Source organism: Salvelinus namaycush, chromosome 29 (assembly GCF_016432855.1).
Source record: "Salvelinus namaycush isolate Seneca chromosome 29, SaNama_1.0, whole genome shotgun sequence".
NCBI lineage: Eukaryota > Metazoa > Chordata > Actinopteri > Salmoniformes > Salmonidae > Salvelinus > Salvelinus namaycush.
In genome coordinates, this window is record NC_052335.1 from 31282075 (window position 1) to 31424860 (window position 142786).

General features: G+C 43.0%; 7 protein-coding genes across 18 annotated transcripts; 1 reads left to right on the forward strand and 6 right to left on the reverse strand.

The window, feature by feature from the left end:
- Window positions 1-3552: 3552 nt before the first annotated feature.
- matn3a (matrilin 3a) lies at window positions 3553-12411 on the reverse strand. 5 transcript variants are annotated; one of them, XM_038968878.1, is made up of 7 exons: window positions 12158-12411; window positions 10697-11194; window positions 9227-9802; window positions 7287-7412; window positions 4833-4931; window positions 4394-4464; window positions 3553-4315 (listed from the first exon to the last, which is right to left on the reverse strand). In XM_038968878.1, exons 1-6 carry the CDS (start codon window positions 12321-12323, stop codon window positions 4409-4411), a joined length of 1521 nt encoding a protein of 506 aa, XP_038824806.1. In that variant the 5' UTR covers window positions 12324-12411; the 3' UTR covers window positions 3553-4315; window positions 4394-4408. The 5 variants fall into 5 exon arrangements, with proteins under 5 accessions (XP_038824806.1, XP_038824805.1, XP_038824808.1 ...); XM_038968877.1 differs by having other exon boundaries at window positions 3553-4318; XM_038968880.1 differs by lacking the exon at window positions 10697-11194 and having other exon boundaries at window positions 3553-4318.
- An 8915-nt stretch (window positions 12412-21326) lies between these two features.
- LOC120024039 (lysosomal-associated transmembrane protein 4A-like) lies at window positions 21327-35227 on the reverse strand. Of its 2 annotated transcripts, none has more exons than XM_038968138.1 (7): window positions 35015-35227; window positions 28875-29013; window positions 26290-26366; window positions 25189-25311; window positions 24358-24453; window positions 23502-23600; window positions 21327-22340 (listed from the first exon to the last, which is right to left on the reverse strand). In XM_038968138.1, exons 1-7 carry the CDS (start codon window positions 35141-35143, stop codon window positions 22266-22268), a joined length of 738 nt encoding a protein of 245 aa, XP_038824066.1. In that variant the 5' UTR covers window positions 35144-35227; the 3' UTR covers window positions 21327-22265. The 2 variants fall into 2 exon arrangements, with proteins under 2 accessions (XP_038824066.1, XP_038824067.1); XM_038968139.1 differs by lacking the exon at window positions 35015-35227 and adding an exon at window positions 34391-34417.
- Window positions 35228-42483: 7256 nt separating this feature from the next.
- Window positions 42484-46633, reverse strand: LOC120024208 (syndecan-1-like). 2 transcript variants are annotated; one of them, XM_038968398.1, is made up of 5 exons: window positions 46222-46633; window positions 43487-43568; window positions 43221-43363; window positions 42977-43091; window positions 42484-42881 (listed from the first exon to the last, which is right to left on the reverse strand). In XM_038968398.1, exons 1-5 carry the CDS (start codon window positions 46288-46290, stop codon window positions 42715-42717), a joined length of 576 nt encoding a protein of 191 aa, XP_038824326.1. In that variant the 5' UTR covers window positions 46291-46633; the 3' UTR covers window positions 42484-42714. The 2 variants fall into 2 exon arrangements, with proteins under 2 accessions (XP_038824326.1, XP_038824327.1); XM_038968399.1 differs by lacking the exon at window positions 43221-43363.
- A 104-nt stretch (window positions 46634-46737) lies between these two features.
- LOC120024205 (pumilio homolog 2-like) lies at window positions 46738-69271 on the reverse strand. 6 transcript variants are annotated; one of them, XM_038968391.1, is made up of 23 exons: window positions 69174-69271; window positions 67298-67652; window positions 66503-66571; window positions 66254-66359; window positions 61112-61299; window positions 60697-60869; window positions 60102-60414; window positions 58090-58183; window positions 57614-57721; window positions 57259-57395; window positions 56948-57068; window positions 55989-56132; window positions 55372-55662; window positions 54955-55182; window positions 54313-54580; window positions 53928-54057; window positions 53446-53580; window positions 52867-53004; window positions 52088-52213; window positions 51614-51685; window positions 50278-50399; window positions 49786-49978; window positions 46738-49257 (listed from the first exon to the last, which is right to left on the reverse strand). In XM_038968391.1, exons 2-23 carry the CDS (start codon window positions 67637-67639, stop codon window positions 49126-49128), a joined length of 3630 nt encoding a protein of 1209 aa, XP_038824319.1. In that variant the 5' UTR covers window positions 67640-67652; window positions 69174-69271; the 3' UTR covers window positions 46738-49125. The 6 variants fall into 6 exon arrangements, with proteins under 6 accessions (XP_038824319.1, XP_038824321.1, XP_038824320.1 ...); XM_038968393.1 differs by lacking the exon at window positions 69174-69271 and adding an exon at window positions 68811-69021 and having other exon boundaries at window positions 57259-57386; XM_038968392.1 differs by lacking the exon at window positions 69174-69271 and adding an exon at window positions 68811-69021 and having other exon boundaries at window positions 53452-53580.
- An 873-nt stretch (window positions 69272-70144) lies between these two features.
- LOC120024207 (rho-related GTP-binding protein RhoB-like) lies at window positions 70145-72026 on the forward strand. The gene has a single exon (XM_038968396.1). The coding sequence runs from the start codon at window positions 70330-70332 to the stop codon at window positions 70918-70920; it is 591 nt and encodes a 196-aa protein (XP_038824324.1). The 5' UTR covers window positions 70145-70329; the 3' UTR covers window positions 70921-72026.
- Window positions 72027-78679: 6653 nt separating this feature from the next.
- On the reverse strand, window positions 78680-94363 carry LOC120024204 (apolipoprotein B-100-like). The gene is made up of 26 exons (XM_038968389.1): window positions 94294-94363; window positions 93919-93963; window positions 92762-92874; window positions 92481-92626; window positions 92133-92280; window positions 91520-91672; window positions 90873-90997; window positions 90655-90740; window positions 90036-90486; window positions 89794-89911; window positions 89527-89673; window positions 89042-89283; window positions 88714-88936; window positions 88418-88591; window positions 88115-88318; window positions 87744-87911; window positions 87268-87473; window positions 86984-87166; window positions 86742-86872; window positions 86443-86644; window positions 86150-86322; window positions 85832-86007; window positions 85597-85712; window positions 85086-85459; window positions 80137-84833; window positions 78680-80007 (listed from the first exon to the last, which is right to left on the reverse strand). Exons 1-26 carry the CDS (start codon window positions 94346-94348, stop codon window positions 78916-78918), a joined length of 9948 nt encoding a protein of 3315 aa, XP_038824317.1. The 5' UTR covers window positions 94349-94363; the 3' UTR covers window positions 78680-78915.
- A 21539-nt stretch (window positions 94364-115902) lies between these two features.
- On the reverse strand, window positions 115903-132881 carry LOC120024250 (apolipoprotein B-100-like). Its single transcript, XM_038968445.1, has 27 exons — window positions 132852-132881; window positions 132366-132511; window positions 132070-132217; window positions 131493-131645; window positions 131150-131274; window positions 130966-131051; window positions 130432-130873; window positions 130218-130332; window positions 129970-130116; window positions 129661-129872; window positions 129350-129545; window positions 129052-129231; window positions 128721-128924; window positions 128410-128577; window positions 128082-128287; window positions 127812-127994; window positions 127570-127700; window positions 127235-127445; window positions 126963-127135; window positions 126630-126790; window positions 124919-125028; window positions 124427-124800; window positions 118277-124309; window positions 118083-118194; window positions 117850-117873; window positions 117309-117495; window positions 115903-117181 (listed from the first exon to the last, which is right to left on the reverse strand). Exons 1-27 carry the CDS (start codon window positions 132879-132881, stop codon window positions 116183-116185), a joined length of 11256 nt encoding a protein of 3751 aa, XP_038824373.1. The 3' UTR covers window positions 115903-116182.
- Window positions 132882-142786: the final 9905 nt, after the last annotated feature.

Consider the following 142786-nt stretch of genomic DNA (forward strand, 5'->3'; position numbering starts at 1 on the left):
AACATTTTTACGGTTGCCACTGTTAGAACAAAGACTGTGTTGTAGACCGTGTAGCCACTGAAATAGCAAGCAAACAGAAAACAGCTGGCTAGTAAAAGGTTCCAAACTAGACCTGAGGTAAATGTTTGACTGAGTACCTCACACAGACATAACAGACAGATCAACTGCATTTCTCAGGTGATTCAGACAAATGAACAAATACTCATTCCAGAGGGAAAATCTTCAGCGCCTTCTTCAGCTCTTTTAGCGAGGAGTGAGGTGTCAAAAGAACATGCGGTGACCCAGTTCCATTGAGGAGGAGCCGCAGTTCAAATACAGAGGTCACATGTGGTTGAAATAAGTTATCTGGGTGGCACTTGTGCTAAATTAGTCCATTAGAACAAGGTAATTATAAATTCCATTGTACAACCACATTTCAACCACATGTGATCTCTATTTGAACTGGGTCCTCTTCAATTGAACTGGTTCACGGCATGTTTGCACCTTGACCATTGCCAAAAACATCTGAAGGCACTCTTTGGAATGAATGTTTGTTAATTTCTCTGAATCACCTGAGAAATATGGTTATTTTTATTGTAGGTTATAGTAAAGTTGCATCTCACTGAGATTCAGCAGGAACAGAATATTGTAAACTCTTTCAAAACTCCTGCATTGTTGGATCCATGAATGACATAGTTTTAGAAATGGAAGGATCGTTCCCCTTCTTCCAATGCTATACGTTTCTGAAAGGTCTCACTGCTACCATACAGCCAGAGTACATTTTAACACAGTGTTAACATAAATATCGTTGCTGGACCTAAATATTTGCCTTCCTATACTGACACCTAAGCGTAGGGAGCTCAGGTTTATATAACAAATACCACATAGAGCTTCTTTTGTATCTACATGTACTGCACAGAATTATAGCAGTATGTATCGAAAATGTGAATACTGGTATGTACATAAGTAATGTACTTGCTACCACCAGATAGTCAGAGTGCGGGTCAAACTTGGTGTGCTGCTAAAAACACATGTGTGACTCTTTGTTTTGAATCTGAGATGTTGGTGTCTTATATATACAGTCGTATGAAAACGGTTGGGCACCCCTGACAATTTCCATGATTTCCATTTATAAATAATTGGGTGTTTGGATCAGCAATTTCATTTTGATCTATCAAATAACTGATGGACACAGTAATATTTCAGTAGTGAAATTAGGTTTATTGGATTAACAGAAAATGTGCAATATGCATCAAAACAAAATTAGACAGGTGCATAAATTTGGCCACCCCAATAGAAAAATCACAGCAATATTTAGTAGAGCCTCCTTTTGCTAAAATAACTGCCTCTAGACGCTTCCCATAGCCTCTAATGAGTGTCTGGATTCTGGATGAAGGTATTTTGGACCATTCCTCCTTACAAAACATCTCCAGTTCAGTTAGGTTTGATGGTTGCCGAGCATGGACAGCCCGCTTCAAATCATCCCACAGATTCTCAATGATATTCAGGTCTGGGGACTGGGATGGCCATTCCAGAACATTGTACTTGTTCCTCTGCATAAATGCCCGGGTAGATTTTGAGCAGTGTTTTGGGTCGTTGTCTTGTTGAAATATCCAGCGCCGGCGTAACTTCAACTTTGTGACTGATTCTTCAACATTATTCTCAAGAATCTGCTGATATTGAGTGGAATGTGAGTGGAATTGAGTGGAATGCGAACCTCAACTTTAACAAGATTCCCAGTACCGGCACTGGCCACACAGCCCCACAGCATGATGGAACCCCCACCAAATTTTACTGTGGGTAGCAAGTGTTTTTCTTGGAACGCTGTGTTCTTTTGCCACCATGCATAACATCCCTTGTTATGACCAAATAACTCAATCTTTGTTTCATCAGTCCACAGCACCTTATTCAAAAATGAAGCTGGCTTGTCCAAATGTGCGTTTGCATACCTCAAGCAACTCTGTGGCGTGTGTGCAGAAAAGGCTTCTTCCCCATCACTCTCCCATACAGCTTCTCCTTGTGCAAAGTGCGCTGAATTGTTGAACGATGCACAGTGACACCATCTGCAGCAAGATGATGTTGTAGGTCTTTGGAGGTGGTCTGTGGGCTGTTTTTGACCGTTCTCACCATCCTTCGCCTCTCCGATATTTTACTTGGCCTGCCACTTCTGGCCTTAACAAGAACTGTGCTTGTGGTCTTCCATTTCCTCACTATGTTCCTCACAGTGGACACTGACAGCTTAAATCTCTGCGATAGCTTTTTGTAGCCTTCCTCTAAACCACAGGTGTCAAACTCATTCCACGGGGGGCCGAGTGTCTGCGGGTTTTCGCTCCTCCCTTGTACTTGATTGATGAATTAACATCACTAATTAGTTAGGAACTCCCCACACCTGGTTGTCTAGGGCTTTATTGAAAGGAAAAACCAAAAACCTGCAGACACTAGGCCCTCCGTGGAATGAGTTTGACACCCCTGCTCTAAACCATAATGTTGAACAATCTTTGTTTTCAGGTCATTTGAGAGTTGTTTTGAGGCCCCCATGTTGCCACTCTTCAGAGGAGAGTCAAAGAGAAAAACAACTTGCAATTGGCCACCTTAAATACCCTTTCTCATGATTGGATGCACTTGTCTATGAAGTTCAAGGCTTAATGAGCTCACCAAACCAATTGTGTGTTCCAATTATTCAGTGCTAAGTAGTTACAGGTATTCAAATCAACAGAATGACAAGGGTGCCCACATTTTCGCATAGCCTATTGTTCACATCTGATTTAATTTCATACAACTTAATATTGCTACACTAAAAATCTTTGTCTGGACAATACCCCAGTACTCAGCTTTTATTAGAAAATGAATGGCATGCCACTGTGATCATTTTCTGTGACGACAGAGTAAATTATTATGCAGCCTCAGAGGGGTGCCCAAACGTTTTCATACAACTGTATATACACACACACTCAGTTGCCAGTTTATTAGGTACACCCATCTAGTACCGGGTCGGACCCCCCCTTGCCTCCAGAACAGCCTGAATTCTCTGGGCATGGATTCTACAAGGTGTGGCGTTCAAACTTTGTTCAATTGTGATTAAGGGACCTAACGTGTGCCAGGAAAACATTCCCCACACCATTACACCACTGCAACCAGCCTATACCGTTGACACCAGGCAGGAAGGGGCCATGGACTCCTGCTACATACACCAAATCCTAACTCAACGTGAGGCAACAGGAACCGGGATTCATCGGACCAGGCAATATTTTTCCACCCCTCAATTGTCCAGTGTTGGTGATCGCGTGCCCACTGGAGCCGCTTCTTTTTGCTTTTAGCTGATATGAGTGGAACCTGGTGTGGTTGTCTGTGTGCAATAGCCCATCCGTGACAAGGACCGGCGAGTTGTGCGTTCCAAGATGTCGTTCTGCACACCACTGTTGTACTGTGCTGTTATTTGTCTGTTTGTGTCCCGCCTGTTAACTTGCCATTTTCCTTCGACCTTAGGTGTTTAGAGGCTGTTAAGGAGACTGAACCATGGAGTACTGTTTCTTCTGGTCTAGACTACTTTCAGAGGGAGAAACAAACAACTTGTAAAATACTGAACTTCCCCTTTAATATTCATCAAGTAGTTCAATGGATAAAGGCACTGTGCAAAATAATTTTCTCTCCTGGTCTTGATTGTCACATATTCAGTACATTCCTTTTTTTATTCTGACGTACACAGCACACATGGGGGTGTACATTTTCCTCACATTATAGCGTTCAACATTTTGCACTGACACAATCTAACAAAAATACCTTAATTGGCGGGCACAAAAAACAAAAATTACATATTTCTACCAGATTGGAAATGATCAAATATTGTATAACATGTCTAAAATCTGTTAAAATAAAACAAAATCTTAAACGCAATGACCCTCACTGACTGATCCCTACTGAACATTATTTTAAAAAAAAATCAATATACTTCAAAGAAACTTCCAAAAACAAATTCCAAATGTGTTCACTGAAGCAGACTTGATGAAAATGTATTTAGCACATTTCTAAAAGGTGTATACCGTTATATACTGTAACGTTTCGTGGGAACTTGATGCTCATATATGGACAGACTGACACTGTTAGCCCCCATAATTCCCTGATACAGTCCTGACCTAAGTCCAATAGCTTGTTTAAAGAACCATGGACTGACATTGTTTCCGTCTAGCTGTTGCAGTGTTGTTTATCCAAAGTTCCACTGTCTGTTGTTGTCGATGTCCGCTGATGTGATGGAGGACAGCAGTAGTAGTACATGCCTGTGTTGCAGTGGTCCGTGACTGTGACGACTGGCTGCGGGGCCATCAGAGGTTGGCTGACCCTGCTGAGGGTAAACAAATACAGAGGTCAGGGTTGGAAGGTTTCAACCTAGTCTTCCTTATAGGGATTTGTTACTTACCGTTTCCTCCTCCCCTTAGACAGGTCCCAAAATGTTCTCAATCTGTTCCACTCTTCCTGTCATGTCAGCTAGTGAGAAGAGTAAAGGCAATTCTTTTTCATGGTAAAACATTAGGATTAAGCTAACAACTTGAATAAAAGGTTAATAAACAGTTACATCTGGAAAAACTCATTTGTAACCTTCTTTTTTCATATACATATATATATATTTTTTTACAATTGATCTACAACATCAGATTATCCAGTTGACAAAGTAGCATTTGCTTCCACAAATCTAAACCGCATAATGTCATGGTAGATCATGCAACCCAGCCCATCAATCATAAAGGCATTCAAGATAACCCATTAATTACTTTGAAGGAGGCATACCACTGAGTCTTCAGCCTATATTGAGTGTTGCGGTCAGTTATTTTCCTACTGTGAACTAACAGAAAGGATATGTCTGGCAGTGATCTCCTGGAGGGCGGCCTGTGTCTGCATCTGGAAAGCCAGTCTGGCTTCACACTTACAAGGGTCCTCCACCACCACCACCTTCATCTCTTCATGTTGGGACAGAGCAATATGTCACGTTAGTGTTAAAGATTACATCATGTATGTACATACAGTTGAAGTCGGAAGTTGACATACAGGTTGGAGTCATTAAAACTCGTTTTTCAACCACTCCACAAATTTCTTATTAATATAGTTTTGACAAGTCGGTTAGGACATCTACTTTGTACATGACACAAGTCCTTTTTCCAACAATTGTTTACAGACAGATTATTTCACTGTATCACAATTCCAGTGGGTCAGACATTTACGTACACTAAGTTGACTGTGCCTTTAAACAGCTTGGAAAATTCCAGAAAATGATGTCATGGCGTTAGAAGCTGATTGACTCAAATGATGTCAATTAGCCTATTGGAGGTTTACCTGTGGATGTATTTCAAGGCCTACCTTCAAACTCGGTGCCTCTTTGCTTGACATCATGGGAAAATCAAAAGAAAATCAGCCAAGACCTCAGAAAAAAAATTGTAGACCTCCACAAGTCTGGTTCATCCTTGGGAGCAATTTCCAAACGCCTGAAGATAACATGTTCATCTGTACAAACAATAGTTTGCAAGTATAAACACCATGGGACCACGCAGCTGTCATACCGCTCAGGAAGGAGATGCGTTCTGTCTCCTAGAGATAAACGTACTTTGGTGCGAAAAGTGCAAATCAATCCCAGAACAACAGCAAAGGACCTTGTGAAGATGCTGGAGGAAACCGGCACAAAGGTATCTATATCCACAGTAAAACAAGTTCTATATAACCTGAAAGGCCGCTCAGCAAGGAAGAAGCCACTGCTCCAAAACAGCCATAAAAAAGCCAGACTACGGTTTGCAACTGCACATGGGGACAAAGATCGTACTTTTTGGAGAAATGTCCTCTGGTCTGATGAAAGAAAAATAGAACTGTTTGGCCATAATGACCATCGTTATGTTTGGAGGAAAAAGGGGGAAGCTTGCAAGCCGAAGAACACCATCCCAACCGTGAAGCACGGGGGTGGCAGCATCATGTTGTGGTGGTGCTTTCCTGCAGGAGGGACTGGTGCACTTCACAAAATAGATGGCATCATGAAGTAGGAAAATTATATTGATATATTGAAGCAACATCTCAAGACATCAGTCAGGAAGTTAAAGCTTGGTCGCAAATGGGTCTTCCAAATGGACAATGACCTCAAGCATACTTCCAAAGTTGTGGCAAAATGGCTTAAGGACAACAAAGTCAAGGTATTGGAGTGGCCATCACAAAGCCCTGACCTCAATCCTATAGAAAATTTGTGAGCAGAACTGAAAAAATTGTGTGCGAGCAAGGAGGACTACAAACCTTACTCAGTTACACCAGCTCTGTCAAAAGGAATGGGCCAAAATTCACCCAACTTATTGTGGGAAGCTTGTGGAAGTCTACCTGAAACGTTTGACCCAAGTTAAACAATTTAAAGGCAATGCTACCAAATACTAATTGAGTGCATGTAAACATTTGACCCACTGGGAATGTGATGAAAGAAATAAGCTGAAATAAATATTTTTCTATACTATTATTCTGACATTTCAAATTCTTAAAATAAAGTGGTGATCCTAACTGACCTAAAACAGGGAATTTTTACTCATTAAATCTCAGGAATTGTGAAAAACTGAGGTTAAATGTATTTGGCTAAGGTGTATTTAAACTTCCAACTTCAACTGTACAGTAGATAACACCACACAGAAGGAGCCTCTCACTCAATACCTCCCAACTAATGTTGTTATACTGTTGAGTTCCATATACTAGTTGGGCTTGCAATTTTTCTTCTACAGACCAGGGTTGTGTTCAGTAGAGTACATCGTAGCAAAAGGTGTTTTGCACTGGAAAATAAATGTGTTCTTATTGGACTAGATCAGGTAGTGCCTGGAACATTTTCTCCCTACTAAACATGACCATGTATAAGTACTTTACCTAGGTTCAACTGATCCTCTTTAATAGCAGTAGACATAACCAAAAACTAATCCCTTACCTATCCTGGTTTTGCGCTCGTGTTCTCTAGTAGGCAAGACAGACAGCACAGAGAGTTTGGTGCCATTTGCATGGCCATGACAGGAACACAATGCTATGACAACGTTGAAGCAACCTAGCGAGTGTTACAAAGTGTTCGGCAAATGGAAAACCAACGGTGTATCAAGTAGTAATATTGATTGTGCACCAGTTGGATTTTAAAAGCTGAATGAAGACTTATCATGCATGTGCTGCTTATAAGAAAACTAACAAATTAGAGACCTTCTGTGATCACCATCCATAACGGGTCGAGCATCTGAGCATACTCAATATAAAGTTCAAATTATATAAAGGAGGCATATTTAGAATACAACCACAGTTAGCCCACTGACTCTTACGTTTCAGAGTACATGTTTTCTGGTCCAGGTTCAAGATATAGCCCTTCCGACACTTGCAGTGATGGGACGCGTTGCTGCTGACACATATGTGCTCACAGTCGTGTCCCATGGCACAGGGGTCCACACCTGGAATAAGCCGGGGTTAATGGAAGGCGCTGACAAGCTAGCAGCATGGGTAAAATTTCATAGGCTGGCATCATATTTGGAACTGTTATAGTTTGTACGCATAAGGATTCTGTCTAAGTCAAGGTGATCTGGGGTAGTACTCTGAAGCCATACTATCAAACATACTTACCTCACTGTATGTAATGATGGTCATTTATAAATCATTTATTCAATTTCATTCCTGGATGGCAATTTGATAGAAACGCTCATTTCAAAGTGAAGATACCATAACAAACTTAAGTAGGATAACATGTTTTAAGTATATATACACATTTTGCCATAGCCTGTTTGATGAAATTGTGGATGCAAAGGACACTTGTATTATCTGAGTTCCAGTGGCAATATTTACAAGCTTCAAAAAGCTGTATGGAAGTATATATTGACATAGTGCCAGCTATACACTGTAACTGGAAAGCTGTTGGACCATACACCTTCAATGCAACTCAGCCAAGGTCCTTTGCAAACATAGTGGGGAGGTTTACGTGTCTGACTCTGGGAACATGTTTTCTTGTCCGTGTTCAAGAGATACCCCTCCCGACACTCGCAGTGATAGGAGTTGTTGCTGCTGCTGCTAACACACATGTCCTCACAGTCGTGTCCCATGTCACAGGGGTCCCAACCTGGAATAAGTCGGGGTTAAGTGAAGCCGCCATCAAGCTACACATAAAGCAGCATGGGTACAATTTCATAGGCTGATAAGTTTGGAACGGTTATAGCTTGTATGCATTCAAAAGTGATCTGAAGAAGCCATATTATCAAACATACTTACCATATAGAAACACTGGTTGTTTATAAACCATTTATAATCTAATTTCTCTAAGAAAATGTCATTTCTGTATATAGTATAAATAGCATAACAAGTATAGATACCATAGCAAACTAAACTAAGACATGTTTTTGAGCATATGCATGTAAGTGCAGAAGGTATACACATTTTTCCATAGCCTGTTTGATGAAATTGTAGACGCAAAAGACTGTTTGTGGTATTGTCTGAGTTCCAAGCTTCAAAAAGGTGTATGGAAGTATATCAATAGACTATTGAAATAAGGCCAGCTATACACTGAAAGCCACCTAATGTGACTGGAAAGCTGGTGGACCATACACCAACTCAGTCAAGGTCCATTGCAAACATAGAAGGGGGAATGTTAACATAAAAAATAAATACATTTTAAAAACAATATTAAAATGTACACAACATTCAAGTTTAAATAAATATTAGAATGTTATGAAAAAAAGTAAATTTAATATTCAAAATGACTGAAGGTTTTAGAACAGTATTCTGATCATTTTAAACAAAGCAGTACGATTGACAGATTCAAAGCGATCTCTGTGTGGCATGATGCTTTGATTTCTCCTTGGTCAATCATTAATGAGCAGTTACCTCTTCGATCACCTTGCAATTGTTGAAGGACCATCCTGTCTGTTACTAAAAAAGTGAGGAACCATACCTGACTGTTCACTAGAGACCAAGATTGGCCAAAACTCTTGGGGCAGGTTTCCCAGACCCAGATTAAGCCTAGTCCTGGACTAAGAGGCACTTTCAATAGAGATTCTCCATTAAAATAGATTTTTAATCTGGGACTAGGTTTAATCTAAATGTGGGGAACCAGCCCAGAGTAGACCAAATGGCCAAACTACTTTCCAATTGAGCTGGAATCTAGTACCAGGGTATATAAACCTTTAATCCATGTGAGGTCTCCCTACACATTCTCAGACTAAAACCAAGGTTTAAGGTTTAGACTAGTCTCCTCCTCCTCCACCCTGCTCAGTCATACCACACAGGGTCTCCCTGAATTTGGAGGTGAGCTTCTCGATGACGCCGTAGGTCTCCACGTAGAACACGTGGTCTTCCAGAGGGTTGCTGGCCATCAGCCGCAAAGAGGTCATGTCGGCTCGGTCCACCCCCACCGCGTAGATCTCGATGCCGGACCCCCGGGCAGCCGCTGACACCTCCTCCACCTGGTCCTGAGGACGCCCGTCTGTCACGATGATGGCCACCTTGGCGATGTTCTTCGACTTTGGCCGGGCGCCTGACTCTTCGGTGAAGGCCTCGGTCATGGCCGACTTGATGGCCAGGCCAGTCATGGTGCCGGCGGCGAGGGGCTCGATGCGGGTGATAGCCTGCTTCATGTTGGGCTTGTTCAGGTGAGCCTTGAGCAGGAACTCGATCTTGACCGTGCTGGCATAGTTGACCACGGCCACACGGGTGGCTTCTGGTCCCACGTCCAAGGTGTCGACCATGTCGGCCAGGAAGATCTTGACCTTCTCAAACTCGCCGGGGCGCACGCTGCGGGAGCTGTCGATGATGAAGACCAGGTCCAGGGGACGGCTCCTGCACGAATTGTCGGTCGCTGGTGGCAAACCAGAAGCATTGCAGCTCTTAACAAGATGGCCATATGTTCACACTGAAAAGCCCAGTTTATGTCATACAAACTCATTCCATTGACACACACACATGTAGCCCTAGTTTGTGGATTGAAAAGCGACATACATTAATTCATATTAGTGTCCATGAACAAATGTGAAACAATTCAGCTACACAAAAAAAAGACATTTCTCATTGGTTGTTTGGGGGATGCACAACTCTGGTTTCTTGAGAGTTAAAGGATGAAAGAGGGGTTCGCAAGGCCAGTTGTGCATCATTGTTGAGTTGTGCATCATTTCAGTTAGACGATTTAGAGGTTAGTTATTACAGTATATTATGCCTTTCATCGAGCCATACTGTATCCTTTCACCTCTCTTAACTGTTCTTCTATGTCAATAGTTCAGGATTGGACTGTGAAAGGCCAAATTGAATGGCAAGGCTTCATTAAGCTTTGACATCCCAACTGATGCAGAAGTTTAATTGTTACCAGTATCCTTCTTTAATCATACTGTTGTCAAAACTGATTTGTTTTTTCCCAGAATAAGTTTTTTTTTTTTTTTATCCTTCTACTGCAGTGAAGAGTATTTAAATGTATATCCAGTTATTCATAGTTTTTTTGTTCAAAATTATAACCTACGGAGAACAAGAAAGTAATTTTTGACTTGTCCCGGAATGCTTCGCCCCAGTATTGTATTGTGTTTTGTCATTATTAGATTGCAAATAACATAAATTCTGGCTGGTTGATTATGTGATGAAATTATCAATGAGAATGGTTGATTATGTTACAGTAGTCCTGTGCTATTGTAAAATAAAAAGGCAGAGCTGACCTGGACAACTATGGATTGAATTGGTTGGGTTGGAAGGGAAACCTGGCTTCTACCTGTCTCCACACTGGTGGTGGTGATGACGACGCCGCTTTGGGTACTGACAGGTAGTGTTGGCGGCACGGGGGTGGTGGTCACCTCCAGTGGCAAGGTGGTCATCACCGGTTGCAATGTAGTCACTGATGGTAGAGTTGGAACTGTGGTGGGTAGGTACACCACAGGGGTCGTTGGCACTGTAGTAGGTTTAGGCTGTACCAGAGGTAAAATTTGTGGACATTTACCTTTGAATTTGTGGTGGTGGCTCACTGGTGGGAAAAAAACTTTAAACAGGTGGTGGTGAACTACTGGAGGTGACAGGTCTTGGTATAGGTTGTACACCACCGGTGGCGCTCGCCCTTTGAATCTGTGTTGGTAAGGTCTTAAGGGGACAGAGGGTCTGGGGTAAGCCACGGGTGGAGATAGAGGGCCAGGTTGTTGGTAAACCACGGGCAGGTGGATCCCTGGTGGCTGGTGGTGGTAGTGATAGCCTCTATGCCTGTATGCACTGGCGTGAACTAGGGGCCACCAGAGGAGGAGAGGAGGAGCGGTAGAGCAAATTAGTTAGTCAGCAAATGGGAAAGCTGTGAGTCTTTATGAATGATAGTTATGGTTTCAATGCGAGTTTGTATAAATTATAGTTATGGGTGTGTTGATGTGAGAATGAACTCCGCTTGCTTTAAGAGTTAGCATGAGAATACTGATTAGTTGTTGAAGCATGAGTGACATTTGAGCTGGTAGCCGCTTGGCTCGTTTCAAACAAGCATAGAGGAATATCGCACTTATAAAATGTTATAAATTGTAAATTACTTACATATGCATTTAGTCTTGTAGCACATATAGATTTGACAAATATGTCTGTCTTATAAATTTGGATGTCAGTGTTTAGCCAATAAAGCAAAATCAAGTATAATTTGTCAATTTTTAAATTGTAAGTAAAAAAAAAGTCGATGTAAATCTATAATGAGTTATTGCCCTGTTGAACTGCATGCACATGGAATGCATATGTCCAAGTACCTTAGTACATGTATTAGCATTTCCACATAGCAGACTAGGGTTGCAAAATTCTGGTAAATTTCCCAAAAGGAATCTCCAACCAGGATTTTTGGAAAACCAGGTTAAAAGTTACTGGAATTTTGCAAACCTATAGCAGACCGAATTATCTACAATACAAGGAGTGGCTATAATAAAACCAATTGTTCCGTGCACATTTTACGCGATTTTTACGCACGGACACTTGGTTGGTTCCCAATGAGGAGAAGCATGAAATTATCGGATTAATCTCTCGTGGACAGACTACGAGTAGTTGGCACGAGATTTTGATCGGATTAGACAAATAATTGAATTCAAGATGCGCTTTTCAATTTTGGCGGAAAATGTACTTGGCAAAACAATCAAGTGATATTCAGTGTGTATGTATCATGACACAAAACACAAATACAAATAGAAAGGTGTACCGACACCTTTCTCTGAAAACCTACCTGAAGGAGCGAGCGTCCGCAGCGGTGGAAGGGCAATATTTCTATGTTGTGCATAACTTTGAGCAGTAACCTGCTGTGGATCGAATCCATTCAAACGGTACGTTCCGTATACATCAGACACAAAGAGGAAAAGGCAGTAGACGAGACTCCCGAATAAAGACTTCATTGTACCAATGTGTTCTTCTCACGTCCGTTAAAGTTCTTGCTGGCTTACCCAGTCCGCACAAATGTCTGAAACTCAAATGTTTAGGAGAGGGACTTGGAGGGCCAATTTGAAGACCACTGACCAAAGCACGTGTGTAATTATTGTCCAATCCAGATGCAAGACGGAAAAGAGCGCATTTTCCCCCTCCCCAAACCAAACACCATTTTGGAAGGGTCAGTGATGTGCAGGATCCTTGAATGTCCCTACCCCCATTTCAATTGAATTGTTTTCAGGAGGTCAAACCAATAATCACTAAGCTATTTGATTTTTAATTTTAAGACCTCTTGAAGTATCTAAAAAATATACAGTACCAGTCAAAAGTTTGGACACACCTACTCATTCAAGGGTTTTTCTTTATTTTACTATTTTCTACATTGTAGAATAATAGTGAAGACATCAAATCTATTAAATAACACATATGGAATCACGTAGTAGCCAAAAAAGTGTTCAACAAATTAAAATATATTTTATATTCTTCAAAGTAGCCACCTTTTGCCTTGACAGCTTTGCACACTCTTGGCCATCTCTCAACCAGCTTAACCTAGAATGCTTTTCCAACAGTCTTGAAGGAGTTCCCACATATGCTGAGCACTTGTTGGCTGCTTTTCTTTCACTCTGTGGTTCAACTCATCCCAAACCATCTCAATTGGGTTGAAGTCCGGTAATTGTGGAGGCAAGGTCATCTGATGCAGTACTCCATCACTCTCCTTCTTGGTCAAATAGCCCTTACATAGCCTGGAGGTGTGTTGGATCATTGTCCTGTTGAAAAACAAATGATGGGATGGCGTATCGCTGCAGAATGCTGTGGTAGGCATGCTGGTTAAGTGTGCCTTGAATTCTAAATAAATCACAGACTGTCACCAGCAAAGCACCCCGACACCATCACACCTCTTCCTCCATGCTTCACGGTGTCAACCACACATGCGGAGATCATCCGTTCACCTACTCTGCGTTACAAAGACTCATCAGACAAAGGACAGATTTCCACCGGTCTAATGTCCATTGCTCGTGTTTCTTGGCCCAAACAAGTCTCTTCTTATTATTGGTGTCCTTTAGTAGTGGTTTCTTTGCAGCAATTCGATCACAGAGGCCTTATTCACGCAGTCTCCTCTGAACAGTTGATGTTGAGATGTGTCTGTTTCTTAAACTCTGTGAAGCATTTGGGCTGCAATTTCTGAGACTGGTATCTCTAATGAACTTATCCTCTGCAGCATAGGCAACTCTTGGTCTTCCTTTCCTGTGGTGGTCCTCATGAGAGCCAGTTTCATCAAAGCGCTTGATGGTTTTTGCAACTGCACGTTTTTTCCAGATTGTCTGACCTTCATGTTTGCCTATTTGATCTGTTCTTGCCATAATATGGACTTGGTATTTTACAAGTCAGTTAAGAACAAATTCTTATTTACAATGACGGCCTAGTAACTTGTTCAGCGGCAGAACGACAGATTTTGACCTTGGCAGCTTGGGGATTCGATCCACCAACCTTTTGGTTACTGGCCCAATGCTCTAACCACTAGGCTACCTGCCACCCCTGTATACCACCCCTACCTTGTCACAACACAACTGATTGGCTCAAATGCATTAAAATGGAAAGAAATTCCACATTGAAATGCATTCCAAGTGACTACCTCATGAAGCTGGTTGAGAGAATGCCAAGAGTGTGCAAAGCTGTCATCAAGGCAAAGGGTGGCCACTGAAGAATCTCAAATATAAAATATATTTTGATTTGTTTAACACTTTTTTGGTTACTAAAGGATTCCATATGTGTTATTTCATAGTTTGTCTTCACTACAATGTAGTAAAAATTAAGAAAAACACTAGAATTAAGAAAAACACTAGAAAATCTGTGTGTCCAAACTTTTGACTGGTACTGTATGAAAAAATGTTTTGATGAAAAATTATTTTTGGCCTTACCGCTATTAGCCATTACAAACACATTGAATAACATATTCACTACATGGACAACAGATAGTCCTCCCCCAAAAAATCAACAGGAACTTTGTTCTTTAGTGTCTGTCCTAGATCTGATCGATATAAGAAAGATTAGGAAACATTTTATACTTTATATATTTTTTTAGATGTATTTAACCCCTTATTTTTGGCACTAAACAGTGGCCATGCATTCGGAAAGTATTCAGACCCCTTGACCTTTTCCATATTTTGTTACATTACAGCATTATTCTAGGTAGCCTGAGAGCATTGGGCTAGTAACCGAAAGGGCAGAAGGTAAAGGTGAACGGTAAAAATCTGTTGTTCTGCCCCTGAGCAAGGCAGTTCACCCACTGTTCCCCGGGCGCCGAAGACGTGGATGTCCATTATCACAGCCCCCCCGCACCTCTCTGATTCAGAGGGGTTGGGTTAAATGCAGAAGACACATTTCAGTTGAATGCATTCAGTTGTACAACTAACTAGGTATCCCCTTTTCCCCTAAAATTGATTAAATTGTTATTTTTTTCATCAATCTACACACAATACCCAATAATGACAAAGCAAAAACAGTGACATTTTTACAAAATACACTGCTCAAAAAAATAAAGGGAACACTTAAACAACACAATGTAACTCCAAGTCAATCACACTTCTGTGAAATCAAACTGTCCACTTAGGAAGCAACACTGATTGACAATAAATTTCACATGCTGTTGTGCAAATGGAATAGACAAAAGGTGGAAATTATAGGCAATTAGCCAGACACCCCCAATAAAGGAGTGATTCTGCAGGTGGTGACCACAGACCACTTCTCAGTTCCTATGCTTCCTGGCTGATGTTTTGGTCACTTTTGAATGCTGGCGGTGCTCTCACTCTAGTGGTAGCACGAGACGGAGTCTACAACCCACACAAGTGGCTCAGGTAGTGCAGCTCATCCAGGATGGCACATCAATGCGAGCTGTGGCAAGAAGGTTTGCTGTGTCTGTCAGCGTAGTGTCCAGAGCATGGAGGCGCTACCAGGAGACAGGCCAGTACATCAGGAGACGTGGAGGAGGCCGTAGGAGGGCAACAACCCAGCAGCAGGACCGCTACCTCCGCCTTTGAGCAGGAGGAGCACTGCCAGAGCCCTGCAAAATGACCTCCAGCAGGCCACAAATGTGCATTTGCCTCGATCCTGACTAGTCTCTCAGTCCCCGCCTCTGAAAAACATCCCCACAGCATAATGCTGCCACCACCATGCCTCACTGTAGGGATAGTGCCAGGTTTCCTCCAGACGTGATGCTTAGAATTCACGCCAAAGAGTTCAATCTTGGTTTCATCAAACCAGATAATCTTGTTTTGCATGGTCTGAGAGTCTTTAAGTGCCTTTTGGTAAACTCGAAGCGAGCTGTCATGTGCCTTTTACTGAGGAGTGGCTTCTGTCTAGCCACTCTACCATAAAGGCCTGATTGGTGGAGTGTTGCAGAGATGGTTGTCCTTCTGGAAGGTTCCTCCATCTCCACAGAGGAACTCTGGAGCTCTGTCAGAGTGACCATCGGGTTCTTGGTCACCTCCCTGACCTAGGCCCTCCTCCCCCGATTGCTCAGCTTGGCCGGGTGGCCAGCTCTAGGAAGGGTCTTGGTTGTTACAAACTTCTTCCATTTAAGAATGATGGAGGCCACTGTTTTCTTGGGGGACTTTCAATGCAGGAAAAAGTTTTTGGTACTCTACGGACAATTCCTTCAACCTCATGGCTTGGTTTTTGATCAGACATGCACTGTGGGACCTTTAGACGAGTCTTGTGAGGCCTGTGGGTGTCCTAGAGCAAAGCAAATTACCTGTAGGTGTTCGTGAGAGTCTCACCTTTCCACAGAGTGGATATTGTGTAGCAAACTGTTCAGACACTACAGACAGAAGTTGGCAGATTGGTTATATGGACTTCAGATGAGTCTCAAGACGCAATCATATTCGTGAGTCTCATCAATCCATAATAGTTTGTAGGCCAAACCGTTTGGATGCTACAGACAATTGTGTGAGAAGACTGATTTCATGGTCTGACAAACACCACTCTAGCTCTGTCACCTTTCCCCACAGATGCAGAAGTTCTACATAGGCAGATGCATTATTAAATTAACTAATTACATCTAATAAACTGAATATTCATTGCCGTACAAAGCACGGTGTGCAATTAAAATTAAAATTTTATTTTTGTCATTTACTGACATGAGATGACGCCAAAATTCATTCTTCAGGCTAGAGAAGCTGCTTCTAAATCGATTTTAACAAATGCCGAAAGTACATTTATACTGTAGGCCAAATAGGTATTGGTTAACAATGACATCACATTGAGCTTTTGCAATTTAATAGCTGCATTGCCTGCACTTTAATTGTGTATATTTTTTTGCAAACGTTCCATTTCATAAAAATGCCACGTTCATCCACTTATATCAGTACAGTTGTAACAGCCTAAACATTACGACATTTCTATTCGATCAAACAATCCTCATAATTCTACACTCTCTCAGACCTCGATACAAAAAAATCCCCACTTGGTCTGTTTCTCACATGGACAGATTTTGGGTGGAGTAAATCTTCTCGCTTTGCCTCTTCCAATCTGGTCAGATTAAAACGCAGGAAATTGTCATACCTCTGAATTGAGAGGACTCAGGAGATAGAGGGTTTTGTTTTAGTCATTCAACCAAGTGCTGCCCTGAAACAATATGGAAATTGCCATTTAAAATAAGAGTGAAGTATCACACAGTAGACCTAGCATGGAGACAAAATTGATAGAATATGCTGTGAAATATACAGTAATAGCCAGTGGCAATTTTAGCATGCAAATCTTGGTGGGGCAACAAAAACTAAATTCTGGCAAAGCAGCCACAAATGTCAGTAAGTGTCCATGATGGATTCTTTGAATGAAGAGATTGAGATAAAATTGTTTAGTTTGAGTGTTTGTTGCAGTTCGTTCCAGTTGCTAGCTGCAGCAAACTGAAAAGGGGAGTGACCCAAGGATGTGTGTGCTTTGGGGACCTTCAACAGAATGTGACTGACAGAACGGGTGTTGTATGTGGAGGATGAGGGCTGCAGTATATATCTCAGATAGGGGGAGAATGAGGCCTAAGAGGGTTTTCTAAATAAGCATCAACCAGTGGGTCTTGCGACAGGTATACAGAGATGACCAGTTTACAGAAGAGTATAGAGTGCAGTGATGTGTCCTATAAGGAGCATTGGTGGCAAATCTGATGGCCGAATGGTAAAGGACATCTAGCCGCTCGAGAGCACCCTTACCTGCCAGTCTATAAACGCCGTCTACGGAATCTAGCATGGGTAGGATGGTCATCTGAATCAGGGTTAGTTTGCTGAGGTATGCAGCTGAGGTATGTGGTATTGTGATAAATGTTTGTATTTCTGCAGGTTAGAGAGAGCGGGCGCTCCGCCATGCACAAATAGGGACAAGAGCGGTGACTTGTTTTGTTCTCAAGAAAAGGGCACCACTGAAAGGAGTGATTACTGGGGTAGCGGTAAATGTAAAAGTGGCCAACTGAAGGGGAAGATTCCTAGTCTTTGTGATGCTCGTCGTTTGGTGCGATGCAGACAGGGTGGCGTGACTGTCGAAACGGAAGAGTCATTGTTTGTTCTTTTGAGTTTTGTTGAGTCCCTGCCCAACAAAGCGAGCTTTTGTGCCAAATCCATTACAGGTGTAACAAAACCAACACCTAGGAACCCCCCCTCCTACACACTGCTGCCACATGCCCATAAGCTTAACACCTGTAACATAATGGATTTGGCACAAAATATCGCTTTATCGGGCAGGGACTCAACAAAACTCAAAAGAACAAACAATGACTCTTCCATTTCCAACACTCACGCCACCCTGTCTGCGTCGCACCAAACGGCGAGCAGAAGGGCATGACAACAGAATGTGTAGTATTGGGGAAAGAAGTGGTATCTGTTAATTGTAGGGGTGCCCATATGACTGGGCATCAGAAGTGTCCGGAGGCGAGAGACACAGGTTGAGGTTACCTGGGTTAAAGTAGTGCTGACGTTGTCGTAAGCAGAGGCATTGAAGAAAGTAGAGGGGTCACTTTTTAACGAGTTTAGGATTAAGATGCAGGTTTTTATTTTTATATATATATATATATATATATATACACTGCTCAAAAAAATAAAGGGAACACTTAAACAACACAATGTAACTCCAAGTCAATCACACTTCTGTGAAATCAAACTGTCCACTTAGGAAGCAACACTGATTGACAATAAATTTCACATGCTGTTGTGCAAATGGAATAGACAACAGGTGGAAATTATAGGCAATTAGCAAGACACCCCCAATAAAGGAGTGGTTCTGCAGGTGGTGACCACAGACCACTTCTCAGTTCCTATGCTTCCTGGCTGATGTTTTGGTCACTTTTGAATGCTGGCGGTGCTTTCACTCTAGTGGTAGCATGAGACGGAGTCTACAACCCACACAAGTGGCTCAGGTAGTGCAGCTCATCCAGGATGGCACATCAATGCGAGCTGTGGCAAGAAGGTTTGCTGTGTCTGTCAGCGTAGTGTCCAGAGCATGGAGGCGCTACCAGGAGACAGGCCAGTACACCAGGAGACGTGGAGGAGGCCGTAGGAGGGCAACAACTCAGCAGCAGGACCGCTACCTCCGCCTTTGTGCAAGGAGGAGCAGGAGGAGCACTGCCAGAGCCCTGCAAAATGACCTCCAGCAGGCCACAAATGTGCATGTGTCTGCTCAAACGGTCAGAAACAGACTCCATGAGGGTGGTATGAGGGCCCGACGTCCACAGGTGGGGGTTGTGCTTACAGCCCAACACCGTGCAGGACGTTTGGCATTTGCCAGAGAACACCAAGATTGGCAAATTCGCCACTGGCGCCCTGTGCTCTTCACAGATGAAAGCAGGTTCACACTGAGCATGTGACAGACGTGACAGAGTCTGGAGACGCCGTGGCGTACGTTCTGCTGCCTGCAACATCCTCCAGCATGACCGGTTTGGCGGTGGGTCAGTCATGGTGTGGGGTGGCATTTCTTTGGGGGGCCGCACAGCCCTCCATGTGCTCGCCAGAGGTAGCCTGACTGCCATTAGGTACCGAGATGAGATCCTCAGACCCCTTGTGAGACCATATGCTGGTGCGGTTGGCCCTGGGTTCCTCCTAATGCAAGACAATGCTAGACCTCATGTGGCTGGAGTGTGTCAGCAGTTCCTGCAAGAGGAAGGCATTGATGCTATGGACTGGCCCGCCTGTTCCCCAGACCTAAATCCAATTGAGCACATCTGGGACATCATGTCTCGCTCCATCCACCAACGCCACGTTGCACCACAGACTGTCCAGGAGTTGGCGGATGCTTTAGTCCAGGTCTGGGAGGAGATCCCTCAGGAGACCATCCGCCACCTCATCAGGAGCATGCCCAGGCGTTGTAGGGAGGTCATACAGGCACGTGGAGGCCACACACACTACTGAGCCTCATTTTGACTTGTTTTAAGGACATTACATCAAAGTTGGATCAGCCTGTAGTGTGGTTTTCCACTTTAATTTTATTTTTTTGAGCAGTGTATATACACACACACACACACTGCTCAAAAAAAAAGGGAACACTAAAATAACACATCCTAGATCTGAATGAATGAAATATTCTTATTAAATACTTTTTTCTTTACATAGTTGAATGTGCTGACAACAAAATCACACAAAAATTATCAATGGAAATCAAATTTATCAACCCATGGAGGTCTGGATTTGGAGTCACACTCAAAATTAAAGTGGAAAACCACACTACAGGCTGATCCAACTTTGATGTAATGTCCTTAAAACAAGTCAAAATGAGGCTCAGTAGTGTGTGTGGACTCCACGTGCCTGTATGACCTCCCTACAACGCCTGGGCATGCTCCTGATGAGGTGGCGGATGGTCTCCTGAGGGATCTCCTCCCAGACCTTGACTAAAGCATCCGCCAACTCCTGGACAGTCTGTGGTGCAACGTGGCGTTGGTGGATGGAGCGAGACATGTTGTCCCAGATGTGCTCAATTGGATTCAGGTCTGGGGAACGGGCGGGCCAGTCCATAGCATCAATGCCTTCCTCTTGCAGGAACTGCTGACACACTCCAGCCACATGAGGTCTAGCATTGTCTTGCATTAATATCTGCTTCAGTAAGGTGGGCTTTTTAGCCTTCATAGCCATGGTTGTCAATTGTACTGCAGAAATGAATGGCCTCACACTAGTACAGTACGGGGCGGTGCATGCACCTAAAAGTTGGATGTGATCCGCCAACGAAATCCAGAAGAAATTACGCCACATATGGAAACCACAAGCCTAGCTTTGCGATCTCCAAAGTTTGGGATTTTCCATAAATTGCGGCCGTGAATGCGCCATATAAATAGTTGAAGCTCCCGTAAAATGGATAGCTATTGAAAAGATAGCTGATATGCATTTCTCTACATTGTAAAAGACAGTGGGGCGACGGGGAGCGGCTTTGCAAAATGCTATCGCACAATTATATCATTTATAAAATGGCAAGATATTTTTAGACTAGCACAAAAATAAGTGAATTTACAAATTATCAAATTATGATAATTCACCCCCCCCCCCAAAAAAATGGAGGTGCAAAAACACAAGTTTCCCCCCTATTTTAATTAGCTCCATGTCTCAGGTGGCCAAGTAGACACAAGGCTGTTTGGCTTATCTCTGTCACAAAGAGGAATAACTTTGCAGCTTTTTCTGTTAATAAACAATGCTATGCTGGCAGATGGTAACATTGAAATAAAATAATTGTATATCATAGGAAAAGACACATTCACATGGATTTTAACACAGAGGGCAGTTTGGATTTGTCACTTTAAGCGCAAATATATAATAATTTGACTAAGTCAAGTTTTTGACTTAAATTTTTGACTTAAATCATTGTGCAACATCACACACCTCTTTGGGGGGGGGGGGGGGGATTTCGACTGGTATGAGCATTTAACCTAAGTACAGAACCAAATAGGTTCTCAACAAAAAGGACGTTTCTTTGCTCACATCAGGTAAAAATTAATGTACTCAGTCGGGTAATGGATACAAAATGTTTTTGAATGGTTTATTGAAGTCATTTGTTTCCCACAAGGATCAAAACACAATGTAAAGAAAAAGGCAGAAAGAAAGAGTAGCATGGATCCACTACTGTTCACACTAGCCGTTCGTTCCCTCCAGGTGAACCTTACGCTCTCCTTAAAGGGACAGTCCACTTCAAAACCAAAGTTTGTCTGATGTTTTCAGTCCTCCAAAGTGGACTTTTGTTAAGAAGTCTTATTATTTAATCTTGACATTGGACAAATTTTGAGGTTTGAAAACATCTGCCAAATGTTGGTGTACTATCCTTTTAACCAGCAGTGTCTGGACGCTTCGAACTGCAACACAATACACTAGCTTGACTAAGCTAACAACGCGAGGTCACAAAGGCGGTGGCGGAGAATGAACATGGCACACAGGTTGCGGATGGATGTCCAAGGCTAAATAAATAAAGGGATAAAGAGAAAGTGCTTCAAAACGTCCCCATCAAACTCTTAGAATAAAATCTAGATAATTTAACAAGCAAAAAACAATTAAAGGATAAAGATGAGTTATCATAAGTGGATTGTCTTAAGAGTATTCCTTTTTACATTCACGCGTTATAATACCAATCTATAAGGAAAGGATATTGTTTTTCTAAAGCTGGACTGGTGAAAGGCATTGAAGCGATGGTACTTTCACAATATCCCTTTTTTTATTAAGGCATCAAAAGACGGGGCGAGACAAGGAAAGAAAAGTCGTAAAGCTTTCATCGCTTTATACACTACACGGCATCTGCCCCTCCCACTTGTTTACAATATAACGGGGGTTTGAATGTTAGCAAGACTTTATAAAGAGTATCCCTCCTCTCTAGAAATGCATGGTGGGGTCAAAATGACGAGCTCTGGGTGGCCCACACATACATATAGATGGGGGTAGAGACGGGGGGGCACGGGGTCTTCAGGCAGGCATGTAGGGGGGAGGGGGCTCTTTCTCTGGCATCTTCATTGCCATCTCGTAGGTAGGCAGGATGTACTGAGGAGGGAGAATTATTTTAATTCATCAATCAATTTAGAAATATACTGCACACAGTGAGAGGACCAAAGCCATGGACATAATCATATTTGAGACATTTGATATTGTGCTAGATATTTCATCCGTCTAAAACTGGAAAGGAGGGCAGACTGGGTGTACAGTACATTCGGAAAGTATTCAGACCCCTTGACTTTTTCCACATTGTTACGTTACAGCCTTATTCTAAAAATGATTAAATACATTTTCCCCCCTCATCGATCTACACACAATACGCCATAATGACAAAGCAAAAACAGGTTTAGACATTTTTGCAAATGTATTAAAACTAAAACACATACCTTATTTACATAAGTATTCAGACCCTTTGCTATGAGACTTGAAATTGAGCTCTGGTGCATCCTGTTTCCATTGATCATCCTTGAGCTGTTTCTACAACTTGATTGGAGATCCTTGATACTTCAGAGCACTCAGGACCTCAGACTGGGGTGAAGGTTCACCTTCCAACAGGGCAATGACCCTAAGCACACAGCCAAGACAACGCAGGAGTGGCTTCGGGACAAGTCTCTGAATGTCCTTGAGTGGCCCAACCAGAGCCCGGACTTGAACCTGATCGAACATCTCTGGAGAGACCTGAAAATAGCTGTGCAGCGACACTCCCCATCCAACCCGACAGAGCTTGAGAGGATCTGCAGAGAAGAATGGGAGAAACTCCCCAAATGCAGGTGTGTCAAGCTTGTAGCGTCATACCCAAGAAAACACGAGGCTGTAATCGCTGCCAAAAGGTTCTTCAACATAGTACTGAGTAAAGGGTCTGAATACTTATGTAAATGTCATTTAAGTTTTTTTATTCTTAATAAATGTGCAAACATTTCTAAACTTGTTTTTGCTTTGTCATTATGGGGTAGTGCGTGTAGATTGATGAGGGAAAAAAACTATTAAGTCAATTTTAGAATAAGGCTGTAATGTAACAAAATGTGGAGAAAGTCAAGTGGTCTGAATACTTTCCGAACGCAATTGAAACCACCTTGCATCCTTGAACTGACTAAGGATGTGAAAGGTATGCCCTCTACTGGTTATGCCACAGTATGCTTCAGAGGTTTGATTACGTGTGCCATTGACAATTAGTTTGGGACCCGGAGAGGAGGCTTTTCAGACACAAACCTGTGGAGGGGCCATGAAGGTAGGGTAAACAGCGCTCTCCTGCACATTCCTGTTGTTGATGTACTTGTAGCAGTTCCACACACTGTTGATCAGGTAAGCCTGGGGGGGACAGCCAAAATGTTAAGTCTTTTTACCTGAGCCAGTGATGCTCAATCCTGGTCCTAGAGAGCTACAATGTGCAGGCTTGTGTTCTAGCCCAGCTCCAACACCACTGATTCATCTCCAGAAGCTCTATCAACCATCTATTGAAGACCTGTCAGTCAAGGTCTATCATCCGTCTACTGAAGACCTGTCAGTCAAGCTCTATCATCCGTCTACTGAAGACCTGTCAGTCAAGGTCTATCATCCGTCTACTGAAGACCTGTCAGTCAAGCTCTATCATCCGTCTACTGAAGACCTGTCAGTCAAGGTCTATCATCCGTCTACTGAAGACCTGTCAGTCAAGCTCTATCATCCGTCTACTGAAGACCTGTCAGTCAAGGTCTATCATCCGTCTACTGAAGACCTGTCAGTCAAGGTCTATCATCCGTCTACTGAAGACCTGTCAGTCAAGGTCTATCATCCGTCTACTGAAGACCTGTCAGTCAAGGTCTATCATCCGTCTACTGAAGACCTGTCAGTCAAGGTCTATCATCCGTCTACTGAAGACCTGTCAGTCAAGGTCTATCATCCGTCTACTGAAGACCTGTCAGTCAAGGTCTATCATCCGTCTACTGAAGTTCAGCCAATGGATGGTAAATCAGATCAAGATCTCAGTTAACACTAACAAGTGCAGTAAATCTAAATATTCTTGGGAATCTGGATGGGGGAAAATAAGTTTAGTATTCAAATCAGTCCATTTTTCAGAAACACACACCTTCGTGATGATGAGGAAGGTGAAGAACATGAGGACGAAGAGCAGCAGGCAGCTGGAGTCCATGGAGAGTAGGTTGTTCTTGTAGGGGAAGTCCGGCTGAGACGAGACACACATTCAGCACGTACAGAAACTAAACACCCCATAAAACCAGGGATTGTACTGAAATATGGGCCTACAGAGCATCTTTAGCTTCAGTTCCATTGAACATCCCAGTGCTTTTTCATTTCTCATTCAGATGTCAAATCCATCTGATATAATGGCAGCAGGTCTAATGTAAAGACAGTGGAGACGGTAGTGAGAACACATTGTTAAGCCTCCAGGGGGTATGACAGAGTAGGGCCAATGAGTTTGCCAGCTAAGTTACCTAAGCATTCTGCAATTACTTTGTTTATTCTGAATATAAAACTATATTGAACAAAAATATAAACGGCAACCATTTCAAAGATTTTACTGAGTTACAGTTCATATAAGGAAACCAGTCAATTGAAATCTAATCTAATCTATGGATTTCACATGACTGGGCAAGGGCTTACCCATGGGTGGCCTGGGAGGGCATAGGCCCACCCACTGGGGTGCCCACAAAAGGGCTTTATTACAGGCAGAAATACTTATCAGCACCTCCCAGATGATCCCGCAGGTGAAGAAGCTAGATGTGGAGGTCCTGGGCTGGCATGTTACACGTGTTCTGCGTTTAAGGCCGGTTGGACGTACTGCCAAATTCTCTAAAACAACGTTGGAGGCAGCTTATGGTAGAGAAACTAGCCGACAGGCCTGGGGGGGTGGCGGACTAGCCGACAGGCCTGGGGGCGGTGGTGGACTGGACTGACTCACCAGCTCTGTCATGTAGTCCTTGATCCGGGGTAGGTAGGTGAGGGAGCTGATGGCCACCAGACAACTCAGAGCAAAGTCAAAGAGCTGGTAGCAGAAGAACGGGATGAGCCAGCCGTCACGATGCTACATGGGGAGGAAGAGTAAACACACGTCATTGACCATACATGTAAAAGGATGGCCATTTCACAAGAGTTTGTCAGGTTGTTTGTCAAGCAGGAAGCATATCTAGCCCTAGCAAAAACCTGATCTAAATTTTGGGTTCTAAGCAATGTTGAGGATGTCACAAAATTCACAGGCATTGAATCAATCTATGTACATCTGTTCTTATGTCATCAGGACTGGGTATTTTGCCAGGGAGGCTACAGCAGCAATGGAACTACTCTGACAAACACTGAATACAGGACATCTACAAGGGTATCATAAGAGCCTGTATTCACAGCTAAGGCATAACGTTCGTTGCTCACACAAAGATCAACCAAAACCTAGACAATGCGTCATGCTTTAGCGGTGCGTCGCCATTTAAAGTAGCAGCTCTATTCAGGTCCACGTCACATATCCATCAAACCTGTCAGTGTGGATGCCCATCAGGTAGGCCTGGTGAGGTAAAGATGATAACATTAGAACAACGTTGTGTAGCAAATTTTCCGCTCACCCTGGTGGGGCTAGTTGAATGCACAAGCAAGGAGTTTGCATGCAGTGAATCTGTTATTGGTCAATGTGAATTGCTTAAAAAGCATAAAGACATTAAAAAAAACATATTGTACTTTCAGACACCAGGAAGGGACAAAGCACTGCCATCAGAGTTGCGTTCATTGGGGCACATAGATGTTTTAAAACATTTTGAAACACAAAACTCAAAATGAGTGTTTATTATTGGACAACTCCAGGTAGTTCTTCCCCGTTTCAGTCTGCTTTCTTCCATAATGAACATGACCACGGTTGAAGTTCAGGGAGAACTATCTTTTCAACTTCCTATTTCTCCCACTCCTCCAGGGGTAATTGTCATCCCCGCTGTCACAACTTACATTTGTATGCTGGGCTTAGAATATATAAGAGAACATTTGATTGACACACATACAAAATAGATGGATAGAAACTTACAGTAATGGCTCCATAGACCATCATGGCGCTGATAGTGAGCATCAACAGAGAGATTGCGAATCCCACACAGGCATTCTCTATAAGCACAGAGAGAGAGAGTCAGAGAGACTAACAGAGTTCCTTCATTAGGTTCAAATACTTGTGTATTCAACTACAAACTCAACTTGTAGTAAGTCTTGAAATTAACGTCAGTCAAAGGCGTTGGGAGAATAATTTCCTAAATCTAAAAAATATTAACCCAAATGTTGAATTATCTATAACTAACAATTGAATATAGTGGTATTGTGCACCTATCCTTGTGAGCCATCATGGCTGCCTGGTCTGGGCCCGTTGCATCCCACGATGGGGCCCCACAGAGTGCATTCATGCAACTGTCAGCGAGAGCGTTACTACAGAGGCCCAATTGATTTGTGTGTAACTGAAGCATCTCCAGGGATGCATTGCCTACTAACTCGCTCTCTTTTAGCGTTAGCGTGCTCTGGGGAGCCCTTAGCTTCTCCCACTCAGGCACTCAGTAGCATCAGTGAAGACAACGCACAACAACACAGGCTACGCTAGGCTAATTAATAGGCCTGCCATCTGCTGCACTCTGGTGCGTCGGTCAAGTGCTTCTGACAGCTCACAGCCTCGTGCTGGGCACTAAGTGAGTGAGGTGAGGCGATGCATGTGTGGTTCACTCCAGACTATCAGTCAGTCGTTCTAAAGCTGTGCAGGAAGCTGTTTCTCTTCGGAGTGTAACATATCCGATTGTCGTAACGGTAACTGATGCAATCTGCAAGCCATTCCTTCCTAGTAGGGCATTTATGAGTGTGACTGTGTGAGTGAATGAGAAGAGGAGTGTGTGAGTGAATGAGAAGAGGCGTGTGAGTGAATGAGAAGAGGCGTGTGTGAGTGAATGAGAAGAGGCGTGTGTAGTCCATGCGGAGCTCCCAAATTCAGTTCTGAAACTGTGCATTGTGTGTGTGTGTGTGTGTGTGTATCAGAAGGGTTGTCACTGATGCAATCTGTAGCCCAATCCATTACAGTAGATCGTTTAGCATTACGTCCCGTGTCTGTCTGAGGCCAGGCTATACATTCATCAGCCTCTGGCAGGCATTCTGGACCAGGGCATCTGCCAACACCAACTGGATAATTGTGTACCTTTCTATGCGCGTGTGAAATATCTGATATTACAGTGAAAGATGTCAGTGGAAAAGAACAGATGGAAATGGTCGTCAATTACAGAACTTTTTCAATTTTTTTGAGGTAATCGTAGGAGAGTATTCGGATGGGAACAACATCTCTTATTTGGGGCTTCTCCATTTGTTTTCAGCTCTGTTAGAATACTTCAGAAAGGTATCCTGCCTTCCTACCTACCTGGAGGTAATCACAGATCTGAAGTGGTTGGATTGCCGACAGTAATAGGGCGCTAACATTGTTTAATACCGATCCAATCGCTTATAGATCTGTGCTTACCACAAGGACACAAGAAAGGAAAGATGCATTTTCAAGTACTCTGACAGGGGCCCTCTTCTAACAGGGGCCCTCTTCTAACAGGGGCCCTCTTCTAACAGGGGCCCTCTTCTAACAGGGGCCCTCTTCTAACAGGGGCCCTCTTCTAACAGGGGCCCTCTTCTAACAGGGGCCCTCTTCTAACAGGGGCCCTCTTCTAACACACCTTGTACTTTGATATCAGATATCAGACTGCAGGTCACGGCGGTTCAGTCCCTCATGTTTTGTCTGTAAACAATATCCTTTATTTAGACCGTAGGTGGGAGTCCTAGAAAAGGATAGACAGCATTGAAAGTGTCCTACCGGGGATTCATACCTCTAACGCGGGGCGATGTCATACCATTGCTTGTCCGAAGTCGGCTGTGTAGGCTCCAAACTGGCTCGCAACCTTCTTAAAACACGTCAACCAAGTGGGAAGATGCTGTCTAGAAAAGGCACCCATGAAGCCACAGCAGTGCCAGGCTTTGGATTTACATAACACGTGCACCCCCTCCCTCCCCTCCCCGCCTCCCTTTCTTTTGGCACAGCCCTGCTGTGTGTGCGTGTGTTGTGGGGGTGGTTCAGTCGCTGCCCACAAGAGCCAAGCCCTTTCAGCTCTTACTGAGTCACTTTCTGGGAAATGAGGAGTCCTTGTGCAACCAAGCCAAATAAACAACGGAATCGCACCGAATAAACTAAACACAACAGCCAGCCACAGAGAGCACAGCTCAGCACTGCCCAGCTCCAGGTTACATATTAAAATCCTGCTTTTACAGGCTTTGGGCCTGTGAGAAAATAAGAGTTGTAGCTAAATCAGTCTGTATAGGGCTGAAAGGTTAAAGAAGCAGGCATTTGGCGAAAGTTATCAATGCTGGATGAGAAGGGGATTGGTGTGTGTGTGTGTGTGTGTGTGTGTGTGTGTGAAAGAGCTATGAGGTACCAGTCCAGACAAAGTACTGCAGCTTTGCTAACAAATACCAAAATCGGGAGACTATGCTAAATCATGCCAGCTACTGCCTTTTGGGAAGATAAACATAGATTATCGTGGATGCTGTCACTACTGGCCTACGTAGACAACTCAAGTTGAACCAAACATGAAGATACAACGAACTAACCCTTTAAAACATTCCCCTCCACCTGGAGGGTGTGGCTAAAGTAGTGCTCGATAACCTCATACTGCAGGTCCACAGTGGGCACGTTCTCTGGGTGGGTCACGGCCACGGTCAGCAGAATGCCCATCAACAGGTTCACCACCTGGAGAGACAGAAAGGCATTGTTATGTCCTTCAACACATAGCCTGGTCCTAGATCGGTTTGTGCTGGTTTGCCAACTCCTATAATGTGGCGTGAGTGACAATGACCATAGGAGTTGTCAAGACATTACAAACAGATCTGAAACCAGGCTAGGATACAGTCTGTTGTAGATTAGAACTTTGATATTTTGTGACATACTAGGTTTCTGTTTCCACAGATAAGCAACAAATTACACTTCATTTTATTTGAACAAACCAAGGCGCTCTCATTAGGATTAGCCTAAATAATAGTTATTATTACCAGGTGGTTTGTATGGTTGCTAGGAGTCCTTTCCCCTAATCTGTTTAATGGACTTTCCCTGTCAAAGTGTATGTTATATTTAAAATATTAAATCCCTCTCACACATTGCATAATATATTCAATGATTAGACTTGTGATATAGGCCTCTGTCATCAATGTATCCAGAGGTTTTGCCAACAACCGTTGTGAACGACGACAGATGGATCAAATGTGTCTTTTTACACTTGTCAACTGTTGGATGTTAAATCATGCACCGTTACCGATCTTCACTGAGCAAAAAAACAACAAAAACACTCCAAGAGATGTTATACACTTGTGGTTACGGTCCCTCCGTAATTCTCACTTCTTATAATACATATATCAAGTATTAAAAATGTAAAAAACACGAGACGGAGAAAGTGAACATTTATTGAAGACAATCCCGCAGGTGAAGAAGGCAGATGTGGAGGTCCTGGGCTGGAGTGGTTAAGTGTGGTCTGTGGTTGGTCTGCGACATTCAATTCTCTGGGAACAGCTCTGGTGAACATTCCTGCAGTCAGAATGCCAATTACACACTCCCTCAAAACTAGAGACATCTGTGGCATTGTGTTTTGTGACAAATCTGCACATTTTAAAAAGTGGCCTTTTATTGTTCCCAGAACCTGTGTAATGATCATGTTGTTTAATCAGCTTCTTAATATGCCACACCTGTCAGGTGGATGGATTAGCTTGGCAAAGGAGAAATAGTCAATGTGTTGTAGAGTGGTGGCCTGTTGCCAGAGAATTGAATGTTCATTTCTCTACCATAAGCCGCATCCAACGTCATTTTAGAGAATTTGGCAGTACGTCCAACTGGCCTCACAACTGCAGACCATGTGTAACCACGCCAGCCCAGGACCTCCACATCCGCCTTCTTCACCTGCGGGATCGTCAGACAGCCACCTGATGAAACTGGTTTTGCACATCCAAAGAATTTCTGCACAAACAGTCTCAGGAAAGTGCATCTGCGTGCTCATCATCCTCACCAGTCTTGACCGGACTGCAGTTTGGCGTTTTAACCCTCTTCAGTGGGAAAATGCTCACCGTTGATGACCACTGGTATGCTGGAGAAGTGTGCTCTTCACAGATGTATCCCTGTTTCAACTGTACCGGGTAGATGGCAGACAGTGTGTATGGCATCGTGTGGGTGTTTGCAGTTTGCTGATGTCGACGTTGTGTACAGAGTGCCCCATGGTGGCAGTCGGAATATGGTCAATGTTCCTAGCCTATTCCCTGGGACTGCCAGGCAGAAGAAACATCAGCCCACACAGAGAAACACGAGATTGTATTTCACTCAACTTTCTAGAGTTTTCCCCATTAGTTAACACTATCAACATTTCCCTTTACTGTGGGAATTGTGATCAAATCAACACAATAGACACTTCCAATGCTACATACTGAAACAAAACAAACTCTTCAAAACTTAGTATGCAAAACTAACAATGCAAGAGATTTTGTTGTAGGCAGAACGCATCGGAGTAGGATTCTATTGCATTGACTGGCACGACTCAGGCCCGTACTCTACACAAATCAGTGCGCCATAACAAATAAGAGCTGTCGGGCCTATATGCAAAAAGGCACTTTGCCATATATGGATCTGTGCCATTCACTTTGAACTGGACTGTGTTTACAGCATGAGCGGTTGTCAGTAGATGTGCTTGTTTTGAGAGCAAAGTGACAGCTACATGTAGCGATGTGTGCACATTTGTACATATCCTTTGCTACTTAGTGAGTTATTACATAATTTGTAGTCAGCAATGTGGGAGTGTTTGCCTCCTACAAGAGCACAAGGTGTGCATTTCCAGACATCTTTGAAGCGAGTCAGAGCTTTTTTTTGTCATAAATAGGGACAGTGTTGTATTTTGAGGCAGTCTTGAATAAGCTAAGTAGCCAATAGGCGGAGGGTAGCATAAATTTTGATGGTAGGCCACAATGGTAGGCCTACATTACGATCAAATAGCCACAGTAGCCTATTTGATCACTGTTAAAACTAACTTAAAGTGGGTACAACCTCAGTGTTCACAGTAAACGCACGCCGGAAGTTGCACAGCATTTTAAATGTTCAAGTTTGCGCTCGGCAGACCTGAATCTTGCTCAGTGATGAAAAACATTTGAGGGAACATTGGTTATGCTATGGGTAGGCATAAGCTACGGGCAAAGAACACAATTGCATTGTATCGACGGCAATTATGAATGCAGATATACCGTGACGAGATCATGAGGCCCATTGTCGTGCCATTCATCCACCGTCATCACCTCAAGTGTCAGCATTATAATGCACGTCCCCATGTCACAAGGATCTGTACACAATTCCTGGAAGCTGAAAATGTCCCAGTTCTTCTATGGCCTGCATACTCAGCAGACAAGTCACCCATTGAGCATGTTTGGGATGCTCTCGATTGACGTGTACAACAGCGCGTTCCAGTAAATATCCAGCAACTTTGCACAGCCATTGAAGAGGAGTGGGACAACATTCCACAGGCCACAATAAATAGCCTGATCAACTCTATGCAAAGGAGATGTGTCCCACTGCATGAAGTAAATGTTCACACCATACCCTGACTGGTTCTCTGATCCATACTCCTACTTTTTTTTTTAAAGGCGTTTCAAAAACAAATCTGTGACCAACAGATGCATATCTGTATTCCCAGTCATGAGAAATTGATAGATTAGGGTCTAATCAATGTATTTCAATTGACTGATGTCCTTATATGAACTGTAAATTGTTGCATGTTGCGATTATATTTTTGTTCAGTGTATACAGCTAACTAGGTACTGTTAGTTAGCTAACTAGGTACTGGTAGCTAGCTACCGCTAGCACTAGCTACAGCACCGGCACCAGATGTGCATGGGAGGGAGCTGAAAGGAGAAAGGTGTAATTGCAGACCGAAATTCAAGGTGTTCCTGCATATGCAGGAATGCCTACATCAGAGCTGCCAACTCTCACACATTGGCTGTGAGACACGCACATTTGACCCTCTTCAGACCACACCTCATATCTCACACATTGAAAACTCCTGCATTTATTTTCCTAATTTATACATTAGCGCGTTAACTGTCCTCCAAATCTTTTGGAAATCAAAGCATCTGCGCCTACAATTTAACATCATGAGCGGAACCACTATCATTGTCCTGTCTTGCCACAGCACTGTGAACCACGGCACATTGAAGCAAATGATTGGTCTAGTTATGTGAAGGATCAAGGGGATTGGATGCATGTTTTAAAGAAACGCCCCTCAAGATTAGAGTGGAGCTGAGTTTATAAAACTGTAAAAAGAACAGCATGGTAGCTGTGTTTTAGGTAAAATGTCAACAGAATTAAGTTCTTGTTACTCCCGTCCATAAATCTATTGCAGAATGCAGCCTTTTGACAGCATGTACTAAAGTCGATTTAACCCACACTTGCATTAGTTCCCTCGTTTGTTTATTGGCATTTAGGCTGAGATAACAAAAAGGGAGCAGACAGACCTACAGTATGTTTTAGCAGGGAAGTTTGGTAGGGTGACCTGATTTGGAACTATGACAATAATTGTGTAAGATTGTGAACCCAAAAGTGCACGTTTGATTCTAAAGGGGACGGAAAATAATTTGGTTAGGGTGTAGTGGTAGATTTGTCATATTTTTATTACCCATTTATTTAGTCTGATCAGTGGAACAATTCTAATTCTTAACAATGGGCTAAAATATAGGGTAATTACTGTGCTTGTCAGCAAGAACACTACTGTTATTCCCCAAACTTGTATTATTCCATTTTTGCCAGTGGAATTACCCATTTGAAATATGATATACCTGTTGTGTCTTTCAAAACGAATGATGTATTATTGTATTATTGCAGCCATTCATGGACAGTTTTGAACAAGTCATACAAATCAGCAAACGGATGTTAAATGCTCCAGGAATCAAATATAATTGTATACAGTTTAGTATTGTGCACATGCTAGGCAGAGATGGTAGGGGGACTCACCTCATAAATACATATTTTGTCTATGTAGAGTAAGATGATGTCAAGGATATTCAACTAATAGGCATAAACCACCTAAATATTGATATTCATTCAAATGTTCTTGAAGGTTGGGTGATTGAGAAATTAATTGTTATAACAAGAACATTTTCGAACACCCAGCACCTGGAAAACATAGATCAGGGGTAGCCAACCCTCCTGGAGAGCAAGCAGGGTTTTCTTTCAGACCTATTTTAAAGAGATAGCTAGTTCACCCAAATTACAAAATGTTTGTGTCCTTACCTTGAAAGCAGTCTATGGACAAGGAGACTGCAATCTATGATTTGGTTACCCCTTGCCATCAACCTTTACAGGATTGGTGGGTCCCCCACGGGACGGTTGAGCTAACGTAGGCTAATGCGATTAGCATGAGGTTGTAAGTAACAAGAACATTTCCCAGAACATAAACCTATCTTATATTGTCAGAAAGCTTAAATTCTTGTTAATCTAACTGCACTGTCCAATTTACATTGCTATTGTTTGAGGAGTGCACAGTTATGAACTTGAAAAGTTATTAATAAACCAATTAGGCACATTTGGGCAGTCTTGATACAACATTTTTAACAGAAATGCAATGGTTCATTGGATCAGTATAAAACTTTGCACATACACAGCTGCCATCTAGTGGTCAAAAATGTTTTTTCTTTGTAGTATCTTTTACCAGATCTAATGTGTTATATTCTCCTACATTCATTTAACATTTCCACAAACTTCAAAGTGTTTCCTTTCAAATGGTATCAAGAATATGCATATCCTTGCTTCAGGTCCTGAGCTACAGGCAGTTAGATTTGGGTATGTCATTCTAGGCGAATTTTTTTTTTTTTTTTAAAGGGTCCGATCCTTAAGAGGTTTAAAAAAAAAAAAAAAAAAAAGAAGAAAGAAAGAAGTAAACTCCTGTGCAGAGCACTACACACAACTTTCTACCTGAGAACAGGGATCAATCCCGGCTTCCAATCTTCCCACATTTTCTAACATTCTACCGTCTCCCTAGCTCATTTCATTACAGTCTGAATGATTCTCAAACCACGTAAACAAAATGTTAGAAAAAATATTAGCATACTTTAAATTTCATCCCCTCAAAGTGGTCGAATGTTGAGTGTTCATTTAATGTTCAAAGCATCCAGAATACACCAGACCTGTGTTTTTTATTTTTTCCACCCTGGTCATAGGTCTAAACCAATACGCAGAATTGCAGTAAATTAGCTTTAAAACAGTAACATATTCCCAGTGCCCCTTCTAGGGACTGTGTCAAGGGGCAATGAAATCCATTTAGCAAATCTCACTCCAGTTTTCTTCAAAAGTTGGCAGCCCTGCCCGAATTGCGTGCCGCAATCACACTATTGGCTGAAAGTCCCTAACGGGTAACGTTGACACGTAGCTAATTAACTAATTTAGCTAACGTTAGTTAACTATCCGATTACATTTGCTAGTTAGTTAGCTAATATAGGAACATTTACATAATCTAGCTAGCAATATGTTCCAGAGTAGGGCACGCATTCAGATATCAAAGTGACTTTCTCGACAAATACTAGCTTCGGTTTAACTTACTGGTAACAAGCTAGCTAGTTAGTTATTACAACGGCCTACTATCAGTAGTGGCAACGAGGGGGTACTGCAACATGACTGCAACGAAGCTAACGTTAGCACAATCTAAAAGCAAGGCGACCATTTGTATAGTACGTACCATGTACCAGGTGCCGAGGATGATGGTTCCCGTCCTGACATGGCAACACCCACAGCATCTCGTTGTGTAGAGCCTGTGTCGATTCGGTTTAAAATGGTGCATGTCTTCCTCTAAAGTAGGGATAAACATCGATGAAGAAAGCCTGCACCATCAACAACCGACAGAGATATGAAGCGCCCACTTTTATGACTGGCGTGGTGAAAGAAAACACAAACTATACCCTGTTTTGATTGACAGACAATTTGGCCATTAGTAGAGCTAAGATGGTGAACGTCAACAAATCAGCTGCCACAGCTCACACTGACAAATACTCAGAACTGTCCCCTGTGGCCCAGGGGTTGAGGGTGATGATGGGGAGGGAATACAACACCATCATCAGTTTCCATTCTCTCACATCAGTTTCCCATCTCTAAAAGACGATATGCTCTCCAAAAAAGAAAACAAACTGCCCTTTGTTATTCAGAACATTGTATTGTTCTACCCTTACACAGTAAACATCTCTCACCTCTGCTTTTTGGGGATTAAACGAGTTACAATATGCAGAGAATCTATAAACATGAATAGAATCCATAACTAAAGTGGATGCATAGTTGCATACAGTATTCAGGTCAATGACAGGGCAACGCAGAAGTCTTTTGGTGTGTTTGGCTATTGTTGCTGTTGTTTTTGTTTCCATTTACCTCAGTTAACGCTGCAATGATGGAATGATGGATACATGGTAAAACAACAATGAACTACAGTGCCTTCAAAAATAATTCACACGCCTTGACCTTTTCCACATTTTGTTATGTTACAGCCTGAATTTAAAATTTATTAAAATTAGATTTTGTGTTACTGGCCTATGTAACGGATGTGAAATGGCTAGCTAGTTAGCGGGTACGCGAAGTAGCGTTTCAATCAGTTACGTCACTTGCTCTGAAACCTAGATGTAGTGTTGCCCCTTGCTCTGCAAGGGCCGCGGCCTTTGTGGAGCGATGGGTAACGATGCTTCGTGGGCGACCGTTGTTGATGTGTGCAGAAGGTCCCTGGTTCGCGCCCGTGTCGGGGCGAGGGGACGGTTTAAAGTTATACTGTTACATTGGTGCCGTGACCCGGATCACTGGTTGCTGCGGAAAAGGAGGAGGTTGAAAGGGGGGTGAGTGTAACGGATGTGAAATGGCTAGCTAGTTAGCGGGTACGCGAAGTAGCGTTTCAATCAGTTACGTCACTTGCTCTGAAACCTAGATGTAGTGTTGCCCCTTGCTCTGCAAGGGCCGCGGCTTTTGTGGAGCGATGGGTAACGACGCTTCGTGGGTGACCGTTGTTGATGTGTGCAGAGGGTCCCTGGTTCGAGCCCGGGTCGGGGCGAGGGGACGCCATAAAGTTATACTGTTACACCTACACACAATACCCCATATTGTCAAAGTGGAGTGATGTTTTTAGAAATGTTTTACAAATTCATGTAAAATGACTCGCAAAGAAGGGCACCTATTGGTAGATAGGTAAACATTTAAAAAGCAGACTTTGAATATATCCCTTTGAGCATGGTGAAGTTATTAATTACACTTTGGATGGTGTATCAATACACCCAGTCACTACAAAGATACAGGCGTCCTTCCTAACTCAGTTGCCAGAGAGAAAGGAAACCGCTCAAAGATTTCACTATGGGGCCATGGGTGATGTTAAAACCGTTACAGAGGTTAATGGCTGTGATCGGAGAAAACTGAGGATAGATTAACATCATTGTAGTAACTCTACAATACTAACCTAATTGACGGAGTGAAAAGAAGGAAGCCTGTATAGAATAAACATATTCCAAAACATGCATCCTGTTTGCAACAAGGCACTAAAGCAATACTGCAAAAAATGTGGCAAAGCAATCAAGTTTTTGTCCTGAATACAATGTGCTAAGTTTTAGGCAAATCCAATACAACACATTACTGACTACCACTCTCCATATTTTCAAGCGTAGTGGTGGCTGCATCATGTTATGGGTATGCTTGTAATCATTAAGGACTGTGGAATTCTTCAGGATTAAAAATAAATGTAATGGAGCTAAGCACAGGCAAAGTCCTAGAGGAAAACCTGGTTGAGTCTGCTTTCCACCAGACACTGGGAGATGAATTCACCTTACAGCTGCACAATAACCTAAAAAAAGGCCAACTATACACTGGAATTGCTTACCAAGACATTGAATGTTCCTGAGTGGCCTAGTTACAGTTTTGACTTAAATTGGCTTGAAATTCTATGGCAAGACTTGAAAATGGCTGTCTAGCAATGATCAACAGTCAATTTGACAGAGCTTGAAGAATTTTAGACTCACAGCTGTAATCGCTGCCAAAGGTAATTCTAATAAGTATTGACTCAGGGGTGTGAATACTTATGTAAATTAGATATTTCTTTATTTCATTTTCAATACATTTGCAAACATTTCTAAAAACATGTTTTCACTTTGTCGTAATGAATTATTTTGTGTAGATGGGTGTAATAAGTCAAGGGGTATGAATACTTTCTGAAGTACAAAGACTGTATGTAGCACAAAGACCATGTATGCCAGACTAAGGGTATTACATGTGACAAATTCAACTGAGATCCAGTCAGATTATTCCTACTTTGAGCCCTAGATGGCAGGACAGCAATAGTGAGACCAAGGTTTTCAAGACAAACTGAAGTCAGAGGCAGCAATGTGCTATCAGGGCAATTTGTTCAGTGGTGAAAAGTAATTAAGTAAAAATACTTAAAACTATTTCTTAAGTATTTTTGGGTAGTATGTGTACTTTACTTTACTATTTATATTTCTGACAACTTTTACTTTTACTTCACTACATTCCTATGTACTTTTTACTCCATACATTTCTCCTGGCACCTAAAGGTACTAGTTACATTTTAGTTACATTACATTTTTTATGTTTAGCAGGACAGGAAAATTGTCAAATTCACACACCTATCAAGAAAACATCCCTGGTCATCCCTACTGCCTTTGATCTGGCGGACTCACTAAACACAAATGCTTAATTTGTAAATTATTTCTGAGTTTTGGAGTGTGCCACTGGCTATCCGTAAATTAAATTTAAAAAATACAATTATGCTGTTTGGTTTGCTTAATATAAGGAATTTGAAATTATTCATACTTTTACTTTTGATACTTAATTATATTTTTGCAATTACATTTACTTTAAATTTACATTTACAGTAAATATTTTTTTACTTTTACTCAAGTAATATTTTACTGAGTGACTTTCACCTTTACTTGAGTCATTTTCTATTAAGGTATCTTTACATTTAATCAAGTATGAAGTACTTTTTCCATCACTGCATGGACTGAATACTAATTTAGCAGACACTTGTATGCAAAACATTTTTAAATGAGTGCAGAAAACGCATTAAGATATAAGCAGAAAAACAGTTATGGTTCACATAACAATATTCCACTCACATGGACCTATAAATATACATTTAAAAATGTCTACAGTTTCTCTATGAACATGCGAAAATATCTTAGAAATTTGTTTTTGCATGGTAAAATATAGAATCTGGTTCAGAAATGTAGTAATATAGTTCTTTATGACCTCGGTGATTCAGAGTCAGAGAGATAGATGGTTATTATATGGCTCTGCTTTGTGATAAGGTGCTTCTTTCCCACTGTTGCAACACAAGGAGTGTATTGTGTTAGGGAGGTCAATTTCCGCTCCTATTTAAGCAATAAGGGATTAGACATAGGACATACAACTACAAGGTACACTTTAGTCTCAAGGCCACACTATATTAATTACATTCAACACAGTTGTATGTAAAGTGTCCATTACATCAAGGTGTATAATATCCACAGTGCACACATGTTACAGATCATAACATAATACAAATGTGGAACAGTAATACAAAATGTACTTTGATTTTAAATAAACCTGTTTCTTACTCTAAAATAAACCTTGTAATTACATATACACGTGTAGGATCTTAATGTGATCAGTTTCTCACAGCAGGAAAATAAACCTTAAGCAAAAGAAAATGTGAATTATTGTGTGGATTATAATTAAGAAATATTTGTTGAGGTTGACTCATTTTTAGTAAGGGCAAATAAACATTAAAATTGAAATTAAAACTTTAGAAGCCTTTTTGGTAACACTTTACTTGACACCCAGCGTCATAACATGTTATGACACGGTCATAACCATGTCATAAAATGTCATAACAGCTGACATAACTTGTCATAACCTGTCATAATATGGTCATAACACTGTCATGACTCATATATTTACACCTGTTGTGACATATACACTGAATATAAACAAATGCAACATGCAACAATTTCAAAGATTTTACTGAGTTACAGTTCATACAAGGAAATCAGTCGATTGAAATAAATAAATGAAGCTCTAATCTATGGATTTCACATGACCTGGGAATACAGATATTACACCTGTTGGTCACCGATACCTTAAAAAAAGGTAGGGGCGTTGATCAGAAAACCTGTCAGTATCTGGTGTGCAGCGTAACACATCTCCTTCGCATAAAGTTGATCAGGCTGTTGATTGTGGCCTGTGGAATGTTGTCCCACTCCTCTTTAATGGCTGTGCGAAGTTGCTGGGTATTGGCGGGAACTGGAACACGCTGTTGTACAAGTCGATCCAGAGCATCCCAAACATGCTCAATGGGTGACATGTCTGTTGAGTATGCAGGGAAATTTTCAGCTTTCCGGAATTGTGTACAGATCCTTCGAAGACGCCACACGTGGTCTGCGGTTGTAAGACCATTTAGACGTAATGCCAAATTCTCTAAAACGACATTGTAGGCGGTTTATGGTAAAGAAATTAACATAAAATTATCTGGCAACAGCTCTGGTGGACATTCCTGCAGTCTGCATGACAATTGCACTCTCCCTCAAAACTTGAGACATTTGTGGCATTGTGTTGTGTGACAAAACCGCACATTTTAGTGGCATTTTGTCCCCAACACAAGGTGCACCTGTGTAATGGTAATGCTGTTTAATCAGCTTCTTGATATGCCACACCTGTCAGGTGGATGGATTATCTTGACAAATGAGAACTGCTCACTAACAGGGATGTAAACAAATCTGAGCACAACATTTGCGAGAAATAAGCTTTTTGTGCGTATGGAACATTTCTAGGATCTTTTATTTTATCTCATGAAACATGGAACCAACACTTTACATGTTGCATTTATATTTTTTGTTCAGTATATTTTGTTATTTTATGGCTGGTTATGACACCTACATAAGAGCGGCAAAATCCACATTTATTGAAATGTTTTTTTTTCCTTGCAAAGAAATGTCCTTTCTTTTGAAAACGTGTTTCTTAAGTCCTTTGTTGTAATGACTTTTGTTTACAGTCATGTTTTTTAAAATCATATTTTAAATAACTTGCAGAAAATACACTTTATGACACTGTCATGCAGCATTATGACCTTCCTGTGTCACTTTACCTGTACTAAGAAAATACACCTTATGACACTGTCAAGAAGCATTATGACCATCATAATCATATAAGCCAGATAGGCCTACCACATACATGCCCTTATATCAGTCATCAGTCACAAAGAGGGTGTCTTGTCCTGCTCCTGAAATATGCTCCTGCATTCATTCCAGTCCTCAGCAATAGAGCATTGGAGTGTGCGCATGTCTGACATCAATTTTTGAGCAATTACAATGATAATTTAATATGGTCAATTTCAGAAAATGTTATATAACATAAACATACTGTCGATATGCTCAGCCCACCACACCTCTCTGATTCAGAGGGGTTGAGTTAAATGCGGAAGACACATTTTAGTTCAATACATTCAGTTGGACAACTGAGTAGGTATCCCCCCTTTCCCTTTATAAGTAGGCTATGGTGTAATGGTATGTTTTGCCTTCTGTGGTAGGTTTTGTGTGTTTTGACACTCTTATGTAGGTGTCATAACCAGCCATAAAATAACTACCGTGGTAGGTTTTGTTGGTTTTGACACTTATCTAGGTGTCATAACCAGCCATAAAATAATTCAATATATGTCACAACAGGTCTAAATATAAACCAAACAGAAAAATAACCTTCCCTTTTTCAGGACCCTGTCTTTCAAGGATAATTCGTAAAAATCCAAATAACATCACAGATCTTCATTGTAAAGGGTTCAAACACTGTTTCCCATGCTTGTTCAATGAACCATAAACAATTAATGAACATGCACCTGTGGAACGGTCGTTAAGACACTAACAGCTTACAGACAGTAGGCAATTAAGGTCACAGTTATGAAAACTTAGGACACTAAAGAGGCCTTTCTACCGACTCTGAAAAACACCAAAAGAAAGATGCCATGGGTCCCTGCTCATCTGCGTGAATGTGCCTTAGGCATGCTGCAAGGAGGCATGAGGACTGCAGATGTGGCCAGGGCAACAAATTGCAATGTCTGTACTGTGAGATGCCTAAGACAGCGCTACAGGGAGACAGGACAGACAGCTGATCGTCCTCGCAGTGGCAGACCATGTGGAACAACACCTGCACAGGATCGGTACATCCGAACATCTCACCTGCAGGACAGGTACAGGATGGCAACAACAACTGCCCGAGTTACACCAGGAACGCACAATCCCTCCATCAGTGCTCAGACTGTCCGTAATAGGCTGAGAGAGGCTGGACTGAGGGCTTGTAGGTCTGTTGTAAGGCAGGTCCTCACCAGACATCACCGGCAACAATGTCGCCTATGGGCACAAACCCACCGTCGCTGGACTAGACAGAACTGGCAAAATGTGCTCTTCTCTGACGAGTCACGGTTTTGTCTCACCAGGGGTGATGGTCGGATTCGTGTTTATCGTCGAAAAAATTTGCGTTACACCGAATCCTGTACTCTGGAGCGGGATCGATTTGGAGGTGGAGGGTTCGTCATGGTCTGGGGCAGTGCGTCACAGCATCATCGGACTGAGCTTGTTGTCATTGCAGGCAATCTCAACTCTGTGCGTTACAGGAAAGACATCCTCCTCCCTCATATGGTACCCTTCCTGCAGGCTCATCCTGACATGACCCACCAGCATGACATTGCTGCAAGACAGGAATGTCAGTGTTGCGCCATGGCCAGCGAGCACGTCTGGGACATTTTGGATCAGAGGGTGAGGGCTAGGGCCTTTCCCCCCAGAAATATCTGGGAACTTGCAGGTGCCTTGGTGGAAGAGTGCAGTAACATCTCACAGCAAGAACTGGCAAATCTGGTGCAGTTCATGAGGAGGAGATGCACTGCAGTACTTAATGCAGCTGGTGGCCACACCAGATACTGACTGTTATTTTTTATTTTGACTCCCCCCTTTGTTCAGGAACACAATATTCAATTTATGTTAGTCATATGTCTGTGGAACTTGTTCAGTTTGTGTCTCAGTTGTTGAATCTTAAGTTCATACAAATATTTACACGTTAAGTTTGCTGAAAATAAACACAGTTGACAGTGAGGACGTTTCTATTTTTGCTGTTTATGTGTCATGACAGTGTTATGACCATATGACAAGTTGTCAGCTGTTATGACATATTATGACATGGTTATGACCATGTTATGTGTTATGATGCTGGGTGTCAAGTAAAGTGTTACCGTCTTTTTAAACCTCGAATACACCACAAGTTTGCATTTTCTGCTGTGAATTTTCTCATGGCGCAAACCCAACCAACTTCTTTCTCTCAAAAATGAACTCTTCAAACAAATCTGCTGGGTTGAGACATTATTTTGTCTTTGAGGGGAAGTTATGCAATAAACTCCTCCTTGGTCTTCGGTTTCTGATATCCTCCGTTCGACTTATTTTTCTGGTTGACAGTGTAGCCTCCCTCATCTTTCTTCTTCATGTTATAGACCATGAGTGTTAACAGGGAGGCAGCCAAGGCCAGTCCCACCACTCCTCCTGCAATAATAGCTGCAAAGAGGAAGAATAAGGTTGGGCTACAAGTACCTCAGCGCATCTGTCAGTAAATATGGAGGAAATAATATACTCAATAAGTTGGACTTTACCTGCAAGCGCTTCTTTGTTTTCTAGAAGACCCCCGCTCTTTGCCACATTGCCAATGGCTGATCCGTTGTTGTCATCTAGCTTAGGCCTTTTGTCAAAGGTCAAGTCTGAGTCCTCCTAAAGACACAAAAAAAGAGGGGATACTCACACGTTGCAATTTTTTCACCTCTACCAAGAGAGAACATATTTTGCTCATAGTGAATTCTTAAAAGAATAATAAATTCTTAAAATACTAAAATGACCTACTGATATTTTATTTCTGGTGTTGTCTGTCATTATAATTGGGACGGTTTTATCCTCTTCATCAATGGCATTGAACATTAAGTCATCTTCACTCATTGTCATTGTAAATGTTGAGATTGTGGTAAACCTTACTGAGCCTTTGGACACTGAAGGGAGTGGAAGCAGAAATGTTTACTAAGAAATGTGAAACCCACAGACATAGACAGACAGCTACACACACACACATACATACACAGACACACCCTGACACACACAATGAACAGGATTACCTTCTGCCCATTCCCCTGAACCTGAGCCAGAACTTTCCAGATCATGTCCCGATCCATCCAGGTCTTCTGGAGGAATAGAATACTGAGTACAAGGAAAAACACACGTACAACTTCAGTGTGGAAATGACCCCAGAAGTCCAACATAAGGCCAGTGTCCATAGAAGCCAATAACTGTGTACCTCTATACCAGTGTTGAGGAGTAGTGAACTACATGTAGTTCAACTAGTCATTTATTTACATTTTACAGTAGCTTGGTGGTAGTTGAACTAAATTCAAATCTAGGTTGTGTTTTCATTAGTTATTTACTTTTTTTTGCCATGTAACGGTGTACAGTGCATACCGAAAGTATTCAGACCCCTTGACTTTTTCCATATTTTGTTACATTAAGGCCTTAATCTAAAATGGATTAAATTGTTATTTTCCCTCATCAATCTACACACAATACCCCGTAATGACAAAGCAAAAACAGATTTCAGAAATTTCTGCATATTTATAAAAAGAAAAACTGGAATATACATTTACATACACTACCGTTCAAAAGTTTGGGGTCACATAGAAATGTCCTTGTTTTTTAAAGAAAAGCAAATTTTTTGGCCATTAAAATAACATCAAATTGATCAGAAATACAGTGTAGACATTGTTAATTTTGTAAATGACTATTGTAGCTGGAAACGGCTGATTTTTAATGGAATATCTACATAGGCGTACAGAGGTCCATTATCAGCAACCATCACTCCTGTGCTCCAATGGCACGTTGTGTTAGCTATTCCAAGTTAATAATTTTAAAAGGCTAATTGATCATTAGAAAACCCTTTTGCAATTATGTTAGCAGAGCTGAAAACTGTCATTCTGATTAAAGAAGCAATAAAACTGGCCTTCTTTAGACTAGTTGTGTATCTGGAGCATCATCACTTGTGGGTTCGATTATAGGCTCATAATGGCCAGAAACAAAGAAATTTCTTCTGAAACTCTTCAGTCTAATCTTATTCTGAGAAATCAAGGCTATTCCATGTGAGAAATTGCCAAGAAACTGAAGATCTCATACAACGCTGTGTACTACTCCCGTCACAGAACAGAGCAAACCTCAGCAAAATGAGGTCTGAATACTTTTCGAATGCACTGTATCTAACTACTAGAACTATGCATACTTTTTTTTGCAAAAACAAAATATGTGTTTAGTAGGCAAGAATTTCCTTTATTTGTTGGTCAGATTTGCCTAATTCTCACTTGAAACATATTTTTGTGTTTAATAGGCTAAATTCCACATTATGTTAACATAAGTGATCTGTTCTTGTGATTTGTAGTCTGACATTTCAGATTTACATATACTTTTTCAGAAAGTAGTGAACTCCTTTTTCATAGTAACTTTAGTGAAGTAAACTGTGTTTCTTTAGGATAGCTTTCATGTAGCTTAACTTCTTCCAGTGTGAAGTAATTGGTAGTTTGGTAAACTATACTTTCAGAGTAGACTCCCCCTCTCTCACTGGCGAGGATTGTCACAGAAACAGAAAACAAGGAGTATTTATCACATTTTCATGGTAGTTTTAATGATTTACTGGCTGAATAGTATTTACAGGGTTAACTTTCATGCAACCCTTTGAAACCATGTCATACTAGATTAAGGACTGCAAGAGGAAAGGCTAAAACAATATTGTCTTAATAACACAGAGCTGTGAGTCAGCCAGTGAATCATGAGGTCTGAAGTCCAGTGCTACGCCAACAACTCGTCGCCACACCAGCAACACAACATGGCCGATACTTAATGACTCAGGATGAGGCACTGCCGGCAAGCTGCCACCGTCCTATAAAAACACCCCGAGGGGACAATACATAGACTGTAGGGACAACAGCAGTGGCTGGATTTTTACAATGTAAATGAGTGTCAACACACTACAGATTAACCCAGTAAGATAACAAACAGAACATTGGATCTTTTGTATGCCAGAAAATGGTTGGTAGAAGAGTGATTCACAACAGAAACACTCATGAAGTGTCAGAATCAACTGAGTGGCTAGAACTAATAGGGGCATCAATTTGGAAAATAAAATGTTCAATTTGATGTTTCTTATGACATTGTTTTACTAATTCAAAGATATAGAATGAGGCCAGGATTTTGTCAGTATCATGGTGACATCACCAGTTTCACTCCTGCAGCCCTGTGAAATGAATCTCTTCACAATAATGGTGAGTGATGTACACTCAGTTTTATCCATGACAGTATCATCACATGAACAAACATACTTTTAAAATGCAACAGTAATCCTGCATATTGAGAAGAAAAATGACACCGATGTACTTTTCAGATCGAAATCTTACAATTTTTCACCTAAAATGTGTATGTGATTGAGTGGAGTCCATACTTTGTTAGGAGGCTTGGTCAAAGGTACACAAGTTGTACTCAAAATTCCATCCCTTGAAAGCCTGTCCGAGAGCTGATCCCCTAGCCTATCATAAAATCTTAATGAAGTTCAACTGCCTGATATCTTATCATTCATTATCGGGTAATGCATAATTGGTGTTAAGTCTAATGATACAATTCCAATGGCATACATACTGTAAATACTTACTTTCTAACTTTGCATTGATGGGAATGGGATCGTAAGTACGCATTTCAAGGTAAAGTCTGCACCTGTTGTATTCGGCGTATGTGACCAATAAAATTTGATAAGATTCACAAGCAAATCGATCACAAAGTAAATGACATTGACATGAGAGAAGTATACCAGGCTACTCACCGATGTGGTTATCGCAGGTAAACATGCACCCATAGCAAACAGTAAAGTGGAAATCAGTAAAGTACTCATTGTATCTTGTCGTCTGCAGTGATTTTATTACTACTAGTGTAGGTCTTAAAATGTATTTTCCGTCTCATAGTAGTACAGGTGTACGTTAAACCTACCTGTGGCGGGATTCAAGGCTCCGCCCTCCGTTTAGAGAAGCAGATAGTGAGAATGTCAAGAGTCAGACACACAGGATCAGAGTCAGACAAATCTTGACTCAAATTAAATCTTGTGTGATCTGCAGAATGTAGACAGACATTCAGCAACCTGTTAAGAAACTACTTTAAAACAATTGACATTGAAAATTAGTCTTGAGTGTAAACTGGAGACTGGCAAGAAGCACCATCTACTGCTCAAAACAGGTGCTAAGCAGGTCAGTTAAATCCAAATTCAAGTACTATAGTTTGCACACCAACTTCCTAAAAGAAGATATAAAATAAAAAAACATTAAAAAAAAACAGAAATAAATTATCAAATGTTAGAACGGTTTAATCATAGTCACAATTCTGCTTCCAAAAAATGAGTCTTTTTTTCTTCATCTAAACGTCTGGAAATGTACATAAGGCCACCTGAAAATGTACAAGACTTTGACAGTGTGACAAAACTCATATGTTCATATTTATATAATTGACAATATCTTACATTTCTTTTGCTTACAAGGTAGTAGCTGTTCCAAAATACAGCACTCTTCTGTACAAAAATAATTCTGTCATATCCTGTGAAGTTTCCATGGCAGCAGAGGGGACCAGAAGCAGCCTCATTTTAGGTACAGAGCATTGGTGTTCCTTTAAAACTGTCACACGTCAGAAAGACAATATAAACAGGAGACGTTATAAAGCTCCGCATACAAAACGAGGCCGACCTTTCTCATAACAGATTTAAAACAAAACCATGTCAGATCGAGAAGCCATAAAAAGATTGTTTTAAAATAACGCTTGATCAAATAAAACTGTATACATTATATTTGAGGGGAAAGGAGTGATGAATATACACACACATACATCAAAATGCACATTTAGGCAATTTTTCCCCCAAAGTGTAAAAGACATCCATTTACAGCATCAACGTTTACAAATGTACAACTGTACAGACGAAATAAAAAAGCATCACTACCAATTTATCAAGGCCTGTCAAAACACCACAACTAGACTTTTGTCAATTAAACTTACACACTTATCAACTGCACATATACTACAATTATTCATATGAAGCAAAAGCCATTACTACTAGCGTCACAGAGGAGTTGTATAGCTTTTTAGATGGCCCCACTACTCTCCCCACCTAATTCACTTGAATATTCAAACCAGATTTTTTTATTTTTATAGGAATAACTAAATTAAAACAACCTCATGACGGTCGGTCTCGCATAAAACCATCCTGTTATTTTTCCTAATTTCATTCCCAATTCTACCCTCCACTTTACATACTTGGGATGAGCCACTTCAAAAAAAATATTAAATAAAAACTTACCCCAAGCCCCCTAGCCAAAAAAGCAACCATTTAATATTTACTCATACACAAAGATGCTATACATTTTTGCTAAACTATTTCTACGCAAGAGATGAATATTCAGTACATAAAGATACCGCTTCTAGGGCAGTGTTCATCTCAAAACTACAAGACAGATAGATGTTCCACAAAACATGATAAAGAAATCAGTCAAGTTATTAAAAACCTGTTACAGCATGCCTATGCTTACCCCCCCCCCCTCACACACACGCCCCGCTACGGTCATTTAATGTAAAGATTACAACCAAGTTTAACTTCCACTATACAACCCAACCTTGTGCTCTGCTTCTGAAAGAGAATAAACGTCCACGCTACCCGTGTCTGCCGTAAGCCCCCAAGCAGCCATTGAGTGATCTGCGAGGGGAAAAAATAAAATAAAAAGTAAGACCATATAGGTGGGATTTAGTGGAATCACTGCTTACGGATGCAACAGCATATGTGCACTGTTGAATAACCATGCCATTCGTCGCCCGGAGCCGACTAGTCAAATCAAGCAAACCGTGTGAGAGCGAGTAGGCCAGTCTGTGGAAAAACAGAGGCAAAAAAAATATGATATCGAGGCGATCACAAGCCGGCAAGTGGATGAAACTCCACTAAAAATGAAGCACAAAGCATTGTAGGTGTTCAAGTAGAGACCAGTGGATGACTAACTCATTGGCACGAGAGACATAGTAATCGTCAGTGGGACAGATGGGTTTCATAATCTATCCATACTATGCAGTGCAAGAAGTAGAAATGGATCCATCAGCTGCTTTGGCATTGGGATCGTTTTGTGGTAGTAGAAAGATAATTATATATATATATATATATATTTAAACACCTGGCTTTTAATTATAACAGCTGATAGTAGTAGTAAGTCTGGGTACAAAAACAAATGAAAAATTGTTTAAAAGGATCACTCAAGTTCGGCCTTATAAGTCACTTGCTGGTGTAATTGTAAGAATTGTACATTATCAGCAAATGCGTTTCTTTTTTTTTTTCTACAGAGAATTTACAAGGTAAAAAAACTAAATGTACAGGATTATATAAGAAAAACCAGTCAGTTACATCATAAACAAATTGTGGGGGGGGGGGGGGGGGGGGCTGTGCTTTACCCAAGAGGTTGCCTGCAAAACTGTCTGCTACCCTCCATGGTGGCCATGTAGGGAACAAGCGCTGAGGGTAGCATTAGAGTGGCAGGGTCAGATGTCACAGCATTTCACAGGTGACGTTTAAATCTTTTTGGTAATTCATCAGAGGGTGTCAAAGGTCAGCCCTGATGGCTCAGGAGCACCTCTTTACATAACTAGAAATAAGGTGAGGGGGGCAGCTCCTACTCTGGTCTTTAGTCAGTGGACACAGAAGGCAGGACTACATGAGGCCGTTGGTGGGCCCTCCGATTGGCCCCAGGTCAGTGCTACTCTTCATGTAGTATTTCTCTAGCTTGGCCAGGATGTGCTTGCCGTAGGTGTACTTGCGCAGGGTGGCGATGTGGGGCCGGATCTGAGGGAGCAGAGAGCAAAGATGAATTATACCATTTATGGTGGGACTGGACCAATGAGGCTTAAAAGTTGTTCTCGTTTTAATTTAAAAAACAAAGCAGTCTGCCTTCCACTTAAAAAGTTTGCCATTGAAGGATACTAAAACATAAAAAATGATGGGACAGCAGTCTGGTTAACATTCCACATAATACAGGACTTCACACAGCAAGTGATTAGGAGAGACTCCTATGGCTAACAATTAGAACAACGTCAGAGTATCCTAACCATGCTGTACCCAAAAACACCAACCTTTGGTTGTATGACAATAAATGAACCTGGCTTAAACTATTCTGATTTAAATGAACAGGCAATAGGAGACGTGGGATGTGCTCACTAGGAACCAAAGCCAAGCAAACAGGCCAAAACGGGAAAGGGACTAACCTGAACTTCTCCAATGAGATACACAAATTTTCGTAGCAAAATGTTTCCCGTTGTGAAACGTATTGCACTAATGAATTCACCTCAGAGAAGATGGTATATGGCAACCCACCTTGTGCATGATGATCTTGCGCTGGGCGGGCTCGGCCATGTCAATCATCCGCTGCACCACGTAGTTGGCATACTGGTCCTTCATCATGGTGTACAGGGCGCTGTGGGGGCCGTCCTTCTGGCAGCACACCTCGTCAATCAGCAGGGCCCGCTCGGCACGGGACGAGTGGATCACGCACTTCTCCACCACGTTACTGAAGGAGAGACGAGAGGCTACATGGGCCGGTCTCCTGGACACAGTCAGCCTAGTCCTGAACTAAAAACCAACTCACTGGAGAATCTACATTGAAAACCGCCCCTAGAAGTCTCAGAATGTGACTCGTCTCACTCAGTGGACTAGTGTCACTTTAAAAATGGCCTCATTGTAATGGCTGGAAGGAAATAAAGGGAAAGCACGTCTCCATGGATCTCACTCCCACCAGCTACGAAACTGTATATAAAATGAAGACAGCCCTGTGATTAGTAATGGGAGAACGAAAGGGTTTTGCCTTACCTTGCAAATTTGTGCTGGCTCAGGAGGAGCACTTTTCCGCGGACCTCTGCCACAATTTTGCTCTTATCTTCAGGTCTTCCGTGCTCCAGGACGTGCTGGATGACGTAGTTGCCGTACTGATCCTGCAGAGGGCGATGGAAACAGAAGACAGTGAGCGTGTGTGGGATCACGTTTCCCATTCCCCACAAAGGAAAACAATCAATTACATAATCTTGTAACAGCATTTAGTTCACCCCCACTATGGATTCAATCATTTACAGACAGTTGAGACAGATTTTCTTTTGACAGAAATCTACTATGACACCCCCGCAGAATCTTATCAATAGCACCACATCATCACCACAGATTAAGGTCCAAAGACCAGAGAGAGGCTAGTGATTCGTATGGGACACAGGCCTATACAGGTCCACGAGCAAACAGCAGCATCTTTGTCCCTTCAGGGATTGCTGATAAGACCGTTATGGTTGTGAGGGAAAATAACCCAATACACCTAAAACTGTGCAGGAAGACACTGAAACTCACCTGACCAGATAATAACATCAATAGTGCCAACATTTGACAATCTTAAATGATGACAATTCCTCATGAAAACAGATAAAGGCCAAAATGTTACAACATCAATTCATTATTTCTCAATAATGCTTTAAGATACAAATGTCAAATATAAAAGTCAACATATATATTTTTTAAAGTACATGTTTTGTCCTGGTTTCTTGGGGAATCACCCATGAGTATCATGCCCCCCACCCCCTATTTGATTTAATGCAAATTAGATTGATTTACAAACCTCCCCCATCATTTGGCATAATTGCTCTACATGGTCTGATGGACTTTACCCCTAAGTTCCAAGAACCCACAGTTGAGTTCAAAGCCTATCGGACAATCCATGTCAATGTTGGGGGGGGTCCAAATTGTGGCAAAACAAATGCTCTCGACTTAGGGAGTCTTTCTACCAAGCAGTGAGGATTAAACATCAGAGAAGGAAGAGAAGAGAGCAGGAGGGAGGGGGAAAGAGGAAGAATCAGGAGGCGCCCGTGACCTAAGAGAGGGATTATCTAAACAGAGAGAGCCGAGAAGTGGGGTGCTGTGTATCCTCTACGTGACAGAACAGATTGTTTAGAAGCGAAGGAAGGAGAAAAAAAGAGGCGAGGGAGGAAGAGGCGTGCTCTGTGAGTTTAGAGGAAAGAGGCCTGCAAAAGAGGGATAGAGAGTTTAGTGACGGTAAAAAGGCCTTTACTGTGTTAAAGCACACTGGTTGTTGAGAGAGAAAGAGAGAGAGGGGAGGGAGGTGACACGAGGACAACGTCCGCATGGGAGGGAGGCGAATTGCTCTGACCTTAAACAGTGCGTCGCTGGACACTGTATAATATGTTTTGGGTGTCATCTCCAATGAAACGCCTTGATATTTCTAGATGGAATAAGTGGGGGGAGGGGGATAAAATTAACATAGGTCAGAGGTAGAAATCATTGACAGCATTCATACACTTATCCTCATCTATCATTAACGTTAACTGACAGGGCTCACAGTCATGTTCGTTAGGCACCAAAGGGAAGAAAACCTACTGAAACAGGGAGGGACTGCCGGGACTTGTCCAAAGAGAAATCAGACATTTTTGTTTTCCGTCAACCTTTCGTGCCCTAATGAACACAACCCAGGCTACACAGCAACACTAACAATGAAAACGTCACAAGAACTACAACACACACACACAGCTCATCACATTAACAACCACAAAGCATTACATTGTTTGTATCTGGGCAACTTGGGCCTAGTTATGAGGAGACCAGGGGCTTAACTGGCTGCACTTACCTGGCCGAGCTGCTCAGAGTGCTGGTGCAGCTCCTCCAGGATGGGCAGGGTCTGCTCCTGGGTGCAGTGCTCCAGGATCCTCTGAATCACCCTGCAGCCGTAAGGGTGGGTGGACAGCACAAACACCTGCAGGGAAGAGACAGACAGCACACCTCAACAAAATGGGTGGCAGGATCCCTCGGGTCTAGATAAGTGGAAAATAAAGTAACGCTTCAGATAAATGGAATTAAGCAGAACATTGATTAAAGCGTAGAGTATGTTGTCATTAACTGGCACTCCATGTCGATATGTGAAAATTTGTTACATATAAAAAATAAAAATAAAAAATAAAAAAACACTTGAAAAGGGCCAGTCCATACATTGAATCCTAAGGAGAAAACATTTCTACTGTGTGTCTGGGTCATTTTCAATAGATTAAGATTTTTCTGAAACCGGCAGGTACTGCTATTGGAGCTGGTCCAAAAATAACAGATTTTAGTTTCCAGTTGTAAAAAGTGTTGCTGCGGAGTGCCCTGCTGAACACGAGCCTAGCTACACCCATAACTAGGGGTGCGTTTGTAAATTCACTCTGGCTATGTACTCCGATTTCAGAGCACTCTCGTCTGAGTGTGCCAGCGCACAGAATTACTAATGAATTTACAAACGCACAACACCCATTGAATATGGCCGTGTCAGTAAACGTCAGCAAAAAAAACCTATTCAATTGTTGCCAACAGAATCTCTCATTTTCTGTTACAAAACGTTTTTCCCATTGCGTGCCCTATTGAATGGGCTCTCACCTGGCCCTGGAAGGCGTCGATGATGAACTGCAGGGCCTGGGGCTGGACACACTCGATACACTTCTGCACCACATGGTTCCCGTTCTGATCCTTCACACACTTCAGCACGTGGCCGTCCAGTTCTCGTACGATGTCACTCTGAGGAAGGGGATAGAGAGGGAGAGGAGTAATCTATCCATCCCTCTCTCACATCCATCTGTCCATTTTCAACCCGTCTAGGTCATTCACATAGAAATTGAGTCATTCTACCATTCTGCTTCTACGGTACATACATCCATTCTCTTCCTTCTAACGGCTCATTGATAACAATCTAATTTCTACCATAGTCCTTAATGTCAAGGGCAATTTCAAAGAAGCTTAAGGCTTTTCAAAGTGGACTGAAAAGGTCACAGGATCATATTACACAGGTTTCTGTGCATCCACCATGCTTACCGGAGAGTCAACTTATCAGAAGACAGCAACTGATAACCCTAGGGCTACGTCATGGTCAAAAATAGTGCACAAGGGAATAGGATGCCATTTGGGATGCATCCCAGAAGCAATAAAATACATCTAATGAGAAGTGAAGATCCCACTTACAATTACCTGCTGGTCAGAGGAGATAGACTCCAGGGCCTTCTGGATGACCCGGCAGCCATACATCTGCAGGGCCAGGGGCAGCACGTGGCCGCGGATACGCGTGGCCAGAGCCAGCTTCTGATCCGCACTGCCAAACTGCAGAGACAAACAATACTTCAATTACGACGCAAAATGACAGCGACTTGAAAGTTTGTTGGTTTTGATTGTTTGCATTATATAATGTCCAGTCATTTAAGACAAATGCTCTTATCTAGATAACCGTACAAGTGTATCCAACTAAAGTAGTTAAGACACACGATTAATATTGAACCTGAAAAAAATACGCCACAATCTGCAATATTGGTGACAGTTAAAAAAAATCGAATTATCAGACACGTACTGGTTGAAAGCACACTAACAGTTGGTATGGTATGATCCAATGATATCACAAGTATCCAGAGTGGCATTGAATCTAACCCGACAACTTTGACCACAGTTCCCACCTCAAAGAACTTCTGGATGACGTAGTTGCCAAACACGTCAGTCATCAGCTGATAGGCTGCTTGCAGGATCTCCCCAAACACCATCTGTCTCTCTGCTGGGGTGGCCCTCTCCAGCTTCTGCTGGATGAACCTGGACACGGGGGGGGGGGGGAGGAGGAAGAAAAGGAGGAAGAGGAGTTAAGAACAACCGAGCATTATAGTGATAAGTGTTGTTTTTCAACAGCATGATTGGAGGGCATAATATGCAGCAGAGGATGTGTGAGTGTCTGTGTACCACTGTGTGTGCGTGCGGCGTGAGAAAATGCATGTTCAATTTATGTGAGTGAGCTTGTGTACGTGAGAGAGACTGTGTGTCCATTCAGCCGTGCATCTATTCGTCACCCACCTGGAGCCGTGCTGGTCCTGGGAGAACTCCACCATGTGGCCGGGCAGGTCACGCAGCTGCAGGTTGGGGAAGCGGTTGTTGCGGAAGTCCTCCAGCAGGCGACTGCGCCCGCTGGGCATGACGTCTGAGCGGCTGTAGCGGGGCCGAGACGGCGGGAACAGCTGGCTGCTGGAGCTGAACAGGCTGGAGGTGCCCCCCGCACTGCGGTACTTGGCCTCAGCGCCGGGTGCCGCCGAGATATAGCGCCCGCTACCGTTCGTCAGGCCGCCTGGAGGTTGGGAATACCGGGAGGGAACAAAGGATGAGGGGGTGTTGCCATAGAAATAGAATTTCGACCCTCGGTACGTAGCTTGAATGGTAATTCCCCCTCTGGTCACTATTTCTATGCGTGTCTAGCCATCGACTTAGAGTGGTGTTGAGTAAAGTGAAGTAAACAGATTATATGTGAGAGACAGATTATATGTGAGAGAGAGACATATCTCCATATGTTGCAAAACCATTTCATCTTTTGAAGAGTGACTGAATTACAATGGCAGGGTGGCGACAAAACTTCATGCAGCGATACACAAGTTTTCTATCTGCCTGCCCATCTTATGTTCATGTCTATGCTCTCTAACATATCTTTATTACACCTGGTCTTACCCAGGTGAAGGCTGGAGGAGGAGCCGTGAGAGGAGGGCAGAGAGGGTGGGGGTGTGAGGGGGGAGTGGCCCGGTGTTAGGCCAATGGGACTGGGCGAGGAGTAGCCCAGGCTGTTGTAGAAGGGCTGACCAATGGGGGTGAGGCTGCTACCACCTCCACGCTTGTACAGGTCCGAGTTGGCCAGCAGGGAGTCCCGGCGAGAGACACTGCTGCTGGTGGAGCTCGACACTATGGGAGAGAGAGATGAAGACGGGGAAATAAGGAGACGGGAGAGAAAAGAGGACAGCAGGGCATCCAAAGAGGGGGGGTACAGAATCTTTGGAAAATGTAATTAATTGTCAAGAGTGCATGACATCACATCTTATGTATGCTTTTTGCCATATGTACAATGAACCTGAAGGTTCCTTCTCCACTAACCTGAGGAGCCGAAGCCTCCGAGCGCCGAGCCCAGCCCCACTCCCAGGGAGCCGCCGGCACCGCTGAACCCTAGAGACGAGGTGGGCGGTGGAGCCTGGGAGGTGTGGGAGAACAGGGAGCTGCTCTGGGAGCTGGCCGGCACCGACCCAGAGCCGTAGAAGGAGCTGGAGGGTAGGCCCTGGTTCTGCTGCTGCTGGGGCTGCTGCTGGGGTTGGGACATGGAGCGGTACAGGCCGTTGGGCTGGGGGCCTGACATGTTGTTGCCCGAGCCGGACGCTGACGCCGCAGCCGCTATATAGAGAGAGGGGAGAAAGAGGGATGGAAAGAAAAACCAGGTCACCACGGTTCAGTGTGGTGCCTATTTGGAGAGAACATGGGGTGGGGTGAGCACTATTAAAACTGCTGGATAGCCCTGTCGTATGAGCAATTCATTCACGTCATTGTAAGATTGAGATTCGATTATAAAGCCTTGCTCAACTTTCACAAGCAAAGTACAGTAATATTGTGTTCACACTATCAACATGGCACTCATTCCACTAGCTGCTAAGCCGCCTCCAAAAACACAATTTCCCACAAACATTAGGAGAACACTGTGCCAGACAACCCGTGGTACTCACCAGCCTGCGCTGCGGCCTGTGGGTTGATGAGGAGCGGGGTTTGGACCAGGCGGACGGGCCCTCCCAGACCACCGCGGGCCCCAGGGGCCATCACCAGGGTTCCGTTCTGGTCGTAGTAAGCGGCGGGGGCCAGCATCTGGTAACCTGGGTGGGCAGGAGACAGACAAACTGAGGGGAAACACACTGTGAAAACCAGCCTGGCGAGTGTGTGTTTGGTCTATGAAGTTGCGTGTGGTCTACAAAAGGGCTGAAGAAATGGTATCTTACTGCACCAGAATCAGAAGGGAAAGGCAGTTTGAAAGAGTATGTACACAAACCTATTCCAGAGGGAATATGAGACAAGCTTTCATATCAAATTACCTCCCCCCCCCACTAAAACACTACACAGACCTGTTAAGCCTGCTGGAAGGGGCTAAAGGGAAACCACAACAAGCCTTGGAAGGCTTCAAGAGTGGCATAGATGCACATAATGCTGAGAGCCAGTATAATATATTCAAATGCTACTCTTCACCTCTCACCCCTTGGGTAAACTCCAGACGTGTACGCGACTGGCTGTTTTATACTTTTCACACTACCGCGCCGACCCAAACCTAACCCTGCCTGCTCGGATATTCTCTTTTGACATTGTCCTTTGTTCCTGCAATTATGTGGCTGCTTAACCAGGTCTGCTCAGTAGAGCTTGGTTTGGCTCAGTAGTGTTCAAATAAAATTGTATTTGCGCCGAATACACATGCGCCAAATACCTTACAGTGAAATGCTTACTTACAAGCCCTTAACCAACATTGCAATAAAGAAAAACAACAAATAAATAATGAGCAGCAGTAAAATAACAATAGCAAGGCTATATACCAGGGGGTACAGGTACAGAGTCAATGTGCGGGGGCACCGGTTAGTGGAGGTAATTTGTACATGTAGGTAAAAACCCGTGTGTGCTCAACTAACACTACTCCGTCACTGACCTGGCATACCAGCGTAGGCGAGGGCAGGGTTGGCGGCGGCAGCTGCTGCCAGGGACTCCTGCTGGCTCTGCTGGCCCTGACCAGGGGTGAGAGGGCGCTGGTTGTTCCCGGGGCGCATCACCTGGAGAGAGAGAGAGAGAGAGAGAAGATCAAGGGGTTACACCACAACCGCACTTAAAATGACTTGAGTCATCCGAGAGAGGGAAAATGTACAAGATAAATCATGGTCACTTCCAATACACCTTCGGCTATAACGCTTAACTCTTAAATTCATTTTCTAGTTAGCTGCTGTTAATTGGTGAAATGCCTACCTGTTGCTGTCCTGGCCCCGGTCCCTGATTGGATCCCTGCTGGTTAGCGTTGTGACTGGCAGCCTGTTGCTGGAAGAGGTTGGCAGGGTACACGCCCCAAGGAACACCATAGTACTGGGGAGGAACCACTGTAGGCCCTAAGGGAAGGGAGTCATCAGTTACTACTACCAAACCTGTGGTATGAACTTGCAATTCAATTGAATTTTATACAGAAGATGATATTCACGTAGCAGTAAAGCAGATTTTGATGACAGTACCCACTCAGAGTGAAAGAGGTGCTATGTATGAATACAGTTCATGTGTGTGTGTGTGTGTGTGTGTGTGTGTGTGTGTGTGTGTGTGTGTGTGTGCTAACCGGCAAGTGTAGCTGCTGCGGCCAGTCCAGCAGCGGTGTAGGGGTCGGTTCCGGGGGGTCCAGTGTTGATGATGTATGGGTTTGGCACGAACGCGGGAGCAAGGCCGGCTGAAGAAAACCTCCAGTTAGCAGTGTGTCCATATCGAATAACACATCACCCGATATCAAATTGCCGTCAAAACCACAATTAAATTAAACTTCATTTTTTAAAGTACGGCATTCGGGACATTTTTACGTACAAAACATTCAGACGTAATACTACACCAATAATACGTAATACTACCCAATATGCGTGTGTGCAGTTTGGAGCCAAATAGTGAATAATGAATAAATCCACAGTACATTACTATATATAGTAATCAAAACTACAATCATAATTTAGGGGGTGCTTGTATTGTTGCTGGGCAACAGACAGGGTAGAACATAGCAAGGTGTTGTTGCTGGGCAGCAGTCAGGGTAGAACATCTAGAACTTACCAAGGTGTTGTTGCTGGGCAGCAGCCAGGGCATACTGTTGCTGCTGGGCCGCAGTGAGCTGCTGGACAGTCAGATGGTTGGACCTCTGGAACAACTGGACAACAAACAGAACAAGTTAAACACATTAATACCCAAGCTTCCACTACTTTCAGGGACAGGGAAGAAAACTGGTAAGGACCCCAAAAGGTGACAAACTACTTGCACAGAAACATGCAAAAGTTTGCCTAATTTCAGAGAAATGGGTTTAAAGTTAGAGTATGTAACTTTTTGGGCGAGTGGACACATAGAAAAGTGAGTTATAGATCTGTCATTCTCATTAAAAGCAAGTCCAAGAAGCACTAGATATGTTCAATGTGCGCCATTTCTATTCTTCCTGTTCTTAAGTTTGAGTCTTTTACTTTGTTATGTACACCAGCTTCAAACATCTGAAAATACAAGATTTTTGGTTATTGGAAACATATTTCAGAGATTTATATGGTACAATGATTCTCTACACTATAAATTGCTTGTTTTGTAACAAATTGAAATTGGGCGAATTATAATTTTCGCAACCAGGAAAGCTTAAGATATTATTGCCAAATTCCATTTCCAGGTTTAGGATTTTCCCTGTTTCTTTTCACCCAGGTTAATTTTCACGTTCTCCTTTAATTCACCATAGCAGCACCCACCTGTTGCACGCGCTCCAGCAGGTATATTTCACTATGGCCTATTTATTGCCTACCTCCCTTATTTTACCTCAAATTCTCACACTGTGCACTTCTCTATTGGGTTATTGACTGTATGTTTGTTTATTCCATGTGTAACTCTGAGGTGTTGTTTGTGTCGCACTGGTTTGCTTTATCTTGGCCAGGTCGCAATTGCAAATGAGAACTTCTCAACTAGCCTACCTGGTTAAATAAAATAAATGTTAAAAAATATATATAAGAGAGTTGTGTTTGGCTAGCAGTGTTTCTGCAGCGGTGTTTGCAAATCGATTGATACAAATCCTTATGATATCATTCTGTAAGGTAGACCTACTTTGCAGTCAACATTTAAATTGTGATGTTTTTTTTGGGAAAGCCACTAGATTATGCAGACATTAAAGTCATGCTAACTGGCTACACAACACAGAGGTACACAGAAACAGGCCGTACTTCTTCAGAAAGTTGTAGGAAATAAGAATCACTGATGCATTATGTTTGTCGGGTTCACTAAGGGGTCATGAAAAGGATTGTACCAAAATGTTTTATGTATTAGAATAATTGATTATGCTTATGTTTTATTAATAGAAGGGGAGGGGTTATAAGACCCTTGACTACAGATTAACAATATATATATATATATTCATTATATAGTTTTAGAATTGTTCCACAGTTGTTTGCTCTCTCTCTCTCATAATGTGTGACAGACAGAACTCTGCAGGGGAGTGTGGGAGATAAGAGACGACTCAGACATTCCACAATAAATCAACTTTGGGGAGGGAACATTTATTGCCTAGCTTTTAGATAAACACTGAAACTCTATGTTTGTATAGCTATGGATGCAGGGTTTTGGTCTCAGGAGTAAAAAGGTAATGACGTAGTCAGTGACATCACTAAGGCGGGACTTTGGTTTAAAAAAACAACCTGAGACCTTTTGTTTGATGCCGAACTTACTCAGAAACATGTGTGCTATGTTCCTGTTTGTCAACTTCTGCTTTTGAATTATTTAATTAAAGATAGTCATAATGCTAATATCATCAATGAACCAATGATTGACAAGGACAAAGAAGAAACAAACCCTAACATGTTCATGAATTGTGAGAAACTACTGCAACATAACTTCTTTCCTAATAAGTTCAACACATTTAACTTTCTGTGCTCAGTCAATGATTGATAGGACACAGACCCCCACCCAAAAAACATTGTTCCTTCAGATCTCAAGGTCTATTGGAGATCAAAACGGCTCATATCACCAAAAAGTGACAGGTTTACTTCAATCTATGCACCAGAGAGAAATGTAGTCCCTCGTTACTACTTCCTGGTTCAACCCACCTGCTGCTGGGAGTTGTAGTCAAACAGGCCGACGGGGGTGCCGGAGGAGTCTACCTGGATCTGGTTGCCGGCGTAGTCGAACTGGAGTGACTCCACACCCTGCTGCTGCTCCATGTTGCCCATGTTCTGGGCCTCCTGATTCTGGAAGTCCTCCTGCTGCTGGGGCTTGCTCTGGGGCTGCATGGTCTGGTGCTGGAGGTGGTGTTGGTGCTGCTGATGCTGGTGCTGGACCATCATCTCCAGCCCGGCCTGGCCGGGGCCCATCCTCTCCACCGCCTCGGTGGGGGAGGCCTGGCGACTTCCTGGGGTGGGGCTGGAGAAGGGGGGGGGCGACGGGAGCAGTACATGTGACGATATGGTCTTTGAGGCTTTGTTCACAACTATCTCCCTGCAAAGTCTCAGACAGACTGCCTTAAAATCGGTTGCTCTTTGAAGCGAAAGGATTAAAATGTCTTTATCTGCATAATTCAAATAACTTTCATTTCCCAAAAAGGGCTCTATGTGCAGTGACAGATTGGTATATAAAATATATATCTCAATGATTATTTCATGGTCCCCCATTCACCCCCCAATAACCACTAAAAATGGCCCATACTTGAAGTCTTTGCAGTCTCTGTCCATGCCATTGAGCAGGCCTCTCCCATTGGCCTTGGCCGTGTCACTCTCCTCTCCCACTTTCATTTCTGGGCTCTTGTCCTCTTCAAACGGGGACGTCTGGTCTTGGGCGTTACCTTTCTCCCTCCCGTCCGGGTCAGCGTCCCCGCCGCCCTACAAAAGCAAAAATAAATCAAACATTCAGAAGGCTTGTTCCTCCAAACAGACGCAACGCTCCATCGGAGAACAAGAGGCTAGGCCCTAAGCAATAAGACAACTTGATGTTGCATTTCTGGAATAACTCTAGACCTGACAATTTTTGTATTACTACTGAAGCCGATGTAGATCTTCTGTTGGTTCTGAGTGGATTGGCGTAAAGGGCAGAGAGCTAAAGAGACCTTGACAGAAAGACTTACGTAGCCACCGTTCCTGTAGCGGCCATCCATCTTGTCCCCGGGGGAGGAGCTCAGGACGTACTCCACCATGCTCACGCCCAGGCCTCCGCCCTCGGAGCGAGGGGACAGCACGGAGGTGGCGTCGCCGTTCCCATGGAAACCCTGTCCGGGTCGTCGCTGCACCATGATTGGTTGGGACACCGAGTGATCTGCTCATCAGAGGAAAATAATAGACAGCCAGGAAGGAGAGACATGGAGATTGTCCTTTCTCAAAGAGAAAAGGAGTTTCAGCAGATAAAAAAAAAGAAAAAGCTATTTGCATTTGCATGGTCTTCACGGTACCAGTTCAACTATGTATTAACTCCACGCACTAAAATGTTACGCTATGCCTTTATGCATAGAAGGAAACTTTGATTTTGGGTTGAATTGGCCATTTTGTTAAATGCACCATTAATTCTGAGCAAATAGAATTTTATAAAACAAGTAACTCAAGCGTAACTAAACGTAATCCCCAAAAGTAATTATTCATCATGAGAGGGCCATAAACAATAACTAAACTCTGCAAAAAAGAAACTGAAAAAAAAAAAATGAAACGTCCCGTTTTCAGGACCCTGTCTTTCAAAGATAATTCGTAAAAATCCAAATAACTAAACAGATCTTCATTGTAAAGGGTTTAAACACTGTTTCCATGCTTGTTAAATGAACCATAAACAATTAATGAACATGCACCTGTGGAACGGCCGTTAAGACACAAACAGCTTACAGACGGTAGGCAATTAAGATCACAGTTATGAAAACTTAGGACACTAAAGAGGCCTTTCTACCGACTCTGAAAAACACCAAAAGAAAGATGCCCAGGGTCCCTGCTCATCTGCGTGAATGTGCCATAGGCATGCTGCAAGGTGCCTTAGGCATGAGGACTGCAGATGTGGCCAGGGCAATAAATTGCAATGTCCGTACTGCGAGACGCCTAAGACAGCGCTACAGGGAGATAGGACAGACAGCTGATTGTCCTCGCAGTGGCAGACCACGTGTAACAACACCTGCACAGGATCGGTACATCCGAACATCACACCTGCGGGACAGGTACAGGATGGCAACAACAACTGCCTGAGTTACCCCAGGAATGCACAATCCCTCCAGTAGTGCTCAGACTGTGCGCAATAGGCTGAGAGAGGCTGGACTGAGGGCTCGTAGGCCTGTTGTAAGGCAGGTCCTCACCAGACATCACAGGCAACAACGTCGCATTGGGGCACAAACCCACCGTCGCTGGACCAGACAGGACTGGCAAAAAGTGCTCTTCACTGGCCATGGCAGAACACTGACATTCCTGTCCTGCAGGAAATCACGCACAGAACGAGCAGTATGGCTGGTGGCATTGTCATGCTGGAGGGTCATGTCAGAATGAGCCTGCAGGAAGGGTACCACATGAGGGAGCGGGATGTCTTCCCTGTAACCACAGCGTTGTCATTGCAGGCAATCTCAACAAGCGCAGTCCGATGATGCTGTGACACACTGCCCCAGACCATGACGGACCCTCCACCTTCAAATCGATCCCGCTCCAGAGTACAGGCCTCGGTGTAACGCTCATTCCTTCGATGATAAACGCAAATCCGACTCACCGGGGGGGTGAGACAAAACCGCGACTCGTCAGAGAAGAGCACATTTTGCCAGTCCTGTCTGGTCCAGCGACGGGTGGGTTTGTGCACATAGGCGACGTTGTTGCCCGGATCTCAATCCCATTGAGCACGTCTTGGACCTGTTGGATCGGAGGGTGAGGGCTAGGGCCATTCCCCCCAGAAATGTCCGGGAACTTGCAGGTGCCTTGGTGGAAGAGTGGGGTAACATCTCACAGCAAGAACTGGCAAATCTGATGCAAGAACTGGCAAATCTGGTGCAGTTCATGAGGAGATGCACTGCAGTACTTAATGTCTTTATGTCTCAGTTGTTGAATCTTGTTATGCTCATACAAATATATACACATGTTAAGTTTGCTGAAAATAAATGCAGTTGACAGTGAGAGGACATTTCTTTTTTTGCTGAGTTTAGTAATGCTGCATACTTAAAGAAAAGAAAAAGGTTCAAATCTCACCTTTTTGGTAAAAATAGTTAGACATTGCTGAGGCGTAGTCACTTTTGAGGACAAGCTCAAGTACACAGTAAAAATACGAAATATTTAACATATTTCCTATTCCATAACTATGAATAAAGTCTGAAAATGACTAGTATGCTTTTTAAATATAAAATGCAACATGTAAACAGTTGGTCCCGAGTTTCATGACAAAAAGCTTATTCTCTCTCAAATTTTGTGCACATATTTGCTTACGTCCCTGTTAGTGAGCATTTCTCCTTTGCCAAGACAATCCATCCACCCACCACACAGGTGTGGCATATCAACATATCAAGCTGATTAAACACCATGATCATTACACAGGTGCACCAAGTGCTGGGGGAAATAAAAGGCCACTCTAAAATGTGAAGTTGTCACACAACACAATGCCAGTCTCTAGCTTTGAGGGAGTGTGCAACTGGCATGCTGATTACAGGAATGTCCACCAGAGCTGTTGCCAGATAATGTAATGTTCATTTGTCTACCATAAGCCATCTCCCATGTCGTTTTAGAGAATTTGGCAGTACATCCAACCGGCCTCACAACCGCAGACCACGTGTGACCACGCCAGCCCAGGACCTCCACATCCGGCTTATTCACCTGCAGGATCGTCTGAGACCAGTCACCCGGACAGCTGATGAAACTATGGGTTTGCACAAGTGAAGAATAGTAGGGAAGCTCATCTGCATGCTTGTCGTCCTCACCAGGGTCTTAACCTGACTGCAGAGCGGCGTCGCAACCGACAAATGCGCACCTTTGATTGCCACAATGGAGAAGTGTGCTCTTCACGGATGAAACCCGATTTCAACTGTACCGGGCAGATGCATCCTGCAGGAATGTCTACAAGAGCTGTTGCCAGAGAATTTAATGTTAATTTCTCTACTATAAGCCACCTCCAACTTAGTTTTAGAGAATTTGGAAGTACATCCAACAGGTCTCATAACCACAGACCACCTATATGGTGTCGTCTGGGCAAGTGGTTTACTGATGCCAACGTTGTGAACAGAGTGCACCATGGTGGCGGTGGGACTATGGTATGGGCAGGCATAAGCCAAGGACAATGAACACAATTGCATTTTATCAATGACAATTTGAATGCAGAGATACTGTGACGAAATCATGAGGCCCATTGTCGTGCCATTCATCCACCGCCATCACCTCATGTTTCAACATTACAACGCACAGCCCCAAGTTGCAAGGATCTGTACACAATTCCTGGAAGTTGAAAATGTCACAGTTCTTCCATGGCCTGCACTCACCAGACATGTCACCCATTAAGAATGCTTGGGATGCTCTGGATTGACGTGTTCCTACAACATCCAGTAACTTCACACAGCCATTTAAGAGAAGTGGGACAACAATCCACAGCCTGATAAACTCTATGCAAAGGAGTTGTGTCGCACTGCATGAGGCAAATGGTGGTGACACCAGATACTCACCGCTTCTGATCCACAGCCATAATTTTTTTGAAGGTATGTGACTAACGGATGCATTGTCTGTATTCCCCAGTCATGTGAAATACATAGATTAGGTCCTAATGAATTAATTTCAATTGACTGATTTCCTTATATGTAAAATCCTTGAAATTTTTGCATGTTGCATTTATATTTTTGTTCAGTGTAGGATAATCAAATAATAAAGTGACCAACTATAAGATTTCACCTTCCTTATAACTGTAAAATTCATATTTGTATGTTTAATGATAGAATTTTTTGGGGCATATATTCTAAAGGTCTTTTGATCAAAACGTCGCTGTGCACGTCTCACAGAGCTGTAGCTTGGCTACCTGAACTTGATAGGAACTAGCCTTTCATCTCATATTAATCTTATCAGTCTGACAAACAAACTATGCTCTTTTTTTACTTATATTTTTATCTATGAATTTTGAGATGAATGGCTATAAATCAATATCAATGTGCTACAGCGATGAAGCCACGCTCTCCTGCTGTGCTATGATGTAAGGATTGCAGGCATGTGCTTTGCCATTGGTTGTGACATAGGGTTCAGCCAGGAGTTGGACAGTCGGAAGAGCGAAAGAAATGGTAGGAGGGCCATCACAGCTTCAAGTGGTTTCAGATTTCACATCCTACTTCACACCAGCTCAAATATACTACGGTGTCAGTAGGAACCAGCCAATTGGATCTAGTGTCCACAAAAATGTCAGTCGGAACCAGTACCAGAACCATGCAGATCCCCTAAACAGACATTAAATCCAAGAAGTTAAAGCTGAAATGACACTTTTTGGGCGACTGACCAAATTCATATAGATATGTGTGTTATAGATCTGTCATTCTCATTGAAAGCAGGACTAAGAAGCGGTAGATCTGGTCAATGTTTTCCATTTCTATGCTTCCGCTCTTAAGTTTTGCTTTTGCGTCTTTTTCACTTGTACACCAGCTTCAAAAAATATATTTTACAGCAATTTAGATGGTACAATGATGCTCTAGACCAGGAATAATGAACTAGATTCAGCCGCAGCCCAATTTTTTTCTTGCGCAGATGGTCAGAACATAATTTCAAATCATTTGTAGACTGCAAATTGACCACAAAAAGCACAAACAGATATATTTGACTAAAACAATCTCAACCTTGCTTACATTCGTATATGATCATGTCATATCTCTTTATTATGCGTGGGAAATACTTGGGAACAGATTTCTTGATTTAAAAATCACTTGGAGCTAATTTCCTGGTGTTTTTTTGTTTTAGGATTTTATGTCCAACAATGAAAATTCCACACACACTATATATCTACCGTATATTGAGATTTTTGTTTGTGCTCAGAAAACCTGGGGGGGGATAAAACCATCCGACGACAGTTGGGGCACCCTGCTCTACACTAAAGCACACTGTTTAGGTCACATAAAAACTGAAATTATGATAACTATTAGAATTTTAGCAGCCAGGAAATGGCGGAGCGATTTCTGCATAGTGCCTCTAAGAATGTATGCATATGGGGGAGCCAAGGGGTTGATAAAATTAAAATCGGTTCTCAAAAAACCCTGAGGGTAAAACAAACAGACAAGCCAGCAGAGGCATAGAAAACCACTCACGAGAAGATCCCCAAGCGTTCTCCCTCCATTCCTCTCCAAGGAGCATCCCTTTCCTTCCATCCTTGGACAAGTCATCCGAATCCCACAGTTTTTTTGCTGGCAGGAGCTGTAAAGAGAAGGCAAAATGGCTACTTGGACATTCTCGACATTCTGGGTCACCGTGGGAAACTTCAATGGAAGATGTAGCCCAGAATCGATCCTAGTTTTAAAGGGAGGAAACGTGAGATGTTGTGGTGGATCTCAACCTACCTCACCCATGCCCCTGGACTCCAAAGCAAGGGCTTGAAAACCATAGTTCATCTCATCGACAGTTCGAACCTGATAAAAATAATAATTTGGCTTCAGTCAGTTAGAGCATATACACAATTCAACCTGGCAAAAATGGTATCCACATTCATGGTAAGCTAGTTCTGGACATCATATTGAAATTGGAGGAACACAAATTGACGCAAACTCCAGCCACATTTGCGAGGTTGTCCTATACAACAAAGACATTATGAGTCTAAATAAATTACCATGTTCACTAAAAGTAATAAAAATCCTACTACTGTATGTGTTGTTAAAGCATAGGATGAGTTACAAATCTGAATTCTATCCTTAGATAGAGATCACTGACAGAGACCCCCCCCCCCCCCCCCTCCCTCTTTACACAGACACACACACTTCCCAAGTCAGTTGTTGTTGTCAACAGGCTGGGTGTTTACTGGGAATGGAACATATCCTTAAAACTTTAGTGTGCAACTTTGAAAATTAGTTTAACAAGCCATTAGAATGAACCACTAGGATATTTGACAGGCTAATGCTTTCTACAATGAATATTTGTTGAAAGTGATTTCTATGAAACAGAAGCAAGTGTGGCTTTCTAAAGAGTGGGAAATCTTTGGCTGGTGCAATTTATGTCATGCTCTGGACTGAAACAGCAAGGGTCTCTGTTGTGGTAAAGTAGTTTCTAGAAAGTATAAGATCTGCTTCTTTCAAATATTTTACCATTATCAAACAAGAAGCTTGTAGCCAAGTAGTTTGGCTCTGGCAAAATCATTGTACCTGGTCAACGTGGTTGCCGTCTCCAGTGGGCCAACGGTGCTTGCTGGAGGTGCAACCTCCCAGCTGCTCCCCAGGCTGCCTCTGGAAGAAGTAGCCCACTGTAGCATCATCCTGAGAGCGCCCACTTAGTGGAGGCTGTGGGGTGCCTGGGATGGGGTTGGGTCCCTGCAGACGGTGTGGCCCTCCGGGACCCTGACCTGCAACCCCTATGGCGGCCAGGGATCCCCCTCCGTGAACTCTGACGCCCCCGGCTTCAGGAGCACCGTTTGTGTGCAGCATCCCGCCTCGTGTCTCCTGCCAGGCCACGTCATTCATACCTAGGATGCTGCATGGAACGCTCATTCCACGGGGAAACCTTTGGAAGGGGAAATAACAGAACATGTGTGAGTAGAGTTGCTTTCCATTGGACATGGATAGCACTTATCAAACATCATGTATATACATTAGCCTGAGTTTTCTGATATTGAATGTATTTGTATTTATTAGGGATCCCCCATGCATGCTTATTGAACCAACCACACACATATACACAGTCTTTCTTTGGTCCCTAACAGAGTTTCCTTGCTTTGTTTCATAAGTTACAATAACATTTGTAAATTGACACACTGAAAGGTCTGTAGAACTTCAGCATAAAGCACTAGCAGCTAGTGTCAACATAAGGTAACATAATCTTCTCTGGGGACGTTACCTGCCCTTCCTTTGACTTGGCTACCTAGCTTGCTAGTTAAGCTAGCTATTACATTAATAAACTTGAGCTCGTTGCTAGCTAGCTAACATAAACTAATAAATATTCAGTGTCCGAAAGTCCGTGTAATACGCAATTTGGCCTTCTTAGCCAAACTAGGTAACATCAATCGCTAACATGGCCAAATTTAACTAGCTAGCTATAGACATTGTGGAAACCAATCTCTTGATAATAATCAAAACAATGCTAGGTAACGTTAGATGGATAACGTTAACTAGCTCTCCATCTAGCCTAGCTAAATTAGCTAGCTTGCTAAATAACTTGTTAACGTAGCCAATCGAACAATGAATGTCTGCCCACTGAGTGCTCAACTCTTCGGTGTCGGGTGTTTCGAAATATTACAGGCAGCATGTAGCTAGCTAGTTAACGTACTGTAGTTCGTTGGATTAGTTCGGCTAGTTTAAAAAAAAACTTGTCTGAATGTTAGTTATCATGCGAAATGTATACATTCGCCAACTAACGTTTCCTGGCAACTTAACATAGAGATATTTAACGATTTCTCTGTTCAGGACAACGGGCCAGTTCACTGGAAAACAACCGTTCGTTAACTACGTTAGCTAGCTATCATTTGCGGTTAGCTACCTGACGTTAGTTAGCTAGCTAGCTATACTGACAGAAGCCAAGTTAGCTAGCTAGCGTTAACAGTTCACTTGCAAATCCTGCGTCAATGTTGAATTTGTTAAATGAACTAACTTAACTAGTTAGCCAGATAACTAGATTTGTTGATGCTACCATGGCTAGTTAGGCAGATTAAGGAAGGCCTCTTACCTTTTCAGTTTGATAATAAAAATAAATAAATACCCCAAAAAATTACTAGCTAGCTATTGTAGTTAAATAAGTGCATACAATAAAAGCATAGCTCTCCGTTGTTCACACGCCGCTGAACAGTTGTAATCAAACGTTTTTAACCGAGCGAACCATACAAATGCCGTCTGGTGTGCTGCATTAACAAAACACCATTGCTGCTGGGTAACTACACACTCACTAACAACATGGCCCCCCTCCAAGTTCCAGAGGGGCCTTACCCGCTAAACAAAAGGGGGAAATACTCAACGACCACAGCAATAATCCACGTTGAAAATAGTGAGAATACGTACAACATCGCATTATAGACATTTAGAAGATACTCACGCGCTGTCTTTTCGGTAGAAGAGCGATGCTTGTACAAAATGTCAGGGGTATAAATGTATATTGTTTTGTATCCGTGGAGATCGGTGTTTTAATGATTTGGGATTGAACATGCAATATACAGGAGTTTGACTATATCACGCTAGTGCCCTCCCTGCAACCTATTATGCATATTGTACGTTAACTAGACCCGCGCATAGTACGTTAATTAAACCCGCTATTTGCAATTATAATACAATATACAATAATACCCACTCATAAATGCTCAATTACTGACACGTGGTAGCATATGCATGATTTATCCGTATCAATAAAAGTATTCTAGGGAGTCCTTTCAGTAAATGCTGATCAATATTTTTCATGATGGTTAATGAATATGACAATGATTGTTATAATTCTATAGGTGTAACTAAAACCGACGAAGACACTCGTTCCAATGCTACTATCTCTATGTAAATGGGGGGGGGGGGGGGGAGTTATGGGGAGCATAGATCTGCTGTGCTAAGGCCCTGAAGAAAAAAAACGTGGCCTATGGAATTGTTATCTTGGGAGTTGATGGCCAGTTGAAATATTTTAGTATCAGTATGGTCGAAGCCTTTTCTGCCCACTGTAGGCTACAGTTTAGGACAGTCCTGTGTGTTTGACAGGAGGATAAACTAGTGGCATATGCCCAGGTCAAATGTTTTTTCATGAATTTGATTATGAATTATGAAACATTTATTGAATTTTTTTTAATGGTGTATGAAATATCCCAAAATCATATTGCCAAATTAGTTGAGCTCTGATTTTATAGAGCTGATCCCAGGTCAGTGTCTGGGCGAGACATGGCCCTCGTGGTACGACCCTCCTCTACCGACAAGGCAGGTCTGGGATCCAATCACCTCCTTCTTTCGAAATAATGATCTCACCGCCCTACTTCCGATTGGATTGCTATATTAGGAAAGCACCCATGCTCTTTATAAAGGAAGCGCTTCAGTGGCTGGACAGGGAGCAAATAGTCGAGAAATATCGAATCCAGCGGAGAAACACACTCGGCTACATTCATGGAAGTTTAACCAGGCTCGTACCAGAATCTGACTAATTGGCTAACACAGACAGTTTATACGTCGTATTTGTTTAACAGTTAGGATCACGGGAAAGTATCAGTTAAGAGCAGCAAATGGCAGAGATACGAAAAAAGCTGGTCGTAGTCGGTGACGGCGCATGTGGAAAGACCTGCTTGCTGATTGTGTTCAGCAAAGACGAGTTTCCTGAGGTCTATGTGCCAACTGTATTTGACAACTATGTGGCCGACATTGAAGTGGACACCAAGCAAGTCCAACTAGCACTGTGGGACACGGCTGGACAAGAGGACTACGATCGCCTTCGCCCGCTGTCCTATCCGGACACTGATGTCATCCTGATGTGCTTTTCCGTGGACAGTCCGGACTCCCTCGAAAACATCCCCGAGAAATGGGTGCCAGAGGTAAAGCACTTTTGTCCCAACGTGCCCATTATTTTAGTTGCCAACAAAAGAGACTTGCGCAACGACGAGAATGTTAGGAGCGAGCTGTCCAGAATGAAACAGGAACCAGTGAAAACAGAGGATGGGCGCGCCATGGCCATGCGCATTGGTGCATATGACTATTTGGAGTGTTCTGCTAAAACGAAGGATGGTATTCGGGAGGTGTTCGACACTGCGACACGTGCTTCTTTACAGAAGAGATCAAAACCGTCCAGCGGTTGTGTGAACTGCTGTCTATTGTTGTGAATGAACAGCTAACGTGAGCAATAATGTCTCTTACGTTAATGTACGGCTGCCAACACCACCAAGACCTGTTGTCATTGTGCTTGAAAAGATGCATGACCAAGTCTTTCTCCCATTAGGCTAAAGACTTCCTTTTGAACCGGTAGCCATGAGAAATGTAATAATCCTCAGATTGTGGATCATCTTGATCTATTCACCTGATCCCTTAATTGACGCGAATACATACTCTAATACAAGTAGCCAACAACTGACACTCCCTGTGATTCTAATTTACTGAATAAATTCATTTTTCAAGCATTCCGGATGCTGCCTGAAATGATGCTGTAGCCTCTGAGGATATTGTTCCAAGGTGCCTACTTGAGTGTCGTGTGCCAAGGCTTGTTGACATGCAACCATGTTAGTCACGAAACGTGGTGATGCCTTCAACGCCACGCACATTTACATAGAGAAAAACCTACACTTCCCTTGTCTGTCACGAATGTTGAGTACAATTTATATTTCAACTTAATCTGCCGATTGTGAGTGATGTTGGTCCTTCAGCTGGTCGACATTTGAGACAGAATATCCAGGGACGTATTATTAAACCAAATTCAAAACGCAGGTCTGTGTGTGGCAGTCAAGATGTTTGCTCATGAACAAAGGCATGTGCACAAGACCGAAGTACATGCACGTGATGTATGCATGATAACAGGTGTTTACATGGTTTTGTACATGTGCCAGGTGATAGAAATTTCAACTTCAGTACCAGCACACTAAAAAGTCTAGATATTTGCCTCAAATTCCAAGCAGCTGAAGGACCAACCACACAGGCAACCGGTAGAATAAATTCAAACTTAATTTATTCAACATTCTGGCTTGTAAGGAACATTTCCTTGATTGTTTGTTATGATGCTCTCCTAATGTTTTTAAAAGGCTGTACATCCTGCCGTGTGTGTCATTGCATTAACATGACAGGGATACCACTGCAGCACTGTGTAAAGCATGAGTGCTATTATTTCACATACTGTATATTGTGGGGTTTCAAAAAGATCCCCATAGTGCAATATTTTGTATTAGTTTCAAGTTTGTCAGTTTATGTTTTTAAATAATAAAGATATGATTAGAATGTGTATAGCCTACTGCCAATGGAATTATATTTGTATGGCCTGCTGCTGTGGATGTAAATGCACATGGGAAAAGCTAATTATTTGACTTTTTGCATAATTATCTGTCCCACATGGGAAATTTCATAGTGGATCATCATATACATAATTAACGCAAGTCAGGAATTTAAGGTCACCATTACAGGGACATTAAAATGTGAAAAGGATCTCTCACCCCTGACTTATGAGGCTGGTGTTGTTCACGGTCACAAAGCAATCCACTTATGTAATGCAGCTATAGCTTATTGATAGCAGCAGTTAACCCACATCCTGAATATTTTCACACTCTCACAGCCTTGTTTTGGATAAAAAGCATCACAATTCAGGACAACACAAACTACCTCTGATGCAGAAATGGGTTAGGTGGTATGGAAAGCTATTTTAACAGCTTTCAAAATAAATAATACAGTAAAATAAATATTGGAAATAGTATTACAGCACAAGGGGATGAAATGAGGATAGAAAACACAAAGGCACTGTTGTAATATGGGGGGACTGGATGAACAGGAAGACTGGGAGACTGCTTTCCATCACAACCCAACCACACACAATTGACTGGAAGCACTGGTAGGCCTACTAAATGTGACTGTGGTCAGCTTAGTGGTTTAGGACAATGACACACAATTCTATCCCCTTCTATTCTCTGTCTCCATTATTGGTTTAAACCAGGGAGATAAGATAGCAAGTGTGTGTTTCTAAAATGGATTATTTTGCGATGTTTCTATCAAGAGAACTGTCAGGATATTACACTGTTGTTTATAAGCTACTTTGTCTGAAAACCAGTGCAGTGGAGGAGGGATGAAAAAAATGATGCATGATAAACATGAGGGGGACTTTGTAGCTAACATAATTTCTTTGATGCCCAGCCAGGTTACAGAGGAAGGTGAAAGGAATTCAATTTAAAGCAACAAAAATGAGTTGCATAGTGAATGTTTGAGAAGGCGCTCAGTTAACAAGACATCTTGATATGATGTCTTTGTCAGTGTCTCAACAAACCCTGTGTTTTATTGATGTTTTTGGTGCTCTACCTTTACAGTACCATGTTAAAATTGCCTTTGAATCAACACACAGGTGATGGGTGGGACATATTTTCAGCTGTTTAATTCTCAGTAATCAAGTTTTTGAGAACTATAAGAAATATTTTTATTCACATCTTTAAAAAGTACAAATATCCACGTGTATAATGTGTGAAATGATACTTGGGGGTCAACTAGTCGTATGTCCACAGAAAACATTGTTATTCAAATTTGGTAACTACGTACAGTACCAGTCAAAAGTTTGGACACACCTACTCATTCAAAGGTTTTTCTTTATTTTTACTATTTTCTACATTGTAGAATAAAGCAGAAGACATCAAAACTATGAAATGACACATATGGAATCATGTCGTAACCAAAAAAGTGTTAAACAAATCTAAATATATTTTATATTTGAGATTCTTCAATGTAGCCACCCTTTGCCTTGAAGACAGCGTGCACACTCTTGGCATTCTCTTAACCAGCTTCATGAGGTATTCACCTGGAATGCATTTCAATTAACAGGTGTGCCTTGTTAAAAGTGAATTTGTGGAATTTCTTTCCTTCTTAATGCGTTTGAGCCAATCAGTTGTGTTGTGACAAGGTAGGGGTGGTATACAGAAGATAGCCCTATTTGTCAAAAGACAAAGTCCGTATTATGGCAACAGCTCAAACAGCAAAGAGAAACGGCAGTCCATCATTACTTTAAGTCAGTCAATCCGGAAAATGTCAAGAACTTTAAACGTTTCTACAAGTGCTGTCGCAAAAACCATCAAGCTCTATGATGAAACTGGCTCTCATGAGGACTGCCACAGGAAAGGGAGTGCCAGAGTTACCTCTGCTGCAGAGCATAAGTTCATTAGAGTTACCAGCCTCAGAAATTGCAGCCCAAATAAATGCTTCACAGAGTTCAAGTAGCAGACACATCTCAACATCAACTGTTCAGAGGGTATGAATCAGGCCTTCCTGGTCGATTTGCTGCAAAGAAATCACTACTAAAAGACACCAATAAGAAGAAGAGACTTGCTTGGGGCAAGAAACACGAGCAATGAACATTAGACTGGTGGAAATCTGTCCTTTGGTCTGATGAGTCCAAATTTGAGATTTTTGGTTCCAACCGCCGTGTCTTTGTGAGACGCAGAGTAGGTGAACGGATGATCTCCGCAAGTGTGGTTCCCACCGTGAAGCATGGAGGAGGAGGTGTGATGGTGTGGGGGTGCTTTTCTGGTGACACTGTCAGTGATTTATTTAGAATTCAAGGCACACTTAACCAGCATGGCTACCACAACATTCTGCAGCGATACGCCATCCCATCTGGTTTGTGCTTAGTGGGAATATCATTTGTTTTTCAACAGGACAATGACCCAAAACACCTCCAGGCTATGTAAGGGCTATTTGACCAAGAAGGAGAGTTATGGAGTGTTGCATCAGTTGACCTGGCCTCCACGGTCACCCGACCTCAACCCAATTGAGATGGTTTGGGATGACTTGGTCCGCAGTGCTCAGCATATGTTGGTATATCCTTCAATATATAATATAATATAATATGTTCATATATCCTTCAAGACTGTTGGAAAAGCATTCCAGGTGAAGCTGGTTGAGATAATTTCAAGAGTGTGCAAAGCTGTCATCAAGGCAAAGGGTTGCTACTTTGAAGACTCTAAAATCTATTTAGATTTGTTTAAAAAAAATTGGGTTACTACATTATTCCATATGTGTTATTTCATAGTTTTGATGTCTTCACTATTATTCTACAATGTAGAAAATAGTACAAATAAAGAAAAACCCTTGAATGAGTAGGTGTGTCCAAAATGTTGACTGGTACTGTATATCCAAGTAGTATTTCATTTTTATAGGAGACACACACTGGCCAATAAAACTTAAATGATGCTGCGTACAGATGGCTGTGACATTACTGTGCTTTATGTGGTGGGAGCCTGGGAGGGTCTCCACAGATGACAGCATTGGAACATCCATTGGAGACATTATACAATTTCCTTTCTTTCCTTTCCCCCTGACCCCCTCCAAGGACAGCGGGGGTCTTTTGTGTAACATAACGATCTTGTTGGAGTTGGGGGGGAACGTTCTCTAAGGGTTGCTTTTTTCCCCGGTTGCAATTACTTAAAAGTCACATTCTTTACTATAGAGTTCTGTTGCTGGACCCTTTGTTTACGTTCAGGATAGGACACAATGTACCCTCTCGATCTCTTTCATATACCATTTCTTTCTTCCTCCCTTTTCCATATATAATCATGTATGATTTAATTCTTCCTGAAGGATAGGCAGAAAACATGGTTTTCATGGTTAAAACAAGTTTAAAGAAAGCTATTGGGTCTGGTTCCAAATGGAGGAAGTCTGCCTTCGGATACCACAATCTTAAATGTTCCAATAATGTTTTTCCCCCCCACGTAACAGGCAAAGTAGAGGACATTTTTTTGGTAGGGACTGTACAATTTTTTTTACCTCAGTCCTTGATAAATTCATCAACAAAAGTAAATTGGTAGGAAACAAACTAAAGTATGTAACATTACGCTGCATAATCTCTGCAATAATACATAGATGAGTGCATCTGTGCATTTGCAGGTTGATTTAAACCAAAACCTAAACTCAGCAAAAAAAGAAACGTCCCTTTTTCAGGACCCTGTCTTTCAAAGATAATTCGTAAAATTCCAAATAAATAAACAGATCTTCATTGTAAAGGGTATAAACACTGTTTCCCATGCTTGTTCAATGAACCATAAACAATTAATGAACATGCACCTGTGGAACGGTCGTTAAGACACAAACCGCTTACAGACGGTAGGCAATTAAGGTCACAGTTATGAACACTTAGGACACTAAAGAGGCCTTTCTACTGACTCTGAAAAACAACAAAAGAAAGATGCCCAGGGTCCCTGCTCACCTGCGTGAACATGCCTTAGGCATAAGGCAAGGAGGCATGAGGACTGCAGATGTGGCCAGGGCAATAAATTGCAATGTCTGTACTGTGAGATGCCTAAGACAGCGCTACAGGGAGACAGGACAGACAGCTGATTGTCCTCGCAGTGGCAGACCACGTGTAACAACACCTGCACAGGATCGGTACATCCGAACATCACACCTGCGGGACAGGTACAGGATGGCAACAACAACTGCCCGAGTTACACCAGGAACGCACAATCCCTCCATCAGTGCTCAGACTGTCCCGCAATAGGCTGAGAGAGGCTGGACTGAGGGCTTGTAGGCCTGTTGTAAGGCAGGTCCTCACCAGACATCACCATCAACAACGTCGCCTATGGGCACAAACCCACCGTTGCTGGACCAGACAGGACTGGCAAAAAGTGTTCTTCTCTGACGAGTCGTGGTTTTGTCTCACCAGGGGTGATGGTCGGATTCACGTTTATCATCGAAGGAATGAGCGTTACACCGAGGCCTGTACTCTCAACACTGTGCGTTACAGGGAAGACATCCTCCTTCCTCATGTGGTACCCTTCCTGCAGGCTCATCCTGACATGACCCTCCAGCATGACAATGCCACAAGCCATATAGCTCGTTCTGTGCGTGATTTCCTGCAAGACAGGAATGGCCAGCGAAAAGCCCGGATCTCAATCCCATTGAGCATGTCTGGGACCTGTTGGATCGGAGGGTGAGGGCTAGGGCCATTCCCCCCAGAAATGTCCGGGAACTTGCAGGTGCCTTGGTGGAAGAGTGGAGTAACATCTCACAGTAAGAACTGGCAAATCTAGTGCAGTCCGCGAGGAGGAGATGCACTGCAGTACTTAATGCAGCTGGTGGCCACACCAGATACTGACTGTTACTTTTGATTTTGACCCCCCTCCTCTGTTCAGTGACACATTATTCAATTTCTGTTAGTCACATGTCTGTGGAACTTGTTCAGTTTATGTCTCAGTTGTTGAATCTTATGTTCATACAAATATTTACACATGTTAAGTTTGCTGAAAATAATTGCAGTTGACAGTGAGAGGACGTTTCTTTTTTTGCTGAGTTTAGTAACTAAACTCCACTTTGTATCTCTGAATAGTACTAAAAATTAAATGAATGGAAAGTTTTAATTGGAAAAGCAATAGAGAAATCAAGGGAACAAGTGCCAGCAGCAGGACCATCAATATCTAATCAATGGATCTCCATCCCCCTATTTGCCAACGGGTTTTCCATTTATATGACAAAGAGTATCATCAGACTGTTCTTGTAAATCACAGGGAAGTTGGGATGTTAATATCAGTCATCTTTATGGCTACTACGTATAACAGAGAATTTATAATCTTAAACAAAGACCTCTAATGACCTCATAGTCCCTCAATTGAAAGCCTAACATTGAGCTAGCTAGGCCTACACCACAGTACAGCAACTCTCCACTATTTCCATCTCCAACTACATAAAGTACACTACACTTGATACTCTGTTTAAACGCTCCAGTGAAGATGTTTAAAATTACAAATGGTTTTAAATCCAGCCCCATGAAATAGTGTGTGTACCAGGAACAGCAGTTCATGACCTTGTATGCAAGAATTGAACCCATATATCAATTACACAGACAAAATTCTACACAACTATACCGATGGATCACAGTGTGTTTCATGATCAAAATTGGTTGTCGTAATATATTTTACATTTACATTTTAGTCATTTAGCAGACACTCTTATCCAGAGCAACTTACAGGAGCAATTAGGCTTAAGTGCCTTGCTAAAGGGCACATCGACAGATTTATCACCTAGGGGATTCAAAACAGCGACCTTTCGATTAATGGCCCAATGCTCTTAACCGCGAGGCAACCTGCCACCCATAATAATAGTGAAGGATGCTGATATAGTTTTAGAAGTTCCATTAGGAGGGAGTTGAGGATTTTACCCACTGGGCATACCAGTATCATAACCAAGTACTGTGGAAATTACAGTAAAACCTCTCCAGAGACACGCTAGCAATGACGTCATTTTTGTCTGCCATAGTTTATATTTAGACCATAGGATTTCATTCAACTTAAGGGTGGGCATGTTTGTTGAAGAAAGTTACATCAGAGTGTAAATGATGGAATGCCATAAGATTATAAGGTTATTAATTACCTAATGGATACAAATCTGATGATGCTGTGAAATATCTTAATATTGTTCAGTGAAGTACTGTGAAGGACAGTATGTTTTGATAGTTAAGAGAGTGTGTTGTAAAAGTTTTTATAAATTCCTTATTGTTCTGGCTTTTGTGTCAGGCTGTATAATCCCTCATATTAAGAAATAATTCAGTTTCTTTCTCATATTTAGTGTATGACTCCTAGGCCATTGGAAACACTCAATAGGTTTTTGGCTGCAACAGCATCTCTTCAGGGCTACTGAAATATTGCACTGTGTAAAAGTAAAACATTTGAGTAAAATGTATAGTTGTTGTATTGTAGTTAATTATGTTTATAAATAGATCAAGTACATTAAATACATAACGATGTATTATCATAGTACATTTCATTTAATTAAAAAGCTTTGTTTCATAAGGTATTTGACCAAAATCAGAGAGACCCACCAAGGACCCAAGACAACATAGGCTTGATCTGTTAATGTTATTGATTGTGGCCGAGCAAGGTTATGAATGGGTGGGGAATGATATAGAAAAATGTATCTCGTCATTTGCGTCAAATGGTCTTTATTCATGTTTTTCTTTCAAATTTTTAAAAAGAACAAGACACATAGGGAGCAAAATTAAACCAGTCAAGTTGGTTGTCTTAACTTGTGAATAATAAACTAAATTAGTAACTTACAAAAAATAAATGGAAATTCATTATAATATGAATAGGCTACATGGGAATAACAGTTATGTTTGCAAGTTGAAAGCCAATGAATTGGGCGTATATGTTTTACATGTTAAGCTGAGCAATGAATGGAATAGGAATTTCAATGTCAATCTGTTTGTCACTCACTGTCACAAAAGACTCAGCATTTCTGGTAATGTCCTGAAGGAACTCAGTGACCTTGGTGTGGATGGCATTAATACTCTGAATCATGGAGTCAATCCAAGACTGGATGTCAGCGTTGAGCTGCTCAATGGACATTTCAGCAAAGAGGTCGCGATATTCTCTGATAATTCTCTTGGCTTCCTCGATCTGCTGTGCAATATCAGACATGGCATGGGAGTCGATGGCTTCGCTGAAGACGTCACTCATCCACATGGTGAGTTTCTCCACATCCTGAGATTTCAGGGAGACAATGAGCTCTTCGGTTTTCTGCACGGTTAAGCGCAGGAATGCAGACAGCCTGCTCACAATATCCTCCAGAGGGACATCTCCGACTCTCTTCACAATGATGATCACCTGCTCCTGAATCTTCTCAATGGCAGCTATCAGGTCATCCAGGATTTCTCTCCCGCTGACCAGGTTGCTGGAGCCAGGAAGAGTGAATTTGATGTTTCTGATCAGTTCAAGGAGATCTGCACTGTGGGAGGCAAAGAATTCTGGAACCTTCTTGATAGCTTCCTCAACCAATTCAGCAAAGAATCTACTCAGTTTCTGGTAGGCCTCAAGACCGGACATCTTTCCCTCAAGTCCAGGCACCTGGAACTGGGTCTCTCTCAGGAACTTGATGGCAGCATCGAGCAAAACCTGAACATTCTTCTGGTACTGCCTGAGGACGAACATGACGCTGTCGGAGAGCTTATCTGTGATGGCTGTAAGGTCCATAGCTGCAATGTTTTCTGCAGCCCTCTTGTAGATGACCTTGCCCTGATCCGTGATCTGTTCTATGCTACCCTCAAGCCTGTCGGCTATCTTCTGGGGAGCAGACAGGATATCCTCCATGCAAACTGCTGACATGATCTCAGGCACCTTCGCCTTCACTACCAGGAGAATCTCAGTGGGAACCTCGATATTCCAGGTGGTCTGAATGTTCAGCTTCTCAGAGTTGATCACAGACATTTTCAGGGCCATGATCTCCACATCAGTGGTGGGTTCAGACTGCATGAGAGAATGAAAACAGAAACAGAAATAAGTGAGTGAAACAGCATTGTAACATGCTCTACATGGCTGTCATGAACACATTGCAAACAGTACTTATCAAGCCATTGAAATGTACACAAGTCTTACCGGGTATCTGCCGTAGAGTCTTCCTTTCACTTGGGCTGGTTTCTTGGCCTGCAGCTGAAGTCCTAGGAGTCCGGCATTTGGAGAAGACACAGAGATGATGAGGCCTTCCTGGGCATTTCCAAAGACCTCCTGGTTGACTTCCAGAGTCCAGAGGGTAGGGACATTGACCTTAGCTGTATTTGTGATGGAGGCATCCATACCGTCGCTATTGAGGCTGATGGTGCTGTCATGGCTGCCCTCAACACACATCGCTTCCAAATTCAGGATAGAGGCCAGTTTCAATCCATTGTTCCTGTTCAAGGTGGCGGTACCATCAATCTTGGCCTTCAGAGCATCAAACTCAGAGGTGGAGGAAGCGTCAAATCGGACAATGATGTCATCCTGATTGAGGACAGCAGCATTTGCCTTCACTGTCAGCACAGCTGTCTTCATGGAGAACTCGTAGGTCAGGTCACCAAAAACAGGGATCATGATGTTGCTCTGCATTTTGGGCAGAGTGATTTTTGGCAGGGTCAGCTTGCTAAGAGCAGATGGAACATGCATAGTAGGCATTGTGATGAGACTGAAGTCAGGCACGGGAATGGTGAAACCAGACACTTCAATATTCAGCACTGGAACTATGTATGCCGGAACAGTGAGAGTTTTGGGTAGCTCAATGTTGTATTTCTCGTACTCTGCCTTTGCCTGGTCAAATGAGGTAGAGAGAATGGCAACAGCCTTGTCCCTTCCAACTATCATGTTCTTGTTCAGACTTCTGGTGTGCTTGTTGATGGCATTGAAGATTGGCTCCATGTCAATGTCAATGGTGATCATCTCAGGGTTCTTCTTGTATGTGAGCTTGGTGTCCATGTCAAAGGTCTGCTGAGGTGTGGTCAAGAGCACACTCAAACCGGTGTCTTCCCACAGAGAGAACTCAGTCCTACCCATGAATTCTACAGCTCTCTTGGGAATGGAGATGGGCTCCATCAATGCATCAAGGTTCACTTCTCCATTGATCTGGGCGAAGACGTGGATTTCCTGCTCACCGTTGTCCATTGTGAAGTAGTGTGAGTATTTGTACTGGTTGAATCGTGCCAGTCCAGTCCAGCTAGCCTGCTGCACTCCAGAGTTGAGGGTAAAGGCTAAGTCATTCTGAAGATCAATCTTTCCAGTCAGCTTGAAGGGAAGCGCAACCTTGGTGTTTTCCTTGTTCTTGGTGTCAAACACAAACTCATAGGGTGTAGCGATGAAGTTGATTGAGTTGGAAATAATTCCCTCAACTTTGCCTACCAGCTCTGTGTTGCAGTAGGCAGTTACCTCAATTTTCAGATCCTGCACCTTAGCCTCTGCTTTCAGCTCAGCAACACTGCTCTTGATGAAGGGAGTTTTGGTCTCAGTGTTGGCTTCAATGATGATGTGACTGAAAATGCTGGCTTCAGCATTCACATTCTGCTTCATTTTCAGGTTGTTGGTGTCGGTTGCCCCAGTGAAGATCAGTTTGACAGTGTTGAGGTTCATTACAATCTGCATGTCATACTTGTGGGTTCCTTCATCGGAGTAATCCTGGATGGCAGATTTACCGTTACCCTCATTGGTAAGAGTCAGAGTGACAATGCCACCTTCCAGGAGAGCAACTGCCTTCTGGGTAATCGCAGCCTCGCTGAAGATGTTGAGAAATGGGAGGTTCACATTGTGGTTGTAGGTAGTCTCCAGTGTGGTAGAGACTCCATTCTCCATGTCGAAGAAGGCATTGCTAACCAGCTCGGCGGTGTAGGGCTCAGTTGTGGCCTTGGCATTGGTCTTGGAGGAAGCCTGGACTGATGTGCCGTAGAAGGCAACTGTTCCTTGGTGGTCCACGGAGAACTCCGTGTGCATGATCTTGATGTTCTCAGAGACAGACAGGTGGCTCATCTTGGGCACAGCAATGTCAACTTTGGCATCCAGGGTGTAGGCGAACAGATCAAAGGTAGAAGTGGCCTGAGATTTGAGGATAGCGTAGAACTCTGGTGTCACTTCGGTAGTTGTGGCATTCCGGAACTCAGCATTGGTGCTCATACTGTAGTCAGGTGAGATGACACTGAACTCTCCGTTGAGTTTTCCGAAACAGGGGACCCTGCTCAGTTCGATGACTTTCTGTTTCAGCTCCTCGGCGAATGTGTTATAATCAAAAGACCTGATCTTCTCGGTCAGTCTATCGAAATAGACACTGATGTTGTCTACCATTTGCTTGAAGTCAAAGGCATTCAGTTCATTTACAAACTCATTCACATGTGCCATGATTTTGTTCAGCACGGCTTGGATATCAATAGACTTAAGAGCATTGCTTGCTGACTGAATGTGTTCTCTGAGCTGGTAGGACTTCATGATTTCCACAACCTCATCCATGATGTTCTCAACCATCTTTTCAACCTCGTAATTGGACAGGATCTCTTCAATTTTGGTGCAAACAGCATTCATCTTGCCAGTGATGTCATTTCTCTTGATCCACCTCATAATAGTGTCCCTGATTGACTTCAGGACATTCATGATTTCTTCAGTGGGAATCTTGGCCATCAGTGTAGGAATGTGGCTTTCAATGGAATTGAGGAAGTCCTTCAGGTTCTGAATGAACAGGTTGACGTCGAAGCTCTCAACAACTTGTTTCAGTTCACCCACTTTCCCCTGGATCTTGGCTCTAATTTCGTATTTGGTGTCAATATCCAGCAGCAGGCCTTTGCTGTTTTCCATCGTCATCATCGTGGCAATTTTGACTTGTTCAATGACTGCAGGGAGATGCTCAACAAATGGCAGCTGAATGAAATGGCTGTCAACATTCTTCTCGTACTTCAGGGAACCAGAGATGGCGTATTCCTCGTTTTCACTGGCCTTGTTCAAGATGGTGGTGAAGACCGCTCCTGTCATCTCCATTCCCATCGTTTCAGCATTGTTCAAGGCGCTAAGCTCTTGGTTGAATTCATGGTTATTCAGTTTGGATGTCATCTTCATTGAGGCATACTGCTCCTGAGGAGTCAGACGACTGGTGATCTTGTTGTCCAGGTTGGTCTTGACATAGTCTCCATTTTCCAGCTGGAGGCTGGTGGAGGCCTTCCATTCGTGGGAGTGGGAGAAAGCCAGGGGCTCTGCCTTCAACAGGAACTGGTTGAACAGCTCAATGTTCTGAATTCCAAACATATTCGGAGTTCCGTTGGAGTTGAATAGAGCAGAAATGTCAACCATGAATGGCTCAGCGACAACGTTGACAGTGCTGTCCAAGTTCAGTGCTTGAGAGTTGATGCTAGCCACGCTGTTGAACTTGGTGGACAGACCAGCAATCTCGAGGTCAGCGGTGTGTGTCATCTGAGAGAGTGCATATTTTCCATTGGTGTTGCACTTAGCAGTGGTGGTCATGTCAGCAAAACTGATCTCATAAGTGTGCTTGAAATTGGCCTCTTCGGAAGAGACTCCCTTCAGGCTGCCGGTCAGTTCCATCTTGTAATCCTCTACCTTGAACATAGCCTCGTTGACAAAGTTAATCTCTGTGATCTTGAGGTCGTTTTTCACGTTCACAGCAACACCCAAGCGCTGAATGTCAACAGAGATGTCGTGCTTGTAGGTGTTCTCCTTGTTGAAGAAGTTCTCGGTCTTGGAGCGGAGGGCCAGGGATTTAAGCGTGAGAGTCAGGCTGTGTGTGTTCTCAGTCTCCATTTGATACAGTTCAGCAACCAGCTTGTTGGTGAGGGCCAGGCCGTCTTCATTCACCTTCAGGTTCACTCTGTTCATGGTGTTGGCATCGAAGAGATTGCCCTTGAAAATGCTGTTTAGGTAGACCTCAGAGCTTGCCACTTTCCCCTCCAAGTTGAGGTCGGCGGTGGTCTCCCCAAAGGCCCCCTTGGTATTGATGGACACATGGGCCCCGGTGGTATCGACTCCACCATTGAAGACATTCTCGAAGGTTATGGGGCTGCTTTGGGCGGTGGTGGTGGCACTTGTTGCTAGACCTTCCTGGTTCAGCGTCAGAGCAGCCTTGTGGAAGGCGCGGCTGCCGAGGACATTGACGGAAGCGTCTGCATTGATCTCCAGGCTGGCGGGGTTCAGGGCTCCGGAGAGCAGGGAGTAGGCACGATTCTCGGTATCATCAGCCTGGTTTTCTACCCTGATGATGGCTTCATCCCTGGAGGCGGTGAAGTCCACTTTGCTGCGGATCATTTTCTCTTCAGCCTTGGTCACAGAGTCGGACTGGATCGTCAGCTGGGCCTCTTTGTAGCTGATGCTGAACTTGGTGGTGTGCTTAATGGGGTCGTTGTTCAGGTTGGTGTTGGACTCAATCAGAAGCTGCTCATTAGCATAGCCGGCCTTGAGCTTGTTGACAATCTCCAGGATTGGGGAGTTCACCCTCAGTGTGGACTCGGCTCTGGCTTCTTTCTTCATGTGTTCGTAAGAGAAAGACTGGGAATAGGTGGTGCTGGCGGTCACGGATCCAAGGGTTACACTACCATCCATGTTAGCATCTCCAATGAGCATGTCAGAGGCCAGGGAGGCCTGCGAAGTGATGTCCAGGGATGTCTGCAGACCCAGAGGGCTGAAGACCTGAATCTTGTGGTTGCCTGTGGCTCTCACTTTGTCTGACATACTGACGGTTTCCATTACCTCAAAGCTGGTGTCAATGAGCTTGTGGCTCAGGGAACCATTCAAAATCGCATTCAGAGAGTCTTCTGGCATGTCAGTGATGAGGGCAGTTCCTGTAATGAGACAAAACAAGGGACATGAAGTCACTATAGTACACACAAGGTAAATCAGTCAAACTGACTCAAGGTAGGTTATATTGTATGATCTAATTTGAAGTTATTTTGTAACATGTTTCTTCCTTTCCAAACATGATAATATGGCAATCTGTAAAACTACTAAACATTTCTGATTTGGAAGTTCAATGAACTTTTGTTAAGGTTATAAAAATCAAAAAGGTTAAAAAAAAGTTAAGAGAAAAGGTTTACCTTCAGATGTGAAAGCGAGGAGTTCAATGGGACTGTCAGCCACCACCTTAAACTTGGCAATGTAGCTGGGGGTCTCCACAGAGTTGTTGCCACCGGAGACCATTCCCTCCCAGTTATAGTAGTTGCTGTTCACCTTAGCAGACACTTCAACCATTCCGAAGAGTGGCACAGTGAGCTTGTAGTCGTTGGGGATGGAGAAGGTGGGGACCTGGACCTCCTTGGAGGCAAGCTCCAAACCGACCTGGGGCACGGACAGATGTGGGGTGGTCAGCATGGCAGGGATCCTCAGCTCCTCAGATGACTTTCCTCCGAATGGCATAGGGATGGTGATGGTGACACGGTCCTTGTTGAACTGGTATTTGAATGTGCTCTCACTGTTGAAGGAATGAAATAATGCAAATAGTTTGTTACTATCAGACTATGATACTGGACACTGACATCACATAGAAAATTACTAGGCTCTATAAAAAAGAGACCCCAAAAAGAGTTTACTGCTTTCAGATGTACTTACGATTTCAGGAACAGTCTTTCAGGCATTGCGGGCATCGCCAACTCTGGCATGTTGTCCTTCAGTGTCTCAACCATGGGAACATCAAAGGTGATCTTGTCCATCCAAATGTTGACGGCCTGTTAAAAAACTATTTTGTTATGCGTTGATCTGCCACCATTGGTTTGACTTCATTGGAAGAATAAAACATGGAAAGAATTGAGGAGACTGTACGAAAAGGATTTGGGTGTTGTCTTACCTCAAGAGATTTGGTGAAGATGTGACGCATTTTCATGTCGGTCTTGACCACCTGCTTGTCCAGGATGTCCTCAGAGAGCTGCTTCAGCCATGCCTGGAGGGCTTCGGTATGAGGGATGAGCTTTTGGATCTCAGAGCCCATGTCGGACACCAGCTGAACCTCAACCTTGTTCTCATCTAAAAGGAAAACATGTTGTATTATTAGTACATTCAACTTTGAACCTTATGTCCATTGCATACTAGTCAAATAATCATACCACATAAAGATAGACCTCCTCCCTACACAATGGTGTGTTATGAATTTGTAGAATAAGCGTACCGTATTTGAAGATGACTCCCTGAATGGAGGTGGTCTCAGGGAGCTTGATGTCGCTCCTGAGCTCCAGGGTGAGTTCCTCTGCACTCTTCATAGTGGCAGTGATAGCTGCGTCAGTCTTGAGGGCAGGGACAACCAGCTGGACCTGCAGCATACTGTCGCTCATGGCCTCAAGCCTGGAGGAAAGAAAACCATCAGAATCTCTTTGTGATTCAATTCATTTCCAACATGTGCTGATCTATGAAGACATGCACCAATGAATGTGGCTAAAGTGGAGGGCATTTGCGTTTACTTACTTGGCGCGGCCAATTAGAGACAGCTGAGGGATGTTCTTCTTGGTGATGTCGATGGTGATGGACTTTCCATTGGCTCTGCTGTCGGTGAGACCAATCCTGATTCCAGCCTCCACATCATAGTCGGGGATCTGGATGTTGGTGGTCAGGATGTTCCTGTTCCTGTTGTATTTCATGGTGGCGGTGGCCTCAGTGGGTTTAGCACCTAGACAAGGAGGAAGAGAGTGAGTTGATTTTAACCACTGATTCACACCAAACAGTATGAACCATGGGAAATGTAGTGCTTGGACAGATGTTCCTACCCTCCGCTCTCAGTGTCATCCTCACGGTGTCAACCTTCTGGCGTCCCTCCTTTCCCTCGCTGAGGAGGTCATAGGCGAAGGTGGCGGTGTACTCAGAGACCTCGCCAGTGGGCTCGATATCAAGAGCAAACCTAGAACAGAGAGACTGTTGTTCAGTATGATGCTAGTTTGATCTTCAAATATGGTGCATTAGCAATATCCTTCCATAAACACATCCAGACTCCCTCAAATGTTGTACTTACTTAGTCTCTCCATTGAGAGGGAAATAAGGAGCAGCAGCGTTGTCACCAGCTAAGTTGTAACGGACGGTGGTGCAGTACTTCACTCCAGAGAAGAGAGGGCTGCAGTTCACAACGTTGGTCCTGCCCTCATTCATGGGGGGGATCAGAGTAGCCTGACCAGAGGTAACTGTCAGAATTCTGTTGCTGTTGTTGAAGAAGTGCAAAATAACAAAAATTAATAACAAATCATGTGACTTTTGATACATTTACTCAATTGAAAATGAGATTTTTTTTTTTTTATGTACCTGACTCTGAAGAGCTGGGTGGAGCCCTGAGGAGCAGGGATACCCAGCTTGATCTGGTTCTGCTCCATGGTGATCTTGGCGTTGACGGCGCTTTCGTGGTACATGTTGGTGTGCATCTCCACAACGGAGCTGGTAAACTCGGGGATGTGGACTCCCATCTGGGTCACAAACTCCACTCCCACAGAGGGCATGAAGGACACTTCCTGCTGTTAAAAGATAGCAGTGAGAGGCACATTAGAAAACTCTTGTATATAAATGCCTTCATTATTATAAATGTTTCATATATTATTATTACAAATGTTTATTACAAATGCTTGAGAATTTTTATAAATTTCTACAAACAATTCGATACAAATGTATTAATAGTATGAAAACTACTGTTACTGAAAACTCAACAAAAAATGGAATTAGAATCTTGTGAAAGAATGTTGATTGAGTGCAGGAAGATAGCAGAGAACAGAGAGTGAGATATTTACCATGTTGCGGTGAAAGCGGAGGCCTCCCTTAGCTCCAGGAGCAAAGGTACCGGACAGAGAGAACTTCAGAGGGAAGCCAGAGGCAGTTGACAGGGAAAACTTGTTGTCCATGAAGATGTAATGGGCGAACACTTCATTGTCAGTGCCTGCCACCATCTTCTGCATGAACTAAACCCAGGAAGAAATGTAATCAATGTCATAACAATTAATATATATAAAATATACCATTCAGCAGATGCTGTTATCAAAAGCGACTTAAAAGTCATACATTCTTGAAAAATGTTATAAACATTAAATTGTTCTTAGCAGGAAATAAAACAAGAGGGTTCTTCACACTTGGAGGTACACATATATGTAAACATGTGAATTACCTGCATGGGCATGTCCTTGAGGAGGATCTCAGCGTACATGGCTGCGTATTGTGCAATGCCCTTCAGCTCGCTGCCCTTGATGTATCCAAGCTCAGTTCCCATGATCCTCAGATAGGCCATGGCTTCAGGGGACTCCTGAGCCTGCAGATCCTTTGCCAGCTTGTTGAAGTTGCGGATAATCTCCCTCATGATGTTCTCTGGGACCTGAAGAAAATATTTGAGAAGAGTTAACAACGACAATAGTAACACAAACTGAATGCAGGGAGTAATAACTTTTTTTTTTACAAGATGTGTGGTAATCACCTTTGTTTTCTCATTCTTCAATGGGGCAGCGAAGTTCTTCAGAACCTCGTTCACCTGGTCTGGCATCTTGTCTCCGGCCCAGTACATAGCCTTGGATACGGTGTCAGGGAAGAACCCGCTCTTTCCGAACAGAGCCTCAATGGTTGGCTCAAAGTCTTTTCCCTCCATGCCAATCTATAGACAAAAAAACAAACAACAAACAGTCAATGCAATGTAGAGTGGATATAACAAAATCACACTACAAACCTATTATTATGGGTTACTAGACATAAAAACATCTTTCTGTTATTACATACCTCCCACATGTCCATGTTATAGCCGAAAGCCTTTAGGGTAGTCTCAAGCATGATCTCCTTGGGCAGTTGGCTGGTGGGATCAAAGATCATGTTTCCTTGCATGCTGGTCTTCATGTTGTTCATGGCAGCATCCATCTTGTAGTTGCGAGACATAGTAGTGTAGTCACCATGAGTGGTTGCAATGGTAGGGTCAGCGAGGACATCAAGGATCTTTTCGCCCAGCCTGGAGATTAGGATTACAGAATATTAAAGATCAGTACTAACACTAGATACTTAACTTTTTTGTAAAATATTATGACAGTCTGTTTCAGATGATATTTATACATACTTTATAGTCTCAGGGTCATTGGAGTGGATGATGTTGTAGATGTGAGAGGTCACGAAGGCCTTGACCTGCGCATTCTGCTCCTGGACGTCTGGTTTCTGCTCCTGCATCGACGCCTTCAGTATTTTCTTCACCAACTCCAAGTCACTTGCCTCAGGTGTCCTCATCAGAATCAGGTAGGCTGCCAGTCTCTTCTGCACAGCACCCTTAGCGTATGAGCTCACCCTGTGGAGGTTAGATCGCACCTGGAAAGGAAAAACAAAATGGCAGCTAATTAGTCAATGTATTCTTGAATGGAGAATGTGTGCCACAGTATAGCAGTGCATGGCCCTTATTCATAAAGTCTCAGAGTAGGAGTGCTGATATAGGATCAGCTTGTCTATTTAGATCATAAAGAAAAACATTATATAGGGACCTGATCCTAGATCAGCACTCCTACACTCCTTTTTATTCCTTCAAGTTCATTTTGGAGTTTGTATATAGTTTACCTCATCGGTCACAGACATGCGCCTGAAGGCCTGGATGGCAGCGAGCTGGACCTGCAGGGTTGTGGTGGGCTGTCTCATGCACTTCAGCAGGGTGGTCTTCACGGTAGCGTCGGCGGCCTCCATGGCTTCTCCTATGTTTCCAATAATCTGGAGTCCATTACAAATAAAGAGAGAGTCAGATAAGCAGTCAAAGAAGTCAAGCTTTCCATGTCATGTGATTAGGTGGGAAGAAGAATCTAAATAGTTGAGCAACAGGTGACAACATACCCTCAGGGTCAGGAAGGTCAGCTCCTTTTCTCCAGCACAATCAGCACCCAAAAGGGAGGCAAGGAACTCAGACACAGCAACGATCTCGGGGGTGACTTTGCCCTCAGCCTGATAGAGCCTAGTAACACAAAACAAGAGGGTGGCAATGAACATTTGGACCATAATGTTTATGAAACTAAATTGAAACCGTCAGTCATTGTCTATCAGTCAATAACCAAGTAGAGTATACATTTTGAACTTACTTTCTGACGACATTGCCTAAAGCAAACATGATGGGCTTGCTCTGTTTGTACTGAGCCATGCTGAGCATGTCTTTGACAAGGAGGCGGGAGGGGTTGGGCAGGAGTCCCAGGGCATAGACGGCGGCGTCGACTTCCATAGCTTCAGGTTTGAAGGTCCTGAGGTGCTGGAGCATGGCACTGCTACACTCAGGGGTACCGCACTGGGCCAGGGCCTGCCAGGTCAGGGCGTCCGATACGGACACCATCTCAGGGACGGCAGGGCTCATAGTCTCACCCTTCAGTCCCCGGAGCTCAGACACGAGTCTCTGGAAGGTGCTGGCGCGCTGGTGGCCCTGGTTGGTCTCGGACAGGAAGCTCAGTTCCCTCAGGGTGGCAAGAGCAGCATCTGCTGTCTGGATGGCAGCTTTGTCCTCAGCAGCCTCCATGGGTAGACCTTTGAGGTTGGCCTCATCTTTAGAGAGTAAGATAGAAGACATTTAGTTTTAAAGGTCATTCTGTAAAGGCCATCTGGTACAGTACACATTCTGTTTATAATTTGGGTAAAAGACCAATTTTGTCCAGTTTTTTTAATTTTTTTAAAGGTTGAATAGTAAAGGGAACAAAAAAATGAAATTCTTACTGTGGTTGAAAACTCTTTCGTTGATCTTGCTAGTCTCCAGGAGAGTCAAAGTCTGTTTGACCAGTGTTGACACTCCATACTCAGTCCTGCATTTAGGAAGAGGATTGAAGAACATGTGACGAATTTTAAACTGGCCAGGATAAAATCTGGGCTAAAATCATTGCAGACTCAGTATTCTATTCATAGGATTAAACAGATTTGAAGTTGTCTGGATTTACTGGTGGGAGAAAGGCAGGAAGATGTGCTTCTCAGTACAGGATCCAGCAGTCATGTGCTTCTTCTGGTTGTCAAACTTGTAGTTGCAAGTCTGGGTGCTGCTGATCAGCTTGGACAGTGGGTATTGCTGTTGACAGGGAAGTACAATTAAACACTTTGTCAGGAACAATAATCATGATGGGTTTATGGTGTAAATCAAGGTTCCCCAACTGACGTGATTTTATTTGTCCCCCCAAGTAAAAAAATAAATAAAATAAATAAAATAAAATCTGTTATATATTTTTTAATTGTTGGACATAAAAGACTAAAAACACAAGCAAAACAGCTCCAAGTGATTTTAATTTGGGAAATCTTTCCAACAATAATAGAGAGATATATGTGAATGTATACAAATGTAAGCAATGATGATGTTTTAGTCAAATATTTGAATCTGTTTGAGCTTCTTGCGGTAAATTTGCAGTCTACAAATTATTTGCAATTATGTTCGGGCCCCGTGACCATCCGCTCAAGAAACAAATTGGCCCGCGGCTGAATCTATGATATGATATTCTATTAAAATGTAATGCTTAGTCGAAGAATGACCAAATGTTTTTTTGTAACTGATCGCCATAAAGTTCTCTTTTTGCACGTTCCCCCCCCCCCCTCTTACCATGCCAGAGATGATAGCCAGGGGGCTGGTGTGGTCCCTCTGGGCAATGAAGCGGTCGCATTTGGACAGGTCCCTGGTGACGGTCACGTCAGTGGCGATGTCTTCTTTGGAGTTGACAGCGAAGTTGGTGCCACAGACTCCATGAAGGGTGGCCTGAACGTTGAGAGTTTTTGTTAAAGTAAATGACGAACATACATCCATTTTGATTATTAAGTTAACACAATATACTTCGGTTTCTGTGATTCCTTGTCACATGACTGGTACCAAGAAGGATATTTACAGATTATAGATCTAGAATGGTCAACTCAATAAGATAGACCACAGATGGACACACAAAGTTTTGAGATGAAGCTATTAAGGACTTTGACCTGCAGCTTTATCTATGGTGCAGTCATTCTAGGTAGTCATTCTAACAACTTGTTGTTTGGTATTTATCACCCTAGATAGCGGCATCTTATCTGTTTATTATGTCATTTGTATCTTGATACATCACAAACAAAATCAAATTGCCTTGATGACCCAGACCTATATGGACCTGATGACTGTTATGTCACGTCACCGACTAATTGGCTGTGAGCTGGCAGGTGAGGAAATTGCCTTGGTCAGCTCTTACCATGTCCTTGTTCTTCTCTTCCTCCAAAGCAGGCACGATAAGGGCTGAGACAATTCCCCTCTTGATGTTTAAGATGGTGGTGGTCTCATCCTCCTCAGGGAAGAGTTTCACACCTGTCTGTCCCTCAACTATGACCTTCAGGGGGTTCCTGGACAATAAAGGAGTGATCATCTTATTACGTATACTCTTATTCTGAAATGAAAAGGAATCTCCACACATTCAGGATCAATGCACAATTGATTTTCTATTTATTTACGTTGAGCTTTCGGTAGTCAAACTTTCATCAAAGCGAACTAAGTATACTCGTATTCTATCATCAAGGGTTATCAAGCAATAGTGATAACGTACTTCGCCATGGCAGCCTGGAAAGCCTCAGCACCAGCAGCGGGCGCGAACACAGCGGAACCCTCTGTGTTGACGTGGATGACCTCGCTCAGGGAGCACTCTGGGGTGCGCAGGATGAAACTGCATGTTTGGGGCACATCAATTTCGACCTGTGAGAAGAAGGAGAAAAGGAACGGTCAGAGGACTGTCCCTTTAATGTCCCCTTCTGTAAGGGAGGAATGGAAGTTGAGTGAGAGCACGGAAGAGTTGCTGGAGGGCTCTGGGCTCAGCTGTCTGTCACGTACCTTGCAGGTTACTTTAGGGCCATTCTTGAGGTTGGTAGCTCCATTTACGCCGTTAAGGGTCTCGGCTTCATACTGGTACAGAAATCTTCTGAAGTTCTTGAACCTCTTTGCCACTAAAAATAAGGGGGCATAAATTACTAACGTTGCAATTACAGTTATTAGCAAAAGGGAGCAATACGTAGGGACATGTTATGAAAGACATCTAATCTCTAGTGAGATAAGGAGTTCTGGACTCTACCTTTCGCATGATAAAATTGATTGTGTTGACTTTTGGCAAGTCAACATGACACTGATCGATGATCTCATCATAGAGTTCAAAGTCACACATTTCAGCTAAGACCAGTGCAAATTGAGTAGACCTAGGTGAAGTAATGTTCCCGAGAACCGTTGTGAGTACTAGACTACAAGGAGTTGAAACAAAGATTTGCCTATTCCTCTATAGTGATAACTTCTCACAAAATCACTCTCCTTTTTTGTTTGATATCCTGTTTTGGGTTCTGATGACGTCAGAATTAGTGTACGTAAATTATCAGAATTTTACCAGAGAAAAAGCTAAGCATAAGTTTTGTCCCATCCTGTTCATTCACTCTTTTTAAATGTTTGCAAATTAAGTATAGTCTATAGGCTAATTCACAAAAATTCCATATCATAGATGTATTGACACAACTCGCTTAGCATCTTACTCTGGAAAACCATGTAGCTATTTTCATTGTAATCCTGGGGTGAAACTAAATAGCTACAGACAGTAGCTAGCTAGCAAAGTCAACCGATAGTGAATGGTGATATCATCATAAAAGTTCAAAGTCACACATTTCAGCTGACCAGTGCACATTCAGTAGGCCTAGGTGAATTTTAGCAATGATCCCTAGAGTTGTTGTGATTAGGCTACAAGGAGTAAACGTTATAATAAAGATTTGCTTATTCCACTATGGTTTTCGAGTGGAGTCTGGAAGAATACATATTTTCATTGTAATCCTGAGGTGAAACAAAATCCCCTGAAGCTTGATTCCTAGCTAGCTAGCAATATGGTTGTTTCTCCTCTCTTCTCGTTGACATTTTGCAACTAACTTGTTGAAAACCCATTTTTCCCTAGAGACCATTATATACTGGAAGAGTACCGTCATCTAACATTTAAATAAATAAAAATAAAAACTTACAGAGACAAGTTGGAGATTGTCCCTCAGAATTCCCAATATCTTGCTCTGTGAATAATGAAAATAAAAAAGGATTAGGAAAAAAGTTGAAATACCAGTGCACAGAACATCATCCATTACAGCAATTGCCTGTCTGTAAAATGTATTCAGAGTATCTGCATATTTTCATTATATATATAGGCCTATATGTCAATGACAATTTAAAAAAGTGTAAGTAAGCTACCCAGAATTAGTTATATTGTCTCTTGTTAAATGTAGACCTATTTCAACACAACTGGATGCTTGCCGCACAAAACTACCAAAAAGTTGTGTAGAGAATGGAAAAGCATGTATTAAAAATGGACCTCAAAAACAATGTGTAAATTGCGCTGTACTTACGGGCCAAGGCATAGGTGCCTAGCAGCAGCAGAAGGCAGAGCTTAGTATCCCCCATGATGGGTTGGAAGAAGCTCTGTAAGCCTTCGGGATAGAAGAGGAGGACTCTTCACTCTTTCAGTAAAGATTGATTCCTCTGCTTTGGCTCTCTGCTTTTATAGTTCTCACAACCCTCTTTCAGAGATCCAGTACTGCCAGAGTGCCGCCCTGGTTCCAGAGTTCAGGCAGTCCTTGTGGCAGGGCAAAGGTAGGCCTAACTCATTTCACAAACACTCCCAAGACTTGTCAGTCAGCACTGGACTTGATTGGACTCTCTGATTGTATTAGATTAGCTTTTTATTATTATCATTTTTATTTGATTTACAAACTAAGGTTTTTCATGCTTTAGAAACAAGTGATTGAAGTAAGGGGTTGTAAAATAAACCTGTGTGTTTTTTTTAAACATTGTCACTGGTGCTCAAGCACTGTAGCACATTATTTATCATTATTACATGGGATTTACTGTACACCTGTTCTGATATTTGTGTTGTATCAATTCATGTGGTCAGATGAGATTGGTTACCAGCAAGTCACTCAGAACATGCCTAATAACATGAATGATCTACTCTACCAACCAAAATAGGTTAGTTGAATGGATAAACATAATTGAAAAAAAGTTGTATTTCAGTAATTTGTTTGCTGTATGCTTAATTATACTTCCCTGAAATTCTATCTACAAGACCCTGAATGCTATTTTTCCGACTGAAAATCATATGTACACGTTTATAATGGACAGAAGTGTAAACAGAGGCCTTGTAATATGTACAACATAAGGCAACAGTAACACAACCACATTTCAGTTGATTAATATAGCGCCCCCCCTGGGCCAATCAAAGGTATTTTGTAAATGCCGGATCTTTATGGCAAGATGAATCATTTACCCAAGTTTAGTTAAAATCAGGCCAGTGGTGTCTGACATATCGTGTGTGACTAACGTATGGATGGACGGAGACGGATCCATAGTTCCCCCTTTCGCCTCCATAAAGAAATCTATGAACCTCTTTGATCAGGATTCCCACAGAAGTGCACTCAGTCAGCGGGATGATATTGGCTAGAGTGAGAAGATAACTTCATCAGGCAGACGAACATAATGTGAAGTTGCATAAGTCCTTAAAAGAGTAACCTCAGGACTGCAGAACACTATTATGTACAGAAAATGTTTTGAGTGAACATTTAAGGCTTCATAGATAGCAGTCATAATTCTAAAAAGCAGGTTAAGAGAAAAAGTAGTCAAAGAAAACTGACTCTCAGTGCTTCAGTGTGCACACTTATTTACCTTCAATGGCTAAATCAACTTGGATAGAAATCATTTGAATTAAATCTAAAAATGTAAAGAAATACACAGTAAATCAATGTTTATTAACTTACTTCACAGTTGATTTATTGGCAAATTGAAAACTAGAGGCGATCAAGTTTGTGCTGATACAAAGCTGTTTTATTTACTGGTACTCCTTTAGGCATGAACAATGATTACATGACTGATTAGGCGACATTAACAATAGGTTTATGCCTACCTTAAGCGTTTAAAATAGACCAGGGAGCTCAGAAAGGGGGACACAGAAGGGACATACTGTTGGTCCCATACAGACTAGGGTTGAACATGGGTTGTAGGCCTCATTTTGAATTCAAATGTTTTATGCCGTTCATTTGTGTTGGCATGAACACTTTGCACAACTGCTGTTGTGGTAACACTTGAAAAATGTTCCTCCCCCCTCCTAGCACCCCTCCTCCCAAAAACCCCCACCAACAACAAATAAACAAACAAACAAAACAACATCAGAACAAACACACAACAACACAACTACCAACACAGTGGTGTAAAGTACTTAAGTAAAAATACTTTAAAGTATTACTTAAGTGGTTTTTTGGGGTATCTGTACTTTACTATTTATATTTTTGACAACTTTTACTTTTACATTTATTTTCTTTAGCAATGTACTTTTTACTTCATACATTTTCCCTGACACCCAAAAGTAATCGTTACATTTTGAATGCATTGTAGGACAGGAAAATGGTCCATTCACACACTTATCAAGAGAACATCCCTGGTCATCCCTACTGCCTCTGATCTGATGGACTCACTGAACATACATGCTTCGTTTGTAAATTATGTCTGAGTGTTGGAGTGTGCCCCTGAATATACGTACATTTAAAAAACAAGAAAATAGTGCTGTCCAGTTTGCTTAATATAAGGAATTGGAAATATTTTAGATTTTTACTTTTGATACTTAAGTATATTTAAAAACAAATACTTTTAGACTTTTACCCAAGTAGTATTTTTCTGGGTGACTTTACTTTTACTCAAGTATGACTTTTGGGTACTTTTTTCACCACTGTATCTACATGCATTTTTGCAAGGACGTAGCATTGGGCTCAATCACTTTCTTAAAACCACAAACTCTGACGACCCCTGGTGGCATTTTCTAAATGACCCATAATATTGTATGCTGCCTGTTATATCTAGCTTAGCTGTAGAAGAACGCACATCTGCACGGTTTCACATTATACAGTGGCTTGTGAAAGGATTCACCCCCTTGGCATTTTTCCTATTTCCTATTTTCCTTACAACCTGGAATTAAAATGTATTTTTGGGGGGTTTGTGTCATTTGATTTACACAACATGCCTACCACTTTGAAGATGCAAAATATTTTTTCTTGTGAAACAAACAAGAAATAATACCAAAAAACCCCGAAAACTTGAGCTTGCATTACTATTCACCCCCCCCCAAAAGTAAATACTTTGTAGAGCCACCTTTTGCAGCAATTACAACTGCAAGTCTCTTGGGGTATGTCTCTATACGCTTGGCACATCTAGCCACTGGGATGTTTGCCCATTCTTCAAGGCAAAACTGCTCCAGCTCCTTCAAGTTGGATGGGTTCCGCTGGTGTACAGCAATCTTTAAGTCATACCACAGATTCTCAATTGGATTGAGGTCTGGGCTTTGACTAGGCCATTCCAAGACATTTAAATGTTTCCCCTTAAACCTCTCGAGTGTTGCTTTAGTAGTATGCTTAGGGTCATTGTCCTGCTGGAAGGTGAACCTCCGTCCCAGTCTCAAATCTCTGGAAGACTGAAACAGGTTTCCCTCAAGAATTTCCCTGTATTTAGCACTATCAAGCATTCCTTCAATTCTGACCAGTATCCCATTCCCTGCCGATGAAAAACATCCCCACAGCATGATGCTGCTACCACCATGCTTCACTGTGGGGATGGTGTTCTCGGGGTGATGAGAGGTGTTGGGTTTGTGCCAGAAATATTGTTTTCCTTGACGGCCAAAAAGCTGAATTTTAGTCTCATCTGACCAAAGTACCTTCTTCCATATGTTTGGGGAGTCTCCTACATGCCTTTTGGTGAACACCAAACGTGTTTGCTTATTTTTTTCTTTAAGCAATGGCTTTTTTTCTGGCCACTCTTCCGTAAAAGCTCAGCTCTGTGGAGTGTACGGCTTAAAGTGGTCCTATGGACAGATACTCCAATCTCCGCTGTGGAGCTTTGCAGCTCCTTCAGGGTTATCTTTGGTCTCTTTGTTGCCTCTCTGATTAATACCCTCCTTGCCTGATCCGTGAGTTTTGGTGGGCGGCCCTGTCTTGGCAGGTTTGTTGTGGTGCCATATTCTTTCCATGTTTTAATAATGGATTTAAATTGTGCTCCGTGGGATGTTCAAAGTTTGGGATATTTTTTATAACCCAACCCTGATCTGTACTTCTCCACAACTTTGTCCTTGACCTGTTTGTAGAGCTCCTTGGTCTTCATGGTGCCGCTTGCTTGGTGGTGCCCCTTGCTTAATGGTGTTGCAGACTCTGGGGCCTTTCAGAACAGGTGTATACATACACTGAGATCATGTGACAGATCATGTGACAGATCATGTGACACTTAGAATGCACACAGGTGGACTTTATTTAACTAATTATGTGACTTCTGAAGGTAATTGGTTGCACAGATCTTATTTAGGGGCTTCATAGCAAAGGGGGTGTATGTACGCACCAGTTTTCGGTTTTTGATTTTTTTGAATATTTTGAAACAAGTAATATTTTTCATTTCACTTCACCAATTTGGACTATTTTGTGTATGTCCATTACATGAAATCCAAATAAAATCCATTTAAATTACAGGTTGTAATAGAACCAAATAGAAAAAACGCCAAGGGGGATGAATACTTTTGCAAGGCACTGTATATCACTCTCTCGTTTAATGACACGTGCCACTCATTCTCACAACCCATTTATCCGTAAAGCAGCACACTGTCGTAAACCATAACGTACAGCACGTCGTACCATACATAACATCCCCCCCCCCCCTTTCCAAAACCAGGGACTGGTACCATATATAAAAATGTCCATAGGAAAAGAACCTAGAGTGATACCTGAAAGAAACATTAACCCTTTAACAGAAGAGGTAAACAACGACTCTCCAAACTAGCCAGCTCAGTCCATTAACCTGGAGGTTGACTAAGACACCTAACGGAGCTAAGTTTAAAAGGCATGCGTGTGTATCTGAACACGCCAGCATGTGTATCTGAACACGCCAGCATGTGTATCTGAACACGCCAGCATGTGTATCTGAACACGCCAGCATGTGTGACAATGGCCGTGAGGTCTCTGCTGGCTGGGTGGAAGGGCACCTGAAGATAACCCTGACGCAGGTCGAGCTTCGTGAAGACCCTGGAGCCATGAAATTGTGCGGTCAGCTCCTCAGCTATAGCCAAGGGGTACTTATCTGGGACAACAACCCTGTTCAGAGCACGGAGAACCACACAGGTCCGTATTCCACCTGACTTGGCCAATTCTGTTGCCATGTGCAGGTAACTTGGTGGATAGCCGACCCACTGTCATCTCTCAGTGTGAACCCCAAGCCTGTGAAGCGGTCGAGGCCCAGGAGGTTGGCACCCCATTTTGAAACGTGAATGATGGCAGATGCTTGGGACCTGAAGGGTGCCTGCAATGTCTATCTTGGATCTACCATACCCACACAGGGCAGTGGTAGGTGACTGAAAAACTTGTAAGTGGCAAGGTTGAGCAACGACACCGCAGCGCTAGTATCCAGTAGCAAAGGCAAACCCACCTCGCCCAGCTGGACAGTACATGTCTTGAATGACACATGGTTGGTGGAGACGGTTTGGATTTCAGTGTGTTCATGTTGAGAGTGAGATGAAAATAAGGGCCTGTTCTGAGTGTGGCTAAAAGCTGGGGCAGAACGACACACTTTTGCAAAATTATTGTATTTTGAACAGTTCTTGCATATTTTCCCATGGGCTGGGCAGTTTGAAGCCCTTGAATTGTGAGAGCTAGCCCCACAGTTGCCACAGCTATTTCTGTTTGTTTGTCTGTGTGCCTGCTGCACGGGCATGCTGGTGTCTGTGTCCATGCAGCTATCTATGTAGGAGTGCGTGCACAGCGCGTGATCGTTGTAGTGCGCATGCTCGGGCTGAAGTTGCTGTGTGAATGGCTGGGGGCAGAGTGTATACTGCAGAGCTGTCTGTCAGCATTGTAGAGCATTTCAAAGCCGCTTCAACCTGGAATACTATTTGAATAGCTCCATCAAGTTGTAAATTATTTGATTCCAAAAGCTGTTTCTCCCGCCTTGTCTTTTCACATAACGTCCCCTCTATCATCTGATCTCGTCCTGAAGTGTCCCATAGATACCCTCAGATTAGCCACGTAGCTTTGAATGGACTCACCCGGCCATTGATGTCTTTTCTGTATCCGGTAGTGTTGGAGGAGCACTCGCTCTTTCCCCGCAAAGTGGTTCAGTAGGAGGCTGACTGCATGGAACATTCCATAGCTTCGAGATAAGTGTTAAAACTATCAAGCCAGTTATTCCACGGGAATGGAGGTTCACCAGGCACGGCGAGGAATGGTGCTGGCGTCGTTGCCAATATTATATCTAGTTTAGCTGTAGAAGAACGCACATCTGCACGGTTTCACATTGTACATCACTCTCTCTCTTAATGACATATGCCACTCATTCTCACAACCCATTCTTCTGTAAAGCAGCACACTGTACCATACATAACACTACCCTCATAAAGTGCTTTTCGGATTCAAAACTATAAGTCCTACAAACACATGCATAGTACTTTCAGAAAGGTAAGAACTATGGGATTCTGATATAGGTGTCAGAAACAATGTGACTACTGCCATATGTCCACCAGATGCACATGCGTTTTGCCATGTGTTGTTTTTGCCCGCATTTTCTGTACTTGGTGCACATGTGCTTCACAAGGCTGCAGAACGGTTTGCAGCGAGGATAAGCCCTGTTTAACCAAAGCTAACAATTAGAACAAATGAAAGTTATTCTCCTGTCGACCTAATGGTTTCATAAACTGCCAGAGCTACCAACAGACTAACGTGCACAAGGGCACATTACAACAATTAATCTAGTTTGTTTCTATTCTGTCACTATCAACATCAATAAATTGAACTGGTTGTTCCCATATAGAGTACTGATTTTAAATCACTAGCTTGCCCTGCATGATGGCATCCTTCTAGCTTCGCCAGTGAGTTGTACTCCCCACAAATGAGAGGCTTTTAAATACTCAAGACCGAGTGTTAGGGCCTGAGGAAAGTATGGCATTCATTCAGATTAAATATGGAAACTTGAAATGTGTCCTCCCCATATTCAGTTATATTTTCAGTTTTATTACCAAAATTAAAACTATACTAAATATATTCACGTCACCCAATAATTTATAAAAACACACTGTTTTGCAACAAAGGTCTACAGTAGCCTCAACAGTACTCTGTAGGGAAGCACTATGGTGTGGGTGGAGGACAGCTACTTTCCGTCATCCTCTGGGTACATTGACTTCAATACAAACCTAGGAGGCTCATGGTTCTCACCCCCTTCCATTGACTTACCCAGTAATTATGACAACTTCTGGAGGACATCCTCCAAACTATCAGAGGTCTTGTAGCATGAACTGACATATCAATTTACATTTGACATTTTAATCATTTAGCAGACGCTTTTATCCAGACCGACTTACAGTAGTGAGTGGATACATTTTCATACTTTTTGTTAATTCTCTGATCCAATCAAAGGATCAGAGAATGAATCTAGTACTGAAAGCATACGCTACAGCTAGCTAGCACTGCAGTGCATAAAATGTGGTGAGTAGTTGACTCAAAGAGAGAGAAAGACAATAGTTGAACAGTTTTTAACAAATGTATTTATTTAAAAAGGAGAAGCAAGGTTAAAAGAGAGAGAGAGACAGCTATGTTAAGTTGTATTTTTTTCACTTTGCTAGTGAATGGAACTAGCTAGCTTAGCGTGCTCAAACAGAGAGGGATGCTATGTTAGCTAGCTGGTGTAACGTCTGCTTCCAACTCACACTCTAATACACTTAGAGCCCCTGAATGCAGCTCACTTTCCAGCTCACACTCACACATATAGATCCTCTGAATGCAGCTCACTCTCCAGATCCCAATCACCCGAATTCTGATGACCTGTTCACACACCTGAATGTCATTAACACACACTATTTATTTCAGTTCTTTGCACCCCTTCTTTGTGAGGTATTGTTTGTCTTTGACACACTTCTCTTCGGAGTGCTGTTTTTCCCATAATTTACTCCTCCAGTGTATGATATTTTTGGCCTGTCTCACTAACGACGCCTTTTGCGTATTCCCTGCCTGTACTTTAGCCTATCGGATTTCCTGTTATTTACCTATTGCCTGATCTCACGGACGACGTTACTAGCCTTTTCCCTGCCTGTACTGTTGCCTTTTGGACCCCCTGTGTATGACCTGCTGCCTGCCCCTGGACCCAGCTACCTGCCTCCTCCTGTGGTCCTTTACATTAAACACCTGCTGCGCCCTGTGCTTGAAACCAGCTCTCTGTCTCCCTCGTGTTCATTACAGCTGGCTATGGCTCTCCAACAATAGCTATGTTGACTTGGGCGGTCGGTTTTACAGTTCATTAAATGTTTGTTTTGATACTCAGTGTTGGAGGTTGTGACAACGTGTCCAAACTGTTTCCGTGCACTGTTCATGCAATGGTTGCGCTGGTTGTATTTATAAGAGCCCTTGTGTGTTTTTTGTCTGCGTCCACATTTTGTTATAGTACAGCCTTATTCTAAAATTGATTAAATTTTTAAAAAAATCCTCATTAATCTACACACAATACCCCATAATGACAAAGTGAAAAAAAGTTTTAGACATTTTGCAAATGTATTAAAAATACAAAAACGTATTTACATAAGTATTCAGACCATTTGCTATGAGACTCAAAATTGAGCTCAGGTGCATCCTGTTTCTATTGATCATCCTTGAGATGTTTTTACAAATTGATTGGTGTCCACTTGTGGTAAATCCAATTGATTGGACATGGTTTGGAAAGGCACACATCTGTCTATATAGGGTCTCACAGTTGACATTGCATATCAGAGCAAAAACCAAGCTATGAGGTCAAAGGAATTGTCCGTAGAGCTCCGAGACAGGATTGTTTCGAGGCACAGATCTGGGGAAGGGTACCAAAATATTTCTGCTTCATTGAAGGTCCCCAAGAACACAGTGGCCTCCATCATTCTTAAGTTGAAGAAGTTTGGAACCACCAAGACTCTTCCTAGAGCTGGCCAAACTGAGCAATCAGGGGAAGAGGGCCTAGGTCAGGGAGGTGACCAAGAAGCCGATGGTCACTCTGACAGAGCTCCAGAGTTCCTCTGTGGAGATGGGAGAACCTTCCAGAAGGAAAACCATCTCTGCAACACTCCACCAATCAGGCCTTTATGGTAGAGTGGCCAGACGGAAGCCACTCTTCAGTAAAAGGCACATGACAGCCCGCTTGGAGTTTGCCAAAAGGCACCTAAAGACAGACAATAAGAAACAAGATTATCTGGTCTAATGAAACCAAGAATAAACTCTTTGGTCTGAATGCCAAGCATCACATCTGGAAGAAACCTGGCAGCATCCTTACGGTGAATTATGGTGGTGGCAGATTCATGCTGTGGGGATGTTTTTCAGCGGCAGGGACTGGGTGTCACGATCGTCGTCAAGGAAATGACCGGACCAAGGTGCAGCGTGGTAAGCCTACATTCTTTTATTTTTAATGTTGCCAACAAAAACAATAAACAACAAAACGAACGTGAAGCTCTGTAAGGCTATACATGCCACTAACAAAGACAACAACCCACAAATGAGAAAAGGAAAAAAGGATGCCTAAGTATGATTCCCAATCAGAGACAACGATAGACAGCTGTCCCTGATTGATAATCATACCCGGCCAAAAACAAAGAACCAGAAAGCATAGACTTTCCCACCCGAGTCACACCCTGACCAAACAGACACAGAGAATAAAAAGATCTCTACAGTCAGGGCGTGACACTGGGAGACTAGTCAGGATCGAGGGAAAGATAAACTGACCAAAGTACAGAGAGATCCTTGATGAAAACCTTCTCCAGAGCACTCAGGACCTCAGACTGGGGCGAAGGTTCACCTTCCAACAGGACAAGGACCATCTGTACACAGCCAAGACAACGCAGGGGTGGCTTCAAATCAAATCACATTTTATTGGTCACATACACATGGTTAGCAGATGTTAATGCAAGTGTAGCGAAATGCTTGTGCTTCTAGTTCTGACCGTGCAGTAATATCTAACAATTTATCTAACAATTTCACAACAACTACCTTATACACACACAAGTGTAAAGGAATGAATAAGAATATGTACATACAAATATATGGATGAGGGCCGAACGGCATAGGCAAGATGCAGTAGATGGTATAGAGTACAGTATATACATATGAGATGAGTAATGTAGGGTATGTAAACATTATGTAAAGTGGCATTGTTTAAAGTGACTAGTGATGCATTCATTACATCCATTTTTTTATTATTAAAGTGGCTAGAGATTTGAGTGAGTATGTTGGCAGCAGCCACTCAATGTTAGTGATGGCTGTTTAACAGTCTGATGGCCTTGAGATAGAAGCTGTTTTTCAGTCTATCGGTCCCAGCTTTGATGCACCTGTACTGACCTCGCCTTCTGGATATTAGCGGGGTGAACAGGCAGTGGCTTAGGTGGTTGTTGTTCTTTATGATCTTTTTGGCCTTCCTGTGACATCGGGTGGTGTAGGTGTCCTGGAGGGCAGGTAGTTTGCCCCCGATGATGCGTTGTGCAGACCTCACTACCCTCTGGAGAGCCTTACGGTTGTGGGCAGAGCAGTTGCCGTACCAGGCGGTGATACAGCCCGACAGGATGCTCTCGATTGTGCATCTGTAAAAGTTTGTGTTTTTGGTGACAAGACAAATTTCTTCAGCCTCCTGAGGTTGAAGAGGCGCTGTTGCACCTTCTTCACCACGCTGTATGTGTGGGTGGACCATTTCAGTTTGTCCGTGATGTGTACGCTTCGGGACAAGTCTCTGAATGTCCTTGAGTGGCCTAGCAAGAGCCCGGATTTTAACCCGATCGGTCATCTCTGGAGAGACCTGAAAATAGCTGTGCAGCTCCTGCTTTCCCCCAGTCTCTATTTTTTCTCGTCCTCCTGGTTTTGACCCTTGCCTGCCCCTGACTCTGAGCCTGCCTGCCGTCCTGTACCTTTTCCCCACCTCTGGATTACCGACCTCTGCCTGACCTGACCCTGAGCCTGCCAGCCGTCCTGTACCTTTGCCCCTGTTACTGTAATTAACATTGTTACTTTGACATGGTCTGCATCTGAGTCTTACCTTTATCCTGATAATACGAACTGGCCCTGACTGACCCAGCAGACCCGGGCCAGCTGCGCGACACCATCTCCTCCCAAGGAGCCACCATCGGGAGACACGAGGAACTGCTTCGTGGCCTTATGGAGGGGGTCCAAATGTTGGCTAAATGCTATGACCGGGCATTGGATAGTTTGCTGAAGCAATTCCGCGGGTTGTCTGGGGTCAGTCAGGGCCAGCTCCCCCCCCGGGAGGGCTCTCACCTGGGCTACAGCAGCCGGCCATATGCGTTAGTCTGGAGGGGTTCGTGCGAGAGGTGAAGAAGGTTTTTTATGCCCCGTTCTCCGGGAGAGAAGCTGCCCGGAAGCTAATCCAGCTTCGGCAGGACTCCTGCAGTGTGGCTGGCTGTGCGGTGGATTTCCGCACGTTGGCAGCAGAGAGTGCTTGGAACCAGGAAGCACTGTTCGATATGTTCCTGCACGGCGTCTCAGAGGAGGTCAAGGACGAGCTTGCTGCTCGGGAGTTACCTACGGACCTCGATTCCCTCATCGCTTTGACGATCCGAATCAATGGGCGACTGTGGGAACGACGTCGGAGAGGAAATTAGACTTCGCTCGCACATCCAGGGATTCCATCTTGCCTCAGAGTCATCCCGGAACTTTCCTTCTTCCCTTGTTCGCACCCCTGTTCATGCCATTCTGCTGTGGGGAGGCTAAATCCCTCTGGGTCCTCATTGACTCTGGGGCCGATGAGAGTTTTTTGGATGCTACCCTGGCTTCCGAGCTGAACATTCCCACTCAGCTCCTTTCCACTCCTATGGATGTTAGAGCACTGGGCGGGCGCTCTATAGGCCGGGTCACTCATATTACCACTCTCATCAACCTACGGGTGTCAGGGAATCACAGCCAGACTATTCAATTCCTGCTCATCAAGTCTCCTCAGATTCCCGTGGTATTGGGACTCTCCTAGCTCCAGCGACACAATCCCCTTATCAACTGGTCTACTGGTGCCATCATGGGCTGAAGTCCGTTCTGCCACGCCCAGTGTCTGAAATCAGCGCAACCTGCCCCGGGACATCTTCCTGGGGGCTCGGAAGGTGCCCCGGACCTCTCCGGCGGAGTACCAGGACCTCCGGGAGGTGTTCAACAAGGACCGGGCTGCTTCGCTTCCGCCGCACCGACCATATGACTGCGGGATTGATCTTCTCCCTAGCACCACCTTCAACATGGCCAGCGGCCACTACGAGTATTTGGTCATGCCATTTGGCCTCACCAATGGCCCTGCTGTATTCCAGGCTCTGGTAAGTGATGTTATCCGCGACATGTTGAACCGGTTCATCTTCGTCTACATTGATGACATCCTCATCTTCTCCCACTCCCCCCAAGAACATGTGCTCCACATCCGACAGGCTCTTCAATGTCTCCTGGAGAACCAGCTGTTTGTTAAGGCAGAGAAGTGCGAGTTCCATCGTTCCACCATCCCCTTTCTGGGGTACATCATCTCCGCTGGGAGTGTCCAGATGGATCCCGGGAAGGTGAGCGGTGGTGGATTGTCCCCTGTCTTCGTCCAGGGTGCAGCTACAACATTTCCTGGGGTTCGCCAACTTCTATCGCTGTAACGGCAGTCTATTTCGTCCTCCTCATCGGACGAGGAGAGGCGAGAAGGATCGGAGGACCAATGTACAGCGTGGTAAGTTTCCATGATTTAATAACATGAAAACAATATACAATTACAAAATAACAAAACAAACTAACCGTCACAGTCCCGTGTGGCACAAACACTGACACAGAAAACAACCACCCACAAAATCCCAACACAATTCAAGCCACCTATATATGATTCTCAATCAGGGACAACGATTGACAGCTGCCTCTGATTGAGAACCATATTAGGCTGAACACAGAAACAGACAAACTAGACACACAACATAGAATGCCCACCCAGCTCACGTCCTGACCAGCACTAAAACAAGCAAAACACATAAGCACTATGGTCAGGACGTGACAATCGCCGCTTTATCCGGGGTTACAGCACCCTGGCTTATCCCTGTCAGCACTTACTTCTCCCAAGGTTCTGTTCACGTGGTCCCCTGCTGCTGACCGGGTGTTACGGGACCTCAAACACCATCCTGGTTCATCCATATGATGAAAATTATGAAAGACAAGCATTGTAATTTGGATTTCCGAAAAGTGAGTGTGGAAGAGGTGAAAAACTGATTGTTGTCTATTCAGGGCCCCACTTGTTTAGCTTTGCCTGTTTTGCATGTTATATTGGCATTAATATGTGCCAAATATCAGTTTGCAAGCAATGTAAAAAAATTAATAAATAATCATTGAGTTAATAAAGCCGCATACAAACATGGTCTCTTTTTTTCTTTATTGAGTAAGGCAGCTCCAAAATGTGTGTGTTTCAGCTTAGCTCAGTGCTTTCTGTGGTGGTGGGGCAGCCAGCGGAAAATACTAAGCGTAGGGGTTGGTAATGTTCTCTAGTTGTACCGTGATTGGCTCAGTGTTCTGTCACTCATGGGGACACTTAGCTAGCTAGCAGTCATCATGATGAATAAAGTCGACAATCTACTGGCAAATCCTTTTCAATCCTTGTCATATGAAGAGAAATTATGAAGAGAAATTATAGATAAAACGTATCGGTGCTCATTGGCCATTGGACATAAACATTACAAAACAGGTTGGATATCACAAATTCAACAACAAGTTGTTTGGAAGGAATCAGTGTCTAACTGCAAGCATAGCAAAGCAATCCTGCTATTCAGTGGAGTGGATGTGTGGTCCAATTCTGGATTTAAGAGTCTCTTTTCCAAGCTTAAAATTAGTTTTGAAAACTACTTGAAACTCAGTGAATTCAAGACAACTGGGAATTCGGGGGAAAAAAATAGCTCCGATTGGGAAAATTGGTTGGAATTCCTCTTTCTCAACTTGGAATTCCTCTTTCTAGTGCTCCGACCTGAAGATCACTAACGTCCTGATTCGACCTTGTTTTTTTCAGAGTTCCCAGTTGTCTTGAAAGAACCATAAATCCAGAGAATGCCAGACTTTGATGCCCACGAAGGACCTCCGTGCCACCTTCCTGTTCAAGTGAGCAAAGCACAACAAGGTGAGTCCAAAAATGTATTGTATGCTGCTCATAATATTATATTTTACCTTTATTTAATTAGGCAAGTCAGTTAAGAACAAATTCTTATTTTCAATGAGGGCCTAGGAACAGTGGGTTAACTGCCTTGTTCAGGGGCAGAACGACAGATTTTTTTATTTTGTCAGCTTGGGGATTTGATCTTGCAATCTTTCGGTTACTAGTCCAACGCGCTAACCAGTAGGCTACCTGCCACCCCGCTGCTGCCCCACTTTCATGCATACTGTAGCCAAGAAAGTAATACTAAGTATATGTTGTGTAGTAAGCTGTTAGTAGCCCATGTGCCTCACCCTAACAATTTGGTCCCTTTTCCCATCATAATTTAGCCTACTTTTCTGACTTGGTGGTGCACATGTAGCCTATAGCCTGTTTTAGATAAATGTCATCATCGAATATTGTAAGAGCTTTCATTGTCTGCTTATATGCACCCTTTATTTATCCTGCGGTTCTGACTGTGTACAGAGGTGTACAGAGAGAATACTGTAAGAACGGCCCATGTTCTGAATTCTGTCGCTGTACATTTCAAAAGTGCTGAACAAATAGTTATATTGACCATGTCCGTCCTAGCTTGCTCATTGTCTTAATCGAAATTATGGATTGCCTTATATCCACTCGTCGTCCCCTTATGCCATAGTTTGTACATCTCAATTGTCAGTAGAAACCACATTTGTTAAAGCATGTCAGCCATATCAGCCAGGTTTTTTATATGAGGCTGAATGAACTGTTTCGCTGCCAGACAAGGCTCCGCTGATAGCCAGGTGTAGCAATGGTAAAGTATTGGGACTGCTGTTGGGACTCTGCTGTTGGGACAGCTTTATGTAGGCCCTAACAGTTTGTGGGCACTGTTTTTCACCTTTATTGTCCAGTTAATGTATATCCCCCCCATTATTTGAGTTTGCCCCACCAAGATAAACATGCTAAAATCGCCACTGGTTGTCTATCAACAATGACAAGCCACCTGGGTCTGACAACATAGATGGAAAATTACTGAGGATAATAGCGGACGATATGGCAAGTAGGAGTGGCAATATCGTCCCCTATTATCCTCAGTAATTTTCCATCCAAGTTGCCAGACCCAGGTGGCTTGTCATTGTTTGTCTTCAATCTAAGCCAAGAAAGTGTCACGGCCGTCGTCTAGGTGGAAATGACCGGACCAAGGTGCAGCGTGGTCAGCGTACATTTTCTTTTATTTAGAATGTCGCCAACAAAACAAGAAACAAAGAAACGACCGTGAAGCTTACTAGGGCTATAGTGCCACTAACAAAGTCAACTACCCACCAACACCAAAGGAAAAAAGGCTGCCTAAGTATGATTCCCAATCAGAGACAACGATAGACAGCTGTCCCTGATTGAGGACCATACCCGGCCAAAACATAGAAATACAAAACATAGAAATAAAGAAACTAGAATGGCCACTCTAGTCACAGAAAGTGTGTGCCCTCAGGCCTGCAGGGAAGCAAAAGTAATTTTGCTACTTGCTACCCCAAGAATAGTACAGCCCCCTTTACTGGCTCAAATAGCCTACCAATCAGCCTGTAACCAACCCTTAGTAAACTTTTGGAAAAAATAGTGTTTGACCAGATACATTTATTTTTTACAGTAAACAAATTGACAACAGACTTTCAGCACGCTGATAGGGAAGCTCATTCAACATGCATGGCACTTACACACATTACTGATGATCAGCTGAGAGAAATTGATAATAAAAAGATTGTAGGAGCTGTTTTGTTAGACTTCAGTACGGGTTTTGACATTATCGAGCATAGTCTGCTGCTGGAAAAATGTATGTTTTATGGCTTTACACCCCCTGCTATATTGTGGATAAAGAGTTACCTGTCCAACAGAACAAAGAGGGTGTTCTTTAATGGAAGTCTCTCAAGCATAATCCAGGGCAGCTGTCTAGGCCTCTTACTTTTTTCAGTCTTTACTATTGACATGCCTCTGGCCAGTGTGTATGTATGCGGATGACTCAAGACTTTACACGTCAGCTACAACAGCGAATTAAGTTACTGCAACACTTAACAAAGAGCTACAGTCATTTTCAGAATGGTTATCAAGAAATACAGCAAGTAAGTCCTAAATATTTCCAAAACTAAAAGCATTGTATTTAGGACAGTGTATTTAAGTCATTCACTAATCCCTAAACTTCAGGTAGATATTGTAATGAATAATGTGGAAGTTGAGCAAGTTGAGGTGACTAAACTGCTTTGAGTAACCCTGGATTGTAAACTGTAATGGTCAAAACATGTTGATGCAACGTAGCTAAGATGGAGAGAAGTTTGTCCATAATAAAGCACTGCTCTGACTTCTTAACAACACAGGCCCTAGTTTGTGTGGTCAGGTGCCACAAAGAGAGATTTAGGAAAATTAAAATTGGCTTAGAACAGGGCAGCACAGCTGGTCCTTAGATGTAAACGGAGAGCTAACATTAATAATATGCATGTCAGTCTCTCATGGCTCAAAGTAGAGGAGAGATTGACTTCATCGCTACTTGTTTTTGTAAGAATTATTGACATGCTGGTCTTATGGCTTGGGGGTAGAAGCTGTTAAGGAGCCTTTTGGACCTAGACTTGGCTCTCCGGTACCACTTGCAGTGCGGTAGCAGAGAGAACAGTCAATGACTTTCGTGACTGGAGGCTATTACCATTTTTTGGGCCTTCCTCTGACACCGCCTAGTATATAGGTCCTGGATGGCAGGAAGCTTGGCCCAAGTGATGTACTGGCCATACGCACTACCCTCTGTCGGATGCCGAGCAGTTGCCAAAGCAGGCGGTTTTGTAACCGGTCAGGATGGTCTCGATGGTGCAGCTGTAGAACTTTTTGAGGATCTGGGGACCCATGTCAAATCTTTTCAGTCTCCTGTACAGTACATATTCTGCTGTTCTATCGCGCGTGATGTCAGAGGGAGAAAAACGGTGTTTGTTGTTTGCAGTAACTTCTTTGTTGTTGTAACATCACAGACAGAAGTGGTAGTTCCACTGATTAAGGATTCCAGCTTTAAAGGTAGACTCAGTGATTTAAATGTAAACAGGATAGTGGGTCAATTTCCACAACAACTAAGAGCGTTGAAGCGTGAGGCTCAACTTCTCTGCTGTTTCGGTGTCGTGGATACCAATCTGTGAACAGCATGAAGCGAACCTGTGCCCATGCACAGATACTGTGTGTGACAGTGTGAGAGTGAAGTCTTGCATCTCGCTCATCTCAATATCTGCGGTGCGGCTCATGGCAACCTCATTTTGCTGAGTCTACCTTTTAATATTCATATGTATTTCATTTCTATATTGCCTTTGATAATTGTCCACCGATGACCATAATATGTTGTGAGGAGCCACTCCCTCACCAGTCATGGTTGGAATACTGTTTGTTCTGTAGTTTGTTCCCATGACAAGCCATGTTGTTTTTTCAATCATTGCATTACTCCCGGACGAAAGCTAGACATGCTGAAAAGTTGTAAATATTTTGTTCCATTGGACATTCCACCTCAATAAAAGCATTTTAATTCCAAGAAGAGTGTCTTGGTCCTCCTTGCTTTTTGATGCCCATACTAAATAATTAAAGAGGTGCTTATGAACGGAAAAGTTACACAAACTTATGAAAAATAAAGAAAGTTGCACACTATACATAGTCACACACTTTATGTCCCAGTTATTTAATTAGTGTAGAACAGCCAATATCCTCAAAATTGTTGACACTTAAACTAGCTACCTACTGACGTGATGTTACCCGCTGCTGCTCTGAAGCCTGAATACCCTAAGGGTGTTGTATAAAATGTGAAATGCATTCCGCCCCGAGTGATTCCCTAGTCACTAGTCAACCGGAGTACATTTATCTCAATGTCGTTCTACACAGGAGAGAATTGGTTCTTAACAAGACAAGACATCACAGCCACAAAACATGCTGTGTTAGGTGTACAGCAGCATACATCAGCCCTTCATTTGAGTAGTGCTATGTTACAGTAATATGTACTTTGCATCCCTTGGAGATACATAAACAGGTTAGGATTACAGTCAGATCAGAAATGAAAAATGTACATTTGAAATAGGAGGGTAGTTTTGATAGCATTCCATGTACAAGTATTTGATAATGCTCAATGATGTGTTTGAGCCATAGTTTGTGTCCTGTGATTCCATAATATCGGTTGGTTTTAAAGATCAGCAAGAGACTTAAAACCTCTTGACACTAGGGGGGCGCCATTTCGACTTTGTAAAAATTCGTTCCCAAATTAAACTGCCTCGTACTCAATTCTTGCTCGTACAATATGCATATTATTATTACTATTGGATAGAAAACACTCTCTAGTTTCTAAAACCGTTTGAATTATTTCTCTGAGTGAAACAGAACTCATTCTGCAGCACATTTCCTGTCAGGGAGTGAGATTTCAGAAATCGAGGTCCCTGTTCTGAGGTCAGTTTATAAGTCCCCATGTAAGCCATCGGGCTACATGCACTGCATACGCCTTCCTCTAGATGTCAGTAAGCGGGGAGAATTTGAATGGAGTGGATTGCGCAATCTGGGGCCCTATATAAGACCGTGGAACGGAAGTACCGTTCTTTTCAACGGGGCGCCTGGCGCAGCAGGGACATCACAATGGCCTCCTGCAAAGCTTTCGTTTTAGCAGTTCTATATCTCCGGTCATGTTTTTATTCGTTATAGTTGTTAAAGACATCATAAGGTAGTTAATTTAAACCGACTTATAGCAGTTTATATCAGTTTATTGCGATTTTCCTGGATTTCTTTGTGATGCGCTTTCACGAGTTGGACACCTCTCCAGTGGGTGGCTATCGTTAGCTGCTATTTCCACATGAGAAGAGGACATCTTTCAACCAAAAGACGATTGTTCTGGAGAAAGGACACCTTGCCCAAGATTCTGATGGAAGCTCGGCAAATAGTAAGCAATCTTTATGTTGTTAATTCGTATTTATGTTGACAAATATCAAATAATAATTCCGCCATGAATTTCGGTGCGGTCTCGCTTTAGCGCACGCTGTATGCTGAAGTAACGTTAATTTTAAAAATGTAACAGCGATTGCATTAAGAACTAATTTGTCTTTCATTTGCTGTCCAACTTGTATTTTTTAGTCAAGTTTATGAATAGTTTTCGATTAGAATAGGTGCCTCTCCAAGATGGCGCCGGACAGATTGCTTGAAGTTTTGGCCACTAATCACATTGTATAACCACGATTTGTGCCGCTAAATATGCACATTTTCGAACAAACTCTATATGCATTGTGTAATATGATGTTATAGGACTGTCATCTGAAGAATTCTGAGAAGGTTAGTGAAAAAATTAATATACACTGCTCAAAAAAATAAAGGGAACACTTAAACAACACAATGTAACTCCAAGTCAATCACACTTCTGTGAAATCAAACTGTCCACTTAGGAAGCAACACTGATTGACAATAAATTTCACATGCTGTTGTGCAAATGGAATAGACAAAAGGTGGAAATTATAGGCAATTAGCAAGACACCCCCAATAAAGGAATGGTTCTGCAGGTGGTGACCACAGACCACTTCTCAGTTCCTATGCTTCCTGGCTGATGTTTTGGTCACTTTTGAATGCTGGCGGTGCTTTCACTCTAGTGGTAGCATGAGACGGAGTCTACAACCCACACAAGTGGCTCAGGTAGTGCAGTTCATCCAGGATGGCACATCAATGCGAGCTGTGGCAAAAAGGTTTGCTGTGTCTGTCAGCGTAGTGTCCAGAGCATGGAGGCGCTACCAGGAGACAGGCCAGTACATCAGGAGACGTGGAGGAGGCCGTAGGAGGGCAACAACCCAGCAGCAGGACCGCTACCTCCGCCTTTGTGCAAGGAGGTGCACTGCCAGAGCCCTGCAAAATGACCTCCAGCAGGCCACAAATGTGCATGTGTCAGCATATGGTCTCACAAGGGGTCTGAGGATCTCATCTCGGTACCTAATGGCAGTCAGGCTACCTCTGGCGAGCACATGGAGGGCTGTGCGGCCCCACAAAGAAATGCCACCCCACACCATGACTGACCCACCGCCAAACCGGTCATGCTGGAGGATGTTGCAGGCAGCAGAACGTTCTCCACGGCGTCTCCAGACTCTGTCACGTCTGTCACATGTGCTCATGTGCTCAGTGTGAACCTGCTTTCATCTGTGAAGAGCACAGGGCGCCAGTGGCGAATTTGCCAATCTTGGTGTTCTCTGGCAAATGCCAAACGTCCTGCACGGTGTTGGGCTGTAAGCACAACCCCCACCTGTGGACGTCGGGCCCTCATACCACCCTCATGGAGTCTGTTTCTGACCGTTTGAGCAGACACATGCACATTTGTGGCCTGCTGGAGGTCATTTTGCAGGGCTCTGGCAGTGCACCTCCTTGCACAAAGGCGGAGTAGCGGGCCTGCTGCTGGGTTGTTGCCCTCCTACGGCCTCCTCCACGTCTCCTGATGTACTGGCCTGTCTCCTGGTAGCGCCTCCATGCTCTGGACACTACGCTGACAGACACAGCAAACCTTTTTGCCACAGCTCGCATTGATGTGCCATCCTGGATGAACTGCACTACCTGAGCCACTTGTGTGGGTTGTAGACTCCGTCTCATGCTACCACTAGAGTGAAAGCACCGCCAGCATTCAAAAGTGACCAAAACATCAGCCAGGAAGCATAGGAACTGAGAAGTGGTCTGTGGTCACCACCTGCAGAACCATTCCTTTATTGGGGGTGTCTTGCTAATTGCCTATAATTTCCACCTTTTGTCTATTCCATTTGCACAACAGCATGTGAAATTTATTGTCAATCAGTGTTGCTTCCTAAGTGGACAGTTTGATTTCACAGAAGTGTGATTGACTTGGAGTTACATTGTGTTGTTTAAGTGTTCCCTTTATTTTTTTGAGCAGTGTATTTTGGTGGTTTATACGTTATCGCTATTTTTGGCTTGAATCAATGCTGTTGTGATGTTTGCTATTGTGGTAAGCTAATATAACGCTATATTGTGTTTTCGCTGTAAAACACTTAGAAAATCTGAAATATTGGCTGGATTCACAAGATCTGTGTCTTTCATTTGCTGTACGCTGTGTATTTTTAAGAAATGTTTTATGATGAGTAATTAGGTAATACACGATGGTCTCTGTAGTTATTCTAGTCGCTTTGGTGAGAGTTGTGATGGTGGCTGCAATGGTAAACTATGATTTATACCTGAAATATGCACATTTTTCTAACAAAACATATGCTATACAATAAATATGTTATCAGACTGTCATCTGATGAAGTTGTTTCTTGGTTAGTGGCTATTTATATCTTTATTTGGTCGAATTTGTGATAGCTACTGATGCAGTAAAAAAATGGTGGAGTAAGAAAAGTGGTGTCTTTTGCTAACGTGGTTAGCTAATAGATTTACATATTGTGTCTTCCCTGTAAAACATTTTAAAAATCAGAAATGATGGCTGGATTCACAAGATGTGTATCTTTCATCTGGTGTCTTGGACTTGTGATTTAATGATATTTAGATGCTAGTATTTACTTGTGACGCTATGCTAGGCTATGCTAGTCAGCTTTTTTACTGATGGGGGTGCTCCCGGATCCGGGTTTGGGAGGAATTAGAGGTTAATATTATTCATATAGGCTTTCCACTTTGCTCATTTTGAAAGTTATATTCGGGCTATGTCTAAAGATCTCTCAACACTGAAAGAAAGTCAGTCTTATCAATATTAATAGTGTCTATGGTTCACATCACTCATTTGCATCACTAATGGAATGCCTGTTGTTAAAATACTGAGGATCTCAAAACATACACATAGCAGGTGGAAAAATATAAATCAAACATAATGCTGTATAAATGTTATTTATTTTGTACTCTCATATTGCATCTTGTATGGTACAGATAGATAGGGAAATAGGACTCAACAGTATTTCATTTTTATGTTGGTAAGTGTACCACTTGTCATTTACACAAAAATTATAAAATAATAGCTGCATGTTTACCTAAAGGCTTTAAAGACGTGCTGAAATACTTGTTTGAAGTACATTCCCAGCCCTGTGCCTCTGAGTAGCATAATGTTAAACAGATGGGTAGTGTTAGACTCAGGGTTCAGTCTGTGAAGGTATCTCACTGGTGGAAGGGAAAGGGAAGCTCGATCTCAAGCCTTCCACCGCTAACTTTGATGAAAGCCTGGGCCTCCTCAGAAGCCTGCTGCAGAAGACCAGTGATGGCGAGGTTGAGCTGATTAACCACAGACTGAACCATGTTAGCGACGTGTTCAATTGCTATGTTCACCTGCTCCATGTTTAACACAGTATTGACTTGGTCCAGGACGGTCTTGATCACGCCGACAAGGTTATCGTACAGAGCGTTGATGTAGATAGCGACGGCATCCAGATAGTCAGACTTCAGAGTGTCGACAAAGTCCTGGGCCTTCTCAACGATGACCTTCAGGGTCTCGCCAAGCTTCTCCAGGACCATGTCAAGGCTCTCCAGATGCTTCACCAGACCAACAAGCTGGGCAAGAGCATGCTTCATGTTGGCTCTCATGTTATCTATGATCTGGCCTCCAGTCATCACATCACCAATTGGCATAGTGACCTGGATGTCGCTGATCATATCGACCAGAGCATTGAAGGAGGCCTCTGCACTGTCTATGACCACCTGGATGGCCTGCTCAACCATAGTGGCAATGCCAGTGGTCAGCTGCTTGAGGACCTTAGGCAGGGTGGTAATTTCCTCAGAGCCAGGGAGCTTGAACTCTGTCTCCCTAAGGAACTTAATGGCAGCATCCAGGAAGACCTGGATGGTTTTCTGGAACTGGAAAACAGTGTTCCTGAAGAGGATTGACAGCTGGCTCAGCTCGGCTGCGTGGCTGTTGGCAGCAGTGTAGGCTTCCTCAATGAGGTTGATGATGGAGCTTTTCAGCCCCTCCACGTGCCCGAAGATCTCATACTTGTTAGAGAAGCTGTTCAGGGTGGATGTGATGGCAGGTAGTCTCTCCTTCAGACCCAGGAGCATGTCGTGGGGGGCCTCCATGTTGTAGGCAACCTGTAGTTTTATCTTATCGGCATCCTTAGCAGTAGCTCTGATGACCAAGATGTCAACATCATCCTCAGGGGCAGACTGTTAGATATAGGATAAACACAACACATTTCAATTGACCTGTACAATAGGGTGACATCTATTTGACTTGTGAATAGGGACACAAGTATTGAGTATTTTAAGATGAATGAAATTAAAAGAAACGCACAGCATAACGGCTGTAGAGTCTAGCGCTCAGCTGAGATGGTTTCCTGCCCTGGAGCTGAAGACCCAAGAACCCAGTGGATGGAGTAGAGATGGAAGCACTGACGCCATCTCTGCGGGCAGCATAGCGGAAGTTCACATCAGTGAAGGTTGGGCTGGTGATGTCCACATTCAGGGTGTGGCGGGAGACACTAAGTAGTTGAAGAAAAACAGTGTGATCAGTTACTGTCTATTCAATCATAGTTTAATTAAGCAATAAGGCCCGAGGGGGGTGCGGTATATGGCCAATATATCACAAACCCCCAAGGTGCCTTATTGCTATTATAAACTGGTTACCAACGCAATTAGAGCATATTTTGTCATTCCATGGTATACGGTCTGATATACCACAACTTTCAGCCAATCAGCATTCATGGCTCGAACCACCCAGTTTATAACTCCATGTAATACATGTGTGTAGTAGAAGGTCAAAAGATGTAGACTTTATTTGCTCATGCAATAGTCCTGGATTGAAGTGAATTGAAGGTACATTATTGAGTATTTACCTTCCCTCCTCTTGACGCTTCTTCCTGAAATGCACAAATGACAAAACAAACCATACTAATACATATTCAGGTATCTTCAAATTGCAAAATGTTTGTAAGGATTTGATTAACATTGTGCTAACCCCAAAAAAATAAAAAAAAATAAAAAAAAAACATTGTGCTAACAAGCCTAAATAATTTGTTTCAATATGTATTATGCATTGAAATCAGCCTGTTTAAAAGTATTACTTTACCTCATAGCCTGGGTAATCACATTCTGAATGTCCATGGTCAGGTCTGCATGGGTAAGGACAGCCTTGCCATTCACGCTCAGGGCTTCGTTCTCAAAGCTTGCAGTGAAGGAAGCTGTTGAGGCAGTTTCAATTTCCTCAAATACAATTATTTTGCATCAAATGATGACATTATAGAGGACATTTTATAATTTTACCATTCACGTCGTAATCCAGGAAGTTGATGACAGAGGTAGCAGATGACTTCAGTTCGGCCTTGAAGACAGGGGCATCACCCTTCAACTCAGCTGCCAGATTTGTGGTGTACACAGGGGTGGAAATCTTGGCGGTGGTAGAGATCTTCTGCTTGGTACCTGTCAGCTCGACAGCAGTCTTCTCAAAGAGGGAAATGTCACCCACGTTGCTTGGCTGAGACATGTCAATCTCAACATCAGCAGTCAGTGATGTCAATGGTGCAAAGTCAATGGTAGCCTGGGCTACATGCTTTCCCTTGGTGTTGAAGGTAATCACATTGGCTTCGTTGTTGCTGGCGAATTTCAGCACTGCATACACATGGCTCACGGATGCCTCAACAGCCAGGTTCTCATCCACATCAATTTCCAGGACAGTTGTCTCACCGTTGCTGAGTTTGGCATTGGCAATGATCTTTGAGGTGGAGCGTAGGCCATCAGCATTCAGGTAGATGTTAGCTTCATTGTCCAGAGCTCCCAAAACAGCATTGTATTCCAGGATTGTGGCATCAATGTTGCCCTTGATGGATGACTCCACAGAGATGTACTCAAGGGTTCCCTCTAGCTTCAGGCTGTGGTCAGCCTCTACCTTGCCAATTGCTTTGATAAGGGGCAGGTTGAAATCACCTTTCAGCTTCAATGTAGAGGCAGCATTTGGCTTGGTCTTGGTGTCTGCAACAAATTGCTGATTGGCTTCTAGGTTGAAGATGGGCAGGGCAATCTTTGCAATGGTAGCCACAGACACCGCAGCTTCCAGGTTGTCGGTGCTTAGGCTGAAAGTGCTGTCATGGTTTCCCTCAATGTGGGCATTCTCCAAGGACAGGGATGTGGCCAGCTTAAAACCTCTTTTGGTGGTCAAACTGGTGGTGCCATCAAGCTTGGTCTTAAGAGCCTCAAAAACGGAGGCTGTGGTAGCTCCCAGGCGGAACACAAGGTCGTCCTCAGCGTAAAGTCCGGCATTGGCATTCAGATTGAAGATGGGTGACTTCAGGGAGAGTTCGGTGATCAGGTTGCCCAGAGAGTAAAACTGACTCTTCTGGTACAGGATCTTGGAATCAACATCAAGAGACTGCTCTGTGGTGGTCAAGATGTTCTTCAAGCCAGTATGCTCATACAGGTTCAGATCGCTGATGGCTGGAATGTGCATGTTAATGAAGGGCAGATCAATCTCTGGGATGCTGATGGGGTTTGTCAGGAATTCAAGATTTGCCTCACCATTCATGGTAGCAAAGATGCCAGCCTCCTTTTCGTTGTTGTCAATAGTGAAGTTGTAGGAGGATTTGTACTGGTTGAAACGGGCAAGAGCCACAGTGTTGATCTGTTGAGCTTCAGGCTTGATTGTGGCAGAGTAGTCATTCTGGAGATCAATCTTGGCCATCAGTGCCTCGTTGAAGCTGAGCTTGGTGTTTCCCTTGTTCTGGAAGTCAAAGACAACTTCAATAGGATGAATTTTAACGGTGAGAGAGTTTGACAGGATTCCACTGAGACCTCCAACAAGCTCTGTGTCATGGTTTGCCTTCAGTTCAACCTTCATATCTCCCAAATTGGCATTTCCAGATGCCACCAGAAGGCTGTTCTTGATGGCTGGGCCTTCTGCCTCAGAGCGGGCCTCAAATGTGATGTGACTGAGAATGACTGCATCAGCGTTCATGGTCTGCTTCATCTTCAGAAGGGCAGTGTCGGTGTCAGCGGAGATTGTCAGCTTAGCAGTGCTGGGACTGATGGCGAAGTGAAGGTCACACTTGTGTGTGCCCTCGTGAAAGTTGAACTTCATAGCACCATCATTTCCAATGGTCAGAGTGATTGTTGTGTCCTCCAGGCGGGCAACAGCCTTTTGGGTCACAGAGGCACCATTGGTGAAGCCAAGGATTGGGATATGTATCTGGTGGTTGTAGGTAGTGTCCACAGATGCAGACATACCACCCAATGTGGCAAAGAATGCATTATTGACAATGTCAGCCGTGTAGTGTGCAGTGGTTGCCTTGACTGTGGTCTTAGCTGAGGCCTGGGCTGCAAGGCGGTAGAGGGTCACTGATGCCTGGTGTTCGACTGCAAGTGCAGTGTGGGTAAACTTAAGGTTCTCTGCAACTATCACACGGTTCAACTTGGGGATGGCAACGCGAGCAGTGGAGTCCAGGTTGAAGCTGAATATCTCAAAAATGGGAGATATGGCCTGGGAGGTTAGGAAAGCAGTGAGCTGAGGAGTCTCCTCACTGTCAGTAGAGTTCTGGAGCTCAGCAGAGGTCCTAATGCTGTAGATGGGGGTGCTGACTTTGATCTCACCATAGAGCTTGCCGAAGCAAGGGAGACTGATCTCACTGGGAATGGCAGGGAGCTTGATCTCAGGGATCTGGAGAGTTGGAATCTCTAGGAGCTTATCTGCGGCCATCTTAGGGAGGGCAGGGAAGGAGAACTCTGGGAATGTGATCTCTGGGAGAGTAATGTCAGGTAGGGTTGGCAGATAGCTCATGGTCAGGTCTCCGAAGAAAACATCCAAATTAAGATTCTGGACCTCAAAGTTGACAATAAAATCTATGAGCTCTGTGACCTTCTGCTTGATATCGTCAAAGGAAATGGTGGTGGCTGGCACTGTGTGTAAACCCAGGATAGTGAACTCAGGGATATCCAGCTGTGTTGGAATTTCAATCTCCTGAAGCTTCTCTAGGCTGACCTTCATGGAGGGCATGACCAGGTCAGTGAGAGGGATGGTGAATGAAGGAAAGTCCAGCTCAGCTGTCTTCAGTCCAGTAACAACACCCTCAATTATCTGCTTGACCTCGCTGACAATTTGTTGTTCACCAGCAAACTTCTGGATCACCTCAATCACATTGCCAAACACCTCATTTATGACAGTGATGACCTTGGTGTAGTGTTCGCTCACCTGCTGCAGGTATGAGATGATATAATTTCTAAGGTCCATATCGGTGATTCTCTGCTTTAGCCTCTCAGAAATTGCCTTAAGGTCATTAAGGATGGCATGGTCAGCTATGTCCTTCACTGTTTTGATCATGTCTGCAACCTTGATTTCCCTCAGATGTTCAATGTAGTTAAGTGCAGATGACACAACAAAGTTGACAAACTCTCTTGAAGCCTGAAGTTTCTGTGGGATCTCAAGTGCCTTGATCAGCTCGTTTACATGAGCGGTGTATTCAGCAATCATCTGGTTGACTTCATCCACATAGGCATTGTAATCAAATGACTTCAGCTTCTGGATAACAGAGTCAAGATATTCATTCACCTGTTCAATTACCTGTTTGATCTCAGTAGCTTTTAAGGAGTTGATGGCTTCTTCCAGCATCTGCATTACCTTCGCTGGGATATCGATGGCCTTCAGCTTATTAACAAGGACCTGAATTGTTTCATCGATTTTGAACTGCTTAATTAGACCCACAACCTTCTCCAGGACTGCTTCAACCTTCTTGTCAACCTCATACTTGACAATCAGTTCTGTCAACTTGGCGTGGAAAACATTACATTTGCCAATGATGTCCAATTCCTGGATCACTGCCTTGACAGACTCAATCATCTTGCTGATCACTTCAGTGGGAAGGTGTTCCATCAGCTGCTCAACATGAGCTTCCAAGTTGATGGAGGAAATGTAGTTTCTCAGATCCTCAACAGTTTTGGTTCTGTCAAAGTTCTCAATGAACTGCTTTAAATCACTCACTGCGTTTTCAATTTTAGCCTTGATTTCAAACTGGGCATCAATGTCGTGCAGGAGTGAAATGCTGCTGTCCTTCAGTTTCTGCATGTCAATCTGCTTGATCAGCTCTTCAATGGCATCAATGACAGCTACGATCATAGTAGTGATGTTATACTCCTCGTTGATGGCATTCAGCTCCTGGCTGAGCCTCTCAATTACAGTTTCAGACAGGGTGCCACTCGCAATCATCTCCTTGGTAGCAGCAACAATGCCCTGGATACTGGATGCCAGGCCCATCAGCAGTTTTTCAACAGCAATCTTGAGGTTCACAAGGGAGGCCTCTAGGTATTCCAGAGTGATGGCGTACTCCTCGGTGAGGGCAATCAGGTTCTGTTTGAGCTGGACAGACTTGCCTTCCAGATTCAGTTTGGCAACAAAGTCACTGACATGATGGGGCAGAGCCTCAAGCTTAGCCTTGACCTCATCACTATTGATGTAATTCTGAATAGCCTCTGCCATGTTAACAATAGTGATCTTGATGTTTTCCAGGATTGCAGGCAAACTTTTGAGGAAGGGCAGGTTAATCAAGTGACTGTCAGTGTTCTTATCATACTTCAGGAAACCAGAGATTGTGAATTCCTGGTCTTCACTGGCAGCTGTGTTCAGGAGGCCGGTGAGGAGGGTTGCAGACAGCTCCAGTCCAAGCCTTTCAGCATTGTTGTAGGCACTCACTTCCTGATTGAGGGCATGGTTGTTCATCTTGGACTTCATCCTAAGTATGGCCCTCTGCTCCTGGGGAGTCAGAAGTGTGTCTATCTTGTTGTCAATTGTGGTTTCCAGGGGGAAGCCATTGTCCAGCTGCTGGGTGACAGAAGCTCTGCATTCATGAGAGCTGGCAAAAGCCAGGGGCTGTGCTTTAAGGAGGAACTTTCCATAGAGCTGAGCGCTCTGCTTGCCATACAGGGTCAGGTCACCATCAGCATTAAAGATGGCATCAAGATTGAAGTTGAAGGGAATAATGCTGGCACGGATGGTGTTGTCGAAGCGGAAAGGCTGGGAGTTGAAGCGGGCATCATTGTGGATCTTTGCAGCAAGGCCAATAATTTCAAGCTCAATGTTGTGGCTCATGTGAGCACCAAGGAGCTTTCCAGTAGTGCTGCACTTAGCATTAGCGGTCAAGTCTGCATAGTTGATCTCATAGGTGTGTTTGAGCTCTTCCTCACCACAAGCCGCCTTCAGGCTTCCAGTAAAGTCAATTTTGTAGATCACTGCCTTCAGCTGAGCCTCGTTGACTAGGTTGGCTCCCAGCAGTTTCAGGTTATTGTTCATATTTACAGAGGCAGTGTAGTCCTGCAAGTCAATGGTGATGTCATGTGTATAGGAAGTGCTCTCGCTGACAATGGCCTCAGCCTTTGAGGTGAAGGCAAGGCTGGAGAGAGTGATGGTCAGTGAGTTGGCATTCTCAACCTTCATGTCATTCAATGCACTCTTGGTCTCAATGGACAGAGTAGCCTTGGAGGCATCAATTCCACCGTTGAAGGTGTTCTCCATGGTGAACGTGCCCTGCAGGGTGATTGTTCCGCTTGTGGCCAGGCCATCCTTATTCATTGTCAGGGTAGCTTTGTGTGCAGCTTTGTTCTCAAGCAGCTTTACAGTGGCATCACTGTTCACAGCCAGGCCATTGACATCCAGGGAGGCAGTGACAAGAGAGTATATGCGATTCTCAGAGTGGTCAGCGTTGGTCTCCATCTTGATTGTGACTGCTCCAGAGCCAACAGAAGCCTCAGCCTGGTTGTGGATCTTCATGCCAAGGGCAAGGGCATTGGTGTCACATTTCAGAGACAGCTGGTTATCCTTGAAGGCAAGTTCAGCAGCATGGGTCAGGATGTCTTCGAATGCATTCGTGTTAGACACAACAGACAGCTCGCCATTGGCAAAGGATGCAGCAATGGTGTTCTGGGCCTTAAGAATGGTTGAATTAATTTTCAGGGAAGAATCAATCTTTGCCTCTGGTCTGAATGGGAAGATGGTAAAAGACTGGGTGGTGATTGTGGTGCCATAGACATGTCCTGCTTTGACTGTTCCCTCCAAGTTGCTATCACCAGAGATCTTCAGTGTTGGAGCCAGTATTGGCGCTTCAGAATTGAAGCCAACTTGGCCGGTGTGCTCTAGATTTACACTCAGACCCATGGGGCTTGTTGCTTCGATTTTGCTGCTGGATTTCACATTGATCTTGTTGTCTGTAACAGTGCCAACTTCCCTTATGCTAATGCTGGCATCAATGAGCTTGTGGCTCACGGAGGTCTTCACATGGGCCTTGATGGAATCAGCAGGAGTGGTGGCAAGCAATCCAGATCCTATTTACAACACAGAAGGAACAATTATTGATTATTGCACAACTAAACATGTTCCAGATGGTGTAATTCTCTATTATTTACAAAGACATTAGAAAATGTCTGGAGGTGGAGCACTACCTTCAATCTTGATGCACAGGAGTTCCATTGAGCAGCTGCCTGTCACATCAAACTTGGCAGAATAGCTTGGTGTCTCAACGGCATCTTTGCCAGCAGACACTGAGCCCTCCAAGTTGTAGAAGTTGCTCTTCACTTTTGTGGACAGCTGAGCTTTTCCGAAGAGGGGCACAAACACATCAAGGGTCTCTGGGATGAAAAGCTCAGGGATCGGGATCTCCATGGATGCAATGTCCAAGCCAAGCAGGGGCAGAGCCAGGTGTGGTGTGGTCAGTGCAGCTGGGAAGTTCAGCTCCTCAGATGATTTTCCACCAAGAGGCAGGGGAATGGCGATGAAGATACGCTCATTGTTGAAGTGGTAAGCAGCTGTGGCCTCACTGTTTAAGAAAATTATATTTAATCTAATTAGTCATGGAACCCCCCCCCCCCAAAAAAAAAATCAGTTAATGTATTGATAGAAAATGATTCTTATGGTAGTTGATTGATGTAACTTACGCATTCAGGAACAGTTTCTCAGGCAGAGTCATCTCCGGCATCCCAGGGACTCTCAGGTTCTGCATGTACGGGATATCAGCAGCATATTTCTCCAGGTAGTTGTTGGTTGCCTGTAATAGAAATACAGTACCAGTCAAAAGTTTGGACACACCTACTCATTCCAGGGTCTTTCTTTATTTTGACTATTTTCTACATTGCAGAATAATAGTGAAGACATCAACACTATGAAATAACACATATGGAATCATGTAGTAACTAAAAAAGTGTAAAGCAAATCACAATATATTTTACTTTTGAGATTATTCAAAGTAGCAACCCTTTGCCTTGATGACAGCTTGGCATTCTCTCAACCAGCTTCATGAGGTAGTCACCTGGAATGCATTTCAATTAACATATGTGCCTTGTTAAAAGTGAATTTGTGGAATTTTGGCGACCTACTTAATGAGTTTAAGCCAATCAGTTGTGTTGTGACAAGGTAGGGGTGGTATACAGAAGATAGCCCTATTTGGTAAAAGACCAAGTCCATATTATGGCAAGAACAGTTCAAATAAGCAAAGAGAAACGACAGTCCATCATTACTTTAGAACATGAAGGTCAGTCAATCCGGAACATTTCAAGAACTTTTAAAGATTCTTCAAGAGCAGTCGCAAAAACCATCAAGCACTATGGTGAAACTGGCACTCATGAGGACCACCACAGGAAAAGAAAACCTAGAGTTACCTCTGCTGCAGATGCTAAGTTCATTAGAGTTACCAGCCTCAGAAATTGCAACCCAAATAAATGCTTCACAGAGTTCAAGTAAAAGACACATCTCAACATCTGTTCAGAGGCGACTACGTGAATCAGGCCTTCATGGTCGAATTGCTGCAAAGAAACCACCACTAAAGGACACCAATAATAAGAAGAGACTTGCTTGGGCCAAGAAACATGAGAAATGGATATTAGACCGGAGGAAATCTGTCATTTGTTCTGATGAGTCGCAGAGTATGTGAACGGATGATCTCCGCATGTGTGGTTCCCACCGTGAAGCATGGAGGAGGAGGTGTGATGGTGTGGGGGCGCGTTGCTGGTGACACTGTCAGTGATTTATTTACAACTCAAGGCACACTTAACCAGCATGGCTACCACAGCATTCTGCAGCGATACACCATCCCATCTGGTTTGCGCTTAGTGGGACTATCATTTGTTTTTCAACAGGACAATGACCCAACACACCTTCAGGCTGTGTAAGGGCTATTTGACCAAGAAGGAGAGTAATGGAGTGCTTTATCAGATGACCTGGCCTCCACAATCACAGGGCTTAAACCCAATTGAGATGGTTTGGGATGAGTTGGACCGCAGAGTGAAGGAAAAGCAGCCAACAAGTGCTCAGCATTTGTGGGAACTCCTTCAAGACTGTTAGAAAAGCATTCCATGTGAAGCTGGTTGAGAAAATGCCAAGAGTATGCAAAGCTGTCATCAAGGCGAAGGGTGGCTACTTTGAAGAATAGATTTTGATTTGTTTAACACTTTTTTGGTGTTAAACAAACTATTTCATGGTTTTGATGTCTTCACTATTATTCTACAATGTAGAACATTTTAAAAATATAGAAAAACCCTTAAATGAGTAGGTGTGTCAACTTTTGACTGGTACTGTACATATTGTAATATATTAAGTTCAGTGAGGACAAAATAGTGATCATAAGATTAAAGTGTTTTTTTGTAGTTTTACCTCTGCAGACTTGGTGAGGATGTGACGGACCTTCATGTCGGTCTGGCCCACCTGCTGATCAAGAACATCACTGACCATCTTCTGGATTGCCTCGTGAGGGAGGATGTTCTGGATCTCAGAGTTCATGTCAGACTTGACCTCAGCCACAATCTTCTCGTCATCTACAAAGTAAGATTCATTAATTGTAAATTAAATTGAATGTTAATGACTTTCCCATGGATACTTGGCATTTAAAGCCTGGCAAAGCTCTCAGAAACATACAGTTAAAATTGATCATGAAGCAAAACAATTTATCATTGTACAAAATCTGGTCGTTATTGAAAGCCTGCATACCATATTTTAGGGTGATCTTTTGCACTGAGGTGGTCTCTGGGAGCTTGATGTCACTCTCAAGCTCAAGTTCCAGTTCCTCACCACGCTTCACGTTGGCTGTAACTGTGGCGTCAGCCTTGATTGAAGGGACAAGCAGCTGCACCTGCAGCATAGCATCCTTCATGGCCTCAATTCTGCATAGAAAACCATGAGTCAGTTGGAATTTGGAAGAAAGGGAAAACAGAAGAAACCAAAACAGGGAAGTACTTTGTGGGGCAGCATTGTCAGCTTACTTAGCGCGGCCAACCAGGGACAGCTGAGGGATGTTCTTGTTGATGAGGTCAATGGAGATGGAGTGTATTCCTTTGCCCTTGGTGTTGCCATCCACAACGCCCAGTCTGATTCTGGCCTCCAAGTCAAAGTCAGGGATCTGGATGTCGGTGGTGAGGACATTCTTCCTCCTGTTGTACTTCACAGTGGCTGTGGCCTCAGTGGGGTCAGCACCTGTGTCCAGGATAAACTGAATAAGTTAGTCACCAAGGAAAATGTTGTACGACAGAAATGGAAGGACTGTGTTACTCTAAAAGAGGGCTTTTGTAACTTCGAGCTTCTGCCTTCAGGACCATACCTTCTGCCTTCAGGACCATCTTTACAGTGTCAACTTTCTGACGACCTTCTTCTCCCTCCCGGAGGAGTTCGTAGCCGATGGTGGCCGTGTATTCAGTGACCTCACCAGTGGGGTGGAGCTCCACAGCAAGCCTAAATAAATGTTTCATTTCCAAAAGTTATGTCTAAGATCAATTTCTACCTGAAAATAGGAAAACATAAATGGAGCATGTTAAAATGTATTTGCATAGAACTAGTACTTACTTGCTATCTCCGGTAAAGGGGAAGTAGGGTGCAGTGTCATGGGAGCTAGCATCAGAGTACTGAAGGGTGGTGCAGTACTTCATACCAGCTAAGAATGGAGTGCACTCAGACACATCAATTCTGTCCTCTACCAGAGACGGGATGGGTTTCACTCCAGCAGAGGTCACTTCGAACAGCTTGTTGCTGTAATAGGGGTAGTGGAAAGGAAATGTTTAGGATCTGATAAATATTGGTCATCAAGTGTTATCTGAATGATACTCTGACACTTACGTGATGCTGATGAGCTTGGCAGGACCCTGAGGAGCAGGGATGGTCAGCTTGACCTGGTTGTCGGCCATCACGATCTTAGCGCTGAGCCCACTCTCATGGTATAGGCTGGTGTGCATCTCCAAGCCAGAGAGAAGGTACTCAGGAATGTGGGAACCAACCCGGGCCACAAACTCAATTCCAGCGGAGGGCATGAAGGAGACCTCGCTCTGTGGGAAAGGGATCAGTCCAAGTATATTATATAGATATGCAAAAAGACTGACGGACTTCACATGTATTAGGGTTACTACAAATAGAAAACAGATCAGTGAAAATAAATATAAAAGTTTACCATGTCGGGTGTAATGTGCAGTCCTCCCTTGATGCCAGGGGTGAAGGTACCAGACAGGGCAATCTTCAGTGGTACACCAGTGGCAGTTGGCAGGAAGAATTCGTTATCCATGAAGATGTAATGGGCGAAGACTTCATTGTCAGCGTTCGTCATCAGTCTCTTAATCAGCTGTGGAACATGTAGATTTCAGATTTTGGATAGTAAATTGCGTTTACATTTTTCATCATTGTTATGTCATTCTTGCCAGATGAGTTAACATTAATGTATATCTGAAGTGATAGTGTTGCTTTTTTCCATATCTTTGTACATACATCAGTGGGGAACATCTTGAGTACGTTGTCAATCATCAGACCAGCAGAGTAGGCCATCTTCTCCATCTCATTGGTCTTCAGGTATCCAAGTTCATTTCCCAGCAGTCTCAGGTAAACCATAGCCTCAGGGGACTCCTGAGCCTTCAGATTCCTGACCAGTTTGTTGAGGTTGCGGCCAATTTCTCTCACGATGTTCTGGGAAGCCTACAGAATATTTTTTTCAAGGAAAGAGGCAGTTAGCTCATGTTACAATTAAATAACTAGGATTAAAATCACACAAATTAAAATGTTTGGTAAGGAAAGAGGAAGAACATAGTATGGTTTTGAATACCTGTCTCTTCATTCTGTCTTTCTTCAGAGCGGGCATCATCCTCTTCATGACCTCACTAACCTGCAGAGGCATCTTGTCAGAAACGAAGTAGACGGTCTTTAGAACTGTGTCAGGGAAGAATCCGTTCTCTCCGAACAAAGCCTCAACAGTTGGCTCAAGTCCTTTGCCTTCCATGCCAACCTTACAAGTGAAGAGAATGTTTACCATGAGACTGATAGAAAAATAAGTGTATATTCTGCAAAAAAAACATCATCCCTATAATAGTTTTTAGGGAAACAACTCAAATAGTATTTTTTACCTCCACCATGTCAACATTGTAGCCGAAGGCCTTCAGGGTCATCTCCAGCATGACTTCCTTGGGCAGATAGCTGGTGCCCTCGAAGAGCATATTTCCTTGCACAGATCCGATCTTGTAGTTGCGGGAAAACTTGGTGGGATCCATGACAGTTCCAACCTCATTGCCCTGCAGGGCATCAAGAATTTTCTGTCTCAGCCTGTAATGGATGGAATAATTTATTATATGGTCAAACCTATGATGAGGAGGGGAGAATCGAACAGAATATTTCTGTTAGCTGAGGCAGTAAATACTGCAGATGATATCTCTCGTACTCCTGTGTCTCGGCTGCTGTGGATTCCAGTATGTTAGTCAGGTGGGAGATGACAAAGCTCTTGGCCTGTTGGTCTTCTTCGATGGGCAGAGCGGCGGCCAGCTGAGCCAGTTCAGCAGGCTGGGGGTCCTTCATCAGCACCAGGTAGGCAGCAACACGCTTCTGCAGGGGGCTAGCACCACTCAAAATAACCTGCATGAGCACCTCTCTGCCCTGTAAACAGGAGAATGTGTATAACAGTTCTGCAGTGAACGAAGAGTTGATGGTTTCCATATATATTTTTGAAGCTAATAGGAAAAGAGTGAGTTACCTCCTCAGGGACAGGGGTCTGTCTGAATGCCTGAATGGCAGCCTGTTGGACTTCCAGGGAAGCGGCGGGCTCGTTTACACACTGGATCACAGCAGATTTCAGGGCAGGACTGGCGGCTCCCATGGCTGCAGCCATGTTACCAATAACCTGGGGAGCAGAAGGAAGCAAACATGAATTATTCTGATTCAAATTGTTGCTTGCTGTGTGAGTAAATCTGAAAAAGCTAAGGGGAGCGATGGAACATTCACCCTCAGGGCCAGGAAATTCTGCTCCTTGTCACCGGTGCAGTCACCCAGCTGGGCAACTACAAACTCAGCCACATTCTCGATCTCAGGGGTCACTTTGCCCTCGGCCTTGTAGAACCTGATGAGGAACACAATGTGAAATTCAACATAAGAATTTCATTGTCTGCATCTGCTCAGTTCCATTTAGAAAATATGTTGCTTTAAAATGTCTGTTTACCTCTTGACAACATTGCTCAGGGCATACAGGATAGGCTTGCTCTGCTTGTACCGTGCCATAGCCAGCATGTCGTTGACCAGGAGGGCAGAGGGGTTGGGGACCAGTCCCATAGCGAACACGACGGCATCAACCTCAAAGGCAGAGTTGTCAAAGGTCCTGAGGATCTGCATGATGGCACTGCTGCACTCTGGGGTACCGCACTGGGCCAGAACCTGGTAGGTCAGGGATCCGGACACCTTCAGGGCCTCGGGGATAGCAGGGCTCAGGGTCTCAGCCTTCATTCCACGGACCATGCTCACAAGCTGCTGGAAGAGGTGGGCTCTCCTCTCACCGTTGGACAGAGTGGCCAGTTCCCTCAGGACGGCCAGAGCAGCATCGTTGTCCTGAACAACACTCTTGTCCTCAGCAGCTTCCATTGGCAGACCCTTGAGGTTGGCCACATCTGCAGGAAGATAAAGTCAGTTTTGACACTGAGCGGGTGAAAACCTTTTTCAATCATCTTCATAATTAGAATGCAATGTAAGGGATACTTACTGTGGTCAAAAACTCTCTCATTGTATGTGGAAACCTCCAGCAGAGTCAGGAACTGCTTGCCAACGTTGGTAACTCCATACTCTCCCCTGTGGAAAGCCAAAGAGATGATAAAGACGTATGCAACATCTCTTACCATTGCAGGTACGTATTTCATAAAACATTATAGGCATAATGTTTTACACACTTGTGAGAGAAAGGCACCAGAATGTGGTTCTCAGTGCAGGCACCAGAGATCATGTGCTTCTTGTCATTGTCAAACTTGTAGTTGCAGGTCTGGGAGCTTCTGATCAGCTGAGCAAGAGGATAGTGCTGTAGGAGGAGAAATTATTATTGTTTCGTTTTTTTTGTAAAGGAGTTAAAAAGTGAATAAGGAGTAATATTAGTTGTCATTTCAGCTACTGGAGCGGAGAAAGATAATTACTTTGAATGGTTTTTGGAAAGGAGTTAAAAAGTGAATTAGTATTAATAAATTATTTAGGGTGTATTTCAGAATCTAACCAGCGACTTTTACTGTTTTCCAGTCTTACCATGCCAGAGATGAGGGCCAGGGGGCTGGTGTGGTCCCTCTGGGGGATGAAGTGGTCACATTTGGACAAGTCCCTGTTGAGAGTGATGTCAGTAGCGATGTCCTCCATGGCGTTGACTATGTAGTGGGTCTTGCACATGCCGTGGATGGTGGGCTGAGGGGAAAGTCAATGACCCTTGTCATATTTGAATAAATATAAATACTGATTTATGTTTTCTGAAAAACTGAATGTGACAAATTGCTCTCTGCAGAGCCATGAACATAATTTTCTTGGCTAGTCTTGTACCTTGTAGTGCATCATGTCGGCGTGCCAACAGTACTGCATTCCCTTTCATTTATTATTGCTTTATTACACAATAATTACATTTTTTGTTTCTTGGATTCACTAAAACAAGCACCAATATGTACCATTGTTTACCAGGTAGTTTCCAATTGTATTGAATAATATGGAGTAATAAGGTACACACTATTAGTAATAAAGTACTGAATAAGAAATGACTTGCTCATATCGCTGAAACTACACTGTAATACAAAGTGTGTAGTTATGATTAGGGTGTTTTCTTAGAAGATCAACATACCATTTTCTTGTTGTTCTCCTCTTCCAGCAGGGGCACGGCAAGGGCAGAGACGATACCTCTCTTGATGTTCAGGATGGTCACGGACTCATCCTCCTCAGGGTACAGTTTCACATCGTACACTCCCTCAACCACAACCTTCAGAGGATGTCTGAGCAGGGACAGAGAGGTGAAAGGTTGGATACCAGTTGTTAACTCCAAATTACAATGTGCTTAATAGAAGAGAGGACAAGGAATTTTAAACAAATATTGGGGACAAGGGTTGGGTTAGGGCATGTGTGACAGCCTTGGGGTCTTACTTCTCCATGGCAGCAGCGAAGGCATCAGATCCGGGGGCAGGTCCGAACACAGGGTTGCCCTCTGAGTCCATATCGACAACCTCACTCAAGCTACAGCCTGTGGTGCGCAGGATGTAGCTGCAAGACTGAGGAACTTCAATCTCAACCTATAGGGTGAGACAAAGAGGTTAGACGGCTTCCTTACTGGAATGTTGCGTGAGGACAATATTAATGGACTGAAGTGAAGGCTTAATGCTCTGAGGTATGATGTCTACCTTGCAAGAGCACTTGGGTCCATTTATGAGATTGGAAGCTCCTTTAATGGCATTCAGTGACTCTGCTTCGTACTGGTATTCATATTTGTGAAGGCTCTTGTACCTTCTTGCCACTAGGGAGAGATTAGAAATTGTATTTTGAAAGTGTTTGAGTAAAGACCCGTCATGTTGCCATAACAGTGAGCAAACTGCAGCACATTGGTAGGATAAGCAATGATTTGTTGGTACGTACGCAAGCATGTTGGATGTTCTTCGGCACCATCGTCTTGGGAGTCTGTGAGAGGATAACGCAATTTTGGTCAAAGCAGGATTATACAGAAGTTTTATAATTAATTACAACATGACTGAAATCGTTTTTAAGTGTGTAAAAAAAGCAGCTTTTCTTTATTTGAAGTGTGTGGGTGCAGTTATGTATCTGTTCAACTGCCTGTCCCCTCTACTCACTTTACTATCAAATCATGTGGGCGTGAGGGGGAACTGCCCCCAATCGTTTAAAATAAAAACTGTGATATTGTTTACATCCCAGAAAGTGATATTTGCACGTCTGCACTGTCAGAATTCAGATATTTGTAAAATTGCTTGCACAGTATCACTTATTAAATCATACATTTTGTGAGAAAACACTGTTTTACCAGACTAAAAATAGAGGACAAAAAGCTCAAAGACAGATCTCGACTAGCTGAACAGGACTTTCATCATTTACATTTTATTTTGATGGTTCAGGTTCACCATCAGAAATAGTTTAGCTGATATATAGTCAATGTATTTGGCGGTTTTGAAGAAAGTTAACTTGTAATTTGCAACAGGGACAATGCTTATTTTACTAGATTAACTGTGCAATGTCGAGCGGAGATGCTTCAGTTCACTCTGTAAGTGTTATTTTCCCCCAAAAAACGATTTTGCAACAAAATGACATAATAGATATTGCACATGCAAAGTAAAATGCACATAGCTAAAAACACCCACTTCTATAAACACATTCTAGTTGTTCAATTTAACAGCTACCGATAATTTGGTTTGGCATTGGAATATTTATTTATTTAAAATTAAACATTTCCGAATGGAACACTTCTAAAGAAAATACCTTAAATCTGAAAATTACAAACATGAAAACTTAAGAAACAAACTACTGCTGGGTAAAAGTTCATTTTAAATCTTTAAAAAAGTTAACAGCTACATACATGTCTCTTTGGTATTATAATATGTAAAACGAAAAATGTCCCAAATAAAAACTTTTAAAGCATATATTTAATATCTGAAAATAACCAACATGTAAACTCAAGAAACAAACTACTACCTGGTAAAAATTGATTTTTATCCACAGCAGGGACCAGTCAGAGAGGTACTTACGGGTTAAGGAAAGGGTGCTCAGAAGAAGCAAAAGAGAGAGCTTTGTGTTCCCCATGATGGGTTCGTTGAAGCTCTTTCCTTTGCGTTGGCGAGTACTCGTCGAGACTGATTTCTCCACTCCAGCACTAGTCTTTTATACCCTAGGGATTCTATAGGAAGGGGAGGTGGGAGCTACAGACAGTGCTGCCCCTACTCCAAAGTCCATCCCATACGTATGTGTGGAGGGACAAAGGCAACTAGTTTCATAAAACTGTCCATGGATATGATAACAAACTTGCAGAATCAGTAATTTTTGTGCAGTAGTAACGCGTATTTTCCAAGATTAGGAAGACCACTAAAGAAAACAGCAAAAACTAGTGATTTCTCTCAATGTAAATGAATTGCGAAGGTTTCATCTTATTTCACACATTTTATATATATTTTTTTCCTGATAAAACTACAATTCACTTGTTAGAAGGGGATTGAGCCAAAAATTAGGCAATACATAATCCCAACTATGATATAGTATAATTTTAACTCAATGTCATAAAAGCATGCATTCAACAACATAGCATTGACAAACTATATAAAAGCAATACATAACCTATTACTAAACGTTTTGTTGATACACATTAGAACATATTTATGTGCTTAAGATGGAGAAAATTAAGAGTAAATACTTCCACTTGTTTAGTTTGAATTGGTTAATTAAGCAGATCATGCTATGGCTATCAATTACTCCCATTTTAGGATATTCAGAGGGATATCACATTCACAAGAAACAAATAGGTCATCACTGTGTATGTATCTATGGACTTATGACTTATCTATATTGCATGGACATAGTATACTTAATGCATTAGGCAAGTGTAGCAAGGCCTGGCCACTGCCACTGATTGGAGCGAGGCGGGTCTGGGTACAGAGCTACAGGCAAGGGTGAAGTCCAAAAAAAGGCTTTATTGCATCATTTTCTTGACTAACAAAAAGCTGACTTGCATATAAATTCAAACTGAGAATTCAAACATAAGCTTATAGGTCTACATGATCTATATTCAGCCTCTCTTCATTCAATATGGAGATGAGAGTTCAGAGCCACAATGGTAATCATTTCTTTGCAGGGTATTATACTGATATTTCCTGTGCATTGACAACGAGTTATGGAATTGGCCATGTTATCAACAAACTCTTCAAAGGAGCACTGATTTGTCACTGTCTTTGTCTTGAGCGCACGTGTGATGTGAAATCTGCTTAGCACAGGGAACATATTCTTACGTCTATAAATCTCAATGTCTGCATTGGATTAAGATAGGCAGACTGTACCTACCAAAAACCATTTTACCTTTGTTTAACTAGGCAACTCCATTAAGAATAAATTCTTATTTCCAATGACAGCCTAGGAACAGTGGTACAACTGCCTTGTTCAGGGGCAGAACGACAGATTATTACCTTGTTAGCTCAGGGATTTGATCTTGCAACCTTTCGGTTACTAGTCCAACACTCTAACCACTAGGCTACCTGCCGCCCCAATGTTCTAAATTAACATAGCCAATGCCATTCCTCACATATTGCATTTGAGCTGTTTAAGTGTAAAATATTTCAGACGACTCGTGATACTTTATTAATTCCGTACATGGAGGAGTTTAACTTCCCTGAGACACTCAGCAGCACATCACAACCCTCTTCTTCATAATTGGTCCTACACAGTACGCCTAGGCCACACATGACCGTGTGTCACGCCCTGACCTTAGAGAACCGTTTTATTTCTCTATTTGGTTAGGTCAGGGTGTGATGTGGGGTGGGCATTCTATGTTTTGTGTTTCTATGTTTTGGCCGGGTATGGTTCTCAATCAGGGACAGCTGTCTATCGTTGTCTCTGATTGGGAATCATACTTAGGCAGCCTGTTTTGCCACCTTAGTTTTGTGGAATGTTGTTTTTCGTTAGCTCAGTGAAGCGTACAGAACGTTACGTTCGTTATTCTTTTGTTGTTTTGTTTGGTGTTCTGAGAGAATAAAGAATCATGAACATGTACCACGCTGCACCTTGGTCCACTTCTTCCGACGAGCGTTACACCGTGCATCAATGGCAGTGTTAAAATCTACTCACTGGGCACACACTGGTTGAATCAACGTTGTTTCCACGCCATTTCAATGAAATTACATTTAACCAATGTGGAATAGACGTTGAATTGACGTCTGTGCCCAGTGGGTAGTGTCCCCATTACCATTACTTACTGGGTGGAGATAGGCGGAGCCACTGTTAGACCGTTTGGTAGACACATTTTTCAAGTCTATAACAACTGTGCACGCACAGTCTCCATTCATTCTCAGTCGTTATATCTCTGATTTAGGCTACTGCACACCAAATAAGAAAACATTAACTAACAATTATTGAAATGTTTAAATGTGTGTTAATTTGTACAGAATGTAACTAATGTATCACTGATAAAGTGGAAACAATTTTCTGATAATATGATGCCAACATTTTCAGGTCACAAAGAGTGGTACGTATATTGTCTCTTGAAATGAAGAAAGAAATTGTGCTTTGAGAGGCACCTTTAATTCCTCCATATTTTATTTCTCAAAAGAGCATAATTTAAATGTAAACCACTAGATGGAAACAAGTCCACATCACAGATATGCACCTGAGCATTTTACAGTACTTTTTTATCAACCATGTCCATTATTAACCTGGTTACTAATAAGATAAGATAAACGTTATTGTCCCTGAGAAAGCTTTTGTCTCAGACATACAGTGTTGCTGTTTAACATTACAGCAATGAATAACTTATCGCATACAGTACCAGTCAAAAGTTTGGACACACCTACTCATTTCAGGGGTTTTCTTTATTTTTACTATTTTCTATATAGCAGAATATAGTGAAGATATCAGAACTGCATGTATGAAATAACACCTATGGAATCATGTAGTAACCAAAATAGTGTTTAACAAATCTAAATGTACTTTATATTTGAGATTCTTCAGAGTAGCCACCGTTTGCCTTGATGACAGCTTTGCACACTCGTGGCATTCTCTCAACCAGCTTTTTTTTTTTTTTTTTTTTTTAAACCTTTATTTAACCAGGAAGGGCTCATTGAGATTTAAAATCTCTTTTTCAAGAGCGTCCTGGCCAAGATAGGCAGCACCAAGTCATTACAAAAATTACAGACAGACAACATGAAAAACTACAAGTAATCTAGTAAAAACCATTGAATTCACAAGAGTATAACAAAATCAAAAACAGCAAATTAAAAACATTGACAGGTCAGGGAATCAGCCTCAAATTCCTTCATCAGTGATTTAAAAACACCAATCGGGACAAGTTCTTCCAGTTTAAAAGTATTTTGTAAGGTGTTCCAAGACGATGGCGCAGAGTACATAAAAGCCCTTTTACCAAATTCAGTTCGGACATTTGGAACAGTTAGCAGGATAAAGTCCAGCGAACGAAGAGAGTACCCACCACATTTCTGAACAATAAAAATGCCAAAATAAAAAGGTAGTAAACCCAAAATGGCTTTGTAAATAAAAGTATACCAGTGACTGAGCCTACGAGTGACTAGAGAAGGCCAGCCAACCCTGGTATACAAAGTGCAGTGGTGCGTAAGGGTTTTGCAGTTTAAAACAAATCTCAGTACCATGGTAAAGAGTGTCAATTGATCTCAAACACTGAGTGGAAGCATTCATATATAAAATATCCCCATAGTCTAGTAAAGGCATAAATGTAGCTGATACTAGCCTCCTTCTGGCTTCAAAAACAGGCCTTATTCCTAAAATAAAATCCCAATTTCAGCTTCAATTTTTTTGTAAGTTGTTGAATATGCAATTTAAAAGAGAAGCCGTCATCAATTAGAATTCCAAGATATTTATATGAGGTTACAACCTCAATCTCCTTGCCCTGACAGGTAGTAATAGGTGAAAGGTTCAGAGGTCTATTTATTGCATTAGAAAACACCATTAGTTTAGTTTTGTCAGTATTGAGGATAAGCTTCAATTGACACAAGGTATGTTGAACAGTATAAAAAGCAGTTTGCAAGTTCTGGAAAGCTTTTGTAAGAGACGAGGCACAACAGTAAATAACAGTATCATCAGCATAAAAATGAAGTTGTGCATTTTGGACATTTTTGTCTAAATCATTTATATAAATAGTGAATAAGAGAGGACCAAGTACAGAGCCTTGGGGCACACCATTAAGGACAGACAATTTAACAGACATAAGCCCATCAAATTGAGTGCACTGAGTTCTATCAGACAGATAGTTAGCAAACCATGCAACTGCATGCTTCGAAAGACCTACACTCAACAATCTCTGCCTTAGTATAGCATGATCAACTGTATCAAAAGCCTTAGAGAGATCAATAAAAAGTGAGACACAGTGCTGTTTTTTGTCAAGGGCTTCAGTGATATCATTTAAAACCTTCATGGCTGCTGTAATTGTGCTATGCTTCTTCCTGAAGCCCGATTGGTACATTGATAAAATAGAGTTAGTAAAAAAAAAGCTATTTTAGCTGTTCACTTACAAGGGTTTGAGATTGGCCTATAATTATTTAAAAGATTTGGATCTCCCCCTTTTAAAAGTGGTAGGACAAATGCTGATTTCCAGATCTTTGGAATTTCATTACATTCCAGGGTTAGATTGAACAGATTCATGAGGTCGTCACCTGGAATGCATTTCAATTAACAGGTGTGCCTTGTTAAAAGTGAATTTGTGGAATTTCTTTCCTTCTTAATGCTTTTGAGTCGATCAGTTGTGTTGTGACAAGGTAGGGATGGTATTCAGAAGATATCCCTATTTGGTAACAGACCGAGTCCATATTATGGCAAGAACAGCTCAAATAAGCAAAGAGAAACGACAGTCCATCATTACTTTAAGACATGAAGGTCAGTCAATCCAGAAAATTTCAAAGAACTTTTAAAGTTTCTTGAAGTGCAGTCACAAAAACCATCAAGTGCTATGAGGAAACTGGCTCTCATGAGAACCGCCACAGGAAAGTAAGACCCAGAGTTTCCTCTGCTGCAGGGGATAAGTTCATTAGAGTTAACTGCACCTCAGATTGCAGCCCAAATAAATGCTTCACAGAGTTCAAGTAACAGACACATCTCAACATCAACTGTTCACGGGAGACTGCGTGAATCAGGCCTTCATGGTCTAATTGCTGCAAAGAAACCACCACTAAAGGACACCAATAAGATGAAGAGACTTGCTTGGGCCAAGAAACACGAGCAATGGACATTAGACCGGTGGAAATCTGTCCTTTCTTCTGATGAGTCACAATTTCAGATTTTTGGTTCCAACCGCCGTGACTTTGTATGACGCAGAGTAGATGAACGGATGATCTCTGCATGTGTGGTTCCTACCATGAAGCATGAAGGAGGAGGTGTGATGATGTGGGGGCGCTTTGCTGGTGACACTGTCAGTGATTTATTTAGAATTCAAGGCACACTTAACCAGCATGGCTACCACAGCATTCTGCAGCGATACGCCATCCCATCTGGTTTGCGCTTAGTGGGACTATCTGTCACGCCCTGACCTTAGTTCCTTGTTTATGTCTCTATTTTGGTTTGGTCAGGGCATGAGTTAGGGTGGGCATTCTATGTTTTGTTCTATGTTTTGTATTTCTAGGTGTTTGGCCTGGTGTGGTTCTCAATCAGAGGCAGCTGTCTATCGTTGTCTCTGATTGAGAACCATACTTAGGTAGCGTCATTCCAATCTGTGCTTGGTGGGTAGTTGTTTTGTGTATTTGCACCTTGCAGAACTGTTCGTTAGTCGTTTTGTTGTTTTTGTTCAAGTGTTCGTATTTATTAAAAGTATTATGAATACTTACCACGCTGCACTTTGGTCCTCTTCTCCTTCTCCCGACGACGTTCGTTACACTATCATTTATTTTTCATCAGGACAATGACCCAACACACCTCCAGGGTGTGTACAGTGGCTTGCGAAAGTATTCACCCACTTGGCATTTTTCCTATTTTGTTGCCTTACAACCTGGAATTAAAATAGATTTTTGGGGGGTTTGTATCATTTGATTTACACAACCTACCTACCACTTTGAAGATGCAAAATATTTTTTATTGCGAAACAAACAAGAAATAAGACAAAAAAACAGAAAACTTGAGCGTGCATAACTCTTCACCCCCCCCAAAGTCAATACTTTGTAGAGCCACCTTTTGCAGCAATTGCAGCTGCAAGTCTCTTGGGGTATGTCTCTATAAGCTTGGCACATCTAGCCACTGGGATTTTTGCCCATTCTTCAAGGTAAAACTGCTCCAGCTGCTTCAAGTTGGATGGGTTCCGCTGGTGTACAGCAATCTTTAAGTCATACCACAGATTCTCAATTGGATTGAGGTCTGGGCTTTGACTAGGCCATTCCAAGACATTTAAATGTTTCCCCTTAAACCTCTCGAGTGTTGCTCTAGCAGTATGCTTAGGGTCATTGTCCTGCTGGAAGGTGAACCTCCGTCCCAGTCTTAAATCTCTGGAAGACAAACTGTTTTCCCTCAAGAATTTCCCTGTATTTAGCACCATCCATCATTCCCTCAATTCTGACCAGTTTCCCAGTCCCTGCCGATGAAAAACATCCCCACAGCATGATGCTGCCACCACCATGCTTCACTGTGGGGATGGTGTTCTCGGGGGGATGAGAGGTGTTGGGTTTGCACCAGACATAGCGTTTTGGCCAAAAAGCTAAATTTTAGTCTCATCTGACCAGAGTACCTTCTTCCATATGTTTGGGGAGTCTCCCACATGCCTTTTGGTGAACACCAAACGTGTTTGCTTATTCTTTTCTTAAAGCAATGGCTTTTTTCTGGCCACTCTTCCGTAAAGCCCAGCTCTGTGGAGTGTAAGGGTTAAAGTGGACCTATGGACAGATACTCCAATCTCCGCTGTGGAGCTTTGCAGCTCCTTCATGGTTATCTTTGGTCTCTTTGTTGCCTCTCTGATTAATGCCCCCCTTGCCTGGTCCGTGAGTTTTGGTGGGCGGCCCTCTCTTGGCAGGTTTGTTATGGTGCCATATTCTTTCCATGTTTTAATAATGGTTTTAATGGTGCTCTGTGGGATGTTCAAAATTTCTGATATTTTTTTTATAACCCAACCTTGATCTGTACTTCTCCACAACTTTGTCCGTGACCTGTTTGGAGAGCTCCTTGGTCTTCGTATTTCCGCTTGCTTGGTGGTGCCCCTTGCTTAGTGGTGTTGCAGACTCTGGGGCCTTTCAGAACAGGTATATATATACTGAGATCATGTGACACTTAAATTGCACACAGGTGGACTTTATTTAACTAATTATGTGAATTCTGAAGGTAATTGATTGCACCAGATATTTTTTAGGGGCTTCATAGCAAAGTGAATACATATGTACGCACCACTTTTCCATTTAAAATGTTTTTTTTTGTTTTTTGAATCAAGTAATTTTTTTCATTTCACTTCACCAATTTTGACTATTTAGTGTATGTCCATTACATGAAATCCAAATAAAAATCAATTTAAATGACAGGTTGTAATGCAACAAAATAGGAAAAACTCCAAGGGGGATGAATACTTTTGCAAGGCACTGTAAGTGCTATTTGACCAAGAAGGAGAGTGATGGAATTCTGCATCAGATGATCTGGCCTCCACAATTCCCTGACCTCAACCCAATTGAGATTGTTAGGGATGAGTTGGACCGCAGAGTGAAGGAAAAGCAGCCAACAAGTGCTCAGCATATGTGGGAACTCCTTCAAGACTGTTCGAAAAGCATTCCAGATGAAGCTGGTTGAGAGATTGCCAAGAGTGTGCAAAGCTGTCATCAAGGCAGAGGGTGGCTACTTTGAAGAATTTCAAATATAATATTTTTTGGATTTATTTGACACTTTTTTGGTTACTACACGATTCCATTGTGTTATTTCATAGTTTTGATGTCCCAAGTGGCGCAGCGGTCTAAGGCACTGCATCTCAGTGCTAGAGGTGTCACTACAGACCCTGGTTCGATTCCAGGCTGTATCACAGGCTGTATCACACCCGGACGTGATTGGGAGTCCCATAGGGCGGTGCACAATTGGCCCAGAGGCGTCTGGGTTAGGGTTTGGCCGGTGTAGTCCGTCATTATAAATAAGAATTTGTTCTTAACTGAATTGCCTAGTTAAATAAAGGTTAAAGTACAAATAAAGAAAAAACATTGAATGAGTAGGTGTGTCCTAACTTTTGACTGGTACTGTACAGTACATTGCATGACATAAAACATGACACACGTCATGAATGAATGATTTATGTTTATTTTTCTTCACAATTAATAATTATACTACTTTATTTACTTCATGACAATCCCCAAAACATTATTTACAGAGAGGTATAATATTATTATTTTGTTTATGTTCATATGTGTTTGTTCACACATACTGCAGCACATTGCACATGAGATACGACACAAACACAACACGACACAAAAGCTACAGTCTGGCATTCGAAAAACAACAAAATAGCCACCCTACCACTTGTTCTGGTAAACAATTCAGGAATGAGGAGAGAGCGACTGGTTCATCTCAGGCAGGAGAAGAGGAGCGCCCAGGATTACGCGTTGGAGTTTCGGACCTTGGCCGCGGGGTCTGGGTGGAACGACAGGGCCCTTATAGATCACTACAGATGTAGTCTCCTGGAGGATGTCCGCAGGGAGCTAGCGTGCCGGGACGAAGCTCTCTCCCTGGATGAGCTTATTGATATGTCCATCCGGCTGGACAATCTGCTGGCTTCCCGCGGCCGTTCGGAGAGGGTCCTGTGCGTTCCACCACCCAGCACCCCTGCACCCATTCCCATGGAGTTGGGAGGAGCCGTGCCGAGGGGTACCGGAGGAGGAGGCTCCCCCTGC

What these genes read in the sequence shown, in the direction of transcription:
- LOC120024208 (XM_038968398.1), bottom strand. Translation starts at nt 46,290, where the DNA reads ATGAGTACTTTACTGATTTCCACTTTACTGTTTGCTATGGGTGCATGT. An exon ending in TACCTGCGATAACCACATCG is followed by an intron (nt 43,569 to 46,221) that starts GTGAGTAGCCTG and finishes CCTTGTACTCAG; the next exon opens with TATTCTATTCCTCCAGAAGA. An exon ending in AAACAAAGAAGCGCTTGCAG is followed by an intron (nt 42,882 to 42,976) that starts GTAAAGTCCAAC and finishes TCCTCTTTGCAG; the next exon opens with CTATTATTGCAGGAGGAGTG.
- LOC120024205 (XM_038968391.1), bottom strand. Translation starts at nt 67,639, where the DNA reads ATGAGCGTTCCATGCAGCATCCTAGGTATGAATGACGTGGCCTGGCAG. An exon ending in ACAGGCCGCAGCGCAGGCTG is followed by an intron (nt 55,663 to 55,988) that starts GTGAGTACCACG and finishes CTCTCTATATAG; the next exon opens with CGGCTGCGGCGTCAGCGTCC. An exon ending in AGCCAGCACAAATTTGCAAG is followed by an intron (nt 49,979 to 50,277) that starts GTAAGGCAAAAC and finishes TCTCTCCTTCAG; the next exon opens with TAACGTGGTGGAGAAGTGCG.
- LOC120024250 (XM_038968445.1), bottom strand. Translation starts at nt 132,881, where the DNA reads ATGGTGCCGAAGAACATCCAACATGCTTGC. An exon ending in GATGGTCCTGAAGGCAGAAG is followed by an intron (nt 127,446 to 127,569) that starts GTATGGTCCTGA and finishes TCCTGGACACAG; the next exon opens with GTGCTGACCCCACTGAGGCC. An exon ending in AAAGATCACCCTAAAATATG is followed by an intron (nt 126,791 to 126,962) that starts GTATGCAGGCTT and finishes CTTACTTTGTAG; the next exon opens with ATGACGAGAAGATTGTGGCT.
- LOC120024039 (XM_038968138.1), bottom strand. Translation starts at nt 35,143, where the DNA reads ATGTTTATCCCTACTTTAGAGGAAGACATGCACCATTTTAAACCGAAT. An exon ending in TCCTCGGCACCTGGTACATG is followed by an intron (nt 29,014 to 35,014) that starts GTACGTACTATA and finishes CTGTCTCTCCAG; the next exon opens with GTGGTGAACCTGTTGATGGG. An exon ending in GGAGGGGAATGTTTTAAAGG is followed by an intron (nt 26,367 to 28,874) that starts GTTAGTTCGTTG and finishes CTGTGCTTATAG; the next exon opens with AGAATGCCTGTGTGGGATTC.
- matn3a (XM_038968878.1), bottom strand. Translation starts at nt 12,323, where the DNA reads ATGAAGTCTTTATTCGGGAGTCTCGTCTACTGCCTTTTCCTCTTTGTG. An exon ending in CACCACCAGTGTGGAGACAG is followed by an intron (nt 9,803 to 10,696) that starts GTAGAAGCCAGG and finishes GTTTGCCACCAG; the next exon opens with CGACCGACAATTCGTGCAGG. An exon ending in ATTCAGGGAGACCCTGTGTG is followed by an intron (nt 7,413 to 9,226) that starts GTATGACTGAGC and finishes GGCTTATTCCAG; the next exon opens with GTGTGGACCCCTGTGCCATG.
- LOC120024204 (XM_038968389.1), bottom strand. Translation starts at nt 94,348, where the DNA reads ATGGGGGATACTAAGCTCTGCCTTCTGCTGCTGCTAGGCACCTATGCC. An exon ending in ATAACATGGACATGTGGGAG is followed by an intron (nt 88,592 to 88,713) that starts GTATGTAATAAC and finishes TTTTGTCTATAG; the next exon opens with ATTGGCATGGAGGGAAAAGA. An exon ending in CCTCGCTTTCACATCTGAAG is followed by an intron (nt 84,834 to 85,085) that starts GTAAACCTTTTC and finishes GTCTCATTACAG; the next exon opens with GAACTGCCCTCATCACTGAC.
- LOC120024207 (XM_038968396.1), top strand. Translation starts at nt 70,330, where the DNA reads ATGGCAGAGATACGAAAAAAGCTGGTCGTAGTCGGTGACGGCGCATGT.